This window comes from Pelophylax lessonae (assembly GCF_965119305.1).
Source record: "Pelophylax lessonae genome assembly, chromosome: 13".
In the NCBI taxonomy this organism is placed as follows: domain Eukaryota; kingdom Metazoa; phylum Chordata; class Amphibia; order Anura; family Ranidae; genus Pelophylax; species Pelophylax lessonae.
In genome coordinates this window covers 201,856,684-202,000,862 of record NC_138780.1, presented here as the reverse complement: position 1 = coordinate 202,000,862, position 144,179 = coordinate 201,856,684, and the positions used below count along the sequence as shown (strand labels likewise).

Below are 144,179 nucleotides of genomic sequence, written 5' to 3'. Positions count from 1 at the left end.
CTTGAATTGCACTGTAGCCTTTAGAATTCTGCAACTTATGGTGTTTTCTCTCTTTCCTTTGCTGATTGCTGCCTTGGGGGACTTTGCTGCTGCTAGAAAGCCAGACTACCTGCCCACCTGGTTCTCCCATGCCCCCCCACCCAAGGTAGAAGGAGAAGGGGAAGGGGAGCATCTAGGGGGGCCCAGGTGGGCATATTGTCTGGCTCGGGTGTGAGGGTGGCTCCAGCTGTCTCCGGAAGGGAGTGCATCTTCTATGCAGGAAGTGGAAACCTTACAAGCGGACCTGAACAAAATAACGGGGTGGGCAACTACATGGCAGATGAGGTTTAATGTTGAAAAATGTAAAGTAATGCACTTGGGGGCCAGAAACCAGAAAGCAAGCTACTCACTAGGGGGGAAACCTCTGGGTGAGTCTAGGATGGAAAAAGACTTGGGGGTACTGGTAGACAACAGGCTTGGCAGTGGCATGCAATGCCAAGCCACTGCAAGCAAAGCCAACAGAATACTGGGATGTATAAAAAAGGGGATTCACTCCAGAAATAAAGAGATTATTCTCCCTCTCTACAAGACTCTGGTCCGGCCACATCTGGAGTATGCTGTCCAGTTCTGGGCACCGGTCCTCAGGAAGGATGTGCTGGAATTGGAAAGAGTCCAGAGAAGGGCAACAAAAATAATTAGGGGAATGGAGGATATCAGCTAGGAGGAAAGACTACAAGCACTGAACTTATTCTCTCTGGAAAAGAGACGATTGAGGGGGGGATATGATATCAATGTACAAATACTGTACTGGCGACCCTAGCATAAGGAACAAACTATTCAGAGAAAGAAGATACAATAAGACACGTGGCCACTCACTAAAACTAGAGGAAAGGCGGTTTAACCTTAAAATGCGTAAAGGGTTCTTCACTGTAAGAGCGGTAAGGATGTGGAATTCTCTTCCACAAGCAGTCGTATCAGCAGGGAGCATTGATAGTTTCAAAAAACTATTGGATGGGCACCTTAGAGACCACAACATACAGGGGTATACAATGTATGGTTAAAAGCAGACACACACACACATCATAGGTTGAACTGGATGGACTGATGTCTTTTTTCAACCTCACTAACTATGCAACTATGTAACTTCCTCCAGCCTGGAGGAGGAAGCCGGGGGGGGGGGGGGTGTTCCCACACCAAGTGGACATGCTGCTTCACCTTCCAGTCCTGAAGAAGGCCCTTTGAGGAGAAGCAGTGTGTCCACTGCCTCCCTTGTTCCCCGTTTCAGCCCCGGGCAGAACTGGGTCCTGATCAAGGCTTATATGCCACGCTATGTAGAGACAGCAGGGACCAGGGCCCAGGTGACCTCCGTCACTGAGAGGCAATGCCTGTGGGATGAAATCCAGGATGCTGTAAATGCAGTGGTTGGTAGTGTATGCCGCTCCCGGCAAAATATCACCAAGAGGCTCAACGATATCCATGCGGCCGCCTGGAGAAGGCTGCGTGCATGGGCTGCAGAGGGCCTTTATACCCAGGAACGCGGGCTGGATTCCGAAGAAGTGGGGTTACTGCCCGATTATCAACAGCAATTCCTGAGAGTCCTCAGCCCCGACACCATCCTAGGCATGCCGGGGGTCGATACAGATGCTTGGCAGAGAGGTAAGTAACTAACTTGGATGTTACTTGTGTGTGTTTTGAAATTATTAACTAGTACCCTATCTGTGACATGAATTTACTTTTCGACTTTGGCTGCAACTTTTGTTTGCCTTTTTCCCCACACCCCCTATTCGGTCCTCTACAGCAGTAGCCCCAGCCCCTTCGCAGCCCATGGAGCTCAGCGACCAGGACTGCCTCACGGCTGCCGACATTCCATTGGAGCCTCTTCCTGGTAAGTCCAAATTCTTCCTGTGCTAAACAATGTAGAAGACTAGTCTCTTCTCAACAAATGCAAACACATTGCTATGTCCTGTTTACAGAAGAACATCATCGGGAGCAGCGAACACCCCCACTGCTGCAAGGCCTGGAGGAAGGTGTTAGTAAGTATTGCTAATGTGTATATTTGAAAATCTTATTGTGAATGTAGATTTAAGCAAATGTTATTTCTTTGGAAATAGCGTTGGCCTTAATATGTATAACCCTAAAAAGACAGGAAACGTCATTCCTAGGTGCCCTATGTTGGAATCAAACCATGCCTTCTTAGCCTTTGGGAGGGTGCTAGCAAGTGTCCTATGAGCCCGGGGGAAACAGTTGGGAATGGTTGGCCTCACTGCTTAATCCACAAAGCTAGTGTAGCCCTGTGGAGTTACACAGGCCGTATTATCTGAAATGCCCAGTAGATGGCAGATGGACTCAGTATGCTGTTAATAAAACATTGAGCATTTCAGGCCCCACTGACTTCACCCCGATACCCCCTCCCCCTTCTTCCTACTCTAGTTATTTTTGCTCGCGCCTCTCATTTTGCCTTCTTTCCCCCCTGCCCCCCTCTTCTCCCTTTGTGTGATCCCCTGCCTCTCTGTTCCTTTTCACCCTTCACCTTTCCCCCTATCCTCTTTCCCCTTCCCCCCTATAGCTCTCACAGGTTCCTTGGCCCACCGTATGGTGGGAACGACTCCTCCTTTAGCAACAATGATGACGCCCGTGCCAAGTGCTCCCTATGTCGGGCTCCGCACATCTGAGGTGTGGGCCCCCTGTCACAGCAAGTTCCCCTATGGGGGTGTCGGGAGATGGGGGACCCCCCTTGACATGCTTCCCTAGACCTCTAGCCCTGGCCCCCACTGTTTGGCGGGATGTTTAGTCTGCCTGTACCTTAGTTGGAGTCCCAATCTCCTAATGCCCTCGAGGTGTTTGTCTACAATACTGGGACTTCAGAAGTTTTGTGTTACACCTGGGTACAAGTTTGATTCTGTATAGATTTCTCTGTGCCTTATTGCACTTCATGACTGTATTTTTGTTTGCATATTTCTTGGCGTTTTTTCTTTCTGTATCTCTGTCATGCCTTGTATATGCTGTTGAAATATAATAAACTGTTTTAACAACAAAAAAAAAAAATTAAAAAAAAATAATAAAACATTGAGCATTGATCACAGGACTTGCTGCCTTTTCAGTCACATTATTGTGACATCATCGCAGGTCCTGGAAGTTCTAGAGGTTACCTCATTGCTGAGCCAGAGAAAGGACATGCTACTAGCTGGGAGAGACTGCAGCACAAAGATAGAATCCTGCTGAGAGAACTTGCTTCACCCAAGACCACACCAGCTGAGAGAGGGACCCTGGCAAAGGCAAGCACTGAGTCCAGACGTCTGGTGAATCCAGTGAGAGGAGACTGCAGCGGACTGACCTGGTTAATTGCGTTGTGAGGGTAAGCCAAGCCTCTCCCTGTATCACCACAGGGCACCTGTCGCCTCACTCACAGTAAAGACTCTGAAGTCCAGAGTGGACATTGCACAGCTCAGGCTGCTTCAGTGACCCTGTGGGGCAGGACTTATAAGGGCCCCAACTCTCCTATGTGCACCAACGGCCACTAGGGCGAATATAAGGGGGTGGGACGCAGGTGTGCTAGTGGGTGGGTGAGGAAAATCCACATTGCATTATTATCTGTTACTCTATTGTATTTTCCTATGTATGTTGGTTCATTTGCTACTTACTATATAAAGTCAGTTCCAGTTAGGCTGTGTCAGTTTCATTGCACCAAGTATGTTCCCAGTGGGACCCCACATCCCTACCCCGGATGCCCCACTGGGTGGAGGCACTGCCGCAGACATGTAGCCCATCTCACATATAGCGGAGGCTCAGGATCCGCTTGTCAGGCATAGTGAGTTAACTAGGTTCAGGGACCCCAAAGACACTAGGGGGCGCCCTCAAAACCCTGTTACATATGGAGGCACTGCTGAGATTTATTGGGGTACAGCCAGTGAGAATAGGTTAAGTCCTCAGTCCACTCCCTCCTTTGCAAAAGAGTGGGCCCAGCAAAGAAATGTACCATTACCACAAGCTGAGATGTTATGCAAAGTCCCCTCCTGCTGTGAGATGAATCACGTCATCTTGTGTATAGAAATTCAACTGAGAATAGAAATGGCGACCATCAGGGATATCCTGCAAGATTCTGAAGGCCAAACTTACATGTTAATATATTGTCATACGGACTTGGGAGACCATGAGATGCCTACCAACGTTCATTTATATGGAGCCTCGGATGAAGGATGTTCCTTAGTGTACGCTCTCCTTGATAAGAAAGAAAGGGTCTCACTGCAACCACCCTTTAAATTAGAACAGAAAGACTATGTCACAGAAAATTATTCTAAGCTCCTGACCCCCATCTCCGGAAAGGCCAGAGCCATTCCTAAACAAGCTGACCATCCTATTACAGGACAGGGGATGATTACTCCTAAAGCAGAATATCATCCATCTACAGCATTACTGAAACCAGACAACCCTGAAGTACGCACCCTGCCTACAGGAGGTAGTGATGTATCGGACATACTACAGAAACTCTCAGAAGCCATAGTGACGGCAAACCACACCCATAGTTACCGCAAACTAAAGGTGTTTTCTGGGAATCAGCCTGTTCCTGCAGGAGAAGAGCCTTTTGAGGTCTGGAAGGATAATGCTATGCAGTTGTTGGAGGAATGGTCTTGTACGGATACCATAAAGAAACAGCGGTTGGTAGAGAGTCTTTGTTTTCCCGCTACAGACATGATAAGACTGTACAAGGGAGTAAATGGGCAAGCTACTGTGCACGACTATCTACAAGTCTTACAGGTTGCTTATGGGAAAGCAGAAGATTTGGATGATCTGTTGGTTAAGTTCCTAGCCACTAAGCAGAAGGAGCATGAAAAAGCCACTGACTATATCAACCGGTTACAGCTATCGCTAGGAAAGTTATTCCATAAAGGAGCAGTCACTGCCTCTGAGTTGGATGCTCAGCTATCTAAGCAAATTCAGAGAGGTGGTTTGACCAATAATCCAGTTATGATTCTGCTGAGAGCCAAGTTGGATGATAAAGTTCTGCCTTATTCCACATTAATAAATACAGCCAGGAGATTGGAAGACCAGACGTGTCCACCCCTACAGAAGGAGAAAGAGGATACAGAACTGTCAGCTCTCAGGAAGAAGGTGGCTGAATTGGAGCTCTTATGCAAATCACCACCAGAGAGAGCAGATCCTTCCCCTGGAAGTGGGGGGCAACACAGGAAGACTCAGAAAAAGCTGTTTCCTGAGGATTCACCCCGCCGAGGGGACTGCTTTAAATGTGGAAAGTCAGGGAATTTTCAGCGGGAGTGCCCTGGGAATTCCATGGAGGTGGAGGTGCTGGCAACCGAGCTCGAGGAGACTCAAATGACCAGATCTTACAAGCGAAGGAAGACCCGGCCTACATATAGTCTATCTGTTGGGGCCAAGATTGGGCCTAAATCTTTGATACACGTGCAAGTAGAAGGAATTCATGCTTCAGCGTTGCTAGATACAGGTTCTCAAGTCACCATTATCTACAGAGACTTCTATGAACGTCATTTGAAACACATTCCTATGGAACCTGCAGGAGAGTTTCAGCTATGGGGCGTTGGGTCTCAAGCTCAACCTGTGGAGGGATGCATAAAAGTGACCATAACTATTCCCCAGTTAAACACCGGGATGATATGTCCTATGGAGCTGGAAGCTTTGATATGCCCTGCAGCCAAGAAAGTGTGTGCCCCAATAATATTGGGTACTAATGCAAAGATGGTACAGGATGTATTCAGGGCCTATCTGACAGAAGTGGGAGATGTCTCCTTAGACCGATTGATGGAGGTCAGCCCTGTCCTAGGAAAAGAGTTTCAACGACTAGCCCTTGAAACAAAACCAGGGTTGTGCCACTATTCAGGAACAGAACCTGCATTTGTGAAGCCTGGTGAGACCAAAACTTTACGAGCCATAGCCTCAATGCACCATAAAATTTTGGGGGGAACTGGACAATACCTTATTGAGTCTCTGCCTGAAGAGGATCAGAAGAAGGGCTGGACTCTCATACCTGAGGTAAAAGATTGACGAAAAAGGTGGTGTCGGAGCTTTCCTGTGATGGTACAGAATTTAACCCCCACAGAAATCCGGATTGATCGTCATCAGAAGATTGGTGTGATACACCTTTTAGATCAAGTTTTGTCCATCATGTCTGTGAGTACAGAACAGAAGGATCATGTGAAAACACCTTTAGATTTTGATCTAGAAGATTCTCCTCTACTACAGCAGTGGAAAGACAGCCTTCGTTCAAAACTGGCCACCCGAGAGGGAGTGTTCTCCAGAGCAGAGATGGACGTGGGGTGTTCTAAGAGTGCCACCCATGCTATAAGACTTGCTGATTCTACTCCTTTCAGAGAAAGGTCAAGAAGAATACCCCCTCGAGATGTGGAAGATGTCCGGGACATACTCCAGCAGATGGAAGGAGCAGGCATCATCACAGAGTCCCGGAGCCCCTATGCCTCACCTATTGTGGTAGTGAGGAAAAAGAATGGTTCAGTTCGGCTATGTGTGGACTACCGTACTCTGAACAAGAGGACTGTGCCAGATCAGTACACTTTGCCCCGGATAGAGGATCTCCTGAACGCCCTATCTGGCAGCCAGTGGTTCAGTGTGCTTGACTTGAGGTCTGGATATTATCAGGTACCCATGAAGAAGGAGGATCAGGGAAAGACAGCTTTCATCTGCCCTTTGGGGTTCTTCCAGTTTACCAGAATGCCACAGGGAGTCACAGGAGCTCCTGCTACTTTTCAGAGGCTGATGGAGAAAACTGTGGGGGATATGAATCCCAAAGAGTGTCTAGTAGTGTTGAGCGAACACGGACTGTATTATTCGTGTTCGTACCGAATAATTTGATTTTTTTTACCCGAACACGGACACTTTACTGTATATTCGGGTAAAAATCCGTGTTCGGTCGTTTTATTTCCGGGTTTTGCATGCTTTGGCGCGCTTTTCATGGCGGGCTTTCAACAGCCAATCAACAAGCGTTTAACTGGTGTGCCTAAGCCATCCCAGCCATGCCTACAAATGTATCAGTAGCTTTGATTGGCCGTCTGAAGCATGTGACCAAGTCTTTATAAGTTCGAGGCAGCGCCGCAGCGGCGTCATTCTGCTGCTTAGATCAGGGAGAGAGCACACATCAATGTGCTGGCTGCTGATTAGGGACAGACAGGCAGGAAAAAAACATTTGTGTCCGGATAGAATTGAGGGACAGGTCGGAGTGTTTTAGGCAGGGCGAGTTGTAGGCATTTTAGGGAGAGGCTGCTGCTGATTTTTAGGGAAATTGTGTTCTACAAACTACAATCGATATTGCTGTGTGGGGTGGGGTCTGCACTTAGTCCTGATCTACGATCTCTTATCAATCCTGTTAGGGATAGAGCCTGCTGAATTTTAGGGAAAGTGTGTTCTACAAACTACAATCGATATTGCTGTGTGGGGTGGGGTCTGCACTCTGCACTCAGTCCCGATCTACGATCTCTTATCAATCCTGTTAGGGATAGAGTCTGCTGAATTTTAGGGAAAGTGTGTTCTACAAACTACAATCGATATTGCTGTGTGGGGTGGGGTCTGCACTCTGCACTCAGTCCCGATCTACGATCTCTTATCAATCCTGTAAGGGATAGAGTTTGCTGATTTTTAGGGAAAGTGTGTTCTACAAACTACAATCGATATTGCTGTGTGGTGTGGGATAGGAGATAGGCAGGTGTGAGTGATCCACATCCATTTTGCTGTGTGTGGGCTGCAGGGAACACAATCTTTTTGGGGTGCAGTGAACACAATCTTTTTGGGGTGCAGTGAACACAATCTTTGTGGGGTGCAGTGAACACAATCCTTTTGGGGTGCAGTGAACAAAATCCTTTTGGGGTGCAGTGAACACAATCTTTTTGGGGTGCAGTGAACACAATCCTTGTGGGGTGCAGTGAACACAATCTTTGTGGGGTGCAGTGAACACAATCTTTGTAGGGTGCAGTGAACAAAATCCTTTTGGGGTGCAGTGAACACAATCTTTGTGGGGTGCAGTGAACAAAATCCTTTTGGGGTGCAGTGAACACAATCTTTGTGGGGTGCAGTGAACACAATCTTTTTGGGGTGCAGTGAACACAATCTTTTTGGGGTGCAGTGAACACAATCTCATACTTCTGAAGATTTGAGGGTGCTGCCTGTTCCATACTCCTCCTACTCCTCATCCATCCTTTTAGGGGTACAAACAATAGTAATTGGGGCCTAGTGTGGTTGTGTACGTGTGAGATACATACACTTTTTTTGATCATATTTCCTATTCCGCTATTCAATAAAAACCTTTGGGGATCAATTAAATTGCGGGATAGTCTGTCGGTACATGTGAGATACACCTTTCCAATTTTTGAGGCGCATCTCATACTGCCGAGGTTTTGAGGGTGCTTCAGTCTGCCTCCTGCCTGCTCCTCCTACTCCTCTTCCTCATCCTGCCTTTAGGGTACAAAAAATTGTAATCGGCGGGGCCTAGTCTGTGTTTGTACGTGTGAGATACACCGTATTATAAAATTTTTCCTATTCCGCTATTCAATATACACCCTTTTGGAGTGTAAAAAATTAAATTATGGCATAGTCTGTATCGGTACGTGTGAGATACACCTTTTAAATTAGTTTGGCGCATCTCCTTCCCCCGCCAAGGATTGCAGGGCGCTTCAGTTTGCCTCCTGTTCCCACCTCCTCCTACTCCTCTTCCTCCCTTTAGGGTAGAAAAAAATTTAATCGGGCCTAGTCTGTGTTTGTACGTGTGAGATACACAGTTTTTTTATCCTATTCCGCTATTCAATATACACCCTTTTGGTGTAAAAAACATTAAATTGCGGCATAGTTTGCATAGTTGACTGTGAGATACACCCGTGCGATACTGTTGTTGTTTTGTTCTGCTATTCAATAAACACCTTTCTAGGGCAAGATCTTAAATTACAGAAATATGAGGAGACCGTCAAATAAGGGCCGTGGCCTGGGTCGTGGTGCTGCTGGTAGAGCTCCTGTTGCAAGGAGAGGACGTGGTCGATCTGTGCCAGCTACACGCACAAGTGAAACACCTTCCTCAAGTGTGAGTAGGCGACAGAACCTGCATCAGTATTTGGTAGGGCATCATACACCTCTAGAAGTGATGAGGCCAGAACACAGAGAGGCGATAGTAGATTGGTTTGCTGCTGACAGTGCCTCCAGTTCCTTCACATTGTCTCCCACCCAGTCTACTGCAGAAAGGTCAGAGTTGGCACCTGCAGCCGATGTCCAACCGTCTTTCACCTCACCCCCATGCAAATCAGGCAAGCAGTCTGAGCCCCAAGCCATACAGCAGTCTCTTATTCTTTTTGAGGACTCTGTCAGCAGGGTTTCCCAGGGCCATCCACCTAGCCCTGCCCCAGAAGTGGAAGAGATTGAGTGCAGCGATGCCCAACCACTTATTTCTCAAGATGAGTACATGCAAGGACCAACGCAGCACGTCTCCGATGATGACGAAACGCAGGTGCCAACTGCTGCGGCGTTCAGCATTGTGGAGACCGACAAGGAGGGCAGGGGTGAAGACTGGGTGGAAGATGATGTGGAGGACGATGAGGTCCTCGACCCCACATGGAATGAACGTCATGCAGGTGACCTGAGTAGTTTGGAGGAAGAGGCGGTGGTCGCACAGAGCCACCAGCACAGCAGAAGAGGGAGCAGGGTGCAGAAGCGGAGCGGCCGTGCCCTAGACACTACGCCTGCTACTGCCCAACGCAGCAAGGGAGCGAGCGCACCAAAGTCAGCTCAAAGGAGTTCTCTAGCGTGGAAGTTCTTTAGAAAATGTGCTGATGACAGGACACGAGTGGTTTGCACCCTGTGCAATCAGAGCCTGAAGCGAGGCATAAACCTTCTCAACCTGAGCACAACCGGCATGATCAGGCATCTAAGTGCAAAGCACGAGCTGCAGTGGAGTACACACCTTCAAAACCAAGAAACGTCTCTGGCTCATCCTGCTTCCTCTTCTGCTGCAGTCTCGGGCGCTCCAGCCACATCTGTAGTGATACCGGCACCTGCCACCCCGCAAACAGATGATCTGTCAGCAACACCACCACCTGGGTCACCAACAACCATCTCCACAATGTCCCGTGGAAGCGTTCAGCTTTCCATCTCCCAAACACTTGAGAGGAAGAGGAAGTACCCCCCTACCCACCCACGATCCCTGGCCCTGAATGCCAGCATTTCAAAATTATTGGCCTTTGAAATGCTGTCATTCCGTCTGGTGGAGACGCACAGTTTTAAAAACCTTATGTCGGTGGCTGTCCCACAGTACGTCGTGCCCAGCCGCCACTACTTTTCCAGGCAAGCCATCCCTTCCCTGCACAACCAAGTGGGGGAAAAAATCAGGTGTGCACTGCGCAACGCCATCTGTGCCAAGGTCCACCTAACTACCGATACGTGGACCAGTAAGCACGGTCAGGGGCGTTATATCTCCCTAACGGCACACTGGGTAAATGCAGTGGCGGATGGGCCTGAGGCGGATAGCAATTTGGCGCATGTCCTTCCACCACCGAGGATTGCAGGACGCTTCAGTTTGCCTCCTGTTCCCAACTCCTCCTACTCCGCTTCCTCATCCTCTACCGCCTCCTCATCCGGACAGCGTAACACTTTCACCACCAACTTCAGCACGGCCAGGGGTAAACGACAGCAGGCAGTTTTAAAACTTGCCTGTTTGGGGGACAAACCACACACCGCGCAGGAGTTGTGGAGGAGCATGGAACAGCAGACAAATGAGTGGTTGCTGCCAGCGAGCCTCAAGCCCGGCCTGGTGTTGTGCGATAACGGGCGAAATCTCATAGCAGCTCTGGGCCTAGCCGGTTTGACGCACATCCCTTGCCTGGCGCATGTGCTGAATTTGGTGGTGCAGAGGTTCCTTAAAAACTACCCCGATATGTCAGAGCTGCTGCAAAAAGTGCGGGCCGTCTGTGCGCACTTTCAGTGTTCTCACCCTGCTGCTGCTCGCCTGTCAGCGCTGCAGCCTAACTTCGGCCTTCCTCATATGTGACGTGCCCACAAGGTGGAACTCCACCTTGCACATGCTGCAAAGACTGTGCGAGCAGCAGCAGGCCATAGTGGAGTTTCAGCTGCTGCACGCACGCGTGAGTCGCTCTGCGGAACAGCACCACTTCACCACCAAGAACTGGGCCTCCATGCGAGACCTGTGTGCCTTGTTGCGCTGTTTTGAGTACTCCACCAACATGGCCAGTGCCGATGACGCCATTCTCAGCTTAACTATCCCACTTCTATGCCTCCTTGAAAAAACAATTCGGGCGATGATGGAAGAGGATGTGGCACAGGATGAGGAGGAGGAGGAGGATGAAGAGGTAACATTTCCAAGGCTTTCAGGGCAGTCATTCGCAAGGGGCTCTGAGGGTGGGTTCCTGCACACACAAACGCCAGGGACACAATTGTCCAGCAGGGGCACAGTTCTGGAGGATGAGGAGGAGCTGGAGGAGGAGATGGAACCATGTTCACAGCAGGGTGGCACCCAGGCCAGCTCATGGCCATCACTGGTGCGTGGCTGGGGGGATACAGAGGATACGGACGATACACCTCCCACAGAGGACAGCCTTTCGTTGCCTCTGGGCAGCCTGGCACACATGAGCGATTACATGCTGCAGTGTCTCCACAACGACCGCCGAGTTGCCCACATTCTAACTTGTGCTGATTACTGGGTGGCCACGCTGCTGGATCCCCGTTACAAGGACAACGTACCGTCCTTAATTCACTCACTGGAGCGCGATCGCAAGATGCGCGAGTACAAGTGCACGCTGGTAGACGCGATGCTCCTGGCATTCCCACCTGACAGCGGGGCCACAGTGGAAGCACAAGGCAGAGGAGGAGGAAGAGGTCGCCAAAGCAACCAGGGCACCGCCAGCACCTCAGAAGGCAGGGTTAGCATGGCTGAAATGTGGAAAAGCTTTGTCAGCACGCCACAACAAACAGCAGCACCAGCAGCTCAGATGGAACGTCTTAGCAGGAGGCAGCATTTTACCAACATGGTGGAGCAGTATGTGTGCACACGCCTACATGTAGTGAATGACGGGTCTGCCCCCTTCAACTTCTGGGTCTCCAAATTGGGCACATGGCCTGAGCTTGCCCTTTACGCCTTGGAGGTGCTGGCGTGCCCTGCAGCCAGTGTATTATCTGAACGGGTATTTAGCACGGCTGGGGGCGTTATAACAGACAAGCGCAGCCGCCTGTCCAGAGACAATGTGGACAAGCTCACGTTCATTAAAATGAACCAGGCATGGATCCCACGGGACTTTTCCGTACCTTGTGCAGAATAGCAATGGATACCGACCTTACCCACCCATTGTTCCATTTTTGCTCTTTCTCACTCTTTTGGGGTGTACCCTCATTTAAAATTTGTGAAAAGAAGCAGTGTTGGCTACCTCGTCCTCCTCCTCAGGGCCAGATTAACGTAGGGGCTATTGGAGCTGCAGCTCCAGGCCCCTACCTTTTATATAGGCCCCGGGTTGGCCATATTCACTGTTACCGCTTTTCTGTCACTTGTAAACACAGAAGTCTGGCTTCTATGCTCGCTTCCCCAGGCAGCACCCTCAGAACCTCCCCACACAGCGCGAAGGCCGGACAAGGAGGGACAGTTGCCGATGCATGGATGTGTTTATGGGCTTCAGAGACAGCATCCCATGTTGAATTAGGCATGCATGGCTGCACCCTTCCTCCTCTGGGTGCACGCCAAGGCACGGCCCTTAACCACTTTACCACCGCCCACAGTAATATTACTGCGGCAGAGTGGCTCGTTATCGTCTGACGACGTAGTACTACGTCGTCAGACACTCCCCCTTCTGGGCGGCGCTTGCGCGCCGCCGGAGGCTCGCTCCCGCTGTTTTCAGTCACAGCGGAAGTCGGGCCAGGGGAGGAGCAGCGGCGATCGCCGCCGCTCTTCCCCCGATCGTCGGGGATCTAGTGTGGAGATCCGCCCGCCTGTGTAAACACAAGCGGGCGGATCTCCATAGTGACAGGGAGTGACAGATCGGAGTGTTCAGCATAGCTGGACATCCGATCTGTCCATGACTCACTCAGTCACCTCCCCCCACACACGTCAGTAAGCACCAGGCATACATTAACCCCTCCCTCTCCAATAAAATTAACCCCTTCCCTGCCAGTGTCATTTTTACAGTAACAGTGCATATATATAGCACTGATTACTGCAGTAATGTCACTGGTACCCCCAAAAGTGTCAAAAATGCCAGTCAAGGGTCCGATCTGTCCGCCGCAATGTCGCAGTACCGCAAAAAAAAAAAAAAAAACGCAGATCGCCGCCATTACGCGTTAAAAAAAAAAAACACCAAAAATGACAGAAATCTTTCCCTTTGTTAGTAAACGCAATAACTTTTGCGCAAACCAATCAAAATACGCTTATTGTGATTTTTTTTACCAAACATAGGTAGCAGAAAACAAATTGGCCAAAAATTTTTAAAAAAATTGGTTTTTACATCTTTTTTGGGGGGAATTTCATAGAAAAAAAATGTTAAAAATATTGTTATTTTTTCAAAATACACGCATTTTTTTGTTTATAGCGCAAAAAGTAAAAATCGCACAGGTGATCAAATACCACCAAAAGAAAGCTCTGTTTGTGGGAAAAAAAGGACGTAAATTTCGTTTGGGTACGGCGTCACACAACCGCGCAATTGTCAGTTAAAGTCGCACAGCGCCGAATCGCAAAAAGTGGCCTGGACGGAAGACAGCAAAATCCTCCGGTGGTAAAGTGGTTAAGGCCCTTCAAAATCCTCAGCACCAAGCCCATGATGCTCTTAATCCGGCCCTGGTCCTCCTCCACCGCCGCTTCCACCTACACCGCCACATCCACCACCACCTCAACCTCCCTCCTACTCCATATGGGCCTCGTCCTTCAGAGATGAAGAACATTGTTTTATTTTTTTTTTTGTTGTTTTAAGTTATTTCCCTATCCACATTTGTTTGCAGAGCACTTGCCATGCTCTTAATTACGTTTTGCTGCCATTTGCAGCACTCTAGCCCTTTCCTTTGGTGTTTTAGAGCCATTTTAGTGCCTGAAAGTTCGGGTCCCCTTTGACTTCAATGGGGTTCGGTGTCCGGGAAAAGTTCGGCAAAAGTCCGGGACACGGACCCGGACTTTTTTTTAAAGTTCGGCCGAACCCGTCGAACACGGACATCCAGGTGTCCGCTCAACTCTAGTGTCTAGTGTATCTAGATGACCTAATTTTATTTCGGAAGACGCCAGAGGAGCATGAACAAAGGTTGCTAAAGGTGTTGGATCGACTTCAAGCTGAAGGCTTAAAGCTATCAGTGGACAAATGCCGATTTGCCCAAAACTCTGTCACTTATGTGGGGCACATAGTCTCCGCTGAAGGAGTAGCCACAGATCCTGCTAAAATTGAAGCAGTGTTGAATTGGCCAAGACCAAATAACATCAGTGAGTTGCGGTCCTTTCTCGGATTCTGTGGTTACTACCGAAGGTTCGTGAAAGACTACTCAAAGACTACTCAAAGATTGCTCGAGAGTTACATGACCTGCTGAAGATTACCTCTGACGTAAGGGGTGCTAAGGCACCATATCCTAAAGACCCCTTTGTAGAGAAATGGACTTCAGGATGTGAAGATGCCTTTCTGACATTGAAGAAGAGACTTACAGAAGCTCCTGTCTTAGCCTATGCAGACCCTGAGAAACCATATATCCTCCATGTGGATGCCAGTATGGAAGGCCTAGGGGGTGTACTGCACCAAAGTTATCCAGAAGGATTGAGGCCGGTGGCTTACATAAGTAGAAGTCTTACAGGTACAGAGAAGAACTATCCAGTTCATAAATTGGAATTTCTGGCACTCAAGAGGGCCATCGTGGATAAGCTGCATGACTATTTGTATGGAGCAACATTCGAAGTAAGGACTGACAACAATCCACTTACCTACATACAGACTACAGCTAAGCTGGATGCCACAGGACATAGGTGGTTGGCTTCCTTGTCAAGCTACAGTTTCAGCCTGAAGTACAAGCCTGGGCCCAAGAATGTCAGCGCAGATGCCCTGTCCCGCAGACCTAGACTCCCTCCTCACCGAGAAGAAGAGGAGTGGGAAGAGATCCCTGGGCCGGGGGTAGGAGCCTTTTGTCAGATGTATGTGGTGGCCGAGAGTCAAGAAGAATTTGCCGAGCTAAGAGGAATACACTCCATTAGCCACTCTCCGGAAGCTGTGCCTGAGGTGTTCCATGCTCCAGTCATGCTTCAACAGTGGTCCAGTATAACCACAGAAGACAAGAGGAAGGCTCAAGCGCAGGACTGGTATATTGGGATAGTTATCAGAGCAATAAAGACTAAGAATCCTAAATTGCTGACTTCTCTACCTGTGAGCCAAAGAGAATTATACCGAAGAGAATGGAGCCGACTACATCTCGAAGATGGAGTACTCTATAGGGTCGTGAAGTATCATGATCACCCTGACAGAAAACAATTGATACTACCGCACAGATACCGTGGCATGGTCCTGAGAGCTCTCCACGATCAACATGGGCATCTCGGGGTGGACAAGACCTATGGCCTAGTACAAGATCGGTTCTATTGGCCTCGCATGAGGGAACATGTCGAGCAACATGTACAGACATGCAGGAGGTGTATCCAGAGGAAGACCCTGCCTGTGAGAGCTGCCCCTATGGGTCATCTGAAAAGTACGGGACCCATGGATCTTGTGTGCATGGACTATCTCTGCATTGAGAACGATACAGCGGGAATTGGAAATGTGCTGGTGGTAACGGACCATTTCACCAGATATGCTCAAGACTTCCCCACTAAAGATCAAAAGGCTGTGACTGTAGCCAAAGTCCTTTGGCAGAAGTATTTCATTCACTATGGACTACCCAATCGGATACACTCTGATCAAGGTAGACACTTTGAGAGTAAGTTGATCAAGGAGCTGTTGGACATGTTGCAGGTGCAGAAGTCCAGAACCACACCTTATCATCCGGAGGGCGATGCACAGCCAGAACGGTTCAATAGGACCCTCCTAGATATGCTAGGGACTCTCAAGCAAGTTGAGAAGCGGTCTTGGAGTAAACATGTGGAAGCCATGGTCCACGCATACAACTGTACAAGGCATGAATCTACAGGGTTCTCACCCTATTTCCTAATGTTCGGAAGAGAAGCTCGATTGCCGATAGATGTCCATTTGGGAGTGTCTCCTGATGGAACAGATTCAACTTCACACTTTCAATATGTGAGGAACCTCAAACAAAACCTTCATCGGGCCTATGAGTTGGCCACCCAAGCTGCAGCAAAATGGAAGAACGGAACAAAAGAAGGTATGATGCTAAGGTGAGATATCGGGAGATTCAAGCAGGGGATAAAGTTCTTCTCCGGAATCTAGGTGTGCCTTCAAAACACAAACTGGCTGACAGATGGAAAGATACCCTGTTTGAGGTTGTGTCCAAACTGGAAGGGCTGCCAGTGTACAACATTAGGGGCCCGGAGAGCCGAATAAAGGCTTGGCATAGAAACCATCTGCTTCCAGTTGTGTATGCTGATGAAGAGGAGGAGAGTAGTGAAGAACTGAGGGAAAACCCAGCAGAGAGTCCTGCAGGGAAAACCCAGCAGAGAGCTTTTCTCGACATTCTGGAGCAAATATGATAGATTGCTGGTCTACATAGTTACACTCAAATGCTTAATACACAAACATGTTTGGGGCAGCTGTAAGGTGAATTCCATGGTCAACCAAAAGATATTTTTCACTTCAACCTCTATGGATATAGCTTGTTTGGGAATGATATCCAATTCGCTACACACAGGAACAGAGTTTCCCTATTGGCCTGATAGTTTGAGTAATCACATGTTTGGGAAGGGAGGAGGCCTAGCTCCTAGCAAGCTTAGGTGTGGTCTTTCATCTCTTAGCATTGAAGCCTGAAGATGGTAGAGATTACAGTGGAGGAGGCACTTTGTTGGTGTTAACAGATAAATCCTAGGTGCTCCAGCTTTAAGAGGACTAAAACCTTGAACTCAAACCTCCACGGCAAATTGTTCAAAAGGTTCCACAAGATGGCTTTGAATGTTAGTAGCAGTTCCACCAAAGCAATGTAAAAGGCTTTCCATGTCACCGTCAATAAGTCAAGACAACCAAACATTTGGAAAAATATTAGGTGTTGTGTTCAATTGCTTCCCAGGATACATGTGCACACACCTCTCTCTTTAACCATCAGAATTTTGATTGAGTTCTCTCTCCCTCTTACGGTCTATAGATCTAATCAGACACATTGTAGAGACTCACCCCTTGGAAGACGGATGAAGAGTGCTGGCGGGGGGTTGATCCCTCTCCTCCCCAGCCCCACTTCTGTCCATCACAACTGTGTTAAGAGAGATTAAAAAGGTTAGCAAGGAATTTACAAACACAAAATGTAGCTAAGGCAGTCAGGAAAAAGCTCCAAAACCCACTCCTTCCCCCTCCACACTCCCCTGAAAGGGCGCTTTTTTTATATTTTCTGTGGTGAGGCTGATTTCTACACTGCAAGCTTCCTGCTTCTGGGTGAAGCTTGTAGCCTTAAAAGTACTCCATGCTTTTGTGCAGAAGGTAGTTCTCAGATGTTGTTGGTGCCTCAGTCCTACCTTTTCAAAGTGTTTGGACCATCTCCTTTTTTGATGCATCCAAAAAAGAATCAGGTTAGACTTACCCGCTGTTGCCTTTTTAGTGGTTTGGCCCAGAACAGTCCTGATCCTCCTCTTCACATGGTCCCTCTGAAACCCTTTGGGCACCTCCCTCCTGTTGATTGCCCCCCACAGCAGGCAGCTTGCTATGGAGGCACCTGAGATGAAGCCAAGCACCCTGTGTCCGTTCAGGCACTAGGCTGTGAGCCAGCCTGGCCCCCCTCTCTTCCGATAGTGTCAATGATTTGGACTGACAGCAGCAGGAGGCAATATTGGCATGCTGTCATCTCAGCTAAGGAGGAAGGGGAGTCAGGACCAGACAGGTGTTTCATGCTACATTTCTGGAGTAAGAAAGGGCCCTGGTAAGTAAAATGGGGCAGATGCACACCACAGACTTGTAATCCTAATGCCTAGAATGCATTCACATAAAGAAACTGCTGCCTTTACAACTACGTTAAGTCTGCTCTGGGCCATACACATTTCGAATTTCTAAACCTAACACATTTGGGACATTAGAGCAAAAGCACACATTACTTATGAACAATTTGGCTTTCTGCCTCCAAAGTGGATGGCCTTTGGTCATCAGAAGCTGCCAAAAAAACATACCAAAATGTGAACTCCAATTTGTAACATTCCAGGGGGTTGAGGATTTATTACATTTTGTAAAACACACACAATGTTCAAGCCAAGCCACCCACATTTTAAATTTTCAAAATATCAGGACAAGATTAAATTAACATGACCCCAAAGAAAATAGAATTCCAAACAACGCCATGTCCTTTGTAGGGAAAATAACACAAAATTAGAGGAGGGTGGCCTCAGAAAGCAAAGAAAGACTAAAATGTCCAGTAATGCTCCCCAATACCACCTTCCAAACGTGAAGGTTAAGCACCAGTCTTTCCACGCTGACAGTGTTGTGCAAAATAACCTTGCAAATATTGGTCAGTTTTGGAAGATCCCAAAAAAAGAAATATGGCCAGCCTTACATTGACCCTCATAGTATATTCTCCCTCCTTGACCTTCCCAATCCTACATGTCAAACTCCAAATCAACCTTCCTGTCACATCTAGCTAAAATGCACATGATTTGACTACAACTTAGATTAGCACAGGTACACATCACCCTAGCACACACAATACATGTGAGAATCACATTCAATGTACTTACAGTGTGGTTCAGGGGAGCCGGTCAACATTGGCGGAGGATTATCCTCCTCCACCCCTGGAGGGGGTGACAATTCCCCACACCCTGCACGGGGTGATGATGTTGGAGATCTGAGAAACACAAAGACAAGAATACAATCATTTAACAACAGCTATTTTGTAAAGGCACGCAGAAAGTAGTCCCTAAACATTGAAGGTAGTAGTTACAGTGGACTGGGTAAGCAGCGACCCCTCTTCCCCTGTCCTCTACAACAAACATCATCAATGTCTGATGCTACATAACCCCAAACAAAGAAAAAAATATACATTCCAGTCCTTACAATTACAAGGACCCATTGAAGACACAAACACATGTAGAGTACTTACTTTCCATTTGAGGGCAGCTGTCCTCCTCCTCCTCTTCAGTCTGCTCCCCTATCATCCTGGCCACCCTCCTCCTCATGGGCCACATGGCCCTGGCCCTCCTGCCCCTGAGCCACATTGCTGGGGCCTGCCTCCTCCTCCTCCAACCCCTGCTCCTCACCTCTCGCTGAAGCTACATAAACCACAAAAGAGAAAAAAAGAGACCCAAAAATGCATTCCTCAAAGTTCGACAAAACACACAAAACACCAGCACAGCCACATTACTTACAGTGGGCCTGAGAAGGCTGACCCTCCAGCTCCTCATCGCTGGTTTCTAAAAAGAACAACATCACAAGTTACACACTGTTTGAGGATACAAATAGTCAGCAACCTCTCAACATGCTAGCACGATACTCAATGCCCCTACAATTCTGTACATACAAGAACAATTACATCAATGAGCTGCATTCACCATGTTTCCAAACAGGAGGTCACCATCAATTCCCAATGGGTCACACCCCCCCAATATCATGTGTTCACTATGCAGTCACATTAGTCAGAGTTACACCAAGCGGATCAGAAAGCTTGTTAATATGGACTTAATTTTCCACATTGTCCAGGGAACGTTTTTTTTGAACTAGCAAATGCTACCTGGCAAAATCTCAACACTTTTTACAGTACCATACAATTCATAGAATTTCCAAACATAGCTGATACACCTCCACTCCTGAGCAGTTGGCTGTTACCATCTTGCTCAAAAACAGTTAAGACTGAAGCGTTAGGTAACTAAGCATAAAAATTTGTATTAAAAAAATTCACAAACATCATTTTGCCTGATCAATAACCCCAAAGTCATTTTTAATTAACATCTTGAGAATTAAGTTTCAATATCTCTTTATTTTAATTTTTCACATACCAAAATAATATACAAACCACAAAAAAATAGTACAAAATCCAGTAGAAAAAACAAAAACAACATTGTTGCAGTAAATTTGTCAGTTATAACATTATACTACCAGAGGGAGAGAAAAAAAAAAAAAAAAAAGGGAAACAACCACTCCTCCCCTTCTTTCCAGTATAGTTTGACTCCCACTAAGGGGGTTACCATATTTAGAATACCGTTATTTAAAATCTCTCTCAATTAACATTAATTTTTATGGAGGGAGGTAAAGCAAGTCTAAAACTGCCTAACGATATTTATATTATCCCAGCTGCTTTAATCCTATTCCAATGTTACTATGCATCTTCTATTATTTAACCATGATTTCCAACTAACTTCAAACATTTTCTTTGTTGCACTTAAGGTAGCCACAATTTTTTCCATCTGACATTGTTGATTTAATAATTCAACCGCGTCGGATGGAGTTGGTACCTCCTGAGAGTTCCATCTTCTAGTGATTAAAAGCTTTGCCGCTAATAAGAGATGCATAACTACTACTCGGAACTCCAGGGGAATCTCGTATATATTTAAGTGAAGGATCGCCATTTCGGAGTTCGGGACTATATTTTTTCCCACCAGTTCTGATACCAGGGAGAATATTCTGTACCAAAATGCTCTAATCGATCTGCAGTCCCAGATTATATGAAATAACGATCCTTGCTCACCGCATTCTCTCCAACATAATGCTGATGTTGAGGGATAGAATCTCGACAATTTCATAGGAGTTAAATACCAAAAATTCAAGATTTTTTGGTATAGCTCCCAATGGTTGATACATTTGGATGAAATGTATGTAATATCAAAGGCTTTCAACCAGCTTATTTCGGGAAAAACTTTCCCCAATATTCTCTCCCATTTCAAAACAGTAGTGGATTTAGAGTAAATATTATGTTTATTCAGTATATCGTAGATAATTGAAATACCATTAGAGGTAGTCATTGGTTCTTGATACAATTTATACATAGTAGTTGGTAATTTAAGATATAAAGTGAGATTATTCTTCTGTAAAAACGAACGTATTTGATAATAGCTCATTAATGCTGATGACGGTATTTTATACCGATCTGTCAAACTCTCAAATGAATAGATACCTGTGTCGCTATACAAATCTTTCAAACTATCAACACCACTTCTTAACCATAGGTTTATATCAAGGTTAGGGATAAAGCACGAAAGAACTGCCAGTGGAGTGGGGAATTCGCACATCTTCCCGTGTTCTAGTAGTTTTCCTACAATTTCTGCCCAAACTGTTAGGGCTGTTTTAGCCACTATCGATTGTATAACAGGAACCTCGGCTCCTAATATTACAGCCAGCATTGTGATTTTGAGGTTCTCCTGTTTACAGTCGTTCATCTCTATTCTCAGCCATCTTTTATGCTGCTCAGGAGACCACCAATACTTCAATTGGTCAAGGACAGATGCTCTATAATATGCGAGAACCGAAGGGACCCCCATCCCTCCGTGCCTCCTATGTCTCCTCATAATAAGGGATGAGCATCGAGGTGGTTTCCCTTGCCATATAATTTGGTTAAATTGCTTTTGAACCGAAGTGCAATATTGAGATGGAAGGGTAATTGGCAATGTACGGAACAAGTAAAGTAATTTAGGCAAAATAATCATTTTTAATGTAGCCACTCTTCCTGCTGTGGTCAAGTCTTGTATTTTTAAATCCCTAGCTTGTAATAATAGGTTATCCAAAAACGGTTTGTAATTATGATCGTAAAGCTGGGAAGTATGTGGGGTTAGGATAATCCCCAAGAAAGGTATACATGGAGACCATGCGAATGAAAATTTCGCTTTTATCCGTTTTTGTGCCAAAGTGGTGATATTAATGCCCATAATTTGTGATTTTGTAATATTTAATTTATAAAATGACACTGCGCTAAATTCATTTATCATTCTCTCAACCTCTATCAAGGAAGAGAGTGGGTTTGTGATGATTAACATAACGTCATCAGCGAACAAGCTGATCTTATGTTCTATTTCAGCGACCCTCCAGCCAGTTATCCCCGTGTTGTCCCTAACGCTCTGAGCAAAAGGCTCCATAAGCAACGCGAAGACAACTGGTGAGAGGGGACATCCCTGTCTCGTCCCATTGGTTATCCCAATGGTTTTAGATAACAATCCAGATAATGATACATTCGCTGTTGGCGCAGAATAAAGAGCCATTATATTCTTTTTCAGCCATCCCTCTATCCCAAACTTACCCAAAACTGCTTCTAAGTAGCCCCAATGGATCCTGTCGAACGCCTTCTCCGCATCCAAAGATAGGAGCAGTGAAGGCGTCCGACAGGATCCCATCCGCGCCAGCAGATTTACAATTCTTCTAGTTCCATCGGGGGCCTGTCTCCCTGGCACAAACCCCACTTGGTCCGCATGTACCAAGTGAGGTAAAAACTCCTGTAGTCTATTCGCGACCAATTTTGCAAAAATCTTTATGTCTGTATTTAGTAAGGCAATGGGCCTATAGGATGAGGGATCTTTAGGATCTTTTTTCTGTTTAGGGATAGTAACTATTAACCCCTTCAACATTTCCGACGGGAAAGAACCAGTAGTGGCTACCAATTCAAATAGCGATTTTAGCTGGGGGGCCACTTCTGAGGACAAACTCTTATAATATTCGTTAGAGAAGCCATCTTCTCCTGATGCTTTCTGATTAGGTAGCTTGTTAATAACCAATCTAATCTCCTGAATGGAAAATGGTTCAGATATTGATTTTAATTGATCTTCCGTAAGCTTAGGTAGGGAAATCTGTGCTAAATAATTTGAAATTATCTCTATTGTTGGCTGGTGTATAGTTTTGTTTTTTTTTAGGTCATACAATGATTGATAATAATCTGCGAAGGCATTTGCAATATCTTTAGGGTTTATAAGTCTCTTATGTAAACAGATGTTTGTTTGTATAACACCGTCCTATGCCAACCTTTACCTTGGTGGCTGGGAGCGTCTGGTGTTTTCCAATGAGGACATGGAGCAATGGCTGTCCCATGTCCTCATTTGGTACAGATTTATTGACGATTTACTACTGATCTGGACAGGCAGCAGAGAGGACTTAGAGAAATTTTTATTAGCACTGGACAACAATGATCTTAATCTAAAATTTACACACACCATCAGCCATCATCAAATTTCTTTTTTGGATCTCAATATCTCTCTGCTGCCCAATGGCCAGATCGACACAGATCTGTACCGAAAACCCATCGCAGGCAACACCATACTGTGCGCAGCGAGTGCCCATCCCGCCCCCCTGATAAAAAGCATACCATATGCGCAATACCTCAGAATTCGTAGAAATTGTGCAACCGACATGAAGTTCCATACTCAGGCCAATCATCTAAGATCTAGGCTATTGGCCAGAGGTTATTCTAAAAGTCTTTTGAGAAAAGCATTTAACCGAGCAAAGGCAAAATCAAGATCTGAACTTCTGTATAAAACCGCCTCTAGGGATGACCAAGAAAATGTGAGGTTCATCACGAGATTCTCCGCACATGAGGAAATTCTTTGTGATGTACTACGCAAACACTGGCCTATCCTCACACAGGATTACACGCTAAATAAATATGTTAAACCTAGACCCGATTTAGTCTTCAGAAGAGCCACATCCCTTAGGGATAATCTTGTTAAAAGTCATTATACAACTCAGAGCCCTTACTATGGTAATAAAAAAGGCACATACCCCTGCGGATCCTGCAGTAGATGCCCTTGGATCCACAGTGGTAATGGTATCCGCCTGCCTAATGGCCAATGGCTAAAATCTAAACAATATGCTGACTGCAATACACAGGGACTAGTTTACTTAATGACTTGCCGATGTGGCTCTTACTATGTCGGTAAGACAATTCGCAAACTAGGACAAAGAATTGGGGACCATGTGTATCATTCGGAGGGAGGCACATATCAAACCAGTGTCACTAGACACATTAATCTGTACCACAAATTCGATAATTCTGCTGTATCATTTTTTGTCCTAGAGGTTATTCCCCAGGATCCCCGTGGGGGTAATTGGGACAAGCGCATTCTTCAAAAAGAATGCTATTGGATTGAAACATTGAATGCTACACAACCCCCAGGTATCAACGAAATGATTACTTATAAACCATTTCTTGGCTGAATATGCGGCACATCACCATATCTTGTACTCTGCACAGTACCATCCGGGACCCCCATGGAGGGATCCATATGGCCGCCTATTACAGCCGCGATCTGCATGTATATGGGACTAATTTGGACCATGAGAGTTTCCCTCGACTTACATTCAATCGAGGGATCACTTCAAACAGTCTTACCTTACATATATTGTATTTTACAATACATGTCTGTCTATTTCTTTTTTCTTCTTTATATTCTCATTTATTATTTTTCTTTCTCCCTGGATTTGCTAATATTTACTCATCATTACAGATCAGCAGCCAAAATTTAGACTATGTTGTAACAATTATTGATATGACAGGCTACACAGAATTTTTTGTGTGATGCCTAGTACTAGTTATTGCTGGTGCTGTTATGATTGGGAACAATCTCAGCACCATACAATATACCCTTTAATATATGTATTTTTGCAAATGCTTCTTTAGTATTGGTGTTCTATGTTCATATATGCATATGCTGTTATATCGCTGTATTTTTCCAATATTTATAGATTTATCTTCCACTTATACAGGATCTGATTTCCGCATTGGAGCTTTGGTATGCACATTCACTGTCCTCCACTTCCCACTACCCAACTGCGGGGGGCGGTATCACTCAGCACTCCCAACGGATGTGTGGTCTCTGGACTGACAGACTTACGGGGCCATGTTCCCGCCCATGTCTGATCATGTGGCTGCGTACAGCTGCTCTTGCGGTTGAGTATCACGCAGCACGGCGCGCGCCTGCGCATTGGCGAGCGCCGTTAGAGACCTGACCCGACGCAATGTCGTCACTTCCGCCCGGAAGTGCGCATACACGCCGGGTTGAGGGGACGCTCATAAGGTGGCGGGCTAACAATTCCCCTGCAGATGCCGGGGTGTACACTAGCAGACCAGACACGAAGTAAGCGCTGGGGAGCTTTTCTTTGGGTATGACAGACCTGCATATGCCTAGATTCATGCTCTCTTAATCTATATACAATCTGTCTTTTACTATACAGGCATCCAAGTGCCTCTCACCTCCTTAAAGGGAGCCTTTATCCGGAACACCCATACATCCCTCCATAATTGCTTATATGCAAACTTGGAGCCAAAAAAGAACTACTTGGGATATCATGATGTATTTATAGATACACTTGTATACTTCCAACTCAAGTCTGGTAAGCTTTAATCTTAATGGAGCTGTGAGTCCTTAAAGGCCTAGAGCCCCTTTGGCTACGGTATTACATAAATATTCTTATGCTCAACAGAAAGAAGTGCCACCTTGTCTGGCCATACAACCCCATGGGCATTCTATGACCTACCAGATACCGATACTATCACATACAGGTATTGTGACAATGTCACACATAACCTTTATTATCAAAATCACGCTACCCTAATGACCCCCTCCACATCCGTGGGTGAGGCGTTCACTGGGTGATTACCCCTGCATGTGTTTTGGTGGTGGGAACCCCGGACCCGTATGTGTTTGTGCATGCAAATAACCCCTCTGCATAAAACTGTTGATTACAATGTTCTCATAACATATTTCTATTACACAGGAACTCTAAGGCAACCAATATATTGTATAATTTTACACCCCTGAAGAAGCGGAGTGTTGAAACCCGCGAAACATGTTGGGTTAATGCCCGGTACCCTGGTTTGGGGCTATCGGAGCTTGCATAACATCGATACTGCCTGCAATGTTCAGAACTGTATGTAATTGATATGACTATGATGGTAATCTGTTCTGTACAATCTTTTATTTTACAATAATTTTTTCTCTTTATTCTGTATGTAATTTTTAATGGAATAATAAAATTTATATATTTTTATACATGGTGGTTTTTCCATCGTTGATTTAAGTACCGTTAAAATCCCATTAGCCCTCTACTATTTTTCCTTCTTATCTTCCCCTTTTTTTCTCCATCCAACCCTCTTTTTTTCTTTTTCTTCTTTCCCTCTCTTTCCCCTTCTTCCCCTTCCCCCCCCCCCTCCCTCTCCTCTTTTCCTTTTTCTTTCCATTTCTCTCTTCCCCTTTACTCCCTCCCTTTCTTTCCTTCTTCCCTCTCCACCATTTTTCTTTCAGCCCTCTTGCTTTTCCTTTCAATTTTTCCCTATTTCCCTTTTTTCTGCTAAACTCTACATTTTTCGTTCCTTTTCTTCACTATTTCTAGACCTCCCTCACTTCAAACATGGTGTTTGTGTTCGACCCTCACACCAGGGCTTTCACTTATCTCCTTGTTTTTTTGCAAGTCTCTTATGTGTAATAGGGTGTATGAGCTCATCAATTCTTTTAGTAACTTGTTTTGCCTTTACTTTCCTAGCTAACCAGCGCCCCACTTTATTACCCATGCTATATTCTTTTGCTTTAAGGACCTTTAAATTATATTCTTGGTTATTTAATAATAATAACCTTAATTCTTGTCTGAGTTTTATTATGGTTTGTGTACCTTGTAGCGTAGGGTTTTTTTTATTTGTTATTTCATTTATTGCTATACTATCCATGATATCTCCTATCTTTTTTCGCCTCTGTCGATTAATGTACGATGACATTTTGATCAAAATGCCCCTCATATATGCTTTATATGCATTCCATAATACAAACCTATTAACTTCCAAGTTATCATTAAATTCAAAGTATTGTTTATGCTCACTCAATATTTTTTGGCACAGTTCGGTGTTCTGTAATAATGATGTATTCAACCTCCATCGTCGGGGTGGAGTACTCGACAATCTATCATCTAGGGTCAGAATAATCGGTGCATGGTCAGACCATCCAGCTGTGCCAATTTTTGATTTTTGAATGTTTTGTAACATGATTTTATCTGTAAGAAAAAAATCTATACGAGAGTAGACCATATGGACCGGCGAGAGAAAGGTGTAATCTCTCTCTGTACCATGCATGGCCCGCCAAATATCGAATAATTCATATTTTGCCAATAGAGGTAGTATAGACTGTGTTGTTCTTCTAGTGGGGTTTGAGGTATCCAGTTTTATATCGAGAATTGTGTTAAAATCCCCTCCTATTATTAAGGCCCCTTTCCTCTCCTCCTTAATTTTTTGTAAAAGCGGTGATAAAAATCGACGTTGACCGGTATTAGGAGCATACAAATTTACCAACGTAAAGACTGAATTATTGAGCTTACATATTAATATTATATAGCGTCCCGTAGGGTCCTGAATAGTACGTATGTGTTCAAACTTAACTGTACTTCTAATCGCAATTAAGGTCCCGCTCGTTTTTTTTGGGCTGTTGGCCAAGAATATGTGTGGAAAGTGTTCGAACTGAAAAAGTGGACACTTTGAAATAGAGAAGTGTGTCTCCTGAGCAAATATTATATCAGTATTGTTTAATTTAGCTTCTTTCAATAATGTATTTCTCTTATATGGGCTATTAAGGCCTTTGGCATTTATTGAAAAAATGGTCAGTGGCATTTAATATGTATCTTTTTTATTATTTTGCCGGTATTCTTTTTTAATTTAGAATAATTTTGTATCTGTATTTGGTTTATACAGTTATTTATATCCTTATTGAAAATATTATCCAAATTCATCTTTAGTATTTTTGTTATTAGATTTTCTGGAAGGAAGGGAGGGGGTATGAAACAATAAATCAAGAAAGTAAAAAAAAACACGAGAAAAATATACATAGTACATGATAGTAAAAAAAAAATACCTGAACCATTGCAGGCAAATGGGCAGTTAATACTGCTTCTATCAGAGGCAGAATTTATTGGTGTATTATAACACCGACCTACTCTCTCACATGAGAGACACATATTTTCTAAGTAAGGCGTCCTCCCTATCCCTTCATGCCTCCCCTTGCAACCACTTTACGAATAGTACAGATTTTCTCTAATCATTTATATGAAACTTCAAAGCCCCCAATCCTCTTCTATACCATCCCCCACACCCCCCCCAAAAAAAAAAAAAAAAAAAAAAAGGGGGGGGGAGGGAGAGGATAAAAGGCCGCCAGTTCCCCCTTATTACATTAATTATGATTCCTTCGGGGGAGCATCATTGGAATCATAAACAGGAAAAACTTTTCCCTTCCAAGTGATTAATAATTTTGTAGGGAAACCCCATCTGTAAATAACCTTATGTGTTTGTAATATCTTAGTGATAGGGGTTAATTTTTTTCGATTCATCACTGTTTGCTGAGATAAATCAGAATACAATGATATCCCTTTGAATTGTTCAGGGAGAACAGGATTTCTCCTCGCAGCCAGCATCACTTTCTCCTTCACATGATAATAGTGTACTCTAGTAAGGACATCTCTTGGTACTGTGTCCGGTAAAAACTTTGGTTTAGGAATTCGATGTGTTCTATCTATACACAGTTCTACATCATTTAATGTGGGTATGAGAGATTTCATGTATTGCTGGACATAGTTCGTTAGATCCCTATGCAGAACCGATTCGGGGATTCCTCTAAATTTAATGTTGTTTCTTCTTGCTCTGTCCTCTAGATCTGCCATTTTATTTTGAAGTTGCTGAATCTCCGTTTCAAGGTCTGCATAGGCATCCACCAGCTCATTATGGGCTACATATAGCTCGGACATTTTTGTCTCTAAATGTTCAATCTTATTACCATGTGATTGTGTAGCGATGCTGGTTGGAGCGATCATATCTGAGATATCTGCAAACAGTGATTTTCTAAAAGATAATAACATTTCTTTCATTGTCGTTTCAGATATCATTTTGTCAGAGGTGGGGAAACCCTCAATCATACCTTCCTTCGGTGTATTTAACAAAGTGGAAGGTCTATGCTCTTGTTCAATTTCATTTGAGTTGCGACCAGTGGCTTCCCATTGGTCATTCTCATTAACTCTATTGTCCCCCACTTTAGCTGATATATCCGGGGTTTCAGATATTGCCTCCCAGATTGCCGATGAATTGGGGACAATTGCTAAGTTGGTTATTGATGGAGTTACGTTTTCTCTAAGATCCAACAATGGCTCCACCGATGGTTCAGCTAATTGAGTCACGAGTTTATCATCATTCATACCCATCGGGGGAACCACCGCTGGGTCTTCTATATCCATAATCTCAGTGTCTAAATTTTTTGCCTTTTCCTCTTCTGTTTTTGCTAATTTTTTTGCCCCCAAAGAGCCTTTTTCAGTCAGGGGGAAAAAGTCTGTAAGCCGTTGGGGGGTTTTAGGGTTTTTACGGCGTCTAGGCATCTCCCTATTTTCCAATGCTTGTACCGATGTTTTTTCAATTTGTTCACTCAGAGAGTTTTGTACAGTAGCTAAATCTGAATCAGGGACGACAGTAGATATAAATGTGGGGTTGGGATCCAGATTTGAGGTATTATAAGAATTATGAACCTCCCTCTGGGTTGGTACAATAATAATGTCAGAAGTAGGGGAATGGAAGTGGGTAGGGTCAGAGTTATGAATAGTATAATTAATATGCGTCGGGATATGAGTAACAAAATTGGTCATAACCTGTGACCTTGTAAGCATTGTCTTTATCCTCTCAGACTTTTATAGATTCTGTGTATTTTCCCTTTCCTCTCTAGACACTACTTGGCCCCAAAAAAAGAAAAAAGGAGCAAAACGTCTCTGTATCTATGTCTAAAGAGGAAAAAAAAATAGCAACACTTGAAAAAAGTTCCCTTGAGAGAAAAAAAAAAAAAAAAAAAAAAAGGGGAAGCAGTGAAAAGATCATATCACATTCCAAAATTTCGTTACATAGTAAGATATTAAGATAGTTACATTGAAAACAAATAACAATAAACAATTCGACAGTGAGCCCCCATTCACACTGGGGCGACGCTACTTCGCACCGCGACCTCCGAGGTCGCGGTGCGAGCAGCGCGCCGCTACCTCGGAGCGGCCGCCACGGACTTCGTAACATTGAAGTCTATGGCGGTCGCCTCCTGGTCGCCCCAAAGAAGCTCCGGACCCTTTTTCTGAGTCGGAGCGACTTGTGTCGCTCCTATCAGAACGGGTCCGCAGCTTCCCTATGGGAGGCGACCTGCGGCGACCTGTGAGGCGACCAGGTCGCCTCACAGGTCGCCCCAGTGTGAACGGGGGCTTAATGTCCAATTGTGGGCTTATTTATATACCTATCTACTTTGAAAAGCAAACAGACTCTCTCACCCAGTAACAATAAGCAATTAGACAATAAATGTCCAACTGTATACTTATCTACCTTGCAGAGTAAACAGACTCTCTCACCCACATTCAGCGGCTGCAATCTGCAGGTTTAGACTGAGTTTAAACTAAATTTTTAGCTTCCACTGCTGCTGCTTAATGAATCCTTCTTATACAAACTGTGGTACTTGGATTTCACTGCTGCTATATTGTCCCTGGATAAACTGCTACTGCTATAGAGTCCCTGGGTTTAACTCTTCGTTGGTACAGGTATCTCCTAGGTGTCTAAATCATTCCCAACTGATCTATCCAGTCAATGTGCGGCATGTGCAGCTATCAATGGAGCTTCTATTTATATCTTACACCCACTAGTAATGTCCCTACATAGTGGGATATGATTTTGAAAAGAAAAAAGGAAAAAAAATTTGTATCAAAAAGAATTCTTAAACATTCCCAGGCAGCTTATCAAGTATATATAACAGTCTTGAAATTTTAGAGCATCAAAGAATAGAAATCCAGTTCCATTGTCTCCTCAACAAATTCTTGGGTGCAGTTGCTGTGTGATATTTACTTTTTCTAATGTATAATTACAATGGCTTATTTTAGCGTGTCATCTAAGGTCATCTAAGACATTGAATTGAAACGTGGGGGAAGCAGATGGGGAGCCGTAGGCACTTCAGTTACTTCAATCAATCCAAAAAATGGAGCAATGTAGGGAAACCCCCCTTTTACAGAGCCGCTGGATCCGATGGCTCAGCGGTCAGCTGGTAGGTTATTGGAGTCTAATAGCGCGGCAAATAGACAAACAGGCTACTGGCAAGTTTACAAGCAAAAAGGAAGAGGAATGCGGGCACTAAAGGGTAAGTGCGAGAGACAGTGGGCATAAACATCTTGAGAATTAAAATGCTTCTGCTAACGGTCAACAATTCGGAGGCGCTCCAAAGGCTCGCTCCCAGGCCTGCAAGGTTGCAGTCCTCCTCCTCCCCTTCTTCACCAAGCACACCACTGCTTGACGTCCATCTGCTGTGGTTAGAACCAGAAGCTAAAGAGGAGAAAATGTAAGGACAAATTGGAAAGGTAGTTCAAAAGGCTGCGAACACACACGTGGGGGGGTTGTTATTCTGGGCAGTTGATGGAAGGAGGGGTATTGTGGCACACCTAAACACATGCCCGCCCACAACAAAACAAAACACACATATCTGTACAAATGTAATCCACATCTTGACTTACCGGACATTTGCTCCACTGACTTCCTCAGCACTCTTGGAGTGCTCCTCTTGATGTCGCTCCAAGAGCGCTGCAGGTCCACTAATTGGGCATGGAAGTGAAATCTCCACCACAGCTTTATCCGGACCCGATGCATCATGGTGTGCTTGGCGTGAAGGTGGGTTTTGGGCTTATCATAGCCCTGGAGGAGAAGGACCTATGGAAACAGCAATGTATGTTTGAGTAAAACTCCAGGATAACTTTTTAAACAATCTCAAACATACTATATCAACTTTTAGAGATTTGAGACCAATGAATACCGTTTCTTGTGATACACATACATCTATGTACACATCTATCTCCATGCCCTAGGTTAACACACAGTGGTGATGACCTCAACATGGGGTTTGCATTGTGTCAATGGTCCTTAATCACCCACCTCAAAGTATCTTAACCACATGTGGAGGCTTATACACATCACCCTGGCCAGTGTTTTTCAGGAATGGTGAAGCCCACTTTCCAAGCTGTCACCAAGATCCTGTCCCCCCCTCTCCCCCCCAAACAAAAGTGGACTAACTACTTTAGTTATCTGTTACTTACAATCCATACTCATTCAGAAGAGGGGGGGGGGGGCATTCCAAATAGGGAGGGCCTATGATATGGGAACACACTTGTTAAAGGAGGCATTCCGACATCCCAAAGTCTCCTGGCCACAGTGGTGATCCAAGCCTTTAGGGGGCTTCGAGGGAAGAAGGGCCATGTCCCTATCAAGATATGGACAAGCTGCTTTGGGTTAGTGATGACAGGTCGTCTCTAGATTTGGGGGTAGGGGGGAACCCATGACATTGCCTGAGCCAACCTTTTGGCATATTTATTCCCTTAAAAGCTAGACAAGCAAGAAAGGCCACCATCTGCATTGTTGGTGTCATGGTGTTTGAGAGATGTTGTATTTTTTGGGGATTTTCTACTGTACAGTCAAAAGTCACTCTTTACATATATTGTAATCTTTACCTATGCGATTTTTTGTCACACATGTTAAAGATACCATGTCATTTTCTAAACAGACTAAGGTAAACACACAGACATTATTTGAAAAGCAAATGACATTTGACGTAACACCTCTTGACCGAGTCTAACAAGGTGACTGTAAGGTGTTTTATGTGTGCCCACGTCCCTTTTCAAACATCCACATATTAATGACACTGTGGCTCATTCATGTGTTTAGGAAAGTTCCTTGCTGCATGATCTGAAATCCATTTGTTTCTGAACAGGTCTAATAGCCTTGTTTTTTTGTGTGTTTCTCAACTCCAATCCTTAGAAAACATGAACAGGCCAGGTTTGCCAATTAACTCATATACATCACAGGGGAACAAATTAGCTGCTCAGTGTTTGTAGTGATAGACATGTGCTCAGCCATTTGATGATCCTGAGACTCAGAAATACACGTAGACAACAAGAGCTTGCAGTGTTTATGTATGTACAGTATATCTATAGTGCTATATAATTTGCCTACTTCTCATATATATTTTGCTCATATAATGTTGAAAATGGTCAATATATTTGTGTGTATATATATATATATATTTTTTAAGTTTGAATATATATTTATTATATATATTTATCATTGTTTGCAATATTTTTGAAACAAAAATTTTTTTGGAACATATCTCTATATAGATATCTTTTTAGGGTTAGGCTGGGTGTATCAATAAAGGTATCTAAATATTTTCTGGAGGGTGTCTAGTACACACATACCCAAACAAGCACCCTCTCTTGAACATACATCCATATACATATATACATCCATATACATACACACACACACACACACACATACATATATACACACACACACACACACACACACATACATATATTGTAAGCTGGGGAACAGGTAGCAGGTGCAAAGCTCCCTGGGATGAGCAGTCTTTCAGGCACAGATACCAAATCCAGTGAGGTAGTGACAAACAGTGCGGTGTTTATTGGTGCTATATACAAGTTTATAAACAGGTGCTGTACAGTGCTTTAAGGAAAACAAGCAGGAATAATAATAATAAACAAAAGCCTAGCCGTGTCCCGGCGCTTACTACACACAATGCAGTCCCTAACTAACACAGACTGAGCAAGCCTACAGCTTGTCAGCTTCCAAAGACACAAACTGACAGTGTTACCAACCTTCTGCTCTCCTAGACAAACGTTGTCTGTGTTCCCAGGCTGAGAGAGCCCTGCTGTCTGTCTCAGGTGAGTTTAAATTGGCCTGGGGAAGAGGCCCAAGATCTGAACTGGATCATGGATCAGAGATCCCTAAAAGATATAGGAGAGATGCCTGGGGGATGTATAAACCCCGAACAGGACTTTTCCTGGCTCTCTTTGGGATGCTCTGCTACAATATATATATATATACACACACATACATACATACATATATTGTAAGGGATTAGCTCGGTGGAAGGCGTGGATGACCCCTTTGGGGGTGCGTTTTCACAGAGAGATAGCCGAGCAGAGGTTGCAAACAAGATTTATTCATGCAATTTACTTCACACAATTGCAAGCGTCAAAACAGCCAAAATAAAATAAAAGACAAAATAAATCCTTGCCTCTGTGGGCGGCTACCTTCTCACGCTGGAACCTACCTAAGAGTCTGTCCCCAACCTACTGTTGGGCAGACTTTCTTATCCTACAGCGGATACTCAACAGTCCATGTTTTATCTCTTCACACAGCACATGTTCATTTATAACAGGTCCCTTTACTCTTCAGACTCTTCACATTGAACACAGTTCATTTAACATGTCCCTTTTCCTCTTCATATGGAACATGTCCCTTTGTTTCTTTCCTCATAGCAAAACAGTCCATGTCCTCACCTTTGAGACGTCTTCACACTTGGTTACCCTCCTTAGCGCATATCACTTCAGGGGGTCTTCTCCCTTGCTCACCAGCTTGTCGGGAGGCACACATCCGACTGTCCCCCTCTCCCAGCCCACACGGCGACAGGAGGCAGCAGTCCTTCTCCCATGCCCACACGGCGTCGGGAGGCACACGTATGTCTGCCCTCCTCTTCCCAGCTCACACAGCGACAGGAGGCAGCTTTCCTTTGGACAAATTATAGAGGTCTTCATTTCCTCATTCTGAACAGCTGAAGGCCTTTCAACTTCCTTAGACAGTTCTGGCTACCTTTGCAGCCGACACCCTATAGTAATTAGTGAACTTTCCAAAGCAGGTGGGAATGTGTCTCCTCTTTGTGACTACATTCCCAGATTTACCTGACTTCCTGTCACAATATATATATATATATATACACATATATACACACACACACACACAGAGCTGTATCCAGACATACAGGAACAGGTTCACATGCAGAAAGTCACTACAATTGGGAAATGATGCGTACTAGGCAGGAAGTGCATGTGTGTCAACCTGCACTATAAAACACTCAACTCTCCCCCCTGCTAGCTAACTGAGAGACATCCCACATTCTTATGTGTAAAATTTCACACACACACACAACTTACCTTGCTAATGAACGCCATGTGCTCTGCAGTGAACAGGGAGGGAGCCATGGTTCTCCGGATTGCGAGAGGAACTGTACAGCTTCCGGAAATTAGTGCACCTCCTAATGATGTAGTTTCCGGGTTGCGAACGTGAGGTCGCGTATATGCTGTTTGCGAACGTGAGCTCGCGATTAAGGGGGAATAATTGCTATCATTCAAAGTACACAATGCATGTCCAAGATACAGATGTACATTACACCAAACGCATCTAACTGACACTGTTACATAGAATACATTGAAAAAGAAAAACAAACATTTGGGTAGACCATAAATCAGTTTTATTGAACACATATGGATTTAGTTTAGCAGACATTTTAAAAATGGCTGCCCGCCACCATCAATGTTTATTCAAAGCACAGTACAGAGCTAAAACTATTCAGATATGACATTTTTTTTGACAATATACACGCCTCAAGCCATAATAGCTTGACAGAATTTAGCAAATAAACTACTTACAAGTACAGCAATGTAAAATACATAAAACATACATGCACAAAGAGCCAGTAAGATTAATATACATGTACAGATTGTCAGTACAAAACACAATTTACCAAAACAAAACAAACCTTTACAGAGGGTCAAGTATTCATTCCCCCAAATACAGCCCTGGGGTATGTGTCATTAGACATGACAGCCAATGCAGTAACCCCCCCCCCAAAACCAAACATAAAAAAACACAAATAAAAAAGCAAAAATATCCCCATATAAAGATATTTGACCTTTTCACAGGCCAAGACATCCATGATCTCTCACAGCTTTTTTATAATATAGCTCAGACAACACACACCCAGTAAAGGTAGCGCCCAGCAGACAAATTAACTGTGTGTGCTGGGCTAAAAGCAACACAAGTGCAACATAATTCATGATAGTAGTTTTCCAAAATGGAAACCAACAAAAAAAAAAACTGCCTTTTTTAACGTGAAAGACAGACAACATTTATATAGGCTAGGTTCCATATTCAAACATAGAAACTGAGGTTTGGAATTCTGATCCCCTTACCACTGTGCCACTTGTATCTTACGATAATTCTGGCTGTATTAGCTAGGTGTATTGACTTTTTGAATTAGAGTGGGAGGTGAAAACAGGGATCTATTGCAAAGATTTGTAGCATGCGTGGTTTATCTAAAAAATGTCGAAAATGGCAAAGTGTGCGAGCATGCTCAGAAGATATGAAATGGCAGAGAATTTGCAAGAGAGAGAGCTATATCTGAACACCCGGAACGTTATTGTGGTTCCCAAAACAGTAGCGCATATATATATATATATATACTAAAAATAATATATATATATATATATGTATATATATATTTATATATATCTTAATCTTTTTTAAGTTTATATAGAGATATAAATATATATATATATATATATGAACAAAAACATTATTATATATATATAGAAAGAGAGAGAGATAAATAGAGGTATAGAAATAAATATATATATATATATATATATATATATATAGATATAGATATATACAGTACAGACCAAAAGTTTGGACACACCTTCTCATTCAAAGAGTTTTCTTTATTTTCATGACTATGAAAATAACGTTTTGAAAAACATTACATTTTAGGCAAAAGTTGGCGTTGAGCATGCGCACATGTACCTTCTTCCAGCTTTGGACTTCAGGAGCTATTTTTGTAATTTACACTTTTGAAGAAATCTCTCTTTATATTTCACTTTCTGACACAGTTTAAAAGCCATTGATCTCCAAATTATATCCCACATCTTCCACAATCATTTGGGCTTTTTTGGGTTCTTAAACAATGTTTTTGAAAAAAATAGTCCAGCTGACGTTATTGGATCTTAGTGAATTTGACATTAGGCGTTATTTTCCGCCGGCGGTACAGTGAATTTCCGATTTCAAACGTTAAACTTCGCCATAGCGCCAAAAGCCCGGCGAAGGTGAAATAGCGGTACAGTGAATTACGCCCTTTGTCATCTTTGGGGACCAAAGATATTCAAGTGGGGGGAGGATGTAGCCTGCCACAGGATTCATCTAAATCTGTTCGGGGTTGTTCTGTCTCTTTATTATTAAAGCTTCTACAAAGTAATGGAACAATGGATTGAGGGAAATATAGTCCCGGAGAGAATGGAAACTGTGGAGCACCTGTCTGATTGGACTATCCTCCCAGGTAGCATTGAGATTCGCAGAGACAGATGGGAGTGTCTATAAAAAGGGGGCGGGACCAAGATTTGCTCTCTTGCCTCGAGGACAGCACGCTGTGAGAGGGAAAGAGCTGCTGCGGAGTGCAGAGGAGAATAGACCGGAGGCCTAGGGGAGAGACACCGGAGTGAGAGAGCGGATTGCGGACAGAGCTCAGTGATGGAGCGTGTGGAAGGACACTCAGAGAGACTGCGGGTGCTTCTGTGGAAAGTTGGATGCTGGTGATATGGACAGCGGGACGCAGAGTTCATCACATTGGGTGAGAGAGATCCAATTTGAAGTAGATACAGTAGTTACTGGATGGAGCCAGGGTAGGCCTGTGACGCAGTTTAGCTTGAACAGAGAGCTGCACTCGTCATAGAACGGTTGCCACAGGACACTGTAGTGCTGGTTAGTGCGTGGCAGATTATAAGCCCTTACCTTACATCTTCAGTTTCCCTAGATCGTGTACCATTTGATTGAGCACAGAAGCCTATTTTCCTTTCTAGTTTGGATTACAATTGATTGTTACCTTTACAGTGGATTGCAAATATTATTCCTTGGATAAAAAAATGCCTAAAATGAGAAAATGCTAAATATAAGGTGCAACAGAATTGTATCAGTGATAAAACTCAATATACAAAGGTATTATCATATAAAGTGACAAGTGCATATAGGTGTTGGTAAACCATGTGATACAAGATAAATCTTAGATAAATACCAAACATAAAATGAAACAGATATGGATAAATATTAATTGTTCAAATCTAAAAGTGCATATCAGGAAAAGTGCTCTAGTGCATATAGAATCCCCCAACTATACCACCCACCGTGGTATAGAGGAAAAATACATAAATGCCAACGGAATATATAATGCAACAGATATGCACACCAAAGTCCAATATAAGCTAGCTAAATGTCTATGCCACATGCAGTGACCACATACAAGATGTAAAATTCCAAAATAGGTGACAACACTCTGATGATGATTACAAGGAGTGACCCCGTGATGGACAGTGAGGTGCTGGGTGATCCTTCTGGTAAAAAAAACTCACTCACCAGAAACACCCAACCCACACAGGAGTATATAGCGGGTGTGTATATATATCCTGCGACCAAAGACTCTCGGTATCTCCACCTACTCCTGGATAAGGGCGTCCTGGATGTGGTCTAGGAGATCCTATATGGAAGTGTCCCTTGGGGTAGTGGTGAGTCCTACTAGGCTCTTATCAGCTGGGAATGGTCCGAGATGTCCGCAGGATATCACTCGTAATAGTGTACCAGGGAATAATGATAGACAAGGCACATAGTGTAATACCGTATGGGCAATTTAATAAAGCAAAAAGTGGAGAGGTACTCACATAACAGGAGAAAAACAACAGGCATGTAATCATATGTATGGAGCGCTATGCGGTCCAAGCCTCGATCTCGATCGTGAGAAACCGGAAGTGACGCGACACGCTGTACGCGTTTCGTAATAGATACGTCCTCAGGTGGGTGTTTCTGGTGAGTGAGTTTTTTTACCAGAAGGATCACCCAGCACCTCACTGTCCATCACGGGGTCACTCCTTGTAATCATCATCAGAGTGTTGTCACCTATTTTGGAATTTTACATCTTGTATGTGGTCACTGCATGTGGCATAGACATTTAGCTAGCTCATATTGGACTTTGGTGTGCATATCTGTTGCATTATATATTCCATTGGCATTTATATATTTTTCCTCTATACCACGGTGGGTGGTATAGTTGGGGGATTCTATATGCACTAGAGCACTTTTCCTGATATGCACTTTTAGATTTGCACAATTAATATTTATCCATATCTGTTTCATTTTATGTTTGGTATTTATCTAAGATTTATCTTGTATCACATGGTTTACCAACACCTATATGCACTTGTCACTTTATATGATAATACCTTTGTATATTGAGTTTTATCACTGATACAATTCTGTTGCACCTTATATTTAGCATTTTCTCATTTTAGGCAGCGCCACCACCCTATCTTCCTTTTTCTACATTTATAGTCTTCGGACTATTATTTAGGGAGGCTGCAGCCTATATTCCACATTTTATATCTTTTTTTTTTTTTTTTTCACACATATACATTACCTTTTACACTATTTTCTACACACCACCAATTTGCACATATATCTTAGCACATATCCTCCTTTTTGCCTCTTATCCAGATAGACCATTAGCGCAGAGTTTTATACCTTTTATTATTCCTTGGATGGCTAAGGATCCCTTTGCCGGTGAAGCCTATCAAGGCCTTGCTCATTCAGTAGACTCTTGCAATCTAAAGTTAAGGGGGCCCCCTGTAGGATACAGAGTGCACTCTGATATATAGCCTAGCCTCAGGTTAATAGAGTCACTGATATAAGTTAGACAAATTGTAGTGTTATTCTTTATTACAGTTAAGCACTTTTTTCTGCGGTCACTCTCACATTTCATTTGAGGGATGATCCATTGACAGATTATTGATACATTAATTCCTCAATTATAATAGCATAATATATATGTGTATTTGTGTTGCTTTATTAGATCCTGAGTGCTGAATCCTATACAACTCTGGGTTGAGGATTCAGGATTAGGGTTGAGCGAACACGGACTGTATTATTCGTGTTCGTACCGAATAATTGGATTTTTGTTACCCGAACACGGACCCGAAAACTTTACTGTATGTTCGGGTAAAAATCCGTGTTCGGTCGTTTTATTTCCGGGTTTTGCATGCTTTGGCGCGCTTTTCATGGCGGGCTTTCAACAGTCAATCAACAAGCGTTTAACTGGTGTGCCTAAGCTATCCCAGCCATGCCTACAAATGTATCAGTAGCTGTGATTGGCTGTCTGAAGCATGTGACCAAGTCTTTATAAGTTCGAGGCAGCGCCGCTGTGGCGTCATTCTGCTGTTTAGTTCAGGGAGAGAGCACACATCAACGTGCTGGCTGCTGATTAGGGACAGACAGGAAAAAAAAAACATTTGTGTCCAGATAGAATTGAGGGACAAGTCGGAGTGTGTTAGGCAGGGCGAGTTGTAGGCATTTTAGGGAGAGAGTCTGCTGATTTTTAGGGTCAGACAGTGCGTTCTACAAACTACAATCGATATTGCTGTGTGGGGTGGGATAGGAGATAGGCACTTGTCAGTGGTCCACATCCATTTTGCTGTGTGTGGGCTGCAGTGAACACAATCTTTTTGGGGTGCAGTGAACACAATCTTTTTGGGGTGCAGTGAACACAATCTTTTTTGCCCACTGAGGAGGAGGGAGAAAAGTATTTTTCTATCAGTCTCTTTGTGCAGCATTTTTCCTTCAGCTGTGCTGTGCTGAGTGACTGATCATACACTGCTGTGTTCAGTTCACATGTGCTAATATTGAGTGGTTTCAGAAATCATACACTTTTTTTCTATTCCACTATTCAATATACAGCCTTGGGTTAAAAAAATTAAATTGTGGCCTGCAGCAGAGCTGAATGATATTTGGGGTTTTTGGGGTTCATCTCATACTTCTGAAGATTTGAGGGTGCTGCCTGTTCCATACTCCTCCTACTCCTCATTCAGCCTTTTAGGGGTACAAACAATATTAATTGGGGCCTAGTGTGGTTTTGTACGTGTGAGATACATACACTTTTTTGGATCATATTTCCTATTCCGCTATTCAATAAAAACCTTTGGGGATCAATTAAATTGCGGGATAGTCTGTGTTGGTACGTGTGAGATCCACCTTTCCAAGTTTTTGGGGTTCATCTCATACTTCTGAAGATTTGAGGGTGCTGCCTGTTCCATACTCCTCCTACTCCTCATTCAGCCTTTTAGGGGTACAAACAATAGTAATTGGGGCCTAGTGTGGTTTTGTACGTGTGAGATACATACACTTTTTTGGATCATATTTCCTATTCCGCTATTCAATAAAACCTTTGGGGATCAATTAAATTGTGGGATAGTCTGTGTTGGTACGTGTGAGATCCACCTTTCCAAGTTTTTGGGGTTCATCTCATACTTCTGAAGATTTAAAGGGTGCTGCCTGTTCCATACTCCTCCTACTCCTCATTCAGCCTTTTAGGGGTACAAACAATAGTAATTGGGGCCTAGTGTGGTTTTGTGCGTGTGAGATACATACACTTTTTTGGATCATATTTCCTATTCCGCTATTCAATCAAAACCTTTGGGGATCAATTAAATTGCGGGATAGTCTGTGTTGGTACGTGTGAGATCCACCTTTCCAAGTTTTTGGGGTTCATCTCATACTTCTGAAGATTTGAGGGTGCTGCCTGTTGCCTGTTCCATACTCCTCCTACTCCTCATTCAGCCTTTTAGGGGTACAAACAATAGTAATTGGGGCCTAGTGTGGTTTTGTACGTGTGAGATACATACACTTTTTTGGATCATATTTCCTATTCCGCTATTCAATAAAAACCTTTGGGGATCAATTAAATTGCGGGATAGTCTGTGTTGGTACGTGTGAGATCCACCTTTCCAAGTTTTTGGGGTTCATCTCATACTTCTGAAGATTTGAGGGTGCTGCCTGTTCCATACTCCTCCTACTCCTCATTCAGCCTTTTAGGGGTACAAACAATAGTAATTGGGGCCTAATGTGGTTTTGTACGTGTGAGATACATACACTTTTTTTGATCATATTTCCTATTCCGCTATTCAATAAAAACCTTTGGGGATCAATTAAATTGCGGGATAGTTTGTGTTGGTACGTGTGAGATCCACCTTTCCAAGTTTTTGGGGTTCATCTCATACTTCTGAAGATTTGAGGGTGCTGCCTGTTCCATACTCCTCCTACTCCTCATCCTGCCTTTAGGGGTACAAACAATAGTAATTGGGGCCTAGTGTGCTTCTGTACGTGTGAGATACATACACTTTTTTTGATCATATTTCCTATTCCGCTATTTAATCAAAACCTTTGGGTATAAACAATTAAATTGCGAGATAGTCTGTGTCGGTACGTGTGAGATACACCTTTCCAATTTTTGGGGCGCATCTCATACTGCCGAGGATTTGAGGGTGCTTCAGTCTGCCTCCTGCCTGTTCCGAACTCCTCCTACTCCTCATCCTGCCTTTAGGGTACAAAAAATTGTAATCGGGGCCTAGATTGTGTTTGTACGTGTGAGATACACCGTTTTGTAAAATTTGTCCTATTCCGCTATTCAATGTACACCCTGTTTGAGTGTAAAAAATTAAATTGCGGGATAGTCTGTATCGGTACATGTGAGATACACCTTTTTAAATTTAATTGGCGCATCTCCTTCTACCGCCGAGGATTGCAGGGCGCTTCAGTTTGCCTCCTGTTCCCAACTCCTCCTACTCCTCTTCCTCATCCTGCCTTTAGGGTACAAAAAATTGTAATCGGGGCCTAGTCTGTGTTTGTACATGTGAGATACACCGTATTATAACATTTTTCCTATTCCGCTATTCAATATACACCCTTTTGGAGTGTAAGAAAATTAAATTACGGCATAGTCTGTATCGGTACGTGTGAGATACACCTTTTAAATTTGTTTGGCGCATCTCCTTCCACCGCCAAGGATTGCAGGGCGCTTCAGTTTGCCTCCTGTTCCCAACTCCTCCTACTCCTCTTCCTCATCCTCCCTTTAGGGTACAAAAAATTGTAATCGGGGCCTAGTCTGTGTTTGTACGTGTGAGATACACCATTTTTTTATCCTTTTTCCTATTCCGCTATTCAATATACACCCTTTTGGGGTAAAAAACATTAAATTGCGGCATAGTTTGCATATTTGACTGTCAGATACACCCGTGCGATACTGTTGTTGTTTTGTTCCGCTATTCAATAAACACCTTTCTAGGGCAAGATCATAAATTACAGAAATATGAGGAGACCGTTAAATAGGGGCCGTGGCCTGGGTCGTGGTGCTGCTGGTAGAGCTCCTGTTGCAAGGAGAGGACGTGGTCGATCTGTGCCAGCTACATGCACAAGTGAAACACCTTCCACAAGTGTGAGTAGGCGACAGAACCTGCATCAGTATTTGGTAGGGCATAATGCGCCTCTAGACGTGATGAGGCCTGAAGAAGTACAGGCGATAGTAGGTTGGGTTGCTGACAGTGCCTCCAGTTCCTTCACATTGTCTCCCACCCAGTCTACTGCAGAAAGGTCAGAGTTGGCACCTGCAGCCAATGTCCAACAGTCTTTCACCTCACCCCCTTGGAAATCAGGCAAGCAGTCTGAGCCCCAATCCATACAGCCGTCTCTTCTTGTCAGCAGGGTTTCCCAGGGCCATCCACCTAGCCCTGCCCCAGAAGTGGAAGAGATTGAGTGCAGCGATGCCCAACCACTTATTTCTCAAGATGAGTACATGCAAGGACCATCGCAGCACGTCTCAGATGATGACGAAACGCAGGTGCCAACTGCTGTGGCGTTCAGCATTGTGGAGACCGACAAGGAGGGCAGGGGTGAAGACTGGGTGGAAGATGATGTGGAGGACGATGAGGTCCTCGACCCCACATGGAATGAACGTCATGCAGGTGACCTGAGTAGTTATGAGGAAGAGGCGGTGGTCGCACAGAGCCACCAGCACAGCAGAAGAGGGAGCAGGGTGCAGAAGCGGAGCGGCCGTGCCCTAGACACTACGCCCGCTACTGCCCAACGCAGCAAGGGAACGAGCGCACCAAAGTCAGCTCAAAGGAGTTCTCTAGCGTGGAAGTTCTTTAGAAAATGTGCTGATGACAGGACACGAGTGGTTTGCACCCTGTGCAATCAGAGCCTGAAGCGAGGCATAAACCTTCTCAACCTGAGCACAACCGGCATGATCAGGCATCTAAGTGCAAAGCACGAGCTGCAGTGGAGTAGACACCTTCAAAACCAAGAAACGTCTCTGGCTCATCCTGCTTCCTCTTCTGCTGCAGTCTCGGCCGCTCCAGCCACATCTGTAGTGATACCGGCACCTGCCACCCCGAAAACAGATGATCTGTCAGCAACACCACCACCTGGGTCACCAACCATCTCCACAATGTCCCGTGGAAGCGTTCAGCTTTCCATCTCCCAAACACTTGAGAGGAAGAGGAAGTACCCCCCTACCCACCCGCGATCCCTGGCCCTGAATGCCAGCATTTCAAAATTCATGGCCTTTGAAATGCTGTCATTCCGTCTGGTGGAGACGCACAGTTTTAAAAACCTTATGTCGGTGGCTGTCCCACAGTACGTCGTGCCCAGCCGCCACTACTTTTCCAGGCAAGCCATCCCTTCCCTGCACAACCAAGTGGGGGAAAAAATCAGGTGTGCACTGCGCAACGCCATCTCTGGCAAGGTCCACCTAACTACCGATACGTGGACCAGTAAGCACGGTCAGGGGCGTTATATCTCCCTAACGGCACACTGGGTAAATGCAGTGGCGGATGGGCCTGAGGCGGATAGCAATTTGGCACATGTCCTTCCACCACCGAGGATTGCAGGGCGCTTCAGTTTGCCTCCTGTTCCTAACTCCTCCTACTCCGCTTCCTCATCCTCTACCGCCTCCTCATCCGGACAGCGTAACACCTTCACCACCAACTTCAGCACGGCCAGGGGTAAACGACAGCAGGCAGTTTTAAAACTTGCCTGTTTGGGGGACAAACCCCACACCGCGCAGGAGTTGTGGAGGAGCATGGAACAGCAGACAAATGAGTGGTTGCTGCCAGCGAGCCTCAAGCCCGGCCTGGTGGTGTGAGATAACGGGCGAAATCTCATAGCAGCTCTGGGCCTAGCCGGTTTGACGCACATCCCTTGCCTGGCGCATGTGCTGAATTTGGTGGTGCAGAGGTTCCTTGAAAACTACCCCGATATGTCAGAGCTGCTGCAGAAAGTGCGGGCCGTCTGTGCGCATTTTCGGCGTTCTCACCCTGCTGCTGCTCGCCTGTCAGCGCTGCAGCGTAACTTCGGCCTTCCCGCTCACCGCCTCATATGTGACATGCCCACAAGGTGAAACTCCACCTTGCACATGCTGCAAAGACTGTGCGAGCAGCAGCAGGCCATAGTGGAGTTTCAGCTGCAGCACGCACGCGTGAGTCGCTCTGCGGAACAGCACCACTTCACCACCAATAACTGGGCCTCCATGCGAGACCTGTGTGCCTTGTTGCGCTGTTTTGAGTACTCCACCAACATGGCCAGTGCCGATGACGCCGTTCTCAGCTTAACTATCCCACTTCTATGCCTCCTTGAAAAAACAATTCGGGCGATGATGGAAGAGGATGTGGCACAGGATGAGGAGGAGGATGAAGAGGTAACATTTCCAAGGCTTTCAGGGCAGTCATTCGCAAGGGGCTCCGAGGGTGGGTTCCTGCACACACAAACGCCAGGGACACAATTGTCCAGCAGGGGCACAGTTCTGGAGGATGAGGAGGAGGAGCTGGAAGCATGTTCACAGCAGGGTGGCACCCAGGCCAGCTCATGGCCATCACTGGTGCGTGGCTGGGGGGATACAGAGGACACGGACGATACACCTCCCACAGAGGACAGCCTTTCGTTGCCTCTGGGCAGCCTGGCACACATGAGCGATTACATGCTGCAGTGTCTCCACAAAGACCGCCAAGTTGCCCACATTCTAACTTGTGCTGATTACTGGGTGGCCACGCTGCTGGATCCCCGTTACAAGGACAACGTACCGTCCTTGTAACGGGTATCACTGGAGCGCGATCGCAAGATGCGCGAGTACAAGCGCACGCTGGTAGATGCCATGCTGCTGGCATTCCCACCTGACAGCGGGGCCACAGTGGAAGCACAAGGCAGAGGAGGAGGAGGAGGAGGAGGAAGAGGTCGCCAATGCAACCAGGGCACCGCCAGCACCTCAGAAGGCAGGGTTAGCATGGCCGAAATGTGGAAAAGCTTTGTCAGCACGCCACAACAAACAGCAGCACCAGCAGCTCAGATGGAACGTCTTAGCAGGAGGCAGCATTTCACCAACATGGTGGAGCAGTATGTGTGCACACGCCTAGACGTACTGAATGAGGGGTCTGCCCCCTTCAACTTCTGGGTCTCCAAGTTGGGCACATGGCCTGAGCTTGCCCTTTACACCTTGGAGGTGCTGGCGTGCCCTGCAGCCAGTGAATTATCTGAACGGGTATTTAGCACGGCTGGGGGCGTTATCACAGACAAGCGCAGCCGCCTGTCCAGAGACAATGTGGACAAGCTCACGTTCATTAAAATGAACCAGGCATGGATCCCACGTGACTTTTCCGTACCTTGTGCAGAATAGCGATGGATACCGACCTTACCCAGCCATTGTTCCATTTTTGCTCTTTCTCACTCTTTTGGGGTGTACCCTCATTTAAAATTTGTGAAAAGAAGCAGTGTTGGCTACCTCGTCCTCCTCAGGGCCAGATTAACGTAGGGGCTATTGGAGCTGCAGCTCCAGGCCCCTACCTTTTATATAGGCCCCAGGTTGGCCATATTCACTGTTACCGCTCCTCTGTCACTTGTAAACACAGAAGTCTGGCTTCTATGCTCGCTTCCCCAGGCAGCTCCCTCAGAACCTCCCCACACAGCACGAAGGCCGGACAAGGAGGGCAGTTGCCGATGCATGGATGTGTTTATGGGCTTCAGAGACAGCATCCCATGTGGAATTAGGCATGCATGGCTGCACCCTTCCTCCTCTGGGTGCATGCCAAGGCACGGCCCTTAAGGCCCTTCAAAATCCTCAGCACCAAGCCCATGATGCTCTTAATCCAGCCCTGGTCCTCCTCCACCGCCGCTTCCACCTACACCGCCCATTGGTGTGCGCAGCCTATTGCATTAGGGTGTGCACCCCAAAGTTTAAATACACATGCATGTGTTTGCCTACATGTACATGGCCCCGATACATTACTCTCCCTGCTGGAAAAGTGAAATAGAGCAGAGCAGGTCCGAGGGAGATCTTTCCCATCTCCTCACTGGCAAACAGAGCGATAATGCTATGTGCCCTAGGTGATTAGGGTGTGCCCAGGCACATCCGGCACACCCTGTGCGCACGCCTATGACACCGCCACATCCACCACCACCTCAACCTCCCTCCTACTCCATATGGGCCTCGTCCTTCAGAGATGAAGAACATTGTTTTATTTTTCTGGGTTTTTTTTTGTTGTTTTAAGTTATTTCCCTATCCACATTTGTTTGCAGAGCACTTGCCATGCTCTTAATTACGTTTTGCTGCCATTTGCAGCACTCTAGCCCTTTCCATTGGTGTTTTAGAGCCATTTTAGTGCCTGAAAGTTCGGGTCCCCATTGACTTCAATGGGGTCCGGTGTCCGGGAAAAGTTCGGCAAAAGTCCGGGACACGGACCCGGACTTTTTTTTAAAGTTCGGCCGAACCCGCCGAACACGGACATCCAGGTGTCCGCTCAACTCTATTCAGGATCTCTCTTGTATTTCTGATCTTTTACATTATTCGTCTTATTGAATTTGCTTGTTCATTCTTCTAACTCTAACTAAAGACAGTAAACCTGATCTTTATAGAAACCTGGTAGTGTCTAATCATTTAACTTGTCTGAACCTATAGTGTCAGGTGGGTTGGACAATGTTCAGGGCAACAGAAGTGAGGAGGATGCGTATACACTTGGCCACCCCCCAGGGAGCAGGGCTACATATATATATATATACAGTACAGACCAAAAGTTTGGACACACCTTCTCATTCAAATAGTTTTCTTTATTTTCATGACTATGATAATTGTAGATTCACACTGAAGGCATCAAAACTATGAATTAACACATGTGGAATTATATACATAACAAAAAAGTGTGAAACAACTGAAAATATGTCATATTCTAGGTTCTTCAAAGTAGCCACCTTTTGCTTTGATTACTGCTTTGCACACTCTTGGCATTCTCTTAATGAGCTTCAAGAGGAAGTCACCTGAAATGGTCTTCCAACAGTTTTGAAGTAGTTCCCAGAGATGCTTAGCACTTGTTGGCCCTTTTGCCTTCACTCTGCGGTCCAGCTCACCCCAAACCATCTCAATTGGGTTCAGGTCCGGTGACTGTGGAGGCCAGGTCATCTGGCGCAGCACCAAATCACTCTCCTTCTTGGTCAAATAGCCCTTACACAGCCTGGAGGTGTGTTTGGGGTCATTGTCCTGTTGAAAAAAAAATGATGGTCCAACTAAACGCAAACCGGATGGAATAGCTTGCTGCTGCAAGATGCTGTGGTAGCCATGCTGGTTCAATATGCCTTCAATTTTGAATAAATCCCCAACAGTGTCACCAGCAAAGCACCCCCACACCATCACACCTCCTCCTCCATGCTACACGGTGGGAACCAGGCATGTAGAGTCCATCCATTCATCTTTTCTGCGTCGCACAAAGACACGGTGGTTGGAACCAAAGATCTCAAATTTGGACTCATCAGACCAAAGCACAGATTTCCACTGGTCTAATGTCCATTCCTTGTGTTCTTTAGCCAAAGCAAGTCTCTTCTACTTATTGCCTTTCTTTAGCAGTGGTTTCCTAGCAGATATTCTACCATGAAGGCCTGAGTCACACAGTCTCCTCTTACCAGTTGTTCTAGAGATGTGTCTGCTGCTAGAACTCCGTGTGCCATTGACCTGGTCTCTAATCTGAGCGATTTCTGAGGCCGGTGACTCGGATGAACTTATCCTCCGCAGCAGAGGTGACGCTTGGTCTTCCTTTCCTGGGGCGGTCCGCATGTGAGCCAGTTTCTTTGTAGCGCTTGATGGTTTTTGTGACTGCACTTGGGACACTTTCAAAGTTTTCCAAATTTTTTGGACTGACTGACCTTCATTTCTTAAAGTAATGATGGCCACTCATTTTCCTGTACTTAGCTGCTTTTTTCTTGCCATACTACAAATTCTAACAGTCTATTCAGTAGGACTATCAGCTGTGTATCCACCTGACTTCTGCACAACACAACTGATGGTCCCAACCCCATTTATAAGGCAAGAAATCACACTTATTAAACCTGACAGGGCACACCTGTGAAGTGAAAACCATTTCAGGTGACTACCAGTAGAAGTGTGACTCTACAATTATCATAGTCATGAAAATAAAGAAAACTCTTTGAATGAGAAGGTGTGTCCAAATTTTTGGTCTGTACTATATATATATATATATATATATATATGTGTGTGTGTGTGTGTGTGTGTGTGTGTGTAGCACCCTACAGGTAGGTGTATAATGGGCCTTGTCTGCCTAACATCAAGGCCATGTTTTCTTTGGTTAGGGTGTCATGGGTTCCAGGTGTGCTTGCTGAAGGGGAAGTCTCCACACTGGTTCCTGTGAGAGGCTTCTCATAGGGCAGTGGAGGAAGCCCAATCAGGGGACACATTCAGGCTTGTAACTACCCCAGAAGACAGATTATGCTGCAAAGGATTCTGAGAGTGGGTATACGTTTGGGGGAAGCGCGTGACCCAGCGTCTTTGGCGGGAGCAGAGTCACAGGAGAGAGAGAACGGCTGTCTCTCCTCCTGTCTGAGGAGGAGGATGTCTCGGGGTGTCTCTCAAGAATCCAGAGAGTGCTGAGTTAAGGTGAGGGGATCTGGTGTGCCAAGAACCAGTGGAGAGCAAGAGGGGTTCAGTCCCAGTAAAGCCTACACAGGTTGTGAGTACTGGGGATTGCCCCTGGGGGTCTGCCTGGAGAGTTAGAGGAGACCACTCTGGAGGAGGTTCTGGGATCCAGTGTCAGCTAGCTGTAAAGTGGGTACCTAGGTTGAGGACCCTGAGGTAGCAAAGGGGGTACATAGTCAATGGACCCTGAAGTGCTAAAAGTGTAAAGGGGGCACCTGCGGTTTGGGCCCTGAATTGTGCAGAGTGCCAGTTGAGAGTTGCAGCTATACAGTAATTCACAGTGAGCTACCTCAAGCCGGTGCCAGGCTGGAGAGGGTGGTCATTTATTTTGCAGTGCAGCAGTGTCAGTAGTTCTATGCTTCACAGTCCTGAGTCTTCTGGACCTAGAGTCGAGGATTCAGCACTTCAGTCAAGATACAGTGTGTTCTTAGTTACATAGTTACATAGTTACATAGTTAGTGAGGCTGAAAAAAGACACAAGTCCATCCAGTTCAACCTATGTGTGTGTGTTTGCTTTTAACCGTACATTGTATACCCCTATATGTTGTACATTGTATACCCCTGTATGTTGTGGTCTTTAAGGTGTCCATCCAATAGTTTTTTGAAACTATCAATGCTCCCCGCTGATACGACTGCTTGCGGAAGAGAATTCCACATCCTTACCGCTCTTACAGTGAAGAACCCCTTACGCACTTTAAGGTTAAACCGCCTTTCCTCTAGTTTTAGTGAGTGGCCACGTGTCTTATTGTATTCCCTTACTCTAAATAGTTTGTTCCTTATGCTAGGGTCGCCAGTACAGTATTTGTACATTGATATCATATCCCCCCTCAAGCGTCTCTTCTCCAGAGAGAACAAGTTCAGTGCTTGTAGTCTTTCCTCATAGCCGATGTCCTCCATTCCCCTAATTATTTTTGTTGCCCTTCTCTGGACTTTCTCCAGTTCCAGCACATCCTTCCTGAGGACCGGTGCCCAGAACTGGACAGCATACTCCAGATGTGGCCGGACCAGAGTCTTGTAGAGTGGGAGAATAATCTCTTTATTTCTGGAGTGAATCCCCTTTTTTATACATCCCAGTATTCTGTTGGCTTTGCTTGCAGCGGCTTGGCATTGCATGCCACTTCCAAGCCTGTTGTCTACCAGTACCCCCAGGTCCCTTTCCATCCTAGACTCACCCAGAGGTTCCCCCCCTAGTGAGTAGCTTGCTTTCTGGTTTCTGGCCCCCAAGTGCATTACTTTACATTTTTCTACATTAAATCTCATCTGCCATGTAGTTGCCCACCCCGTTATTTTGTTCAGGTCTGCTTGCAAGATTTCCACATCCTGCATAGAAGATATTGGCATGCCTAATTTAGTATCATCTGCAAATACTGAGATTGTACTAGATATCCCCTCCTCTAGATCATTTATGAATAAATTAAACAGGATTGGTCCCAGGACAGAACCCTGGGGGACCCCACTTTCCACACCCGCCCAATCCGAGTACTCCCCATTAATCACCACCCTCTGTACTCTCCCCTGGAGCCAGTTCTCTATCCAGGTACTCACCTTATGGTCCATACCTACCTTCCTTAGTTTGTACAGTAAGCGTTTGTGGGGAACGGTGTCAAAGGCCTTTGCAAAGTCCAGATACACCACATCCACAGGCTTACCTTTATCTAAGTGGCAGCTCACTTCATCGTAGAAGGTTAATAGATTGGTTTGGCATGAACGATTTTTCATGAATCCATGCTGATTACTACTTATAATACCGTTTTCATTACTAAAGTCTTGTATGTGGTCCCTTATCATCCCCTCCAAAATTTTGCAGACTACAGATGTTAGGCTGACCGGCCTATAGTTACCCGGGATATATCTCGGCCCCTTTTTAAATATTGGTACCACGTTGGCTTTTTTCCAATCAGCTGGCACCATACCCGTCTGTAAACTATCCTTAAAGATCAAGAATAATGGTCTGGCAATCACCTGACTGAGCTCATTTAGAACCCTTGGGTGCAAGCCATCCGGTCCCGGGGATTTATTTATGTTAAGTTTCTCTAGTTTAGCTCTAAGTCTATCCTCTGTTAGCCATGGCGGCACTTCCTGAGGTGTATTATTTAGTTCGGCCTTACAAGCGGGGTTCGTGTAGCCCCCCGATTCCTTTGTGAAGACTGAAGAAAAGAAATTATTTAACACTTCCGCCTTTTCTCTGTCCTCAGTGGCCATTTTTCCTTTATCATCTTTTATGGGGCCAATGTGTTCTGGCCTCGCTTTCTTACTGTTTATATACTTAAAGAATTTCTTGGGGTTCTTTTTACTCTCCTCCGCTATATGTCTCTCGTGTTCTATTTTAGCCGCCCTGATTTCATCTTTACATTTCTTATTACACTCTTTGTAATGCTTAAATGCTGCCAATGACCCCTCAGTCTTGTATTTTTTGAAGGCCTTTTCTTTAGCTCTAATATACATTTTTATGTTGGAGTTTAGCCACCCCGGGTTTAGTTTTGCTCTTTTAAATTTATTTCCCTGTGGAATGCACTGGCCCACCCCCTTGTTAAGTATGCTCTTGAAGCACTCCCATTTTTCCTCCGTGTTCTTTGTTCCCAGGGTTCTATCCCAATTGATATTTTCTAGCAGCGAGCGCAGTTTAGGGAAATTGGCTCTTTTGAAATTCAGTGTCCTTATATTACCCTTGTGTTTCCTATTACTGTAATTAATACTGAAACCAATTGACCTATGGTCACTGTTCCCTAAGTTGTCCCGTATTTCTATATCCGTGAGCAGGTCTGTATTGTTGGTAATCAGTAGTGTTCTAAGCGTCAGTGAGCGCTGGCTAGTGTCGGCTGGCGTCAAGGCAGCGTTAACAGACATTTTCTGGATAAAGTCCCGAATTGTACTTAGTTAAGCCTAAAGGAGTATCCCACTCATTCTCTTCTCCCATCCCCTTTATCTACAATAAAACCACAAAAACCAAGATGCCGGAGTTGTCAATGTCTCAGTTCTCACACCGAGGGTCGCAGCTCACATGGGCTGGAGAGGTAACCGGTAACAATGGCAGACCCACATCAGGCCCAATGCCTGTAAAACCTGCTATATATATATATATATATATATATATATATATATATATATATATATATGTTAAGCAGAGACCTTAGGGAATAAAATAGCATTTGTTGCAAAATTTTATGTCACACAGTATTTGCGCAGCAATTTTTAAAACGCTATTTTCTTTGGAACAAAAACATGAATTAAAAAAAAAACACAATATTTTCTCCAATTTTTTTGTATAATGTGAAAGATGATGTTACACCGAGTAAATAGATTCCTAACATGTCACAGTTTAAAATTGCGCACTCTTGGAATGGCGCCAAACTTCGGTATTTAAAAATCTCCATAGGTAACGTTTTAAAATTTTTTACAGGCTACCAGTTTAGAGTTACAGAGGAGGTCTAGTGCTAGAGTTATTGCTCTCGCTCAAACATTTGCGGTAATATCTCACATGGGTGGTTTGCACGCCGTTTACATATGCAGGCGCGACCTACATATGTGTTCGCTTCTACGTAGGGATGGGGGCGCTTTACATTTTTGTTTTTTTGTTTTTATTGTTTATTTTATTTTATTTTTTTATTGTTACATTTTCCCTTTAATTTTTTATTTTTTGATCACTTTTATTCCTATTACAAAGAATGTTAACATCCCTTGTAATAGGAATTGGACATGACAGGTCCTCTTTACGGAGAGATCTGGGGTCTATAAGCCTCCATCCCAAACTCGCTCATCCATGTCTTTATAGGCCTTGCTTTGTGCACTGGTCCAAATCATTTGGTGGAGGGCAGATTATGGTGCGGGGTTGTTTTTCAGGGGTTGGGCTTGGCCCCTTAGTTTCAGTGAAGGGAACTCTTAAGGCGTCAGCATACAAAGACAATTTCATGCTCCTAACTTTGTGGGAGGAGTTTGGGGATGGTCCCTTCCTGTTCCAACATGACTGTGCACCAGTGCACAAAGCAAGGTCCATAAAGACATGGATTGGCAAGTTTGAGGTTGAGAAACCTAAATGGCCTTTACAGAGTCCTGACCTGAACCCCACAGAACACCTATGGGATGAATTAGAGCAGAGACTGTGAGCCAGGCCTTCTCTCCAACATTGGTGCCTGACCTCACAAATGCGCTTCTGGAAGAATGGTCAAACATTCCCATAGACACACTCCTGAATGTTGTGGACAGCCTTTCCAAAATAGTTGAAGCTTTTATAGCTGCAAAGGGTGGGCCAACTCAAAATTTAACCCTACGGACTAAGACTGGGATGCCATTAAAGTTCATGTGCGTGTAAAGGCAGGCACCTCAATACTTTTGGTAATATAGTATATATGTGAACCCGGCCTATATCTACAACCCAAGCTAAGTAACTTTTAGTGTATCCCTCTTTCATACCTTATCTATGCTAATTTGCTGGGAAGGATAGGTAGTTTGTGCATGTGTATATTGTATGCATACAGCATTTTTGTTTAGTAAAGAAAAATAATATACACTACAGAGGTTTTTATGCTTCCTTACTTTTACCACAAAGAACCTTAAAAGATGCAAAACACCAAGTCAACCAGAAAAGTGGCCTTCATGCCATAAACCAGCATTTCCTATTTTGCAGTACCTTAACCAGAGAGAGGGTGGTTTTATTTTTCTTTCTAGATTAAATACAAATCTCCCTATAAGGTTCTGGCTTTGCACAGCTTTCTGGGATACCTCCAGCAGCAGAACCTAGGAGGACAGAAGACACTGATATGTTCCCTCACCAGGCTAAAGCCTAGGAGGAAAATTCCCCATTACAAGGTCAGCCCAAGTACTTATACCCTTCCCAAGCATGCACCAATGGAAATAAACTTCATGGTGGTGGGGCTTGACTGAGGTATAGCCGATATTACGGCTGCTGTACCTTAATAACCCAACTCACAATTTACCCACTTGATCTTCAGAATGAGGAACACTGAAGGAGGGACAAGACCATAAAATGTGGGCGTGGCCAGGTGCTTAGCAGTGGGAGGGGCTAAAGGAATGTAGTTAAACAAAACCCATTCCCCTGATCCCATCCCGGCTCCATCCATTCCCCGATCTCATCCCGGCTCCATCCATTCCCCCAATCCCATCCCTGCTCCATCCATTCCCCTGATCCCATCCCGGTTCCATCTATTCCCCCGATCCCATCCCAACTCCATCCATTCCCTTGATCCCATCCCGGCCCCAACCATTCCCCCTGATCCCATCCCGGCTCAATCCATTCTCCCCAATCTTATCCCAGCTCCATCTATTCCCTCTACCCCATCCCGGCTCCATCTTTTCCCCCAATCCCATTCCAACTCCATCCATTCCCCTAATCCCCTCCTGGCTACTTCCACCATTCTGATCCAATCTTGCTCTATCCATTCCCCTGATCCCATCCCAGCTCTATCTATTCCTCCAATCCCATCCCGGCTCCATCTATTCCCCTAATCCCATCCCAGCCCCATCCACTCCTCCAATCCTATTTGTCTCCATTCATTCCCCCCGATCCCATCCCGGCTCCATCCACCAGGACGATCGCATTCGGGCTCCATTCACCACTCTGATCCCATTCTAGGCTCCACCCACCACCCCGATCCAATCCCAGCTCCATCCATCCCCCGATCCCATCCCAACTCTATCTATTCTCCCATTTCTCCTGATCCCATCCTGGCTCTATCCTTCCCCCAATCCCATCCAAGCTCAATCCTTCCCCCTGATCCCATTTCGGCTCCATTCTCCCCCCCCCCCCTCACCCTCTCAACCATGCCTTCCTCCTCTGCAAGTGTAGTGTACATAAAAATAATCACTGTGAACTTTTTGTGTGTCAAAGGCAGCCAGGGAGAGATTCTGACTGCCATGCAAAGACAGTGTAGCTTGCAGCATGCAGCCCTGCACACACCGCGGGCGTTCCAGTACTTAGCCCTGATTTGCTGGGACATGGATCAAATTCAGGGACAGTCCTGGAGAATCAGGGACAGTTGGGAGGTATGCATGTGCACTGATGCCACTGGCTGCTACAGTACTCACTGCCCAAAAACTGGAGGCATTTGCAGGGCCGATCCTGGGGGGGGCGCACATGATCCTAAATCTCCCGCAAGTCGCGGGAGTCTCTCACACAGCGAGGCTGCAGTAAAAGAACGGAGCCACTACATCCTTTGTAGTCCTGGCTCACAAGCGGAGTGAAATCAAACGCACTCCGCCTGTGAGAGGAGGAGCCATACAGAGGAAGCAGCGGCTTTGCTCTCTACTGCAGCCGACTGCTTTCTCTCTACGGCTCCTCCTCTCACAGGCAGAGTTCATTCGATATCCCTCCGCCTGTGAGCCTGGACTATGGAGGAAATAGAGGCGCCGCAGTGACAGCCGCAGCCCCGCGGGATAAGAGCCCAGCATCACAGAGCTCAGCACCTCCGACACCACAGAGCCAGCATAAAAGAACCAGCACCACCGGCACCACAGAGCCAGCACCACCGGCACCACAGAGCCAGCACCACAGAGCCAGCACCACATAGCCAGCAACACCGGCACCACAGAGCCCGGCACCACTAGCACCACAGAGCCCAGCACCACCAGAACCACAGAGCCAGCACCACCGGCACCACAGAGACCAGCACCACAGAGCCAGCACCACCGGCACCACAGAGCCCAGCACCACAGAGCCAGCACCACTGGCACCACAGAGCCAGGACCACAGTCACCACAGGAACCACAGGCACCACAAAGCCAGCACCACCGGCACCACAGAGCCAGCACCACCGGCACCACAGAGCCAGCACCACAATGCCAGCACCACCGGCACCACAGAGCCCAACACCACCGAGCCCCGGCACCACAAAGCAAGCACCACCAGCACCACAGAGCCCAGCACCACAAAACCCAGCACCACAAAACCCAGCACCACAGAAACCAGAACCACAGAGCCCAGCACCACAGGGCCCAGCACCACAGAGCCCAGCACCACAGAGCCAGCACCCCAGAGCCAGCACCACCCGCACCACAAAGCCCAGCACCACTGGTACCACAGAGCCCAGCACCACAGAGCCCAGCATCACAGAGCCAGAACCACAGAGCCCAGCACCACAGAGCCCAGCACCACGGGCACCCCAGAGCCCAGCACCACAGAGCCAGCACCACAGAGCCAGCACCACTGGCACCACAGAGCCAGCACCACTGGCAACATAGAGCCCAGCACCACAGAGCCAGCACCACCACCACCACAGAGCCCAGCATACAACAGAGACCGGCTCACCATGGAGACCGGCTTACCACAGAGACCAGCTTACCACAGAGACCAGCTTACCACAGAGACCAGCATACCACAGAGACCAGCATACCACAGAGATCAGCATACCACAGAGAACAGCATACCACAGAGAACAGCATACCACAGAGACCGGCACCACAGAGACCGCTCACCACAGAGACCGGCTCACCACGGAGACCAGCATAGCACAGAAACCTGCATATAATTACAGTATATACCCACACTGAGAGTATTACTGACAGCATTTCCCACCAACAGTACCCATCAGCAGTACCCACTATCAGTACTCACCATCAGTAACCGCTAGAAGTACCCAAAGTCAGTACCCGCCAGCAGCAGTACCAGCCAGCAATATCCAATGTCAGTACCAGCCAGCAGTACCCGCCAACAGTACCCACCGTCAGTACCTGCTAGCAGTACCCATCAGCAGTAACCACCCGCAGTACCCACCAGCAATACCCACTGTCAGTACCAGCCAGCAATATCCACCGTCAGTACCAGCCAGCAGTAATCACCAGCAGTACCTGCCAGCAGTAACTGCCTGCAGTACCCGCCAGCAATACCCATCGTCAGTACCTGCCAGCTGTACCAGCCAGCAGTACCCACCAGCAGTACCAGCCGACAGTACCTACCAGCAGTACCAGCCAGCAGTACCCTCCGGAAGTAACCACCAGCCGTACCAGACAGTACAATGAAAGTGCAAAATAAGTAAAAAAAGTATGTGCATTAGTGTGTGTAAATTGTTGCAATGTGTTTTTTGATAAATAGCTGTGTTCTGGCATAATAAAATGTTATGTCCTTGATCGTACATGTATGAAGAAGGACATGACATTTTCTGTCTGCCTAAGTCACATGTGCTAGGGGTGCACCTAGCCCCCAGCACATGATTGTAAATATCCCAGCACGTGCAGTGTTTCTGACTCCTACCACCATGACCACTTCAAATCACTGAGGTGGTCATGGTGGTTAGAGTGTTCCTTTAACATCTCTCATAAGAAGTAAACCTCCGTATACTGATTCCATTTCATTTCATCATCCTCTAGTTGTGTTAAATCGGTGGGGAGGGGGGTCAGCGTGGGGGGGGGGGCCTGCATTGTGGAGTGTCACCTTCCTGAAATGAGTTTTTGCAGGTTGGCATGTCTGCATTTAGCAGCGCGCTGTCTCCCTGTGGCCTGGGGTGTGAGATTTGGCGGCACGTGCGCTCTTTGCTCTTGGGCTCAGGAAGGCTTCAAGGTGTATGACTGCAGCGATCTGCGCCTATGCACAATGGTCATGTCAGCAGGAGCGGCTGGGGTTTTCCAGCGTGTAGTGAGAGGATAAGGCAAGTCTCACAATACTTGTGCTGCAGCCAGAAGTGTAAGCAATGTGTGAGCCCACTGAAGGAAGCTGCAGGTGAACCTGGGGGGATGTTTGGACTGCTTTTGTTTGTTACATAAAGTTGCCGATCGTTGCAGTCATACACCTTGAAGCCTTCCCGAGCCCAAGAGCAAAGAGTGCACGCACTGCCAAATCTCACATCCCCGGCCACAGGGAGGCAGTGTGCTGCTAAATGTAAGTGCGCCCCCCCTCACACGGCACCTAAGCGCGGTGTACCCTGAGCACCCGCCCAGGATCGGTGCTGTGTTAACTCATCAGGACTGATCCTGGGTGGGTGCACTCCATTGTATAATACTGTGTTCCCTGCACCCCATACTTACCACCCCCCATATATGACACTGCTCCCCCAGATTCATCATAAGTCATATATGACACTGTACTGCCAGACTCATCACCCCTCAAATATAATAAGGGCCCTTTACTTTAGGGCAAACAGTCCATGCAAGGATCCGCTCTGTTTGCCCTTTCCCCTCTCAAAGCACCAGCAGCAAAGAGGGCTAGCCAGGCCTCAGCAGCCAGACCCCAGGCCCCAGCAGCCAGACCCCAGGACCAGCAGCCCAGCCCCAGTAGCCAGGACCAGCGGCCAGACCCCAGGACCAACAGCCAGGAATCAGGAGCAGAAGCCAGGAATCAGGACCAGCAGCCAGGAATCAGGACCAGCAGCCAAGAATCAGGACCAGAAGCCACTCCCCAGGCCCCAGCAGCCAGACCCCAGGATCAGCATCTGGAATATAGGACCAGCAGCCGGAATACAGGACCAGCAGCCCAGCCCCAAAAACCAGGACCAGTAGTCGGGAATCAGGACCAGCAGCCAGGAATCAGGAGGACCAGCAGCCAGACTGTCATGAACTTGTAATAGTGTTTGGCAGCTTACCTGTTCCTTCATGTCTGCATTAGAGGCCAGATTCCCCTTCTGGCTCCATTTTATCATCTCTCCTTCCTGTTCGGCCCCACCCCAGGCCATCACAGGAAGTCTATATTAACCAGTGCACTGCAGGTCTGCTTTGCTGTTCAACAGTGTTTGTTTCTTGTTTCCTGTCTGCTGTGTGCTTGACCTACCTTTCAGTGTACCAACTTTGGCTTGTCTCTGACTACTCCTGTTTGTCTATGACCCTGACCTTTGGCCTGTCCCTTGGTTTCCCTCATCTGCCTGTTGTCCCGAACTCGGCTTACCCATCACTATCTCTTGTCCTGAGTGGCTGCTTCCCCTCTCTCCCTACGGAGTGTGACCCGGGGGACCCCAGGGGCCACGATCTGGCCCAGCTGCAGCCAAGTCCATCTTCACCACTAGAGGCTCTGGTGAACACCTGTCGTGCCCTGGGGATTCTGGGGAATCTTGGGTTCACGTTTCTGTCCATCCGCAGCAGTCAGCTACTGGGTACACTACCTTGCGGTGCATCCCTGTCTCCAACAGGGTGCAACTCCAACTGGGGTCTGTGCAGTCACCACAGGTGACCTGACACAGACCCCCAGACCAGCAGGTCATCCCCAGCAGCCAGACCTTAGGACCAGCAGCAAAGCCCCAAAAGCCACTACCCAGTCCCAGAAGCCAGGCCCAAGGACCAGCAGCCAACCCCAGTACCCATTACTTAAGGTAAATTAAGTCATCTAGTCTTGGGCCTGGGCATCAAAATGTTATTAATTTATATAATATTGTTTATTTTTCTATTGTTCATTGACACTCTAATGTAGTCTCTCATGGGGGCTGGAGGGGACTCTTTCTATCAGAGACTCTCCAATAGGCACAGAGAGGGCCTCTAAGATAAACCCCCCTCCAGGTCCCATTAGACTCCGTTGTAGTCTCTAATGGGGCCTGGATGGGGGTCTTTCTAACATAGACTTTAAATGCACACAGAGATGACCTCTGTTTGAGAGACCCCCCCTCCAGGTCCCATGATACGACCCCATTGTAGTCTCTAATGGGGCCTGGTGGGGCTCTTTCTAACAGACTCTCTAACAGAGGCCCTCTCTGTGTTCCTTGGAGAGACCCCCCTCCAGGTACCATTAGGAAAGGGGGAGGAGTTAGTAAGATGACCGAGCCTGCACCATAAATATTTCTGCACCCAGGCGTCTGTTACCCTAGGATTGGCCCTAGGCATTTGTGCATTTGTCCCACAAATACCTGGCAGAGCCCTTCTAGAAAGCTGTGTTTTTTTTGTCTTATGTAGCCCCCCCACCTTAAAATGGAATTTTAGTTCTGCATCAATCCCCTCCCACCACCCCTCTTCCATACCACCTGCCTCAAAAAATGAAGAACATTTGAAGATGATGCAGGAAGGAGGGGCAGTGGGAGGAGACTGATGCCGATTTTAAGTTGCAGGGTGGCTACACAAGAGAAAAGAGTCCTAGAAGCCGATGGGCCCAGACAGATCCTGTAAATGTTAGCATTGACTACAGTAGAACCAGGTCACGGGTCTGTGTGAGTCCAGTCTTTATTGGTCAAAGCAAAAATCACATAGAGAGCTTTGAAGCTTTATTGTCCCTCTTCAGGACTTCTATTGGTAGAAGAGATGCACAAAAAAACCAGACCAAAGCATATTTTTTTACTGATGCAAACATGGTAAACCATAGAAGATGAAATAGAAGATTTCCTTTTCACTACATCCCTCAAAATCCATGTACATGCCAAAGAACGCTCCTCGTTTTTCAGGCCTCTGCTACAATGTTACAGATTGCAAAAAAAAATACCCCAAGAAGTATTTTAACAAAGTACAATCTTTATTGAAGGCACAGTGATGACGTGTACAGAGAATTAGTTCCCTGGTTTCATAACTTTACCTATGAAGATGACACTGTTGTCGTTATACGTAAGAATTGAGAACGGACGATTGAAACGAATCTTAATAGGAACCATCATTGGAATTGCCTCCATGACAGTGGTCCCAGCAGCCTCCGTCCCCTTCTCATCTACACTGATCTTAGCTTCGTGACGAGCCTGCAGAGGAGAAAAAAAATAACTATATTAAATACACTTTATACCGGAATATCAAATATTTTTGTAAATCTAAACTTCATATATACAGACTACCGTGTAACACAGTGGTGTATTCCTTTAAGATTCAGATCACATCTATGCAGGATGCAGTTGATGCATTTTTTTGCATATTTTGAGGTGCGCTTTGAGTTTTTGACGTGTTTTTGATGCGTTTTACATTTTTTAGGTTTTTTGGCTAATAGGAAAGTATGACAGCTCTGTTCATGGAGTGAAACTTTATTGGGACTTTACATTTTCTGGCACTTAAGTCGCATCAGAGTAGTGCAGAAACCTTCAGATGTCCAAAGCCATATGCTAGGGTTAAGGGACAGGGTTAGGGTCAAGAGCTAGGGTTCAATTTTAGGGTTACAGTTAGGGTTAGTGGTAATTGTTAGTCTTGGAATGCTAACTCTAACTACTGCTAAGCCCAAGGATTATAGCTAACCATAACCCTTAGCCCTAATATTTACCCCTAACCCTGGAAATGAACCCTAACATTTAATCCAAACCCTAAAATGTCACCCTAGCCCTTTACACTAACCCTAAAATGTAATGCTAACATTTAACTCAAATCCTAAAATTTAACCCTAACCCTAACCCTTTACATTAACCCTAAAATTTAATGCTAACATTTAACCCAAATCCTAAAATGTAACTCTAACCCCAGCCAGTAACCCTAACCCTTGTAAATAACATTAACCCTAAAATTCAACCCGAACCTAAAAATGTAACCCTAACATTTAACCCAAATCCTAAAACTTAACCTTAGCATTTAACCGAAGCCCTAAAATTTAACCCTAGCCCTTAACACTAACCCAAGCATTTACCGCTAACATTTAAATCAAACCCTAAAATTTAACCTGAATCCTAACATTTACTCTAACCCTTAACCCTAGCTTTTAACACTAATCTTAATTTTCAACACTAACCCTAACATTTAACCCAAACCCTAAAAGTTAACACTAACCCTAACATTTAACCCAAACCCTAAAATGTAACCCTAGCCCTTAACCCTAACATTTAACCCTTGCTCTTAACACTAACCCTAACATTGAACCCAAACTCTAAAATGTAACCCTAGCTCTTGACCCTAACATTTAACCCTTGCTCTTAACACTGACTAACATTTCTCCCTAACATTTTGCCTGAACCCTTAAATTTAACACTAACTCTAACATTGAACCTAACGCCTAAAATGTAACCCTAGCCCTTAACCTTAACATGTAACCCTAGCTCTAAACACTAACATTTAACCCTAGCCCTAAAATTTAACCCGAACCCTAACATTTACCTTAACGCTTAACCCTTGCTCTTAACACTAACCCTAATATTCAGCCCTAACCCTAACATTTAACCTGAACCCTAAAAGTTAATACTAACCCTAACATTTAACCCAAACCTTAAAATGTAACCCTAGCCCTTAACCCTAACATTTAACCCTTGCTCTTAACACTAACCCTAACATGAACCCTAAAATGTAACACTATCCCTAACATTGAACCCAAACCCTAAAATGTAACCCTAGCTCTTAACCCTAACATGTAACCCTAGCTCTAAACACTAACACTAACATTTAACCTTAACCCTAAGCTTAACCTTAACCCTTAACCCTTACACTTTTAAGGAAATCCCAATAAGCATATTTTGATTGGTTTGCGCAAAAGTTATCGCGTCTACAAAATAACGCAGTGCCGAATCGCAAAAAATGGCCTGATTATTAAGGGGGCAAATCCTTCCGGTCCAGAAGAGGTTAAGAACCAAGGGTAAGGAACCGGCCATAATTCTTTGCAGCACATGTCAAGGACGGAACTTACACCCCCTACAGGCAGCATTGCTGGTGGGCATGGACTCATTGCCACCCGTAATGTAATTATTTCTTTCAAAAGCTGCCCAGTTCCACTCAGACATAACAACTGATGGCATTCATCCCAAGCAAATTATATACAAGGAAAAATCCCACGAAAAGGATTTACCAAAAAAGCGGGGGAAGGGATGATGTGATGCCAGCTTTCCCTAGCTGTTGCAGAGAGGTACGAATGCTGGATGCTGGTCTAAAGAAATGACTCACGGCCTCTAGCTTTGTTTTCCTTTTTTTTTGGGACCTTCACCTGGGCGTCTTTTCATATATGGACTGCGGGGCTTTCAGGCCCCTAACCTTGGGTTTTTTCCAAGGCAAATAGGATTGGCTCAGTCGTTTTTTTGCCCTTGCCCCTTGTGGTTCCTGGGCTGTATTCACTGTCCTGGTGCATCCCTGAGTCACCAGAAATTACACAGCCAATGCAGCATTTATCCTTTAAAAATCACAGTGCAATACTGAGTGGATCACATATTGATATATAATAAACGGAAATAACGATCAGCGCAGGACCTTAATGTTCCCCTGAAAAATGATTCTGTATGCAATGTAAAAGTATTCATTGAAAAAATACCAAATATTTATGGGTAACACCTACAATAAAGATAGTGTGATATATGTATATAAATAAATAGGGTGTATCAGAAAGTGCTGGGTGCAAATTTTAAATATATATAAAAAAGTGTGCTGTGCATAATATCACTGTTTATATGTATAAGCTGGAAATCCAATGTGACGGAAAATATAATGAAATATATTGCGGGACTGTGACATTGCGGCGGACAGATCGGACCCCTAACTGACATTTTTGACACTTTTGGGGGGACCAGTGACATTACTACAGTAATCAGTGCTAAAAATATGCACTGTCACTGTACTAATGACACTGGCAGGGAAAGGGTTAACAAATTCCAAAAAACAGTATCTGCAGTGGCAGTGACAATTTTGGCTCGGAGGAAGAGGACCCTCCCTCGAAATGCATAAGCCATACCAGGTTTTGTGGACGCCATTACGCCCTCCAGCTGGAGAGAAGTGATTTGGGGGGGGTGTGGCCTGACGACGCATGTGAGCAGACATGCTGCACGGAGCTCCCGCTGCTGATCCTGGCAACTATCCTGTCCTCACATATGATTTTTCCCAGAAGTGCTGAGGAGTGAAACCGAGCGGATGATGACCCAGGGGAGCAGAGGAGAAGCCGCGGCTGCAGCGTTCCATGGTGGCCAAAATGGCGCTGGGCAGTCGCAACTTCCTAAGATGCTACGAGGCCTGGAGAAGAAACCTGAGCAGGGGGGTAAGTCCTCTAAGCCCCTGAAACACAAAGAAAAATCCAGAGACATGCTGTACTATACTCAAAAGCTCTCTATATCTACTGACCCTCCCTTGCATGCCGCACAGGGCCCTGCGCTCTCCCTTAACCTTGCTGGCGGGAAGGAAGCGGGCCTGTTGGATAACACAGTGCCACTAGACCTACAGACTGAATCTATGCCAGACATATTTGATGAACCCTTGGAGGACACTGCCCAGCCCTCACTTCATGCTATACACAAGTTCACTGCATCCGTTGATGACCTCAAGGAGAAATTTGGGGGGCTGCGGGAAACGGTGTCCCTTTTACACCAAGACCTCCAGAAAATTTGGGAACGGACCACTGCTGTGAGTGATGTGACTGACCAACTGCCCCCCTTGCTTTTTCATGTTAGTGTGGCTTCCCAACAAGCATCTCAGGCCTATAACAAAACGTATGACATTGAAAATCGCCTGCGGCGCAACAATTTGCGCATAGTGGGGCTCCCTGAGAAGGTGGAGAGCAGGGACCCCACGACATTTGTTGAAGAATGGCTGCAAGAAGTCTTTGGCAAGGAAGCCTTTTCTCCCCTGTACACCGTGGAAAGGGCACACAGGGTACCCCCCAGACCTCTCCCGCCCGGCAACCCTCCTCGCTCCATTCTGGCCAGGCTCCTGAACTATAAGGACCGTGAGGTGGTGCTTTGCCTGGCCAGGAAATGGGGGGCAATTCATTACAATGGTGCTAAAGTTTCATTCTATCCTGACTTCTCTGCAGAAGTGCAATGCCGATGATCAAAGTTTGCGGAAGTCAAGAGGCGACTTCAGAGGCTACACTTATCCTATGCTATGTTATTCCCAGCTAAGCTTCTGGTGACTGCCAGGGGCCAAAACCACTTTTCTGACAGTGCACAGGATGCGACTGCATGGCTAGACGTCAATGAGCAAGATCTCCGTCGCCCTGGGTGCGAGGATGGGGCAGGCTGAACCCAAAAGATATCTGATGATACCACAGGACTCTTGGGCAATACGTCCCTCTTTTACAATATTCACTTGACGAGGAAACATTACTATGATCTTCTACTCAGCGTGTGACAACCGCCATCTTATCTTTGTCACAGTGCGTATTAACCTCACCATATGCATTTGCTACTGGCGAGCTGGTTATTTGTGATCTTCCTGGTGTCATGGGATCCATGGCCTGAGGCTTGGTGCTCGGTTGGCGCAAAGCCTTTGCTCAAAACTTGTTTTATGCTGCTCCTGGGCCTGGGGAGCTATGTCCAGTTGACAATGGCCCTGTACCTGGGACACTTCTCCTTCAATTCCTATTTTTGTCTTAATCTGTTTACCGCACAGTTGCAGACTAACTGTTTCGCACTTTCCATGTCTTTCCAATGTGCAGCCTTCTTGGGGGCATGTCTTGCTTCCCATACATCATCTGGCCTACTCCAAATAACTGTTGTGCCCAATCTCGTTGGAGGATGGAGGGTCGGTCGGCCCTCGATGGATATCCTCAGTTTATGTTTATTATTATTATGCAATGTCTTCCACACCTATTTTGTCTTGGAATGTCCGCGGAGTGAATGTCCCCCTGAAACGAACTATGATGTCCACCTGTCTGCATAAATTCCACCCTGCTATCATTGGTCTGCAGGAGACGCATCTCCTGGGGACCAATGTGGGGCTCCTTCAGTACTCCTGGGTGGGTAGGACGTATCACTCCACTCACTGCGCTTATTCCCGTGGGGTGAGTGTCCTGATGCATAAGGCTTTGGCCTTTCACGAGCATGACTCGCTAGTTGATGTCTCAGGTAGATTTGTATTTTTGTACTGTACGCTGTATACTGTGACTCTGCTGTTAGCTTTTGTGTACATCCCGCCCCCATTTTCGCGGGATGTGCTGCAGTTTCTGCTGTCGTATCTGGCAAACAAACCTGACATTCCCCTGATGATCATGGGAGACTTTAATTGTTACTTGGACCCGGGCCTGGATAGGCATTCCCCTATTTCTCCCCCTGGGGGTGACAGGGGCACGGCCCTTAGTCGCCTTCTTGCGGAGGTGGGATGGGCCAACATTTGGTGCCTCTGCAATCCTGCGGTGAAGCAGTTTTCTTGCTTTTCCAAAACCCATGGCTCCCTATCCCGCATTGATATGTGCATAGGCACTCCTACCTTGGCTGAATACACCTCTAGGATAGAGTACTTCCCACGGGGCATTTCGGATCATTCCCCTGTAGCTTTATGGCTGCTGGTGCAGCCTCCCACCTCCTTGCCTAGGGCCCCCTGGAAACTCAATGCTTTCTGGCTCAAGCTATTTACCTCACCGGAACGCATTGAGACTCAAATTGCCCACTTCTTTCAATCCCAGGGACAAGACACCAATATCAACCTAACATGGAAATCATTTAAAGCGTACTTTAGAGGGGTGTTTATTGCTGAAATTAACATAATTAAACAAACCTCCTCTGAACTATTGGAGAAGGTGGGTGACCAGGTGCGGCAGCTGGAATTGGCATATGTTACTGATCCCACGGAGTCTGCGAGAGAGGCTTGGCTGTCGGCCCAAGACTCATTGGAGCGTCTGCGATCCTCCTCTACGGAACGCAGGAGGTTTTTCACTAAGCTAGCTTTTTATGAAGAGGGGGAAAAGACAGGACGATTGTTAGCAAAAATTGCCAGATCTCAACAGCAGTCCCCGGCCATAGGTGCCATTCGTTCCTCTACTGGCAGGGTGGTTAATGAACCAACACAAATTATATCTGAACTGGCTGCCTTCTATTTGGTCATTACCATACACGCCATTGAGCCTTTCCAAGGTATACACCATTTTTACTTAATTTGAATACAGAGCAGTAGACACCTCTACACACAGGGTTGAGCGAATTGGTGACTCAAATGATTTTATCATACGTCACCTGCTCCCCATAGTAAGCTCCTAAAACAGAACCCCAGTAGGTGCCACAGGTGCCAGGCAAGGTTGATGCATTTGCATTTCATGCACAACCGACACCGACCCGAGGGGTCGGCCATCAGCTACCGAGTCTCAATCTGTAACTAGGTAGTTTTTTATTGTTTATTGCATCTATCCTATCGATTTCCATATATTTTTTGAATGTACTGCACCCAAATTTAATAAAGGTTATATTTTGTTTTTGCACAAACCAATCCCTGTGAGCTCTTCTTTAGCAACCTTCCAGAGAGGGTACCTTCCCTCTCTCTATCTCTGTGTTTTTGCCTTCTATGGTGACCTTTATGGATAATGGTACACTTACAATGATCAGGATTTTTGACATACCTTTCTGGGATTGACCTGCCCTCCCTGTCCGAGGGGGACAAGAGAGCATTGGACGCCCCTCTGACCCTGGAGGAATTGCAGGTGGCAGCATGCTCATTCCCAATGTGCAAAGCCCCGGGGGAGGATGGTCTGCCCATGGAGGTATATACTCAGTTTGGCGAGCAGCTCTTGCCACGGTTACTAGAGGGGTTTAATACATCTATCAAGGAGGGGCACCTCCCACCCTCGATGGCTAGGGCCAATGTGATACTGTTGCTTAGGCCCGGGAAGGATCCGCTTTACCCGGGATCGTACAGGCCCATTTCTCTTCTCCAAAGTGATGTTAAGATCCTGGCAAAGGTCCTGGCGATCCGGGTCAATGGTATTATCTCATCAATCATACACCCTGACCAGGCTGGTTTCATGCCCCAAAAGTCTACTGCCACGAACCTTAGGACGCCTTTATCTTAACATGTAGCTAATGGCAGACAATGGGGGACACAGAGCTCTACTATCTTTTAATGCCAACGAAGCTTTTGATAGTGTTGGCTGGAGATATCTATGGGCAGGCCTGTCTAAATTTGGGTTTGGTAAACAATTTATTGCATGGGTGCGCTTCATCCCCACAGACGACCATCCGGATGTCAGGTAGGATGTCCCAGGCGTTCACGTTGGGCAGAGGTACCAGGCAGGGTTGTCCCCTGTGTCCGCTGCTCTTCGCCATCGCCATAGAGCCCCTGGCATCCCTGATTAGGGATGACCCGGGGATCTTGGGATTTGAATATGGGCCCCTCCATGAGAAGATCATGTTGTATGCCGACGACATTCTCCTTTTCTTGGGGGACACCACCTCCTCAGTCACTGAGGTGATGTCGGTGCTTTCGCGCTTTGGACATTACTCTGGCCTAACTTTTAACTGGTCCAATTTGGCCCTGTTGATGCTGGACAGGGATCATGCCCAATAACGGTGGTGCCCTCATTTAAATACTTAGGAGTGCAAATATCGCCCTGACTGACAGACTACGGTCCATTAAATATACACCCCCTGCTTTCCCGATTTCGGGATAAAACAAATACGTGTAATACATAGAAACATAGAATGTGTCGGCAGATAAGAACCATTTGGCCCATCTAGTCTACCCAATATATCTGAATCCTATGAATAGTCCCTGGCCCTATCTTATATGAAGGATAGCCTTATGCCTATCCCATGCATGCTTAAACTCCTTCACTGTATTTGCAGCTACCACTTCTGCAGGAAGGTTATTCCATGCATCCACTACTCTCTCAGTAAAGTAATACTTCCTCATATTACTTTTAAACCTTTGCCCCTCTAATTTAAAACTTTGTCCTCTTGTGGTAGTTTTTCTTCTTTTAAATATGCTCTCCTCCTTTACCGAGTTGATTCCCTTTATGTATTTAAAAGTTTCTATCATATCCCCTCTGTCTCTTCTTTCTTCCAAGCTATACATGTTAAGGTCCTTTAACCTTTCCTGGTAAGTTTTTTCCTGCAATCCATGTACTAGTTTAGTAGCTCTTCTCTGGACTCTCTCTAGAGTATCTATATCCTTCTAGAGATATGGCCTCCAGTACTGCGCACAATACTCCAAGTGAGGTCTCACCAGTGTTCTGTACAGCGGCATAAGCACTTCTCTCTTTCTACTGCTTATACCTATCCCTATACATCCAAGCATTCTGCTGCCATTTCGTGCTGCTCTATTACATTGTCTTCCCACCTTTAAGTCTTCTGAAATAATTACTCCTAAATCCCTTTCCTCAGATACTGAGGTCAGGACTGTGTCAAATATTCTATATTCTGCCCTTGGGTTTTTACGCCCCAGGTGCATTATCTTGCACTTATCCACATTAAATTTCAGTTGCCAGAGTTCTGACCATTCTTCTAGTTTTCCTAAATCCTTTTCCATTTCCCTCCAGGAACATCAACCCTGTTACATATCTTTGTGTCATCAGCAAAAAGACAAACCTTACCATCGAGGCCTTTTGCAATATCACTTATGAAGGTATTAAACAAAATTGGTCCCGGTACAGATCCCTGAGGGACCCCACTGGTAACATGACCTTGTTCTGAATGTTCTCTATTGACTACAACCCTCTGTTGTCTGTCACTCAGCCACTGCCTAATCCACTCAACAATATGGGAGTCCATGCTCAATGACTGCAGTTTATTGATAAGTCTTCTATGTGGGACAGTGTCAAAAGCCTTACTAAAATCTAGATATGCAATGTCTACTGCACCTCCACCGTCTATTATTTTAGTCACCCAGTCAAAAAAATCTATAAGATTTGTTTGACATGATCTCCCTGAAGTAAACCCATGTTGTTTTTCATCTTGCAATCCATGGGATTTAAGATGTTCCACAATCCTATCCTTTAATAGGGTTTCCATTAATTTGCCTACTATTGATGTCAGACTCACTGGTCTATAGTTGCTCGATTCCTCCCTACTACCTTTCTTGTAAATGGGCACGACATTTGCCAATTTCCAATCTTCCGGGACGACTCCTGTTACTAATGATTGGTTAAATAAATCTGTTAATGGTTTTGCCAGCTCACCACTAAGCTCTTTTAATAATTTTGGGTGTATCTCATCAGGACCCTGTGACTTATTTGTCTTCACTTTAGACAGCAATCTTAGAACGTCTTCCTCTGTAAAGACACATGCATCAAACGATTCATTAGTCATCCTTTCAAGTGGAGGTCCTTCTCCTTCTTTTTCTTCTGTAAAAACTGAACAGAAGTATTCATTAAGGCAGTCGGCTAGCCCTTTATTCTCTTCTACATACCTTCCATCCTTTGTTTTTAATTTAGTTATTCCTTGTTTTAATTTCCTTTTTTCATTTATATATCTGAAGAATGTCTTATCCCCCTTTTTCATAGACTGAGCTAGTTTTTCTTCTGCCTGCGCTTTAGAAGTTCTTATAACTTGCTTGGCCTCTTTCTGCCTAATCTTGTAGATTTCCTTTTCTTCATTGTTCTGTTTTTTTTTTTTTTATAATTACAAAATGCTAGCTTTTTATTTTTAATGATTTGGGCCACTTCTGCTGAGTACCACAGTGGTCTCTTCCTTTTTTTGCTTTTACTGACAAGTCTAATGCAATTTTCTGTTGCCTTCAATAATGCACCTTTTAAGTAGTCCCATTTCTCCTGGACTCCATGTAATCCGTTCCAGTCTGATATGGACTCATTTATGACTAATTTCATTTTTGAAAAGTCTGTTTTTCTAAAATCTAAAACTTTTGTTTTTGTGTGGTGTGACTCTTTCACAGTTCTTATATTAAACCACACTGACTGGTGATCACTAGATCCCAAGGTTTCGCCTACAATGACATCATATACCGAATCCCCATTTGTGAATACCAAATCCAAAATGGCCTCCCTCCGGGTTGGCTCCTCAACCACTTGTTGCAGAGACAACCCCAGTAGGGAATTTAGAATATCTGTACTCCTGGTAGAACTTGCTATTTTGGTTTTCCAGTTTATATCTGGAAGATTGAAATCTCCCATAATGATAACTTCTCCTTTCATTGTCATTTTAGCTATTTCTTCAACTAGTAGATCATCTAGTTCTTTAACTTGACCAGGTGGTCTATATATCACACCTACACGAGTTACTGCATGATTAGCAAACTGCAACGCAACCCAAACTGACTCTATGTTGGCCTCACCAACTTGTATTAGGTTAGATTTACTGCTATCTTTCACATACAGGGCCACTCCTCCTCCTTTCTTGCCTTCTCTGTCTCTTCTGTATAAAGAGTACCCTGGTATGGTTATGTCCCAGTCATTTCTTTCATTAAACCATGTCTCCGTAACAGCCACTAAATCTACATTCTCAGATGCCATTATTGACCCAAGTTCATTGATTTTTTTACCTAAACTGCGAGCATTTGTAGACAGGACTCTGAGCTTATCATTTCTTAACCTCTGTGCTTCTGACCTGTTCTGGCATTGTTTCGGGGGGCAATTGGACTCTTGTAATTCCACTCTTTTGCCCCCCCCTTCCTAGTTTAAATACTCTTTCGCAAATTCTTAGAGTTGTTCACTAAGTACATTTGTTCCATTGAGAGAAAGATGCAAACCATCTTTTTTGTACAATTCCTTTCTATTCCAAGTAGAGCTATCATGAAAAACAAAGCCAAATCTTTGCTCTTGACACCATTTACTAAGCCATATGTTGAACTCCTTTATGCGCCTCTGCCTATCATTCTGAACATTATGCACAGGCAGAACTTCAGAAAATGAAATGGTGGATGCAAAATCCTGTACGTCATTACCAAGTGTGATAAAAGATTTTTTCACCTCTGACACTTCATTGCAAGCCAGGTCATTTGTCCCTAGATGGACAAGAACATCCACGTCCCCTTCCTGCTTTGCTTGCTTAACAATATTAATAATACGTCTTCTATCTCGTCTAGCAGTAGCACCAGGGAGACATCTCACAAAACCATTTTCTTTAAGCTCCACACTTCTTATGATTGAATCACCCAGCAACAGCTGCTTCCTTTGAGACTTCACTTTATCTTTTTTGTCCTTGGCTGCAGTCTTGCATACATTAGACATAGGAGTCGATGGTTTCTCACCCTCTGTGCTTGAGTCCATATCCATGTTGTCCTTACATTCTGTCACTAGAGCCAATCTTATAAAAATGATATTGATGCCACAACTTTCCTTTACTTTTTGCATAACTCCTCGGTGGTGATTCACTTAAAAATATTTTGAGTGGTTAATACCATTTTCTGCCAAATGTTGTGGAAATCAGGCCATCCTAGAATTAAAATAGAACAATTAAAGCGCCCCAAAGACAACGGGGGGTTGGCGGTACCAAACCCCTGGATATACTATATAGCGGCTCAGCTGCAGCAGCTGATAGGCTCCTTTTCCGATGATTCGGCAGGCTCCTTGGTGCGGCTGATGCTGATGGGTTCTGGATTGGACACTGTTTCTATGGGCCTGGAGGTGCAGAAATTCCACAAATCAAACAAACAGCTACCCATTTTTAATTTAATTCAAAAGATCTGGAATAAAAACAGGCAGATGCAGGGTGTGATGGGATTCACTGCATACAGCCCAATATGGGACAACTCCTCCTATGCCGAGTTGGCAAAGTTGCAGCAAGGCCCTAGGTGGAGAATTTTTGGTGTGACTCTGTTGGCACATATTTTCAGGGATGGCAAGCTACTATCTTTCCCAGAGCTGCAGAGCAGGTTCAACTTGCCCCACTCCATGTATTACTCCTATCTCCAGCTCCAGCAGAGGGAAGAGGGCAGCTGGACTTTGTCTAGCACTCCTATCTTTCATCTGTTCTGTATACGGAAACTAAGGGAATAATGTCGCAATGCTATCAAATGCTACTAGAGCACAACCTGAAGTCTTACCCCATGAGGGCGCGCTCTCTTTGGGAGGTGGATGTAGGTCCATTGACCAATGGGAGGACATCCTATTTTCTATTACCACATGTTCCCTTAATCTTGCCCACCGGGTCTCCCAGCTGTACATAGACTTTCGGGTGCATTACACACCAGTTAGATTGCATAGGATGGGAGGGCAGTCAGACCCCTCATGTGCTCGGTGTGGCCACCACCAGGAGGATCTCATTCACCTATTGTGGCGATACCCAAAGCTCCATAGGTATTGGAGCAAAGTGCTGGGCACCCTTAACTGGGTGTTCCAGACTACTGTTCTACTTGATCCAATTTACTGTATACTGAGAGCTCTGGAGGATGTTGTCCCAGAAGAACTGGCTCATGTAGCATTCTCTAGGGCTCTGTTTCAAGCTCGTAAGCTCCTCCTCCTGGGTTGTAAATACTCCATGCCACCCTCAGTGGCCTCTTGGATTTCACATATGGGAAACACTTTGACTATGGAAAGGTATATCTATCAACATAGAGGCAACCCGACAAGATTTGAAAAATTGCTGTCGCTCTGGGTGGACACGCCTGGGCTGAGTCCCGGGGAACTTGTAATGTCTAGACTATTGCATTAGCTTCGGGAAGGGTAGGACATGTAATGTTTTTACTGTATGGGCAATGCAATGTTCATTTTCTTTAGCACTGTTGGAGGGTGGATGTGGGATGTGAGACCTGTGATATAGGGTTCAGGCTGTTTTTCCAGATGATGGGGACACTGGGATGACTGTATTATGTATTGTTTGATGTGAGCTAATGCCCTGTCCGTACATTGGAAAGTGTGTTTGTTTTTTATGTTCAATAAAAACTTTTCTGATTTAAAAAAAGAGAAGTGTTCTGGAAGCGAGCGGTTCCCATCTCCTACATGCTCGTACATATCCTATGCTTGAGAATATTGTACGCTACCCTTCTTTGATTTTAATAAACTTTTTCTTGTAGGGAAGGGGTTAACCCAGGGGCGATCAAAGGGATAAGTGTGAGCCTAGAGGGGGTGTTTCTAAATGTATGGGGGAGGGACTTGTGGAATCAACACAGAGACCTGTGATTCTAAATAGGAGGATCACAGGCGCTCTGTGCTGATTCCAGAGAGAACAATGGCTGGCAGTGTTTACAACAGCAGACTGTCCTTCTCTCTCAGCGGGGAGCGATCGTGGGTGCCCAGAGGCAATCATGCCCTCCGGCCCCGTGGATCGGCTTCCCCGCTGCCTAATGGGGGCAGGCGGTGCGTGCCCCCAGGAGTGCTTCCGCGAACCGCTGGTCCCCGCAGCTGAGCCAGCCTGCAGCAGTATATCGGGCGGTCGGTAAGTGGTTAATGGGACGGCTGGTGATGCGGCAGGGACACAACAAGGTGAGGGACGTGGCGGCAGCAGGTGAGTGGATGCCCGCTAACAGGTGCTGCCATGATGGATCTGAAATGACAGGTGCTCTTTACATGTAAGGACTCATTCTTGCTGGTAGTTGGTGTGAAATTGTGTGAATGCATCAATGCAGTGCATGTTATCTCCGCTTGCAGAGCTTGGATTCATTGAATAGGTTTACCAAAGATGTAAATATTGCAGAGAATACAGCCTCATGCTATATAACTAAACTCCATTTCATGCGGAATAAGCAAAATGATTAATGTATCTTAAATAGAAAAATATCTTTAGATATATTTTTACTTTAAAAATAATTTTTTTTAAATAAATTTGATAAAAATAAAAAAAAATTGATTTAAACAAAAAAAATGTGATTTAAATTAAAAAAAAAAAAAACATCAGATTTTTTTAAATCATGGATTTTTATCCGCCCTACATAAAAATATAACTATAAAAAAAAGACAAAATTCACCTGTGAAATTTTCAGGTTCGGAGCCCCAGTGATTCCAGAAAGATCGGCGCTGTTGGAAAACATATCAACTATTCCCATTTTAGGTAGAACTTGTTTTAGGTCAGTATCTCCAGAGACTGTAAACTTGGGGATGCTGAGATCCACAAGTCTGTGGGAGGATAAAAGAAACAATAGGTAATGATACAGAGACAAACGGGATTTAAAGAATAAGCGCAACAAGTTTTTTTTGTTTTTTTTTCAGGCTTTTCTTCTTATTTTTTCCATTGCCAGTGACATACAACCCCCAACTCCAAAAAGTTGGGGCGCTGTGTAAAATCTACATAAAAACAGAATGCAATGAGTTTCACATCTCATAAACCCCCATTTATTTCACAATAGAAAATATAAAACATATCAAATATTTCAACTGAGAAAATGGACCATTTAACCACTTAAGATCCGCCCTATGGCAGTTTTGCTGCTACAGGGCGGCACCTCTGCGCCGGATCACGTACACTATATTGTCAAAAGTATTGGGACACCTGCCTTTACACGCACATGAACTTTAATGGCATCCCAGTCTTAGTCCGTAGGGTCAGGGCCACTGATAGGGGGGGGGCCACCAATCCTCCTGTAGGGGGCCCGGGTACACAGGGGGGCCCTAACAGTATGGGGGACTCAGTGTGGTCAGGCGGAGGGGCAGTTACAGAAGGAAGCTCCGTGCGGCTCTCTCCAGCAGCTGAAAGCCAGTTCCCCCTCCTGCCAGCTGCTGTGGGGAGAGACACAGACACAGGGCATCATTCCTGTATTTGCTTCTCCGACATCGATTCCCCCTCCCTGTTCTGTCTGCTTCTGATCCCCCCCTCCTTGTGTGCCCCCTTTTCACTGTACCCACCCTCAGTTCCTGTTCTGTAAAAAAAAATAACAGATTATAAAAAAATAATAATAACTAAACATTGTAATACATTTTTAAAAAGTTTTTAAAAATTGTAAAATAAAATATTTGTAAAAGTTTTTAAACATTTTTTAAAAAAAATATATAATTTTTCTTCTTAAAATGTAAAAAAAAAAAAAAAGTAAAATAAAGAGGGCTAATTCCCACAGGTTTTCTGCTATGTTTGTGTCCACTAATTATGATTTTAGTGTATTTTTATTAAAAATACTGATATATTCGGGAGGGGGCGACCCTGCTAGGTAGGCTGTACAGGGCCCCGTGATTTCTAACACCAGCCCTGTCATTTGCACCATCATTAATACCTTGAGATACCAACAGTAAAATAAATACTGGTCCAGCGCTATCCTTCCACTCTCCTCAATCATCTTTACTTCTGAGACACTTTGACTCTCTAAGATGCTCTTTTTATACCCAGCCATGTGACCTGTTGCCAATTAAACTCATAGGTTGCAAAATGTTCTTCCTGCTCTTCCTTGTTGGTATCACTTTGTCAACTTTTTGTTGCCCTTTCCCAACTGTTTGCTGCCATCAATTTCGAAATTATGTGATTTTTTTTCTTAAAATGGACCATTGTCTTGGTTTAAACATCTAATTACCGTATTTTTCGCCGTATAAGACGCACTTTTTCTTCCCCAAAACTGGGGGGAAAAGTTGGTGCGTCTTATACGGCAAATACACAGTCTGAGCCGAGTGACCCGCACGATCGTTCTGTCCGCCCCCCCCCCCCCCCCCCGCTGCAGTGTCAGAAGGAGCCGATGGCTCCGTTCTCACACTGTGAATCTCCGAAAAGGGTGGACCCGAGGCGCAGAGCAGTGCACCTCGAACCCGCCCATTTGTGTGACAATAACGAATGAAAATTCTCTACTGTCTCACGGATCCTCCTCCTCCTCGGCCAATGCCATTGGCCGAGGAGGAGGCGGGACGCAGGAGGACTCGAAGAGACGCGGGGACTGAAGAGGAAGCCGCAGCTAAAACAGGTAAGTCAAGTGCACTGGCTTGGTACGCTGTTCACTCTGCATTCTGGGCACTCTGCATTGAAAGGGGGGAGGCTGTGGGCACTCCGCATTGAAAGGGGGCACTCGGCATTGAAAGGGGACAGGCTGTGGGCACTCTGCATTGAAAGGAGGCACACCGCATTGAAAGGGGACAGGCTGTGGGCACTCTGCATTGAAAGGAGACACTCCGCATTGAAAGGGGGCAGGCTGTGGGCACTCCGCATTGAAAGGGGGCAGGCTGTGGGCACTCCGCATTGAAAGGGGGCAGGCTGTGGGCACTCCGCATTGAAAGGGGGCAGGCTGTGGGCACTCCGCATTGAAAGGGGGCACTCCGCATTGAAAGGGAGCAGGCTGTGGGCACTCTGCATTGAAAGGAGGCACACCGCATTGAAAGGGGACAGGCTGTGGGCACTCTGCATTGAAAGGAGACACTCCGCATTGAAAGGGGGCAGGCTGTGGGCACTCCGCATTGAAAGGGGGCACTCCGCATTGAAAGGGGGCAGGCTGTGGGCACTCCGCATTGAAAGGAGGCAGGCTGTGGGCACTCCGCATTGAAAGGGGGCAGGCTGTGGGCACTCCGCATTGAAAGGGGGCACTCCGCATTGAAAGGGAGCAGGCTGTGGGCACTCCGCATTGAAAGGGGGCAGGCTGTGGGCACTCCGCATTGAAAGAGGGCACTCCACATTGAAAGGGGGCAGGCTGTGGGCACTCTGCATTGAAAGGAGGCACTCCGCATTGAAAGGGGGCATGCTGTGGGCACTCTGCATTGAAAGGGGGCACGCTGTGGGCACTCCGCATTGAAAGGGGGCACGCTGTGGTCTGCATTGAAAGGGGGCACGCTGTGGTCTGCATTGAAAGGGGGCACGCTATACCTTGATTACTGAAGGCTCCTTTCAAAATTGTTCTTAAACTTCTGTTAACTTTATACAGTTTATATAAAATATTTTACTACAGTATTTGGTTCAGAATCTTTTTTTTCTAGATTTTCCTCCTTTAAAATTGGGTGCATCTTATACGCCGGTGCGTCTTATACGGCGAAAAATACGGTAGTTTTTGATTGTGAATAAAATATGGGGTTATGAGATTTGCAGCTCATTGCATTCTGTTTTTATGTAGATTTTACACGACGCCCCAATTTATTTGGAATTGGGGTTGTACTTCCTGTCCTACGGTGACAATGCTCACTGAACTGTATCTGTGGAGCAGCAGTGTGCCAAGGGGTGCCAAGGGGTGCCAAGGTTCACCATCACTGCTTTAGGCTGCCCTCCTAATTTGGACTACAGACACCTGATTCTTGGAACCCGAAAAAGAATAAGAGCCCCATTGCTGGGTCCAGGGGTCGGCAGCAATGGGGTGGGGGGGGGGGTGTACGCTAGAGTCAAGCTTTAAAAAGAAATACATCTTTATGATCATATGTTACAGCAATATTTAGGCCCCCCCACTGTTTACAGAAGAGGTAGGCAACCTTGGCCCTCCAGCTGTGCTGAAACTACAAATCCCATCATGTCTCGGTCTTAGGGCAGCATTGCTGTGGCAGTCAGAGTCTTGCAGTGCCTCATGGGACTTGAAGTTCTACAAGAGCTGGAGTGCCAAGGTTGCCTACCCCTGGACTTTACAGGATCTGGGGGTTCCTGCCAGTTCCTATCATTATTTGAAGCCAGCGTGGCTGTACTTGCAATCTGCTAATGGAAATACTACAAATTCCATCTGCCACTGAAGCAGAGGGACACGTCCTTCTCAATGGAGAACAAGTACAGTGACATCACTATACCGATAGTCCAAGGGTCTCCAAACTTTGTAAACAAAGGACCAGTTTACTGTCCTTTAGACTTTTAGAGGGCCACACTGTGACCATGGGAAGGACAGGTCCCAATGTCTGTGGGAAAAAACAAGGTCCCATCCTTGGTGTCAGTGAGAGGAATAGTGCCCCATCATTGGTGTCAGTGGGAGGAATAGTGCCCCATCATTGGTTTCAATGGGAGGAATAGTGCCCCATCATTGGTGTGAGTGGGAGGAATAGTGCCCCATCATTGGTGTCAGTGAGAGGAATAGTGCCCCATCATTGGTGTCAGTGAGAGAAATATTGCCCCATCATTGGTGTCATTGGGAGGAATAGTTTCCCTTCATTGGTATCAGTGGGAGGAATAGTGCCCCATCATTGGTTTCAGTGGGAGGAATAGTGCCCCCTCATTGGTGTCAGTGAGAGGAATAGTGCCCCATCATTGGTGTCAGTGAGAGGAATAGTGCCCCATTATTGGTGTCAGTGAGAGGAATAGTGCACCCAAACTAAATATCTATGTAGTACTTCCCATCATCATTTGACACTCTCACCATATAAATTTCTTAGCTTAGGGTTCATATCTACATCGTACTCCTCCTTGCTCATATATGTATACATTCCCCTTACATTTCGTTTCGTTTTGTTTTATTTATTCAATTATTTATTTTCACCAATAGTGTATGTTTTATCTATTACTGTGTAAACTTGCATGTTTTGAACCTTTCAAATATGGCCGCCATAGTACCTCATTGGTTACTTAACTTTCGTGTATTCCTATTCACACATTACGTGTGTATAAATTCCCTGGTTTACTATGGTCCCAGCATCTACACCTGAAGAAAGAGCGCGCATGCTCCCCACGATGGTATCAATGGAAGAATAGTGCCCCATTGTGGTATCAATGGAAGAATAGTGCCCCATTGTGGTATCAATGGAAGAATAATGCGACATTGTGGTATCAATGGAAGAATAATGCGACATTGTGGTATCAATGGAAGAATAGTGCCCCATTGATAGTATCAGTGGAAGAATAGTGCCCCATTGTGGTATCAATGGAAGAATAATGCCCCATTGTGGTATCAATGGAAGAATAGTGCCCCATAGATGGTATCAATGGAAGAATAGTGCCCCATTGATGGTATCAATGGAATAATAGTGCCCCATTGATGATATCAATGGAAGAATAGTGCCCCATTGTGGTATCAATGGAAGAATAGTGCCCCATTGTGGTATCAATGGAAGAATAGTGCCCCATTGATGGTATCAATGGAAGAATAGTGCCCCATTGTGGTATCAATGGAAGAATAGTGCCCCATTGTTGTATCAATGGAAGAATAGTGCCCCATTGTGGTATCAATGGAAGAATAGTGCCCCATTGTTGGTATCAATGGAAGAATAGTGCCCCTATGTTGTATCAATGGAAGAATAGTGCCCCATTGTTGATATCAATGAAATAATAGTGCCTCATTAAAGGTGTCAGTAGGGGGAATGATGCCCGTTCATTGGTGTCAGTTGGTGAAGTAGTGCCCCAAGAGCGAGATAAAGGCAAGCAAAGAACCACAACCGACCCCCAGGGCGCAGTTTGGAGACCACTGTCCTAGACAATTGCAATATCAAAAAACAAATGACAATAAATAGCACCCGTGTGTATGTGTGTAGCCAATTGTAGGCAAGATGTCTACTAAGCATAGCATCATTTTGAAGAAAAGTGCTCTTACTCCTCGTGACGATGACTTTTAAATTTCTTCACTATGTCATGTAGGTGTGAATCCACTTCTTTACTTTTGCCTTCTTTGGGTAAGATGAATAACGCAGAGGCTTTCCCTTTGTAAGGGACAGATATAGCGGTGGCTTCATCCATTTCTGCTACGTTGTAAAAACCAGTCTTGGACATGAACGGCACCTTCATGGTAAGATCCTTATTCACGTGAAAATCTCCTTCTTTGGTAAGCTTCTCATCAAAAGGTTTTTCCCACTTCCCTAAGAATGAATGATCAAATAAAAACGTTAATGGCAGGGACATAACTATGCATGATGGGGCCCCATATCAGGACAGTTAAGGGGTCCATTGCTCTCCATCTCCAAGGCAATCCTTATAGAAATACAGAATTAAAGTGGTTGTAAACCCTTCCATATACCCAGTGCAGTGACTAACCTCAGGTGACACAAAGAGATGGTCTGGGGCAGACCTGCAACTTTCGGACCAGGGGGCAAGTACAAACCAGAGGTCCATGGTGAAGCGACTTGGCCCCCTCCCACTCTCCCTCTACCTTTCCTCCTCCTGACCCCCATTCCAGACTGAAGCCCTGCTCCAGGTACTCTCTACTCACCGGCTGAATACAGGTTCCCAACCTGGCCAGCAGGGGGCGGTTGGGGGGGAGCTGGGACAGCTTGATTGGGGCTGGCCAGGGGAGGAGAGTCTCCAGTGGGGCATGGAACCGGCCTCTGCTCAGACACAGTTTACACCATTCATGCTGGGGGGGAGGCCTGCACTCTGTCCTTGTCCGCACTCAGTAGGTCGTGGCTGGGACTTTTTACTTCTCTTCATCAGGAATCATTTAGGCAGAAGCGGTGCTGCCTTTTTTACATATGTGGACGCGACTTGCGTATGCGTTCGCTTCTGCACGCAAGCTAACGGGGACGGGACACTTTAATTTTATTTATTTTTTGCTATTTATTTTATCTTTTATTTTTTATTTTTACACTTTTTAAAGAAAAAACATTTTTTGATCACTTTTATTCCTATTACAAGGGACGTAAACATCCCTTGTAATAGAAATAAGCATGACAGGACCTCTTTAATGTGAGATCCGGGGTAAAAAAGACCTCACATCTCACATCTACACTAAAAACGAAAAAGAAAAAAAGTAATGTTTTTTCATCTTGAAAAAAAATGGGCTCTTTAAATCAGTTGCTAGGAAGCAACGTATGACGTCGCTCCGGTCCTCCAAGGCCATAGAGTGCAATGGGGGCTATCTTGCCCTCACTCGACTTCCTGCCTGAGGGGACAGCGGACCGGATTGCTTTCCCCGCTACCGTCAGCTCCGGGAAGCGGTGGGGGGGGAGTTGGGGTGGGGCACCTCTCCCGCCACCCATAAGGGTGATCCTGTGCAAATCCGCTGCTGGGACCACCCTTATGTTAAAGCGGGCCACCCGCAGTTTCAAAAAATACCGGGGTTATGGCAGCTATCTGCTATCTGCAGCCATAACCCCGGTATTTAACGTCAAAGTACCGACGGTGGCCCGGAAGTGGTTAATACGTTTGTTAATTCGGTTTTAAAGGTGAATAAAGTAATCAATGGGTAGGTGATTACCTATAGCGCTTGCTACAAATTAATAAACCATCTAATAAAAATTCACAGATTATAACAATACAAGTAAATCTGAAAAGAATATATATATATATATATATATATACGTTGTGACAATAAAAGGTGCCTAATAAATAGGATATGTATAAAAAAATAAATAAATAAATAAATCACTCTCAGAAAAAATCCTTAAAGTTCATGTGCACAAACAATTGTAGGTGAACAGTCCATTAAATATAAGTGCAAAAACCAATAGTGACTAGTGATGTCGCGAACCTAAAATTCGCGGTTCGCGAACGGCGAACGCGAACATCGGCAAATGTTCGCGAACCGGCGAACCGGGCGAACCGCCATAGACTTCAATAGGCAGGCGAATTTTAAAACACACAGGGACTCTTTCTGGCCACAATAGTGATGGAAAAGTTGTTTCAAGGGGACTAACACCTGGACTGTGGCATGCCGGAGAGGGATCACGCAAAAAAAAGTTCTTAAAAATTATAATTTTTTGATAGAGAGCCAATTATTGGAAAAATTAAAAAAAAATAAAAATAAAAAATTTCTTTGGATTTAGCATCTGGGGGGTCTAAAAAGTGTACCTGTGAAGTTTCAGCTCTGTAGCATGTCCAGAACCCCTAAAAAACAGAATTTTTCTTATATTTTCAGGAATATGGCTTCTCTGCGGCTGGCTTTTACTCTTGCAGGCATTTAGCGGGCATTTTTTTAGGCAGGCATGTCATTTTTTGTATTTAGTGTCTGGGGGGTCACAAAAGTGTACCTGTCAAGTTTCAGCTCTGTAGCATGTCCAGAACCCCTAAAAAACAGCATTTTTCTTATATTTTCAGGAATATGGCTTCTCTGCGGCTGGCTTTTTCTCTTGCAGGCATTTAGCGGGCATTTTTTTAGGCAGGCATGTCATTTTTTGTATTTAGTGTCTGGGGGGTCTAAAAAGTGTACCTGTCAAGTTTCAGCTCTGTAGCATGTCCAGAACCCCTAAAAAACAGCATTTTTCTTATATTTTCAGGAATACGGCTTCTCTGCGGCTGTCTTTTTCTCTTGCAGGCATTTATCGGGCATTTTTTTAGGCAGGCATGTCATTTTTTGCATTTAGTGTCTGGGGGGTCACAAAAGTGTACCTGTCAAGTTTCAGCTCTGTAGCATGTCCAGAACCCCTAAAAAACAGCATTTTTCTTATATTTTCAGGAATACGGCTTCTCTGCGGCTGTCTTTTTCTCTTGCAGGCATTTATCGGGCATTTTTTTAGGCAGGCATGTCATTTTTTGTATTTAGTGTCTGGGGGGTCACAAAAGTGTACCTGTCAAGTTTCAGCTCTGTAGCATGTCCAGAACCCCTAAAAAACAGCATTTTTCTTATATTTTCAGGAATACGGCTTCTCTGCGGCTGTCTTTTTCTCTTGCAGGCATTTATCGGGCATTTTTTTAGGCAGGCATGTCATTTTTTGTATTTAGTGTCTGGGGGGTCTAAAAAGTGTACCTGTCAAGTTTCAGCTCTGTAGCATGTCCAGAACCCCTAAAAAAAGCATTTTTCTTATATTTTCAGGAATACGGCTTCTCTGCGGCTGGCTTTTTCTCTTGCAGGCATATATATCAGTGGTGGGTGGGCAGTGGCACAGTACACTCTCTGTGGACCTGGCAGCAGTCACTGGCACCCAGGCAACTGCAATTTAAAAAATATATATATATTTTTTTTACTTTGCAAGCTGCTGTGCCACTTTATATATCAGTGGTGGGTGGGCAGTGGCACAGTACACTCTCTGTGGACCTGACAGCAGTCACTGGCACCCAGGCAACTGCAATTTAAAAAATATATATATATTTTTTTACTTTGCAAGCTGCTGTGCCACTTTATATATCAGTGGTGGGTGGGCAGTGGCACAGTACACTCTCTGTGGACCTGACAGCAGTCACTGGCACCCAGGCAACTGCAATTTAAAAAAAATATATTTTATTTTACTTTGCAAGCTGCTGTGCCACCTTATATATCAGTGGTGGGTGGGCAGTGGCACAGTACACTCTCTGTGGACCTGACAGCAGTCACTGGCACCCAGGCAACTGCAATTTAAAAAAAAATATATATTTTTTTTACTTTGCAAGCTGCTGTGCCACCTTATATATCAGTGGTGGGTGGGCAGTGGCACAGTACACTCTCTGTGGACCTGACAGCAGTCACTGGCACCCAGGCAACTGCAATTTAAAAAATATATATATTTTTTTTTACTTTGCAAGCTGCTGTGCCACCTTATATATCAGTGGTGGGTGGGCAGTGGCACAGTACACTCTCTGTGGACATGACAGCAGTCACTGGCACCCAGGCAACTGCAATTTAAAAAAATATATATATTTTTTTTACTTTGCAAGCTGCTGTGCCACCTTATATATCAGTGGTGGGTGGGCACACAGTGGCACTGCAGTGGGCACAGTACACTCTGTGGACCTGACAGTCACTGGCAGCCCAGGCAACTGCAATAATAAAAAATATTTTTTTTTTCAATTTATTGCAACAAGATGCTGTGCCAACGTATATATATCAGTGGTGGGCAGTGCACTGCAGTGGGTACAGTGCACTCTGTGGACCTGACACAGCAAAAAAAATATTTTTTAAAATGCCAGGTACTGTGCCTGTGCCACCCGAAATGAGTGTGGTGTGCACACAGTACAGTCTGTGGTAGGTCTGTGGCCTCTCACACACAGCGGGCAGGCAACTGCAGTGTACAATAGATATATATATATATATATATAAAGAAAAAAATCTATTACCTTACCAGCCCTTAAAAGGGCTTTTGGGGACACTATATATATATATATATATATATATATATATATATATATATATATAAATAAAAAAATCCTCAATTACCAGCCCTTAAAAGGGCTTTTGGGGACACTAGATAGATATAGATATATATATATATATATGAAGAAACAACTCAATTACCAGCCCTTAAAAGGGCTTTTGGGGACGCTAGGTATATATATATATATATATAAAAAAAAAAAAACCACAAATACCAGCCCTTAGAAGGGCTTTTTGGGGTGCTGATATTACAGCAGTAGTGGACCAAGAACACTGCAAGACCAGGAACACTGACTAACTGTCCCTAGCTTAACAGCAGCAGCAGCAGCAGCAGCTCTCCCTACTCTCACTACACACACTGCTTCAGAATGATCTAAGATGGATGCTGCCCTTGCTTATTTATAGGAGGTGGGAGGGTGTGGGAGGGAGGTACGCTGATTGGCTGGAAATGTGTCTGCTGACTGTAAAGTTCAGGGTCAAAGTTTGCCTCAATGATGTCTTATGGGGGGCGGACCGAACATCGCATATGTTCGCCGGCAGCGGCGAACGCGAACATGCTAAGTTCGCCGGGAACTGTTCGCCGGCGAACAGTTCTATACATCTCTAATAGTGACTTCTTGATGAAAAATGTCCAAAAAATGTATTTAAAGTGCAGGTGCTTTCACTCTTAGCCTGGTATCCCTTCACCGTGAAAGGTAGATAAATTCCACACTCACCAGAACTTGTGGGTCCTATATGCCTTATTACACTAGGACCAATCGTGCTTAAATGACCCTCTCCTGGTCGGGGTGCGTTCCCTCCTAGCGAAACTATCCCTCTGCAGTACCACTCTTACTGCTGATAGCCTCCAAATCGGGTGCCTTCCCTCCAAACAGACCAGCTCCTCTTGCAGTAGCAATCCTCCTGTTAATCACCTCCAAGCAGAGGGGGTGTATAGAAGAAAAAATCCAGATAGTGCAGTACCGTTTAAGTGGTTTATTTATTGCACACAACCCTGGTCAATCCAAAAAGCACATTCCCAATGGGGTGATAAGAACAGGGGAAAAAACAGGAAAATTCAATAAAATCCAGTAAAATCCAAAAAAATACGGTGCGTTAGGATCTATACTGGTATGGACTGGGTAATGTGTTGGGATCTATACTGGTATAGAGTGGGTAATGTGCTAGGATCTATACTGGTATGGACTGGGTAATGCGTTAGGATCTATACTGGTATGGACTGGGTAATGTGTTAGGATCTATACTGGTATGGACTGGGTAATGCAATAGGATCTATACTGGTATGGACTGGGCAATGTGTTAGGATCTATACTGGTATGGACTGGCAATGTGTTAGGATCTATACTGGAATGGACTGGGTAATGCGTTATCATCTATACTGGTATGGATTGGGTAATGCATTAGGATCTATACTGGTATGGACTGGGTAATGCGTTAGGATCTATACTGGTATGGACTGGGTAATGTGTTAGGATCTATACTGGTATGGGCTGGGTAATGCGTTAGGATCTATACTGGTATGGGCTGAGTAATGTGTTAGGATCTATACTGGTATGGGCTGAGTAATGTGTTAGGATCTATACTGGTGTGGACTGTGTAATGTGTTAGGATCTATACTGGTATGGACTGAGTAATGTGTTAGGATCTATACTGGTATGGATTGGGTAATGTGTTAGGATTTATACTAGTATGGACTGGATAATGTCTTAGGAAGGAAAGGATGCCACATTGTTTGATGGAAATTACAATTATCACCCTACAGAGGGCTGAATTCAAAGTTACCCTGAAAATCAGAGTGAAAAAATTATGCAGCAGGCGAGTCCATTTTACTGAAATTTCATTGCAACAACTCAGAATGGTCCTCAGTAGTGTGTATGGGCCCCACGTGCTTGTATGTATGCCTGACAATGCTATGGCATGCTCCTAATGAGATGACGGATGGTGTCCTGGGGTATTTCCTCCCAGATCTGGACCAGGGCATCACTGAGCTCCTGAACAGACTGAGGTGCAACCTGGTAGCGTCGGATGGACGAAACATAATGTCCCAGAGGTGTTCTATTGAATTTAGGTCAGGCGAGTGTGGGGGCCAATCAATGGTATCAATTCCTTCATCCTCCAGGAACTGGCTGCTCTCGCCACATGAGGCCGGGCATTGTGGTGCACCAGGAGGAACCCAGGACCCACTGCACCAGTGTAGGGTCTGACAATGGGTCCAAGGATTTCATCCTGATACCTAATGACAGTCAGGGTGCCATTGTCTAGCCTGTAGAGGTCTGTGCGTCCCTCCATGGATATCCCTCCCCAGACCATCACTGACCCACCACCAAACTGGTCATGGTGAACGATGTTACAGGCAGCATAACGTTCTCCACAGCTTCTCCAGACTCTTTCACGTCTGTCACATGTGCTCAGGGTGAACTCTGCTCTCATCTGTGAAAAGCACAGGGCGCCAGTGGTGGACCTGCCAATTCTGGTGTTCAATGGCAAATGCCAATCAAGCTCCACGGTGCCGGGCAGTGAGCACAGGGCCCACTAGAGGGTTTATGTATTTGCACTGATTGATTATGTGTTAGGATACACAGAGACAAACAAATCCTCTTACATAAGTTGTACCTGTTTATCTGCAGTCTTCTCTTCTCTACAGCCATTTAAAGTACTGAATTTTTAAACCTTGTCTGAGAGTTCAAGAAAAAGGGGGGGGGGGAGCTTAGGTTACACTCTGCAGAGGTCAGGGAGGAGAACTATGAGAGCTGATTGGAGGGAAGGGACACCCTCTCCTTCACACAGCACACAGAAAAAAAGCGTGGCTGCCAATCAGCTGGAGGACCCTCCCATGTCACCTTTTTTCTCTTGGTGTCAGGAAAACTTGTCAGAAGTGACTCATGCTGATAGCAGAGGAAGGAGGCAGCAGACAGAAATGACACTAAGGTGGGGATTTACTAAAACTGAAGATTGCAAAATCTGGTGCAGCTCTGCATAGAAGCCAATCAGCTTGCAGGTTTTATTGCCAAAGCTTAATTGAACAAGCTGACGTTGGAAGCTGATTGGCTACCATGCACAGCTGCACCAGATTTTGTTCTCCCCAGTTTTAGTAAATCAACCCCTTAGTGTTCTGGACTAAGACAAGTATACACTATAGAGAGATATGCTTTGTTCAAATTTCATGTCTGAGGTTTACAACCAGTTTAATATTAAAAGCCACCCTGACAGATGCCATTTATATCTATATAACATTGTCAAAAGTATTGGGACGCCTGCCTCCGTAGGGTTCAATATTGAGTTGGCCCACTCTTTGCCGCAATAACTGCTTCAACTCTTCTGGGAAGGTCGTCCACAAGGTTTTGGAATGTGTCTATGGAAATGTTTGACCATTCTTCCAGAAGCACATTTTTGGGGTCTGGCACTGATGTTGGATGAAAACGACTGGCTCACAGTCTCCGCTCAAATTCCTCTCAAAGGTGTTCTATCGGGTTGAGGTCAGGACTCTGCAGACCAGTCAAGTTTCTCCACCCCAAACTCGCTCATAACTCCTAATCCTTGTGGACAGCTTTCTCAGAAGAGTTGAAGCTGTTATAGCTGAAAAAGGTGGGCCAATTCAATATTGAACCCTACAGACTAAGACTGGGATGCCATTAAAGTTCATGTGTGTGTAAAGGCAGGCGTCCCAATACTTTTGACAATATAGTGTGTTAAATATTCAGATATAACTTACTGACTTACCTCTAAAATAAATGAAGTTAACAATAACGAAAGCTGTGTCCCTGTCTACAATGGTCAGCATATCCGCGATCTTGCCGTTCGTGCTCTTCTCAACGTAGCTGTTGATTTGTTTCTTGGCTTCTTCATTTTCTTCAAAGTTTACAGAAAAGGCTTCGGAATGGAGGCTTTTAGCTTTGGTGAGAAAGTCATCATTGATTTTCCATGCCTGGCTCACAAAAAGGCCATTTCCGCTGTCGAGATGCAGCTCTCTGTCATCATCGTTTAACATTTCCTGAAGATCGTGGAAGCCGTCGTTGATTTCTTTTTCGGTCGTCTCAGAAATGTTAAATCCAAGGCCTTCTATGATCTGGTCATGGGTTTTGCCCTTGGCACCGAGGGACATCAAGGCCAATGATACAGATATACTTACTGGGGAAATGACGATGTTCTCTTCTGGATGGTCAGCGACTACCTTGCTAAAGAGGTCAAATGCAAATTTTTGATTGCTATCTTTTATTTTATGGATGCACAAAATTTTATCGGCATGGTTATGGTGGTCGTGGTGATGGTGATCACCTTTCTTCTCATCATCTTTGTGATCATGTTTCTCCCCATCGTGGTGGGCAAAGACCATCAAACACAGTAGAGCCACACTGAAGCCGAGGTGCAATAGGACCCTCATTTTCCTTAAAAAAGAATAAAAAATTAAAATAGTCATCTTCTACCTTAATTATCGTAATTACAGGGAAACTTTAAGAACTTAAGGTCATAATATAGCATGGTGGAGGTTCCTTGCAAGTTTGGGGCTGAATTTCTACAAATGGAGTTGGGGACTTGGTTCGGATCAATGCTCAATGCTGAGAAATACAGGCAGATACTTCTCCGTCATGCCATACCATTAGCGAGGCATGTGATATGCCCCAAATTTATTCTGCAGCGGGACAACCACTGAAAATATACAGCCAATGTCATTAAGAACTATCTGCAGTGTGAAGAACAAGGAGACCTGGAAGAGATGGTTTGGCCCCCACAGAGCCCTGATCTCACCATCATGGAGTCTGTCTGGGATGACATGAAGAGACAGAAGGATTTGAGGCAGCCGACATCCACAGGAGATCTGTGCTTAGCTCTCCAAGATGTACCGATGTACCAGTGGCGGCTGGTGAAGTTTTAAGATGGTGGGGAACCAGACCCCCGCCCTTCCATGTTGACTCCTCCCACTTCTCAGAAGCCCCACCCCTTATAGACTCCACCCATTTTGTCCCCTGTATTTCGCTTGCGTGAACAAATTCTCCCAATATATCACATATTAACCACTTTACGACCGACGCACGACGATCTACGTCGGCACTCAGCCCCGGCCAGGCAAACTGACGTAGGGCTACGTCAGCACTTTTTGCCGGCCCTGTGCGCGCTCCTGCGCGCCCCCGCCGCCACCGATGGCTCGATTGGGTTCAGAACCCATCAGTCATCAGGTCCAGGCCAATCATTTTTGGTCTGGACCTGTTGATCGGTCCTGCCCAATCAAATGTCACTCTAAGCCTGTGAAATGTAAACACAGGCTTAGAGGAGATGTGCCCTCCCCTCACAACGGTCTTTTTGGATCCAGCGTGAGAGGAGAGCACATCTTACTGTGAGTACTGCACCAAGCACACCCACACACAGCTAGATAGGCACATTTCACCCCCGATCGCCCCCCCCCCCCCCCCGATTAACCCCTACAGCACCTGACACAACACACAATATATAAAGCATATAGCATTTACCTATATACCTGTATAAGTGTGATTTGTGAACAGGTGTAGCACTTGCGACCCCCCCTTTTCCACTCAAATTACCCCCGACACCCCCCTAATAAAGATTTAACCCACTGATCCCCCCTGACCCCCCCCCCCCCGATCACCGCCGTTAACCCCTACACCCTCTGTCACATCAGCACTAATACAAACACAATATACGGTATTTTTGTATTTTTGTATTAGTGTCATTGTGATCAGAATTAGCGCAGGCGACTAAGTTTCTGTCCCAAGAAGGTTTAGGGTCCCCGCCACCCGCCCAATAAAGATTTAAGCCCCTGACCCCCCCCCCGATCACCCCTACACCCCCTGCCATAACACACACCGTATACAGTATAAAGCATTTTGCTATATACCCGTATAAGTGTGATTTGTAGTCAGGTCTAGCGCTTGCGGAACCCTCTTTTCCACTTGAATTACCCGCAACCCCCCTAATAAAGATTTAAGCCCCTGATCCCCCCTGACCCCCCCCCCCCTGATCACCGCTAGTTAACCCCTACACCCTCTGTCACATCAGCACTAATACAAACATAATATACAGTGTTTTTGTATTTTTGTATTAGTGTGATTGTGATCAGAATTAGCGCAGGCGACTAAGTTTCTGTCCCAAGGAGGTTTAGGGTCCCCCCCACCCGCCCAATAAAGATTTAACCCCCTGACCCCCCCCTGATCACCCCTACACCCCCTGCCACAACACACACTGTATACAGTATATAGCATTTTCTATATACCCGTATAAGTGTGACTTGTGACCAGGTTTAGCGCTTGCCACCGTTCCTTTTATCCGTAGGATACCCGCCAGTCCCTTCCAATAAAGATTTAACCCCCTGATCCCCCCCGATCACATCCCGTTAACCCCTACACCCTCTGTCACATTAGCACTAATACACACATAATATACTGTTTTTACTGTATTTTGTATTGGTGTCATTGTGACTTGAGGTTGCGCTAGCGAGCTAGTTTCTTTCCCAAAGGAGGTTTAGGGTCCCCGCCACCCCCCCCCCCCCCAGATCCCCGGCGCATAGTTTAGAAGTAACCCCTTGATTACCACACACACACAAACGCACGCACATGCACTTCCATTTCTAGTATAGTGTTTGAACAGATCAATATCTGATCTGATCAGAACTATACTAGCGCCCCCATAGTTTAGGGTTCCCAAAACGTGGTGTTTGCACGATCAGCACTGATTCCTGCCAGCACCTGCGTTTAACCCTTTCATCCAGGCAAGTGTAGTAATCAATAGATTACTGTCACTTGCAAAAAAACACAAGACACAAAACCGCTGTGTTAGCAGAGTCAGGCCTGATCCCTGCTAGCATTAGCAGTTTTTTTGGTAGCGCTTGAAATAGTCTTCGACAACCAGGTGCTTTTATTACCTGTGAGTTCGCATCACTGTACGGGTAAATTTAGTTACCAAAATGTCTAAACGTTCGTACAATGATGAAGAGGTTTACAGTTATATGCTGACCGGGTTATCTGATAGCGATGGGGAAGCTACAATGACCGAATTAGTGTCACTATATGAACCTGATGACGGCAGCGGCTCCCTGACAGATAGCTCCGACGACAGATGGGTCCCTGTTAGACCCAGGCGTACCCGACCCCATTCTGAAGTTGTTGAGATGCAGGAATCGCAGGGTGCTCGTATGGAGCAGAGTGTGGGTACTAGTGCCGCTCATCCTTCTGATGACCTGGCAAGCGCCAGCGGCCTAGTACACCCTGGACCTAGTACAACCAGCACTGCAGTAAGACCTGGTGACGTGGCGAGTCCCCTAAGTGCAGTTGAAGCTGGTGCGGTGGCTAGCACAAGTAGTGGCCCGCAGCCACCGCGTATTCGAAGACAGGCCCGTAGAGCCCATAGTGCCCTCCCTGATGCGCTGGCATTTCCTAATTGGCAACCCACTGATTCTACAGCGCCAGTACTTCCCCCATTCACCGCCCAACCTGGAATCCACGTGGAGACAGCTGGTTTTACGCCCCTGAACTTTTTTGAGCTGTTCTTCACGGAAGATCTTTACAGATCTATTGTGGATCAATCAAATTTATATGCACAACAATTCATCGCCACCAACCCAAATTCGCACCTTGCCAGACGATTCGGCTGGAAACCTATAACGGTTTCCGAATTTAAAATCTTTCTGGGCCTTTCCCTCCACATGGGCATAACTAAACAGAGTGAATTGCGGCTATATTGGTCCACTAGCCCAGTTCACCATATGCGGATGTACTCTGCCTCCATGTCCAGGGCGAGATATGAGCAAATTCTGCGATTTATGCATTTCAGCGACAATGAAATCTGTCGTCCTCGGGGAGACCCTGCATACGATCGGCTCCACAAAATTTGGCCCCTCATAGACCACTTCAATCAGCGGTTTGCAGCCTTGTTTACCCCCGAACAAGTTGTCTGCGTTGACGAGTCCCTGATTAAATTTACTGGCCGCCTTGCTATGAAACAGTACCTCCCCAGCAAGCGTACCAAGTACGGGGTCAAGCTGTACAAGCTCTGTGACAGGGCCACAGGCTATACAGTTAGTTTCCGGGTCTATGAGGGAAAAGATAGCTGTGTGGAGCCCCCCAACTGCCCAGACTACATAGGGAGCAGCGGTAAGATTGTTTGGGACTTGGTGTCACCCTTATCCGGAAAGGGGTACCATTTGTACGTGGACAACTTTTACACAAGCGTGCCACTATTTAGTCACCTTCTCGATTTACAAATTGGCGCATGTGGCACCGTGCGACCTAATCGCCGGGGCTTCCCCCAACGGCTTGTAGATTCCCGTCTTAGTCGGGGGCGAGAGCCTGCTTGAAAATGGACAAATTGCTTGCGGTGAAGTGGAAGGATACACGGGATGTTTATGTTCTGTCCTCCCTTCACCCAGACACGACGATCCAAATTCCTACGGCAACTGGAGTTATGGAGAAACCCCTCTGTGTCCACGAATATAACCTTAATATGGGAGGGGTGGACCTTAACGACCAGCTTTTGGCGCCGTATTTAGTTGCCCATAAAGCCAGACGCTGGTACAAAAAAGTGTCTGTTTACCTATACCAATTGGCTATGCTGAACGCCTTTGTCCTATACAGGGCGTCAGGACGAACTGGATCTTTCCGGGAATTCCAGGAAGAGATCATCCTTGCCTACCTGTATCCAGGAGGCATGCCTGCCCAACTTCCCCTTCCAGATGCAGTGAGCCGGCTGCATGAGAGGCATTTTTCACATGTCCTCCCGAGTACCCCTACCCAAAGATGGCCCCAAAGAAGATGTCGTGTCTGTAGCAAGCGCGGATTTAGGCGTGACACCCGCTATTATTGTCCCAAATGTCCTGACCAACCTGGTCTCTGCATCGGGGAATGTTTCGAGTGCTACCATACACTAGTGGAGTATTAGTGTAGGGTACAGCACGACACAGTGTAGGGCACACAAACACAGGGTCTCGAAGGATGTTGGATGTCCATCGACATTTTGAGAGACCCAAGCTGGAAGATTGCAGTCCCAAATCAAGAAATCAAGGAACAGTTAGAAAGAAAAATAAAAGGATCCAAAAACTGTTGTTGTGTCAGTCATTTTATATGTCCTTCTACTCTTCCTACTGTACTTTTTTTAATGTCCTTTGTATGTTTTTCATTCTTCTGTGACCTGTTTCTCTTGCAGGTACTCGTCGGCTACCACGCATTGATTTTATATATTCTGACACAAACAGTGTTTGCGCTCAGCATATATGGATATCTTTGCTGGCAGCAGCTGTGGTGATTTTCTGATTTCAGCACTGCAGTTAAAATCCTATTTTGGTATACGTGGATAGCGCCGTGTATACCCATCATTAAATTCAGTGGGTGGTTGTTTGGGCGGTTAATGATGAGTAATACTTCGCATTATTCCTGTGCTGATTTCTGATAGGTTCTCTTTTTTTCCGTTCAGCCCACAGGCTGCATGAAAAAAAAAAAAACCTATATGCCAAACAAGGACCAGCAATATACTGGTACCTTGCTGGACTTTGAGTGGTTATACCAGGATGATGCCTGCAGATTTAGGCATCATCTTGGTATCGTTTTTTACAGCCAGCGGTCGGCTTACATGTAAAAGCAATCCTAGCAGGTAATTGGCCGCTAGACTGCTTTTACATGCAGTGGGAGGGGCCTCCCCCCCCACCGCCGCCTTCCGCAGCCTTCCGTGGTTTTTCTCGGGCTCTCCTGTCCCACCGGTTAACCCGAGAGTGCAGCCGGTGGTTCAATTATCTAACCATAGAGCTGATTGGAGATGAGAATGGCTCCAATCATCTCTATGGCCTAAGATGCCGGAGGCTACGAGCATTTTATGACTTCTGTTTCGCCAGAAATAAACAGGGCAATTGGGAAATTGGTAAAGTATTTTATCACACCAATTTTGGTGTGGTCAGATGCGTTAAGGTCAGAGGAGAGATCTAGAGTCTAAAAGACCCCAATTTTTTAAAAAAAGAGTACCTGTCACCACAGATTGTTATCATAGGGGATATTTAAATTCACTGTGATAACAATAAAAATGATTTAAAAAAAAAAAAAATTAAAGGAAAGGTGTCAAAATAACATAAAAAAGCAAAAGAAAAAAGAAAAAAAAAATTGAGCCCCCCCCCCCCTTTCCCCCGGTGCTTGAGCGCAATGGCGCACGCAAGCGGTGGTCTAGTGTCATATGTAAACCGCAATTGCAGCATGCATGTGAGGTATCGCCGCGATCGCCAGATCGAGTGCAGTAATTCTTGCAGTAGACCTCCTCTGTAAGTCTAAAGTGGTAACCTGTAGAGACTTTTAAAGGTTTTTAAAAATGTACGTATGTTTTTGCCGCTGCGCAGGCATGCGCAATTTTTAAAGCATGTCATGTTAGGTGTCTATGAACTCGGCATAAGATCATCTTTTAAATTTTACCTAAAAAATTGGAATTATATAGTGTATTTGTGCAATACATTTTAAAAAATGTATTTTTTTGCAAAAATTGCGTTTGGAAAATCTGTGCGCAAATACCGTGTGACAAAAAAATTTGCAACATCCACCATTTTATTCTATAGGGCCTCTGCTTAAAAAAAATATATAATGTTTGGGGGTTCAAAGTAATTTTCTTGTAAAAAAAAAAATATTTTTTCATGTAAACAAAAAAGCACAGAAAAGGCTTGGTTTTCAAGTGGTTAGAAGAGTGGTTGATGTGTGGCTAAGATTGAGCATAAAATGCCGGGACAGTTCAAACACCCCCCAAATGACCCCTTTTTGAAAAGTAGACACCCAAAGCTTTTTTCTGAGAGGCATACTGAGTCCATGGAGTATTTTATATTTTGCCACAAGTTTCGGGAAAATTATTATTTTTTTTTTTTTTTGTTTTTTTACAGAAAGTTGTCACTAAATGATATATTGCTCATGCATGCCATGGGAATATGTGAAATGACACCCTAAAATACATTCTTTTGCTTCTCCTGAGTACAGGGATACCACATGTGTGAGACTTTTTGGGAGCCTAGCTGTGTACGCGACCCCGACAACCAGTCCACATCTTCAGGTTTTCTAATGGCGTAAATTGCTGATTTTACCCCTGACTACCTGTCACAGTTTCAGGGGCCCTGAAATTTCAAGATAGCACAAAACCCCCCCAAATGACCCCATTTTGCAAAGTAGACACTCCAAGCTACTGGCTGAGAAGCATGGTGAGTCCATGGAATAGTTTATATTTTGCCACAAGTTTCGGGAAAATTTTTTTTTTTTATTTTTTTACACAAAGTTGTCAGTAAATGATATATTGCTCACACAGGCCATGGGTATATGTGAAATGACACCCCAAAATACATTCTGCTGCTTCTCCTGAGTACAATGATACCCCATGTGTGAGACTTTTTGCCAGTCTAACCGCGTACAGGACACGGAAAACCAATGCGCACCTTTTGGCTTTCTAAGGGCGTAAATTGTTGATCTCACTCCTTACTACCTATCACACTTTTGAAGTCCATAAAAAGCCAAGATTGCACAAACCCCCCCCCCCCCCCCCCCAAATTACCCCATTTTGCAAAGTAAACACTCCAATCTATTTGCTGAGAGGCATGGTGAGTATTTTGCAGCTCTCATTTTTTTTTGGAAAATGAAGAAAAAACAGGAAAATTCATTTTTTTTCCTCTTTTTTCAATTTCCAAAACTTTGTGACAAAAAGTGAGATCTGCAAAACACTCAACATGCCTCTCTGCAAATAGCTCAGGGTGTCTACTTTCCGAAAAGGGGTTGTGCTGTCTTGGCATTTCATGGCCTCCAAAACTGTGATAGGTAGTCAGGAGTGAAATCAACAATTTACGCCCTTGGAAAGCCTGAAGGCGATGATTGGTTCGGCTAGACTGCAAAAAAGTCTCACACATGGGGTATCCCTGTACTCAGGAGAAGCAGCAGAATGTATTTTGGGGTGTCAGTTCACATATACCCATGGCATGTGTAAGCAATATATCATTTACTGACAACTTTGTGTAAAAAAAAAAAAAAATATATATATATATATATATATATATATATTTCCCGGAACTTGTGGCAAAATATAAAATATTCCATGGACTCACCATGCCTCTCAGCAAATAGCTTGGGGTGTCTACTTTCCAAAATGGGGTCATATGGGGGGGTTTTGTGCTATCTTGGAATTTTAGGGCCTCCGAAACTGTGATAGGTAGTCAGGAGTGAAATCAACAATTTACGCCCTTGGAAAGCCTGAAAGCGGGGACTGGTTTTCGGGGACCTGTACTCGGCTAGACTGCAAAAAAGTCTCACACATGGGGTATCCCCATACTCAGGAGAAGTGGCAGAATGTATTTTAGGGTGTCATTCCACATATACCAATGTCATGTGTGAGAATTTTATCTTTTAGTGACAACGTTGTGTAAAAAAAAAAAAACTAAAAAAAAAAAATAGTAATTTTCCCAAAACTTGTGGTAAAATATAAAATATTCCATGGACTCACCATGCCTCTCAGCAAACAGCTTGGGGTGTCTACTTTCCAAAATGGGTTCATTTGGGGGGGTTTTGTGGTATCTTGACATTTCAGGTCCTCCTAAACCGTTAGAGGTAGTGAGAAAATGCAATGAAAAATGTACGCCCTTTGAAATTCTGATGGTGGGGATTTGTTTTTGGGGTCCCGTACACAGCTAGGCTCCCAAAAAGTCTCACATATGTGGTATCCCTGTACTCAGGAGAACCAGCAGAATATATTTTGGGGTGTAATTACACATATACCCATGGCATGTGTGAGCAATATATCATTTCAATGACAACTTTGTGTAAAAAAAAAAAAAAATTTTTGTCATTTTTCAAACACCTGTGACAAAAAAATGAAATATTCAATGAGCTCAACATGCCTCTCAGAACATTCCTTAGGATGTCTACTTTCCAAAAAGTGGTAGTTTGGGGGGGTTTTGTACTGCCCTGCCATTTTAGCACTTCATGAAATGAGATAGGCAGTCAAAAATTAAAGCTGCGTAAATTTCAGTATTTACACCATAGTTTTTAGACGCTATAACTTTTGCGCAAACCAATAAAAATACGCTCATTGAATTTTTTTTTGCCAAAGACATGTAGCTAAATATATTTTGGCCAAAAAAAAATACATAAATTGAGTATATTGGATATTTTTTAAAAGACAAAGTTGAAAATGTCATTTTTTTGCAAAATTTTTGCTCTTTTTTTATTAATATCGCAAAAAATAAAAAGCGCAGAGGTGATCAAATACCACCAAAAGAAAGCTCTGTTTGTGGGAAAAAAAGGACGTAAATTTCGTTTGGGTACCACATTGCATGACCGCACAATTGTCAGTTAAAGTCACGCAGTGCCGAGTCGTAAAATCTTCCAGGGCTTAAGTGGTTAAGGGGTCTCACAGTACTGGTATATCCCATAATAGGGAGCAGGGGCCCTATTATGGGATATACTGTGAGAGACACCCTAAGGGATATACTGAGAGATCTACTATTATGGGATACACTGAATGAGAGTGACCCCCCCTCCACATATGAGATATATACTGAGAGACCCCTATTATGGGATATACTGAGAGAACACAATTAATAAAATAGAGGGTCTCCCAGTATATCCATAATAGGGGGTCTCCCACTCTCAATACATCCCATATTAAGGTGTCTCTCAGTATATATCCCAATATTAGGGGGTTAGGGGCCTGGCCATAAATTAAGATTTTGAGGCTTTGTGAAAACAACAAGAAAATGTAAATCTGAATGTCAGCATTAACCACTTAACGCAAATCGCCGTAGTTGTACGTCGGCTGCAGTAAGTGGTTTTACCGGGGTGATGCCTGACCCCGTCACCATTTTTTAGAGCCATTGGTTGGCTTTCTGGCGGTAACGACCAATGTGGCTCGGGAGTCGCTCGATCGTTACCTCAGTGAGCGGGAGGGGTTTTTTACATGGAGACCGGCGCATGCGCATTTGCGGCAGGGATACCAGCTTTCACGGGGATACATATCTTCATGCAACATCTTCAGCAGCGGTGGAGGTAGGATGCCCGGGTTTCCCGGTGGGACGGGAGACCCGGGCGAGCCACGGAAGGCAGCGGGGGGGGGGGGGGATCAGCCGCATCGGTTGTCATTACAAGTCAGCCACTCGTCGGCTATGGACACTGGTACTGGGGTGATGCCTCTAGCTGCAGACATCACCCCGGTACAGCATTTTCCCTAAATATCGGCAATATCGGTAACCTCAGGGGCCGATTCCGATATATCGGGGAAAGTGCATATCGGCCCCCCGATATATCGGTGTTGGCGATAATCTGTCTATCTCTAATATATATATATATATATATATATATATATATATATATATATATATATATAATATCCTGTGCAAACTCCTGAAAAGTGTGAAGAAACTCAGTATCATTTTGAATTAGGATCAAGTATCAAGCACTTAGTAAAGGATATAAAATACATAGTAATGTGCTATGATAGTGATAGCATAATGATAACCAAAACTGTAGCATACCCACTTCTGAAAGCAGTATGCACAAAAAGCATGTCTGCATTACTCAATGCAGTCTATAAAACCAATAAATCATGAACTTTCATGAATTTTAAAGAGCAGTTCAGGGCAGTGGATTGTTGCACTATAGAAATGCCTTGGTGAAAAGCCAAAACACTAAGCTGGTTTAATTTTTAATTTTCACCAGAGTGTTCCTTTAAAAACAAAACATCCAGAGAAATATTTTTTGCTAATGTTCATGGACTTTTGTGTTTAGTTTATGGCATGCGTGTGAAGCATCTGTTGACTGAAATGCAGTGATTTATAAGCACTCAGAGTCAGATGGGAGCCGGCATTCCGGTGGCTGCCAACTTCCCTCTCCAAAACCAGTTTAGTATTTTGGCTTTTCACCAAGGCATTTCTATAATGCAACAAGATCAGCTCCTCTCACCTCCCTCCCTGCATGTCAGTGTCAGTAGCTGTGTTCTGCTCTTGGCTCCTTTCAACATTGAACGATCGGGAGGGTAAAGGTGGGGGGGGGGGGGTGTAGGCCCAGAACAAGCATGCAAGGAAAGAGAAGACATAAAGGAGATTTGGGCTTCTAAATACATAAAGGTGCAGTGGCAGTTGGTGGGTCGGTCTGTGCTTCCAGTGCTTCTCCTCTGGCTGTGCGTCTCCTCCCTCCTCTTTGGCCAATAAGACTGATTCTCCTTTCGGCCATACAGGAAAGGGGTGAGAAAGGGGAGAATCAGTGTGAAAATATTTATTCACTATTGTCCCACAACTAGGTGGGCTCAGGGCACAGTACTCTGCGCCCCAAGCCCACCCTTTTTTGAAGCCTATTAGAGCCTCTGACTCGAATCACGTGCTTCAAAAAAAAAAAGCTCTATTGGAATCCAGGCGCCCGGCGCCCTGCATGTAGATTAGGGGATCGGACGCATGGATGGCGGGGCGGCGCCCCTAATGGACGGGCCGCCACTTCTACCTGCCAAGTTCCTTCAAAAACTGTGTGTAAGTCTACCTAGAAGGCAAAGGGGGGGGGGGGGGTCACCCAAAGTATTGATTGGATTTCAATTTTTCTTCTGTTCGCTCACTTTGCATTTTGTAATTTGCTAGAAATAAACAATTAAAATATACATTTTTGAAAGCAGTCTTTACAGTACTCAGAATGGTCTAGAATGGTTAGTGTGGAACCCCGAGGCTCTGTCCTGGGACCAATTCTGTTTATTTATTTATAAATGATATAGAGCAGTCTTTCTCAACTTTTTCAACACAGAGGAACCCTTAACAAAACTTCCTGGTTTCAGGGAACCCCTGCTTAAAATGTCTATATCTACAACTCCTGATACATTAGTCTGATAAGAGGCATGGAGGAGCTCAGCTATGAGAAACAGTGGCGGCTGGTGCTCAAAACTTTTGGGGGGGCACAAACAGAAAAATGTTATAGGCATTGCTTTGCGGCAAAAAACGCTGTAAAAAATTGCGTGACTTTGAGGTCACAAAAGCGTGAAAGGGGCCTTCAGTATTAAGGCATAGCATGCCCCCTTTCAATGCAAAAAGAATAGCGTGCCCCCTTTCCATGCACAGGGACCAGCATGCCCCCTTTCAATGCACAGGGACCTGCGTGCCCCCTTTCAATGCACAGGAACCTGCGTGGCCCCTTTCAATGCACAGAGACCAGCGTGCCCCCTTTTACTGCACAGATGCCAGCGTGCCCCCTTTAAATGTAGAGATACCAGCGTGCCCCCTTTCAATGCAGAGATACCAGCGTGCCCCCTTTCAATGCAGAGATACCAGCGTGCCCCCTTTCAATGCAGAGATACCAGCGTGCCCCCATTCAATGCAGAGATGCCAGCGTGCCCCCTTTCAATGCACAGAGACCAGCGTGCCCCCTTTCAATGCACAAAGACCAACGTGCCCCCTTTCAATGCACAGGGACCAGCGTGCCCCCTTTCAATGCACAGGGACCTGCGTGCCCCCTTTCAATGCACAGGATATTGCGTGCCCCCTTTCAATGCACAGGAACCTGCGTGCCCCCCTTTCAATGCACAGAGACCAGCGTGCCCCCTTTAAATGCACAGAGACCAGCGTGCCCCCTATCAATGCAGAGATACCAGCGTGCCCTCATTCAATGCAGAGATGCCAGCGTGCCTCCTTTCAATGCAGAGATGCCAGCGTGCCCCCTTTCAAAGCAGAGTGAACAGCCTGCCCCCTTTCAATGCAGAGATACCAGCGTGCCCCCATTCAATGCAGAGATGCCAGCGTGCCCCCTTTCAATGCAGAGATACCAGCGTGCCCCCTCTCAATGCAGAGATACCAGCCTGCCCCCATTCAATGCAGAGATGCCAGCGTGCCCCCTTTCAATGCAGAGATGCCAGCATGCCCCCTTTCAATGCAGAGTGAAAAGCGTGACGTGCCCCCCCTCCCCCCCCCCCCCCCGAGACCAGTGCACTTACCTACATCGGCGGCTTCTCTTCAGTCCCCCGCCGTCTCCTCGAGTCCTCAGTCCTCCCGCCTCCTCCTTGGCCAATGGCATGTGGTTTGCCTTTCGGCCAATCAGGAAGCGCGTATCGGACCCGCTTCCTGATTGGCCAGGAGGAGGATCCGTGTGACAATAGAGAATTTTCATTCGCTATTGTCACACAATGGGTGGGCTCGGGGCGCACTGCTCTGTCCACCCTTTGCTAAAGCCTATTAGAGCCTCTGGCTCTAATCAGGTGACTAAAAAAAAAAAAAAGCCCCATTGAACTCCATGCATCCAGATTAGGGGGCGGACGCATGGATGGGGGAGCGGCGCCCCTGCACCCCCAACGCACCGGCCGCCACTGATGAGAAAAGATTAGAGGAACTGAATTTATTCTCTCTTGAGAAGAGGAGCTTAAAGGGGGATATGATAAACATGTATAAATACATAAGGGGGGATATAATCTCCATGTATAAATACATAAGGCGTCCATATAGTGAACTTGGTGTTGAGTTGTTCACTTTAAGGTCAACACAGAGGACAAGGGGGCACTCTTTACTGCTAGAAGAAAACAGATTTTGTCTCCAAATACGGAAAAGTTTCTTCACCGTAAGAGCTGTGAAAATGTGGAATAGACTCCCTTCAGAAGTGGTTCTGGCCAGCTCACTAGATTGCTTTAAAAAAAGGCCTGGATTCTTTCCTGGGTCTACTTAATATAAGTGGGTACATTTTTTTAGGTAAAGTTGATCCAGGGAATATCTGATTGCCTCTCGGGGGATCAGGAAGGAATTTTTTTCCCCTTCTGTAGCAAATTGGATCATGCCTTGCTGAGATTTATTCGCCTTCCTCTGGATCAACTGCGGGTATAGGATTGTGTATATGGGATTGTATGGTTGGGTTTTCGATACTGTTTTTATTTTTGGTTGAACCAGATGGACTTGTGTCTTTTTTCAACCTGCTTACTATGTAACTATGTAACTATGTGATGGTCAGTGAGAAGAATGATCCTTACACTTGAGGTTATTGAGAAGAATTACCCCCTTACAGATAGCTAAAAAGATCACTGGTGTCGATGTGAGCTTATCTGAGAGGCAGAAATTGCTCATTGGTCAAGGAACCCCTAACAACCTCTGGAGGAACCCTAGGGTTCCATGGAACCCTGGATGAGAAACCATGTTATATAGGATGGGATAAAAAGCTCAATCTCAGTGTTTGCTGATGACACAAAAATAAGTAGGGCAATAACGTCACAGCAGGATATAGAAACCTTACAAGAGGACCTGAAAAAATTAATGGAGTGGGCAACTAGATGGCAAATGAGGTTTATCTTTGAAAAATGTAAAGTAATGCACTTGAGGGGTTAAAAATATAAACAGTTACTCACTAAGGCAGTGATGGGGAATCTTGGCACCCCAGATGTTTTGGAACTCCATTTCCCATGATGTTCATGCACTCTGCAGTGTAGTTGAGAATCATGGAAAATGTAGTTCCTAAACATCTGGTGTGCCAGGATTTGTCTTCACTACACTAGGCGGGAGAAGCCCTGGGGGCAGTAGCGTCACTGGGCGGGTGCGGGGAGGGCGGTCCGCACCGGGTGACACCCGCCAGAGGGGTGACACCACCTAAGCCTGAACCTCCTCCCAACCTTCCTGAAATGCCCGCAGCGTGTGCAGGCAGCGGGTTGTCTACACGCCGCGGCAACACTTTGTATGTTGGCCGGGATGTCTCTCCAGCTGCCTGCAGTCTTCTCTTGTCACTGTGTACGGACTCGGAGTACACTGAAGCCGCCCCTCCCCTTCTTGCTGTGATGTTTACTTCCTTTCCTGACTGTACACAGAGCAGAAGGGGGGAGGAGGCACACCACACCACGCTGCTTGAATGGCATTCTCCGTCAGGATAAGAGAAGCTGGGACAGATAAATTGCAGGTAACCCTTCCACTGCTGCCACTTTATCACTGGAAGGGATCATCCATGTTCTTTTTAACTTAAAAAAAATTGAACTTCAACAGTATTTTACATTTAGGAGAGTGCTGCTGTAATATGTCATGTACTATGCATCCAGTCTCTTGTACACTACAGAAGCATGCTCCCAGTCTCAAACAACCCCTGTATAATGTCCGCAGTCTCTGTCCGTCTCCTGTATAATGTCCGCAGTCTCTGTCCGTCTCCTGTATAATGTCCGCAGTCTCTGACCGTCTCCTGTATAATGTCCGCAGTCTCTGACCGTCTCCTGTATAATGTCCGCAGTCTCTGACCGTCTCCTGTATAATGTCCGCAGTCTCTGTCCGTCTCCTGTATAATGTCCGCAGTCTCTGTCTGTCTCCTGTATAATGTCCGCAGTCTCTGACCGTCTCCTGTATAATGTCCGCAGTCTCTGACCGTCTCCTGTATAATGTCCGCAGTCTCTGTCTGTCTCCTGTATAATGTCCGCAGTCTCTGACCGTCTCCTGTATAATGTCCGCAGTCTCTGACCGTCTCCTGTATAATGTCCGCAGTCTCTGTCCGTCTCCTGTATAATGTCCGCAGTCTCTGTCTGTCTCCTGTATAATGTCCGCAGTCTCTGACCGTCTCCTGTATAATGTCCGCAGTCTCTGTCCGTCTCCTGTATAATGTCCGCAGTCTCTGTCCGTCTCCTGTATAATGTCCGCAGTCTCTGTCTGTCTCCTGTATAATGTCCGCAGTCTCTGTCCGTCTCCTGTATAATATCCGCAGTCTCTGTCCGTCTCCTGTATAATGTCCGCAGTCTCTGACCGTCTCCTGTATAATGTCCGCAGTCTCTGTCCGTCTCCTGTATAATATCCGCAGTCTCTGTCCGTCTCCTGTATAATATCCGCAGTCTCTGACCGTCTCCTGTATAATGTCCGCAGTCTCTGTCTGTCTCCTGTATAATATCCGCAGTCTCTGTCCGTCTCCTGTATAATATCCGCAGTCTCTGACCGTCTCCTGTATAATATCCGCAGTCTCTGACCGTCTCCTGTATAATGTCCGCAGTCTCTGTCTGTCTCCTGTATCATGTCTGTAGTCTCTGACCGTCTCTTGTATCATGTCTGTAGTCTCTGACCATCTCTTGTATGTGGGAGGAATTTTGCCCTTTCCTTACCCCTACACTGAGTTACACAAAGTTGGGAGGTATGATTAAGCGGTGACAGCAGGCTCTTTTCCTCGCTCAGTCCACCAGAGAACAGGTAGCGATCTGCGGGCTGTCAGTTTATCTTCCCCACTTCCCCCCTCTTTTCTCCTGTCAGCAGTGCAGGAGAAGAGAGAGCGGCTCTCATCTGATTGCCGCCCAGCTTACTGCCCGGTCTGTTTCCCTTCACGCTGGCCATCGCGGAGGGCCAATCAGAAGAGACTAGGGGGCATCATGGGACATGTAGTCCCGGAAGATTTGTGGCCCCATTTGTTGTCCACAGGGAGCAGACCACAGCCCCCAGAATGCACTCTGCTAGGGGGAGAGATTGAGGACTGGGAACCTGGGAAAAAGCTGAGGGAGTGAGTGCTACACCATAAAGAGGACTGTGCTGGGGTTAGTCAGAGAGAGCCATACTGCCCAGCACTACCAGAGAGAGAAAGACTGTGTCACTGCCAGGGTACAGATGGGCTACATTACTGACCAAAGTCAGCCTGGTTAACCCAGAGGAAGCGAACGTATAACCGGAGGGATCACTGCTGCAATTTTGCTGGGTCTGGCAGGATGGCCTGTCAGCCATTATCCGTTACTGCTCCTAGGAACTGAGCCATTAGGAAGTGCCTAACCTGCTATCCTGTAGGCCTTATTGACCGTCGCAACCTGCTTCAAAAAACTCGAACGCTGAGCTGCTGCCCGGCCCAAATATAGGGGGGGGGGGGGGTGACACCATGTTTTACCGCACCAGGTGACACCAACCCTAGTGACGCCACTGCCTGGGGGATTCCAGGATGGAGAAGGGTCTGGGGGTCCTAGTAGAAGACAGACTGAGCAATAGCATACAATGTCAGGCTGCAGAAAGCAAAGCCAGAAGAATATTAGCATGCATTAAAAAGGAGATATACTCCAGAAATAAAATGATAATTCTGCCAATTTATAAATCTCTGACCTCTTGGCCACATCTGGAGTATTCTATCCAGTTCTGGTCACCGGTCCTCAAAAAGGATGTGCTGGAGCTGGAGAGAGTCCAGAGAATGGCAACTGAATTATTAAAGAGGAAGTAAACCCTCCTCAGCAAGTTGTACCTATAGGTAAGCCTATATTAAGGCTTACCTATAGGTACTGTAAATATCTCCTAAACATGCACCCTTTAGGAGATATTTACCTTTCATGCAGCCAGTGACGTCACTGGCGCATGCGCTCTGAAGGACCGGCCGCTCGTGCCGTTCCTTCAGAGTCCCGTGCCGTGACCGTCGGCTCCCGCGCGCGTGCGCGGCAGTGACGTCACCGCGGCTCCGGCAAATCAGATGGCCGGATGCCGCGATCCCGGAAGATCATAAAGGTCATACAGGTGAGTGAGCGGCACGGCGGGGGCTCGTTGTAAGGTAAGTATTTCATAATGAGCTAGTATGCGATGCATACTAGCTCATTATGCGTTTCTATTGCAGGTTGTAAAAAAAAAAAAAAAAATTTCAAACGAGTTTACAACCTCTTTAAGGGGACTGGAGGACCTCAATTACAAGGAACGTTTACAAGCACTAAATGTATTCTTGCTGGAGAAGAGATATTTGAGAGGAGATAAGATAGGGATATACAAATACCTCTATGGTGATCCCAGCGTAAGCAGGAAACTATTCAGTCTCAGGGAGACACGGGGCCACACAATGAGATTCTGGGTGAGTCTAGGATGGAAAAGGACCTGAGGGTACTGGTAGACAACAGGCTTGGCATGCAATGCCAAGCCGCTGCAAGCAAAGCCAACAGAATACTGGGATGTATAAAAAAGGGGATTCACTCCAGAAATAAAGAGATTATTCTCCCACTCTACAAGACTCTGGTCCGGCCACATCTGGAGTATGCTGTCCAGTTCTGGGCACCGGTCCTCAGGAAGGATGTGCTGGAACTGTAGAAAGTCCAGAGAAGGGCAACAAAAATAATTAGGGGAATGGAGGACATCCGCTATGAGGAAAGACTACAAGCACTGAACTTATTCTCTCTGGAGAAGAGATGATTGAGGGGGGATATGATATCAATGTACAAATACTGTACTGGAGACCCTAGCATATGGAAAAACCTGAGTAATCAGAGTAAGGGAATACAATAAGACACGTGGCCACTCACTAAAACTAGAGGAAAGGCGGTTTAATCTTAAAATACGCAGGGGGTCCTTCACTGTAAGAGCAGTAAGGATGTGGAATTCTCTTCCGCAAGCAGTGGTATCAGCAGGGAGCATCGATAGTTTCAAAAAAGTATTAGATGGGCACCTTAATGACCACAACATACAGGGGTATACAATGTACAACATACAGGGGTATACAATGTACAACATACAGGGGTATACAATGTACAACATAGAGGGGTATACAATGTACAACATACAGGGGTATATAATGTACAACATACAGGGGTATACAATGTACAACATACAGGGGTATACAATGTACAACATAGAGGGGTATACAATGTACAACATACAGGGGTATACAATGTACAACATACAGGGGTATACAATGTACAACATATAGGGGTATACAATGTACAACATACAGGGGTATACAATGTACAACATACAGGGGTATATAATGTACAACATACAGGGGTATACAATGTACAACATACAGGGGGTATACAATGTACAACATACAGGGGTATATAATGTACAACATACGGGGGTATACAATGTACAACATACAGGGGTATACAATGTACAACATACAGGGGTATACAATGTACGGTTAACAGCAAACACACACACACATCATAGGTTGAACTGGATGGACTGATGTCTTTTTTTAACCTCACTAACTATGTAACTACATATGTAACTATGTAACTATGAGACTGGAGGAGAAGCTGCATAGGGGGTTATTCACTGTCAGGGTCAGGACCGGCCCTACCATGGGTTCCACTGGGTCCTATTGTAGGGACCCTGGAAGAACTTTGAGAGGGGCAGCAAATTAATGCCCTAGATTTTTTTTCCAGCAGTTTTGTGTGTCATCGGTTTGCGGCATTTCCCCATCTCATACTGCTGTCTGTAGTGCAAACAGATGATTATGAGGGGGCGGAGGGTCTCCTCCGGGGAACATTCCTCATGTGATAGCAGTGTGCGCAATAACGTCAGACAAACACAATAATACTGGAGTTTGTGGGTTGGAATTGAACATAACGGTATGTCATATAATTGTACATGTAAACAAGGTGCTGTTGCATATAAATCTGACTTCCTGATACATTTAATTTTAGTTTTAATTATAATGATATAAAATAAAATTGTGTGGGCCTTCTGGTGGGCGTTATTTTATTTTTTTTGGGGGGGGGGGGGAGGCAGCATTTGATTTTTGGACCCAGGCAGCAAAAGGTATTGGGCCAGGGTGGCAAGGGTGTGTAACTCTCTTCCACAATCTGTGGTGAACAGGAAAAATTGATAGTTTTAAAAGACTTTTGGATGTGCATCCAAGAGCTCATTGCACACAGCAGCTCAAAGAAGCTCGAAGAAGCCTACAGGCTTTTGAAGTTTTTGGAGCTCTCATTTTTTCTGCCTGGAAACTCCCCTCCATGTAAGCCAATGTGTTCATGCACACTATGGCTTTTTCAGGAGTTTACAGGCATATACTCTTACAGGCAAAAAAAAAAAAAAAACCCCAACAAACTCGCGTTTTTGAGAGGAGCTTTTGAGCAGAAAACACACCTAAGTGTGCGAAAAAGCTTGAAAGAGCATGAAAAAGCTCAAAGAAGTTCAAAAACACTTAAAAAATAGAAAAAATTAGCTATGGGGAAGGTTTCTGGGGAAAAAAAAAACGCTTATGCTTAAAAAAGCTCAAAGGAGCTCAAAGAAGCTCAATAAAAACATGCAAAAGAGCCCCAAAAAGAACAAGCTTCTTCAAGCTGAAATAAAAGCTCAAATGCCTGTAAAAGCAGCTTTTTTTGAATTGTAGTGTGCATGAGCCCTTAGTGAACACAATATACAGGGATTTGGGAAATGATTATCTACACAAACACACCCACCAACACAGGTTAACCACTTTACAATGGTATACGTCAGTTGCACGCAGGTAGCTAGGGGGCGAGCGCTTGTCCGCGGGAAAGCCGATGCATGGGGCTGGCGGCTCCGATTGCCGCCTGACACCCGCGATCGCTCCCCGCTGAGAGAGAAGGACGGTCAGCTGTTGTAAACACATCTGACCATTCTTCTCCCTGGAATGATCACAGAGCGCCTGTGATACTTCTATATAGGTCTCTATGATCATTTCACAAGCCACCCCCCCCACAGTTAGAAACACTCCCCTAGGCTCACATTTAACCCCTTGATCACCAAAAGTGTTTTTTTAGCACTGATTACTGTAGTAATGTCACTGGTCCCCCCCCCCCCCCCCAAAAGTGTCAAAAATGTCAGTTAGGGGTTCGATTTGTCCGCCGCATTGTCGCAGTCCTGCAAAAAAAAAAACGCAGATCACCACTGTTCTGCCCATATTGGTCAGTGCTGTTACAGATTATACTGCAATGTTGTTGATGTTGCTGCCATCTAGTGGTCAGAGTTAGTTGTTTGCCAGAGCTTACAAGAAGTAATGTTTTCCCTCAGAAGAGGCTGTGACCTTTAACCTGGAAGTGTATTTGCTAGAGCTTGACAGGAAAAGGTATTCCCCTCAGAGGGAAGGGCAGTAACCTTTAACCTGGAACTGTATTTACTCCATTTCACAACTGACTCCCTGATAGTGCAGACTGCAGCAGAAAAGGTCTTATCTGTTCAAGACTAACGGTGGAATCGTCTGTAAGTAAATTCACTGATGGAGTGAGGCTGCTGTATAATGTTTAATGTACTGACACATATGTTTTGTTTATGCTTATGTTGTAGTTTTACAAAGTTATTCAGAAAAAAGAATACATACAGATTTGATGTCTCACGTTTCTTGACTCCTGAATTATTGTTAAGCTGTCTGACTAGTGTTATACAACAGTTCAATAACACGAAGCAGAACAGTAAAAAGACGACCACGTCCGGTCTGGAATAAACTGAGACGCCATTACTGCAGCATGAGTCTAAGATCAGGAACAAAGTACAAGGCTGATGTCACGACACCGCCGACACAGCAAGGAAGGGAGAACATTCCCGGCGCCCAGCAAGACGATGCACAATCGCATGCATCCAGATCTTCACGGGCTAGCGAGATGTCCTCAGCAAGTTCCTCAGCGGCTAGAGCTCGTGCCAAGGCAGAAGCTGCCCGTGTCCAGCTACAGTACGCAGAAAAAGAAGCAAAGATGATGCAGGAGTTAGCAGCAAAGAAAGCTGTCACAGCACAAGAAGAAGCCAAGGTGATGCAGGAGTTAGCAGCAAAGAAAGCTGTCATGGCACAAGAAGATGCGGAATTAGAATCAAAATTGCTCATCCTGCAGCGCCAAGCTGCAGTTGCAGTTGCTCAAGCAGAGGCCGATGTCTACATGGGAACAAGTCGATCAGGAAGTGAAAAATCATATAAAGGCACAGAGGTTCCAGAAAAACCTCTATTCTCTGCAGATCGTACAAGTGAGTACATCCAGAACCTTACTGATGCGCATACAAAGGAACAGTCTCTTAAACCTGAAGCAAAGGAAGTCAGGCCGAGATCAACAGACCCCCTGAGCAGGCCCAATCAACCACATGAGGTCAGCGGCTGCCAGCAAATCAAGAATGAAGCACCAGAAACCCCTAAGAACAAAAAACAAGTGTTCCCATCGCCTCAACCTATAGATTACATGCGCGAACAACAATGTGCAGTGGACGTCACCAAATATCTCATCCGCAAAGAAATGGTTAGCTCAGGCTTTCTCCAATTCGATGACTGTCCTGAAAACTATTGGGCATGGAAATCTTCCTTTCTGAATGCCACTGAAGGCCTTAACTTATCACCAGCAGAAATGCTCAATTTAATGATAAAATGGCTTGGTACCGAGTCAGTAGAGCATGCAAAGAGGATGAGAAGAGCAAACCTGTTCAATCCTGAAGCAGGACTCAACATGACCTGGAAAAGGCTAGAAGAAACGTATGGATCCCCAGAGGTAATAGAAGGAGCACTTTTGAGAAAACTTGAAGTCTTTCCCAAAGTGGGCTACAGAGACAACGTGCGGCTACAAGAACTAAGTGATCTTCTACTAGAGATAGAATATGCCAAAGAAGATGGCTACTTGCCAGGACTTTCATATCTAGATACAGCTAGAGGCACTAATTCCATAGTAGAGAAACTGCCCTCAAATCTGCAAGACAAGTGGATGTCTGTGGGAGGTAAATTCAAAGAAGATTATGGAGTTGCCTTTCCCCCTTTCTCTGTGTTTTCTAGGTTTGTCCGACAGCAAGCGAAAATCCGAAGTGATCCCAGTTTCGCCTTCACCACCAGCGGCAATCAACCACACAGACCTGAGAGACCTCACAGACCTCACGGTAGGACCTCTGTATCCACACACAAAACAGCTGTACCTTCAGAAGTCACATACTACCAAAGCACCCACAAGGTACACACCATAGAAAACCCTGATAGACATTGCCCAATACACAAAAAACCACATCCACTAAAGAAATGCAAAGGCTTTAGAAGCAAACCCATTGCAGAGCGGATGTCCTTCCTTAAACAAAATGGCATCTGCTTCAAGTGCTGTGGATCTACTTATCACATTGCCAAAGACTGCAAAATACCAGTAGAATGTACAGAATGTGGAAGTGAGAGACATATTGCAGCTTTACACCCTGGCCCTGCTCCTGCTTCACTAGAGACTGTAGAACCCAGGAAAGATCAGGGCAGGGAGCAACAAGAGACCCCACTCTCCTCAGTAATGTCTAACTGCACTGAAGTATGTGGACAAGGCAAGAGTGCACGATCATGCTCAAAAATCTGTTTAGTGACCGTGTATCCCACTGGCAATAGAGAAAGAGCAGTGAAAATGTATGCAGTGCTAGATGAACAGAGCAACAGATCCCTTGCAAAGTCAGATTTCTTTGATATCTTTAACCTCAAGGCAAGTGCAGTTCCATACACTCTAAGGACATGTGCGGGGACAATTGAAACCACAGGGAGAAGAGCTACTGACTTTACCATTGAATCCTTCAATAAGAAAGTGCAGTTCCCGCTTCCTACCCTAATAGAGTGTGGCATGATACCTGACGACAAAACTGAGATTCCCTCTCCAGAAGTAGCCCATCACCACCCTCACCTCCGCTCAATTGCTCACCTTATCCCAGCGGTTGAGCCAGATGTTTCTATCCTTCTACTTCTTGGGAGAGACATCCTTCAGGTACACAAGGTGCGCCAGCAAATAAATGGACCTTATAATGCCCCCTATGCACAGAGACTGGACCTGGGGTGGGTCATTGTAGGAGAAGTTTGCCTGGGGACAGTGCACCAGCCTGACAACATTAGCTCTCTGAAGACGTCTGTGTTAACAAATGGACGCACATCCCTTCTCAGTCCCTGTCACAACAGCTTCGTTGTCAAGGAAAGCTTTGGCAGGCCAACACAACACTGTGACTCCTTTACACTATATGGTAAAGAAGAAGTCAATTCCAACATTGAAACAGACAATCTAGGGATTACAGTGTTCCAGAAAACTAAAGATGATGACAAACAGGCCCTTTCTATAGAGGATCAGACCTTCTTGCAGATTATGGATAGAGAGGATTACCAAGATGACAATCACAGTTGGGTGGCCCCTCTCCCCTTTCGCACACCCAGACGTGTTTTGCCTAGTAACAGGGAACAAGCCATGAAGCGTTTGCATTCACTCAGTAAAACACTGCAGAGAAAGCCAGAGGTGAAAAGAGATTTCATTGAATTCATTAAAGGGATGCTAGACAACGATCACGCTGAAGTTGCAGAACCACTTGAGACAGACAGGGAACACTGGTATCTACCAATGTTTGGTGTCTACCATCCACACAAACCTAACCAAATCAGAATAGTTTTTGATTCCAGCGCAGAGTATAAAGGAGTCTCTTTAAATGACGTACTGTTGAGTGGCCCTGACCTAAACAATACTTTGCTAGGTGTCCTCATGCGCTTCAGAAAAGAGCCCGTTGCTTTCACAGCAGATGTGCGACAAATGTTTTATTGTTTTCTTGTCAGAGAAGACCACAGAGACTTTCTACGTTTTCTCTGGTACAAAGACAATGACATAGACAAAGAAATTGTCGAGTACAGAATGAAAGTGCACGTATTTGGCAATAACCCATCTCCATCTGTCACTATGTACTGCATGCAAAAAGCTGCCCAGAAAGATGCAGAGCGCTATGGACAAGAAGCCAAACACTTTGTATTGAGACATTTCTATGTAGATGATGGACTCGCTTCTGCTAGCACACCTGAAGATGCAATTTCCATCCTCAGTAAAGCAAAGCAAATGCTGGCAGAATCCAACCTGTGTCTTCATAAAATTGCTTCCAACAGCCAAAAAGTAATGGAAGCCTTCCCTGTAGCAGACAGAGCTAAGGACCTTAAATATCTTTGCCTAGGTACAGACACTCTTCCCCTGCAGAAAAGCCTAGGCCTAAGTTGGGATCTAGAATCAGATAGTTTTGTTTTCAGAGTTTCCTCAGAGGAAAAGCCTTTTACACGTAGAGGCATTCTATCTACTGTAAATAGCCTCTATGATCCCCTAGGGTTTGTATCGCCTGTGACAATAAGAGGTAAGGCCCTAGTTCGGGAACTGTCATCTGGGAAAAGTGAATGGGATGCATTGCTTCCACAGGAGAGACTAAGTGAGTGGGTTCAATGGACAGAATCCTTGCAAACGTTAGAGCACCTAAAGATAGCCAGATGCTATGTGCCCGTATCTCTATCATCAGCTTGCAGGAAGGAACTGTGTATATTTTCAGACGCATCCACCACAGCTATAGGTGCAGTAGCTTACTTGAAAGTAGTTGAGGCAGTTGGATTTGTCATGGGAAAGTCCAAATTAAGCCCTAAACCAGCCCACACTATTCCTCGTTTAGAGCTGTGTGCTGCTGTACTTGCAGTCGAAATGTCTGAGCTAATCAAAGATGAACTAGACACTGACTTTGATGCTGTGAAATTCTTCACTGATAGCAAGACTGTCCTAGGGTACATTTGCAACACCACTAGGAGGTTCTATCTGTACGTCTCCAACAGAGTGAATAGAATCAGGCAATCTACACACCCAGATCAGTGGTTCTTTGTATCTACAGAGCAAAACCCTGCAGATTATGCCACTAGACCTATTCAAGCAGTATGCCTTCAGAACTCTATATGGTCCTCCGACCCAGATACACCTATAGTCCTTACCCCAGCAATGTTGTTGACTCAAAAGGTGAACTCTTTGTCGGCTCCATCTGGAACCATAAGTACAACCCAAGTCCATGCGAAACAATGGAAGCAAGTACAATGCTTGGCAGACACCTTTTGGAAAAGATGGAAGAGAGACTATCTGTCAAACCTGCAACGCCGTAGGAAATGGACTAAGGATCGCCCAAATCTAGAAAGTGGGTGATGTTGTTCTGTTGAAGGACAGCCAAGAGAGCAGAAACGAGTGGCCCATAGGACTTATTGTTAATGTTTTACCAAGCAAGGTTAGAAAGGTAGAGGTCAAGATTGTAAAAAATGAGACTGCCAGAATTTATCTCAGACCTATAACTGACATTATAGTTTTGATCTCAGACTAAGTAGGATTCCATTTACCTGTTTATGTTTTTTCTGCATAGCAGTAATTGTTTGGGTAGTGACATAATAAATTATGCCAGACAGGGAGTGTTCTGCCCATATTGGTCAGTGCTGTTACAGATTATACTGCAATGTTGTTGATGTTGCTGCCATCTAGTGGTCAGAGTTAGTTGTTTGCCAGAGCTTACAAGAAGTAATGTTTTCCCTCAGAAGAGGCTGTGACCTTTATCCTGGAAGTGTATTTGCTAGAGCTTGACAGGAAAAGGTATTCCCCTCAGAGGGAAGGGCAGTAACCTTTAACCTGGAACTGTATTTCCTCCATTTCACAACTGACTCCCTAATAGTGCAGACTGCAGCAGAAAAGGTCTTATCTGTTCAAGACTAACGGTGGAATCGTCTGTAAGTAAATTCACTGATGGAGTGAGGCTGCTGTATAATGTTTAATGTACTGACACATATGTTTTGTTTATGCTTATGTTGTAGTTTTACAAAGTTATTCAGAAAAAAGAATACATACAGATTTGATGTCTCACGTTTCTTGACTTCTGAATTATTGTTAAGCTGTCTGACTAGTGCTATACAACAGTTCAATAACACGAAGCAGAACAACCACCATTACTAGTAAAAAAAAATAAAAAAAAAACAATAAAAATGACATAAAATCTTTCCCATAGTTAGTAAACGTGATATCTTTTGTGCAAACCAAACAAAATGCGCTTATTGCGATTTTTTTTTCCAAAAATATGTAGCAGAAAACAAATTGGCCTAAAATGTTAAACAAATTTAGATTTATGACTCTGTGTGTGAAAGAGCCCTAACACTTGTGCACAGTACTGTACATAAAAAGCTGTAATATACTGTAATACTATTTAATTATTATTCAATGTTTTATTTCATTTGCTTTCTGACACCAGAAATTCTAAAAAAAAAAAACACACAATCCTTAATAGCCTTTTTAAATGGATCTTGCGCAAAAAAAAAAAAAAAAAATTATAAAATAACTTCTATTTAATAACCCTTACCACCCCCAATAAAATCAATAGCTAGGTACAAAACAAAAAATAATTAAAAGTAAAAGATACCTCATTCTGGTTGTGGGAGGTCAATAAGCAATGATAATGCTCGCCTTGCCAGTGACTAAAAGTGGTTCTAAAACTTCTGTGTGCATCTCCCTCCCCCCCCCCCTCCCCCCAGTCCTCCTTATACTTTTTACAAAACAAGGTTGCTCTTCATTGAAGAACAGAAGGGATCATCCAGAATACAAACAAAGGTGTAACCAGTGTGCAGCATAGCAAACAGGAGATCCTCAAATGTGCAAACAAGACATCTAAGACATCTATGCAATCATCACCCGCCATACTTCCAATACAAAAGTCCGGATGCAGGCACAGTACGTCAACAATTCAGCCAGGGTTGCCAGATTTTTTCAAATTTCTGAGGGCAATTCCTATTAATATAAGTCAGTTTGTACATTGGCAAGGCCCCATTGATGAGAGCCTCCCACAAAGCCTTTGTGGGGGGGAGAAGCCCATCTAAGCAGTGGCGGCTGGTGAATAAAAATTTGGGGGGGGAGGCAGAGGCAAGACCAACAACCCCCCCCCCCCCCCCGTGGGCCGGCCGGCCAGCAATCTGCTCTACCACCCCCTCCCTCCTTCCTCCCCCCACCCGGGACGGATGGCTGGCTACAGCCAGCATCCTTACCTGCTCCTTCCCCCGAATGCCGCTGTGAGTCTCCTCAGCCATATGTCCCCTCCATCTTCCTGGCCAACGGCCAGTAAAGTCACGTCTCTTTTTAGCCAATCAGGAAAGGGGTCCCACGACCTGCTTCCTGATTGGCTGGGAGGAGAGTCAGTGTGATAATAGGGAATATTCATTCACTATTGTCATAGAAACATATAGAAACATAGAATGTGTCGGCAGATAAGAACCATTTGGCCCATCTAGTCTGCCCAATATATCTGAATCCTATGAATAGTCCCTGGCCCTATCTTATATGAAGGATAGCCTTATGCCTATCCCATGCATGCTTAAACTCCTTCACTGTATTTGCAGCTACCACTTCTGCAGGAAGGTTATTCCATGCATCCACTACTCTCTCAGTAAAGTAATACTTCCTCATATTACTTTTAAACCTTTGCCCCTCTAATTTAAAACTTTGTCCTCTTGTGGTAGTTTTTCTTCTTTTAAATATGCTCTCCTCCTTTACCGAGTTGATTCCCTTTATGTATTTAAAAGTTTCTATCATATCCCCTCTGTCTCTTCTTCCAAGCTATACATGTTAAGGTCCTTTAACCTTTCCTGGTAAGTTTTTTTCCTGTAATCCATGTACTAGTTTAGTAGCTCTTCTCTGAACTCTCTCTAGAGTATCTATATCCTTCTGGAGATATGGCCTCCAGTACTGCGCACAATACTCCAAGTGAGGTCTCACCAGTGTTCTGTACAGCGGCATAAGCACTTCTCTCTTTCTACTGCTTATACCTCTCCCTATACATCCAAGCATTCTGCTGGCATTTTGTGCTGCTCTATTACATTGACTTCCCACCTTTAAGTCTTCTGAAATAATTACTCCTAAATCCCTTTTCTCAGATACTGAGGTCAGGACTGTGTCAAATATTCTATATTCTGCCCTTGGGTTTTTACACCCCAGGTGCATTATCTTGCACTTATCCACATTAAATTTCAGTTGCCAGAGTTCTGACCATTCTTCTAGTTTTCCTAAATCCTTTTCCATTTGGCGTTTCCCTCCAGGAACATCAACCCTGTTACATATCTTTGTGTCATCAGCAAAAAGACAAACCTTACCATCGAGGCCTTTTGCAATATCACTTATGAAGATATTAAACAAAATTGGTCCCAGTACAGATCCCTGAGGTACCCCACTGGTAACATGACCTTGTTCTGAATGTTCTCCATTGACTACAAGCCTCTGTTGTCTGTCACTCAGCCACTGCCTAATCCACTCAACAATATGGGAGTCCATGCTCAATGACTGCAGTTTATTAAAAAATAGGAACAAGGAGGGGCAGGGGGACTTTTAAAGGGGATACCATCATTAGACCAATAATCAAAGTACATATAGGGTAAAAAACAATCTTTATTTGAAGAAACCATCATCATATATAGAAGAGATTGCTGTATTAAAAAACATAGATATATGCCCCTGAAGAAGCGGTCACCCGCGAAACATGTTGGGCCAGTGTATGGGCATCAACGTTCATCACTACATCAAACCTATGTTACCCCTTGGGTTTTTGTGCATGCTACCTACAATATCTGTAATACAGTATCTATGTTTTTTAATACAGCAATCTCTTCTATATATGATGATGGTTTCTTCAAATAAAGATTGTTTTTTACCCTATATGTACTTTGATTATTGGTCTAATGACGGTATCCCCTTTAAAAGTCCCCCTGCCCCTCCTTGTTCCTATTTTTTAATGAATTTTGGGACGTGGATACCTTTACTTCAATATCCATCTAGGATATATATTTCTGTTTGGAGCTTGTCTTTCTTTTATCGACTGCAGTTTATTGATAAGTCTTCTATGTGGGACAGTGTCAAAAGCCTTACTAAAATCTAGATATGCAATGTCTACTGCACCTCCACCGTCTATTATTTTAGTCACCCAGTCAAAAAAATCTATAAGATTTGTTTGACATGATCTCCCTGAAGTAAACCCATGTTGTTTTTCATCTTGCAATCCATGGGATTGATGATGTTCCACAATCCTATCTTTTAATAGGGTTTCCATTAATTTGCCTACTATTGATGTCAGACTCACTGGTCTATAGTTGCTCGATTCCTCCCTACTACCTTTCTTGTGAATGGGCACGACATTTGCCAATTTCCAATCTTCCGGGACGACTCCTGTTGCTAATGATTGATTAAATAAATCTGTTAATGGTTTTGCCAGCTCACCACTAAGCTCTTTTAATAATTTTGGGTGTATCTCATCAGGACCCTGTGACTTATTTGTCTTCACTTTAGACAGCAATCTTAGAACGTCTTCCTCTGTAAAGACACATGCATCAAACGATTCATTAGTCATCCTTTCAAGTGGAGGTCCTTCTCCTTCTTTTTCTTCTGTAAAAACTGAACAGAAGTATTCATTAAGGCAGTCGGCTAGCCCTTTATTCTCTTCTACATACCTTCCATCCTTTGTTTTTAATTTAGTTATTCCTTGTTTTAATTTCCTTTTTTCATTTATATATCTGAAGAATGTCTTATCCCCCTTTTTCATAGACTGAGCTAGTTTTTCTTCTGCCTGCGCTTTAGAAGTTCTTATAACTTGCTTGGCCTCTTTCTGCCTAATCTTGTAGATTTCCTTATCTTCATTGCTCTGGGTTTTTTTTATAATTACAAAATGCTAGCTTTTTATTTTTAATGATTTGGGCCACTTCTGCAGAGTACCACAGTGGTCTCTTCCTTTTTTTGCTTTTACTGACAAGTCTAATGCAATTTTCTGTTGCCTTCAATAATGCACCTTTTAAGTAGTCCCATTTCTCCTGGACTCCATGTAATCCGTACCAGTCTGATAAGGACTCATTTATGACTAATTTCATTTTTGAAAAGTCTGTTTTTCTAAAATCTAAAACTTTTGTTTTTGTGTGGTGTGACTCTTTCACAGTTCTTATATTAAACCACACTGACTGGTGATCACTAGATCCCAAGGTTTCGCCTACAATGACATCATATACCGAATCCCCATTTGTGAATACCAAATCCAAAATGGCCTCCCTCCGGGTTGGCTCCTCAACCACTTGTTGCAGAGACAACCCCAGTAGGGAATTTAGAATATCTGTACTCCTGGTAGAACTTGCTATTTTGGTTTTCCAGTTTATATCTGGAAGATTGAAATCTCCCATAATGATAACTTCTCCTTTCATTGTCATTTTAGCTATTTCTTCAACTAGTAGATCATCTAGTTCTTTAACTTGACCAGGTGGTCTATATATCACACCTACACGAGTTACTGCATGATTAGCAAACTGCAACGTAACCCAAACTGACTCTATGTTGGCCTCACCAACTTGTATTAGGTTAGATTTAATGCTATCTTTCACATACAGGGCCACTCCTCCTCCTTTCTTGCCTTCTCTGTCTCTTCTGTATAAAGAGTACCCTGGTATGGTTATGTCCCAGTAATTTCTTTCATTAAACCATGTCTCTATAACAGCCACTAAATCTACATTCTCAGATGCCATTATTGACCCAAGTTCATTGATTTTTTTACCTAAACTGCGAGCATTTGTAGACAGGACTCTGAACTTATCATTTCTTAACCTCTGTGCTTCTGACCTGTTCTGGCATTGTTTCGGGGGGCAATTGGACTCTTGTAATTCCACTCTTTTGCCCCCCCCCCCTTCCTAGTTTAAATACTCTTTCTCAAATTCTTGGAGTTGTTCACTAAGTACATTTGTTCCTTTGAGAGAAAGATGCAAACCATCTTTTTTGTACAGTTCCTTTCTATTCCAAGTAGAGCTATCATGAGAAACAAAGCCAAATCCTTGCTCTTGACACCATTTACTAAGCCATATGTTGAACTCCTTTATGCGCCTCTGCCTATCATTCTGAACATTATGAACAGGCAGAACTTCAGAAAATGAAATGGTGGATGCAAAATCCTGTACGTCATTACCAAGTGTGATAAAAGATTTTTTCACCTCTGACACTTCATTGCAAGCCAGGTCATTTGTCCCTAGATGGACAAGAACATCCACGTCCCCTTCCTGCTTTGCTTGCTTAACAATATTAATAATACGTCTTCTATCTCGTCTAGCAGTAGCACCAGGGAGACATCTCACAAAACCATTTTCTTTAAGCTCCACACTTCTTATGATTGAATCACCCAGCAACAGCTGCTTCCTTTGAGACTTCACTTTTCTTTTTTGTCCTTGGCTGCAGTCTTGCATACATTAGACATAGGAGTCGATGATTTCTCACCCTCTGTGCTTGAGTCCATATCCATGTTGTCCTTACATTCTGAGAGTGCTGCAAATGAATTTTGGAGAACCACCGACTGTGGGACATGTCTTCTATCCACCACTCTAAGTCTTCCAGAACCTACAGTAACCCATCTGCCATTTCTGGGGGTCCTCTGTGGCAGTGGCATTGCAGCAGTCCCAGCTGGAGTTTGTTTAACAGATAATTTAAATATCTCTGATTTCAAAAATGCAATTTCCTGCTGCAGTAAGGAGAATTGTCTACAGATCTGACAGCATCCGAATCTCCAAAGAGTGGAACATGAAATAAATGCACAACAATTCCTGCACTGAACCAAGTCTGCCATTTTAAAGAGGAGAAAAAAAAAATAAGAAAATTTGTAAATTTAAGTCAAACAAATCTTACCTTTTTTTTTTTCTTTTTTCCACCTTCCAGCCTACCTCCTGACTATCTCCTGCAATATCTCTTCACTGTACTTAAAATGTTGTACTGGAATGGAGTACTTGCAGCTAATGAATTAGGCCAGCTAATGAGTATGTCTATATATATACACTCACTCCTTCACAGCTCCTCCCCCAGCAACAAATGTAACACCTTAATGAGCTGGTCTCATTAGCAAATGCACAATAGCAGACACCTGACCAAATTCCTTTCCTCTTCTCAAGCAATGGTCAGCAAAAAGAAACACAGATGAGTTGGTTGCAAACTCCAAGCCAATCTCTTTCAGTATCTCTTCAATCTCTTCAGTCTCCTGCAATATCTCTTCACTGTACTTAAAATGTTGTACTTGCAATGGAGTACTTGCAGCTAATGAATATAACTGGGTGGGCTCGGGGGGCAGTGCTCTGCGCCCTGAGCCCACCCTTTTTTGAAGCCTATTAGAGCCTCTATCCCCTATTGAAATCCATGCGTCCCGCACCCTGCATGTAGATTAGGGGGCCGGACGCATGGATAGGGGGGCAGCGCCCCTGCGCCCTCAGTGGAATGCATCTAAGTATAATCTCATTCTTCGCATAATAAAGCAGAAAGGAGATCAGCAACTTAGCATACCTGAGTCGCCGAACATCATCTGGAATGCCCAAGAGCGCCAGCTCCGGAGTGCAAGAAACCGAGAGTTGTAGACGAGTTTTGAGAACATCAAACACCTCCCTCCAGAACTCGGCCACTCGTGGGCATGTCCAGAACATATGGAAGTAGGTACCCTCTGAGGTAAGACATCTATTACAGGCAGGGGATCTACTGGGGTAAATTCTGTGCAGCCTCTGAGGTGTATAGTACACTCTGTGCAGGAACTTAGTTTGAATGAGCTTGTCTCTGGACGCTATCATCAGTCAGGAACAGTCCCCAAGACAGTCCTCCCAGTCCTCCCTATCTAATTCGGGTATGTCAGTGAGCCACCTCTGCCAGAGCCTATCCAGCCCCGGGGAGACCACCCTCATCAGGGTAGTATAGATTGCCGACAGAGGTTTAGGCAGTGTTTCTTGTGCCACCACATCCTCCAAGCGATCAGTCTTCATCACAGGGGTGAGAGGGAATTGAGCCCTAATCGCATGTTGCAACTATCAAAAGCCCATCCAACGAGGCAAGCCAAATGACCGTCTCAAGTCTAAAAATGAATGGAGCACCCCTGAGGGCATAACATCCTTCAATCTCTGTATAGCATACCAAGCCCATAGATGTGGATCAGGGATCATCCGCAGGTGAGGCAGCGAGGAGTTTCCCCACAAGGGTTGATAAGGGGACCAAGTATGAGGTTTAAGAAAGTGAGCCCTGGCAACAGTCCATACCCGGAGGGTCGTCTTAGTGGGATGCGGAATGGAAGTATACGCACCTGTGCCCCGGTAGGCCAGATTGCTAAGTTCAACCAAGGAGCCCAGACAAGCCGCCTCCAAGCAGATCACCACGCTCAGTCATGAGCCCGAAAATTACCAGCGAATGGTGACCAGCACAGCTGCCCAAAAATATAATTTGAAATTAGGGAGCGCCAGCCCCCCGCAATCATTCGGGAGCTGAAGGGTGGCCCTCACCAGATGAGGGTTAACACCCGCCCAAACAAAGGAGCTAATGCAACCCTCCAAGTCCCTGAAAAAGGAGTTATTAATCCAGCAAGGGAAGTTGCGAAAGATATAAAGGAATTTCGGCAAAAATATCATTTTGATGATATTAATGCGGCCCAGAATGTTTAGGGGTAGGGTAGCCCACGAGGCGCAATGCTCACACAGCCGCAGAAGGACAGGGTGAATGTTGTGCCCATAATATGCTCCCAAGTCCTTAGTGACCCGGATACCCAGATATTTAAAGAGCTCTCCTTATATTTACTTGAGCCCCATCTCGATTCAGCGATGTGCATGAGAGCAGCGGCTCTTCCGGTTCTCTCTCTCCTCATTGGCTCACACAGCAGCGGGAATAATTGGCTCCTTCTGCTGTCAGAAGCCAGTGAGACAATGGGGAGAAAGTGGGGGCGGGGCATAGCCAAGCTCTGTGTGCAAATGGACAATTTACAGGAGCGAGCCAAAAGGCTTGCTATTGGGGCACTCCGCAGGGGGGAGGAGCCAGGACCTCCGGCGGGGACTCAAAGAGAATAATTTCTTTTAAAATGTATTTTAAAAGAAAAAATGAGAAAACATAACCCTTAGAATCGCTTTAGGACCATCACAACATCTCTACCTATCCAATGTAACAACAATTCACACCTTCAGCATTGTGATTCAAGGGATTAACACCTATGCAGACTCCCTGACACCAAGGATGGGATGATATACCTAGTAGAGGGGGTTCCACAACTTTTACCCCTCCTGTTCTGGTCTTGGTCTCTTGGACAATCAACATCTACCTTAACACATTCGTTGGAGGTTGGATGAAGGTGTTTGTGCTTCCTGTGTGGATATAAATGTTGGGGTACCTTCCTGACACTCATTAGAACTGAAGAAGTGGTTTGGAGAAGTTAAAAAAAGTCTTCAACATTACAAAACAAGTCCGTGTGAATGTGACCAACTACTACTAGGTACACCATGACTCGTATCAACGAGAACCTTCACAGACATGTTCAGTATATTTATTATAACCACTTGCCAACTGCGCTATAGCTGAATGACAGCTACAGCGCTGATGTCCAGTTCTGGGGGGGGGGGGGGTCATACTGTATGTGGTCCTCCCGTAAACGTGTGGTGCGCTCGGTGATCACTGTGTCCCTAGCACACAGCTTATCACAGAACGGGGCCAACCACAGCAGCCCTTTACCACGTGATCAGCTGTGTCCAATGATAGCTGATCATGATGTAAACACAAGCTGGTCATTGGCATTCCTTTCCTCACGCTGACAGCATGAGGAGAGAAGAGCCGATAACCCGCTTGTGTGAAAGGGGAATCTACAATTATAAACAGGGCATTGATTATCATTGTCCGGATTAATAGTGCAGTCCCAACAGTGCCCACTAGTGCTGCCAATCAGTACCCGCCAGTGCTGCCAATCAGTGCCCACCTGTGCTGCCAGTGCCCACCAGTGCTCCCTCATCAGTGTCACCTATCAGTGCTGTTTACCAATGTGTTTCAGTACCGCCTACCAGTGCCTATCAGTGCCACCTATCAGTGAAGCCTCATCAGTGCCCACCAGTGCTGCCTCATCAGTGCCCATCAGAACAGCCTATCAGTGCTCCCTCATCAGTGCAGCCTATCAGTGCCCATCAGCGCACATTAGTGAAACATAACATTTCCCGGTTTGCCAAATTTTTAACAAACTATGAAAAACATTTATTTCTTCAAAATGTTCAGTCTTTTTTCATTTATTTAGCAAAAAAATAAAAAACTCAGTGCTGATTAAAAAAAAATAAAAGACTTGGGGGCTTCTTGCCACTCATCAGACGTTGGCTAGAGCCTTGTCGGATTCCGTGGAGGAACCGACAGGTTACACACGCCACTTCCGGTTCCGGGTTACCATCCCTATCGGCTCTGCTGCACACTGGACACCTGCGAGGCTGCTCATCCAGGGAGCCCACGATACCTGCAGCATTGGACGGCAGTTGGAACTGTTTATGCTACACAGCACAGGACTGTCATGTTGGTTTTTTGATTTGACTAATTCCTACTGGTCCCACTGTGGGAACTGCGGATCAACATTCCATTGATTGTCTTCTGGATCATCTGTTTTTACATATAAGTTGCTGCAATAAATTGTCATTTCTCTATTCCCATTTATGACCTGGCGCCCTTGTTCTTCTTTCTCCTGTTTTTGCTAGAGCCTGGCGCCAGCCATTCCTCCCCTTTATGGAAGTTAAAAAATGACTCATGGGGAACATTGTTCATGAGAAGCTTACCTCAATTTTAAATCAATTTTAACCATGCCCATAGAGAATTTAGAATCCCATGGATATCCTATAACCAGTGCTGGGACAAGATCATCTAGATCCCAGGGTGAACATGCCAAACCGTGCCCCTCCAATCAAGACGTATGAGCAATATGTGTCAGTAAAAAATCCTGCTTATCCCCTAAGCATAATTTCCTCCTTCCCTCCCTCCCAGTACTAATCTGCCCCACTAAAGAAATTTCCTCCTCCCAGCACAAATCATTGCCCCCCCCCCCATCCCCCAGCTCAAAAAGCCCCTTGCCCCAAGAAATCATCCCCCCCCCCCCCAGCACAGTTCCTCCCACTCCTAAATTTTCCCCTCACAGTACAAATTTTCTTTTTCCACTCCAAATCCCCCTTCCCAGCTCAAATATCCTCTTAACCCCCCTCCCATCACAAATTCTCTCCACCCCTCCCAAACCCAAATCCTCCTAAATCACCAATCGTAGCACCACCCCCACCCCCAAAATTTCCCCTCCTAGAACAATACTTACCCCCTGCCGCCCCAAATTCCCCCTTCCAACACAAATCCCCTCCCCCTCAATCTCCTTGTGGCGCCCCCACCCCACATGATACCACAGTGCAGCCCAGCCACCCATCCTGCCCACCCCTTGCCCTGGCCCTGCCTATAACGATGGCCTGAATCTAAACGTAGATTGATCTCACCTAGATTGGGCCCCTGGAACCCTCGACCCTAGGCCAAAATTGTCATCAGGTACGGAAAGTGACGACAGCGACGATTCTGATGTCTCTTTCTGGCACATCGCTTGTGGAATTTGGGAAGTTTGTCAAATGATTCTTCAGAATTTCCAACGAAGCGATGTGCCAGAAAGAGACACCAGAATCATCGCTGTCGTCATTTTCCGTACCTGATGACCAATTTTCCCACGAATCGCTATCGCTCAGTTCTTCAAGTAACTCAGTTTCGCTGTCGCTGTTTTCCAGTTCGTCTAAACGCGCTTTTGCACAAAAAAAGAACGCTTTTTGGACTCCATGGTCGTTCTCTATTTTCCAGGCACAAAGAACTGGAAAAGCGAAGGCAGGGCACTGGAAAAGTCACCAGGTGAAATCCTGTGGTAAATTGGGATGATACAGTGTAATCCGTTAGGATCACAGCTTTCTATCCTCTCATTTGGTGTATTTACATTTTTGAATTTGCCGCCGGTTACACCCCCCTGTGCCACAACGCTCACAGGAAAGGGAACCGGAAGACAGGTGCCGGCATCTGCAGAGCACAGAGTGGGGAGAGAGTGTGAGGATGCCTGCAGGATGGCGGGGGGGAGGACGGCGGGGGAGGACAGCGGGGGAGGACGGCGGGGGATCGCAGGGAAGGTGATTTTGATTCTGGGGTAATCCCGAGTGTGGCTCGGGGTTACCGCTTTTGGTACTAAAAATTAACCCCCGAGCCACACTCTGGGAATACCGCCAGGGAGGTTAAAAGGAAAAAATTCCAGGATCCGAGATTCCAGAAAGGAGCCAGGTCCTTACTCCTGACTAGGCAGAAAAAAAAAAAATCATAGAGCAGGAATTGGGAGTATACCTCCTGGGACTGCCCCATGGGTGTAGTTAAAGTTCTGTTAACTTTGTTAACCCTTTTCCGCCTAGTGTCCTTCTCCTAGGAAGTGCAGCATAACCCATTTGACTAATGAAGATATGTCGCTGTGTCCGTCAATGAATGAAAGAGAAAAGCATTTTATGAATGGAGGATGCTGACCTTTCTTTTATCCTCCCATCCTCCATTCATAAAGCACTTTTCATTGGGGGAAACAATAATACAGCTATTTTGAATGGAGGAAGGGGCATAAAGGGTCAGCCTTTTTTACAAGTGCCTACGACAGGTAACCCTGCTCTTATTAACCCCACAGCACCTGGTGCTGATACTGATTTGAAGGGTTAGTTCACCCTTTCACAAAAAAATGAAAAGCAAAACACACAGCATCTTCCCTACCTGCTGCATGAACGTTATGTGATCCCCATGTTCTGCCACCCTTTTCAACCGCTATAGTAGTTAGGAACTTTAAAACATTACTACACAGCACCGAAGTCTGTGTAACCGCATAATATAAATAATTGCAAGTGCTCATTGGTCAGCACTAGCCATATGACCATGTTGACCAATTATAATCCTTCTGAGGCTCTTTTCTTCTGGTACGGCATCCCAAAATGAAGCCGAGATTCTCACTGGTCAGCACTGTCATGTGGTCAGCACTGAATAATGAATACTCGCCATTGTGAACAATATGCTGCCATACAGCCTCCAGAACTGTGTAGGGGAAAATGTTAAATTGCCGGATCCTTATACCAACTGGAGGGCATTGGAAGATTGAAACAACATAATATCCATCTTATGTTGTTCCAATGCCCTCCAGTTGGTATAAGGATCCGAAAAATTAAAATTTAGCAAGGACCAAGGGGGTGGGTAGGGTGTTGTGAGTTAGCCTACCCTTTTCATTATTACTGATAAGGTAACTAACAGTTGAAAATATGCAACAATCTTTGAGGGGACAGAAGGCAGGAAGACCTAGAACCAAGATCACCCACCCAAATCATTTTGTAAATTGCTTTAATCCTTGGTGCTAAAATCAAACTAACCCTTTAGGCCAGGGGTTTCCAAACTTTGCTAAACTTTATCTGCCCCTTGAGGCACTATTCTTCCAAATGATATGAGGCACTATCCCTCCCATTGACACCAATGATTGGGCACTCCTCCTCCTACTGTTCACCAACCCTGATGCCAAGTTTACCCTCATTGATGCTAGGCCACATTTTTTTTCCCCAATGGCCACAATCTGGCCCCCCTAAAGTGTGAAGGACCGAAATCTGGCCCTTTGTTTGAAAAGTTTGGACACCCCTGCTTTTGGCTTTTTTACATTGAGCATTTAGCCCCGGTACATGAGATCCCGTTATTGTGGTGTGAGTGCAAAGCTCAGGGGCAGCTATTCTTCAAAATGCTTTAAGGCACTATCCCTCCCATTGACACCAATGATTGGGCACTCCTCCTCCTACTGACCACCAACCCTGAAGCCAACTTTACCCTCATTGATGCTAGGCCACATTATCTATCCCCAATGGCCACAATCTGGCCCCCCTAAAGTGTGAAGGACAGAAAACTGGCCCTTTGTTTAAAAAGTTTGGAGACCCCCTGCCTTTTGCACATTGAGCGTTTAGCCCCGGTGCATGAGATCCCAGCATTGTGGTGTGGGTGAAAAACTCAGGGGCACCATCCAGCCTTGTGACGCCTCTCATATCCCCTGCACCCCCTTAGGTAAATTTACTGAATTTAGCCACAAATGTCCAGAGGTGGCCAGACATGGGAGACAAAATAAGAAAAAAAAAACATTTTCTAAATTCTGAGGCTTGGCGCTGCCCCAGGCAATGGCCCATAAGGACCAATATGGTAAAGGAAATCACTAGATATTTGTTGTAAAGCTGTTTTAAAAAAAAAAAAAAAAAAAAACAATTTGAATAATTATCAAATCATGCAAACTCACTGCAGAGTCCTGAGGTCCACCAAGAGAACACCGCAATCTAATATACTAACTGACCACAGCCTCAAGAACAGTTTAGGGGACAAATTTAAATTGTCGTACCCTTAAACCAACTGGAGGGCATTGGAAGATTGGAACAACATAAGATAGATATAGCGAGGACCAGGGGGTTGGGTAGGGTGTTGTGAGTTAGCTTACCCTTTTCATTATTACTGATAAGGTAACTAACATAGTTGAAAATATGCAAAAATCTTTAAGGGAACAGAAGGCAGGAAGACCTAGAACCCAGATCACCCACCCAAATCATCTTGTAGATGGCTTCACTCATTGGTACTAAAATCTAAATTTTAATTTTGGGGAACTAACCCTTTAGGCCAGGGGTTTCCAAACTGAGGCCCTTTGCTAACCTTTATCTGCCCCTTGGGGCACTATTCTTCAAAATGCTTTAAGGCACTATCACTCCCATTGACACCAATGATTGGGCACTCCTCCTCCTACTGATCACCAGCCCCGATGCCAAGTTTACCCTCATTGATGCTAGGCCACATTTTCTTTTCCCAATGGCCACAATCTGGCCCCCCTAAAGTGTGAAGGACAGAAATCTGGCCCTTTGTTTCAAAAGTTTGGAGACCCCTGTTTTAGGCCTTTTGTACATTGACCATTTAGCCCCGGTGCATGAGATCCAGGCATTGTGGTGTGGGTGCAAAGCTCAGGGGCACCATCCAGCCTTGTGATGCCTCCCATAACCCCTGCACTCCCTTAGGTAAATTTACTGAATTTAGCCACAAATGTCTGGAGGTGGCCAGACATGGGAGACAAAATAAGAAAAGAAGGAACACATTTTGTAAATTCTGAGGCTTGGTGCTGCCCCATCTGTCTCTTCTGCCCCAAGCAATGGCCCATAAGGACCAATATGGTAAAGGAAATCACTAGATATTTGTTGTAAAGCTGCTTTTTTTTTTCCACTTTAACTAATGTAGGGAATTGTGAGCAGCGATAAAATGCAGTCTGTGTTACAAACCGCTGACCATTATCTTTTCCATACCCCTTCACATACTTATCACATTCTTTACATGCCCCTCCTGCACATAGTACCCCCTATTATACCTACCACTCTCCCACACATACTGCCCACCTATCATACACTATATTACCAAAAGTATTGAGACGCCTGCCTTTACACTAGGGCTGCGCATCTTCACTGGTCTCACAATTCGATTACGATTATCATGTCAACGATTTGATTTGATTCGATTCCATGATGCATCACGATTACTGCCCATGCCCAGCCCACTGCCAAATGGTTTTCAAAACTTATCAAAAAAAAAAAAACAATCAAGCAGTCAAAAATTAATTATTTTCATCTGCTCTTAAAGGATACTTCCCTGGACCCTGGCATGGCCTGCAACCCCTGCATAGTGCAACTGCATACATATAGGAAATTCTGAACATAGCATAGCAGAGACAGACAACAACACTATTTACTAGAAGTTTCAGTAAAATAGTACGGCATCAAACTGTAGTAGTGCAGTTTACTTCTTCATAAAATAAAATAAAAAATTAATATAATGTCTAAACCTTTTAAATTACAACTAAAGGCAAAACTTTTATTTTTGATTTGGGATAGAGTGGAGGAGAGATGTATTAGAACATCTGTCAGTGTTTATTGCTGTCTATGTTGTCCACGTTGGAGAGATTCACCCTCTCTATTTGCCCTGTGTTTTTACCATTATTATTGAAAGTAAAATGAAAAACCCCCAAATTTTCTGTTATTATTGGGATTTCCTCTCACTTTCAGTTTGGGACAGAAAGTGAAGGTAAATTTCCACAATGGGGCAAACATGGAAAAAATAAACCTTACAGGTGTAATAATTAAATTACCTTCCCTTGCTCTATCCAAAATGAAAAAGAAGTTTTGCCTATAGTTCTACTTTAAAGCCCAGATAGAAGCCAGCCAAGCTAATATTCTTGTCAAAATGGTCATCATAAATTCCCACAAAACATTATATAAATCCTTTATGTGAATATATACATTGCGATAAATCCCAGGTGTGCCATAACCTGTCCTCTACAAAACAGAGCACTTTCTGACGAGTAGCAAACATCAAGGTGAACCTGGAACATAGTGCTGCAGAACTTCCAGATTCACTGTGATGTTTGTTTGCCCCTGCCACTGCCAATCAACTCAAGTGAGTTGATGGCTGCTAGAGGGGAGTTATAAATATATAAGCTCTCAAGTTGTCACTTTACAGAAAACGTTACCTGTCCTGCAGTCTACCACGACACGATTAAACCTAACTGAAGCCAAGCCACCACTGGAGGAAGAAAAACCCTTGACAGAGTAAATCGTCAACTGAAGCTTAAACCTTGAGTAAATCTTTAAGGGATCACAAATATACAGGCAGCACACGATTGTCTGAATCAGAATCATGAGAAAGGTTTGGCACTGCTACAACTCAAGGCACACGAGGTTAGGTTAGGTCAGGTTTGTGTGTACAAAATATTTGTGATCCAGTAAAAATTTAATTAACCACTTTACCACCGGAGGATTTTGCTGTCTTACGTCCATGCCACTTTTTGCGATTCGGCGCTGTGTGACTTTAACTGACAATTGCGCGGTCGTGTGACGCCGTACCCAAACGAAATTTACGTCCTTTTTTTCCCACAAACAGAGCTTTCTTTTGGTGGTATTTGATCACCTGTGTGCTTTTTACTTCTTGCGCTATAAACAAAAAAAGAGCGTTTATTTTGAAAAAACAACAATATTTTTCACATTTTTTTATATGAAATTCCCCCCAAAAAAAATGTAAAAATCTAATTTTTTTAAAATTTTTGGCCAATTTGTTTTCTGCTACCTATGTTTGGTAAAAAAAAAAAATCACGATAAGCGTATTTTGATTGGTTTGCGCAAAAGTTATTGCGTTTACTAACTGCGGGAAAGATTTCTGTCATTTTTGGTGTTTTTTTTTTAACGCGTAATGGCGGCGATCTGCGATTTTTTTTTGCGGGACTGCAACATTGCGGCGGACAGATCGGACCCTTGACTGACATTTTTGACACTTTTGGGGGTACCAGTGACATTACTGCAGTAATCAGTGCTATATGTATGCACTGTTACTGTAAAAATGACACTGGCAGTGAAGGGGTTAATTTTATTGGAGAGTGAGGGGTTAATGTATGCCTGGTGCTTACTGACGTGTGGGGGGGGAGGTGACTGTGTGACAGAAGGACAGATCGGATGTTCAGCTATGCTGAACACTCCGATCTGTCAGTCCCTGTCACTTAGGAGATCCGCCCGCTCTGTTTACACAGGCGGGCGGATCTCCTCACTCCATTCCCCGACGATCGGGGAAGAGCGGCGGCGATCGCCGCTGCTCCTCCCCTGGCCCGACTCCCGCTGTGACTGAAAACAGCGGGAGCGCGCCTCGGCGGCGCGCGGGCGCCGCCTACAGGGGGAGGAGTCCAGCGACGTAGGTCTACGTCGCTGGACGGGAACGAGCCACTGTGCCGCAGTAGCAGCACAGTGGCTGGGGGTAAAGTGGTTAAGGTTTTAAGCTTCAATGTATGATTTAATCTTTCAAGGATGTTCCTTCCTGTACCGTGGCTGGTTTGCCTTCAGTTGCCTAGATACACTTTTACCTTTTATTTGTTTGGTTGAGGCCCGAACCCCCTACAGGCACTTAGTGTGTGAACATTCAAAATGGACCATCTTTAAAAACAAGCCAATCTCCATCTCCAGCGCCAGAAAAGCTGTAAGAAAATATATATAAAATGTTCCAGGATCACTATGATGATGATTGAGTTTGCCCCTTCCAGTCAACTAAGGTGCGTTATAAGCTCTCGTCACGACACTCAGTCAGTCACGTTACAGAAAACCATTACCTGCACTCTACCACGTCGCGTTCACCTTTAACTGATGCCAAGCCAAGCCACCATTAGAAGAAGAAAAATCATTGACAGAATAAATTGTCAACTGAAGCTTAATGCGGAGTTCTACCCTGACAAAATGTTTTAGATAAAAATCCCCCCGGGACAGTCAGTGCATTTAAGCAACGATAGCCTCTGAACTGTCCCCTGTTCCACTTACCTGTAAGAAGAAATACTTACCTTGAAAATGTCTTGTCCAGAGCTGCCATCTCAGGTGTGACAGCTGAAGCCGGAGCATCCTCTTTGGTGTCCTATTCGGTGACGTCGGAGTTCCAGAATGCCCTGCACCAGCCTGGCTCGTCACTTCCGGTGCAGGCTTGTCATCCCTGCACAACTTCTGGGCATGCCCAGAAGCTGTTTAGCAGAGAATGACTCGCCTGCACCGGAAGTGACGAGCGGGGCCGGTGCAGGCGCATTGACTCCTGGGATCGATGACGTTCAGCTCCCAGGAGTCAATGCAAGCAGGAAGTGACATCAGCGGCCATGTCCGCAGAGGGAGAAAGAGGAAGGAAGGCAAGTATATTTTCTTTAAAAACAAGATAAGTGAATTAAAAAAAATTGGAATTATCAAATTGTTTTTCAGGTAGAAAAAAGCAAGCGGATGGTGAAAAAGTACATTTTGAGGGTGGAACTCCGCTTTAACCTTGAGGAAATCCTTATGGGGTCACATTCACAAACTTACAAATATAGTAATATTACACATACAAGTAACATCCAATACCAAAAAATTGGTGTATTATTTGTGATCCAATAAGATAAGATTTACTCAAGGTTTTAAGCTTCAATTTACGATTTTTTTTCTCTCAATGATTTTCCTTCCTATAATGGTGGCACTGTGGCTTGGTGTCAGTTGTCTAGAAGGAAATACACTTCGTATTTGGTTGAGGGTTAAATGAACCCCTAGGCACTTTTAGTGTGAAACAACGGAATATGGACAATCTTCAAAAACAAATCTCAGTGCTATAAAAGCTATAAAACAACACTGGTGTGACTGGCAGACTGGCAGTGGGCAGACCAGACGGCACTTCCTAGATGTGACAAAAATCATAAAAAAAAACATGAATTAGTAATTACTGCAGTGCTTAGCATTTAGGAACATGTAGGTTTTTCTGTAAGAACACTAGTTGATCCACATGCTCTGGCTTGAGGGTGCTTCTTTTTGCAGTTATCACATCTCCTGCAGTAAAGAAAACCCGCTCTGCAGATACACTTGTACCTGGGATACACAAGTATTGCTTTGACACCTGAGAGAGGAGGGGAAATATGACCTCATGCTCACACCGCCATTTTCAGTGAGGGACAGAGGTGGGGCTTTACATTATTTTTCCATTTCCTCTTCTGCCTTGGCATAGGGGGTCTTGGGTTCTATTGCACCTTCAGCGTCAGTGAAAGACTGTCCCAGCAAAGTGATGAACAGCGATGTGGCCTTTCTTTTGGGAGGAGAATGGCTGTCCTCAATGGGTGTTTCTTCTTCCAGAGTTACTTTTTCCCTAGGCACTTCATCCACATTTGTCCTTCTATTAGATGTAATTTGTGTTTGAACAAAAGATAATAGTATAAGAAGAGCACACACTGAACTGCCTGAGAGACTGAGTGTGATTCATTCTGATGGGGTGTGGAAACCGCACAGTAATTGATGCAGTTCCCGCACTGCATCAGTGAAGCGGAGCTTACACAACACAATGTAGCTGAGCTACTAGCCGTCAGGGAGGAAATATGATGAAATTCAAATTACGTTCAAAGATGCAGCCTCCTCAGTCACTCCTCTGTATATCTCCAATCTCTCCTACTCTGTGAGAATAAAAGGCAGTCCCTTAAAGCGAGGATCCAGTGCCTAGGCTGTATGAAGGATCTTCTTCTCTGCCTCAGTGCTGTACCTCTTTCAGGAGATCTGTTTTGATGGCATTCTTGATCTCATGGGCATGGGTGTGTCTCCCCTGGTGTCTGTCATGCTCTGGAGCAGTTGTGCATTTAGAGTGGCAATGAGAGACACTGTTGGGTTGTACTCTTCTGACATCAGCCAGGTTGCATCCTTCATTGGCTTTAATGCACTCACAGTGTCCTCTGCATTTGACACATCTGTTTCATTGAGAGTGCAGAGATCAGACTCTCCTTTTCTGACTTCTGGAGACAGCAAGGTGGCACAAACTGCAGGTTGTTGTTCTAAGAACCCCTCGTCCATGTCATATGCGCTGTTCCATCTTGTTGGCACATCAGTTATTAGCTTATGATTCTTCAGGCCCAGACATTTCTGTTTCTCTTTTAGACAGTGGCTTGCTCTAGTGCTGCGGTAAAAGAATGTGGATATTCGTCGCACTCTGCCGAGAAGCCTGGGAAGCGTGGCCACTTTCAGTGCCCGCTGACATGCAAGATTGAGTGTATGGGCGAATCATTTAACATGAGGAAATTTACCAACTTGAGCTGCAACTATCATGTTCGCCACGTTGTCGGTCACAAGCACTACAGATTTAGCGGACAGCTGCCATTCTTCCACGACATGAGACAGTAGCTCTGCCAGATGAGCACCCGTGTGAGACTCATAAATGGCTCTCGTTTGCAACACATGTGACAAGACCTGCCAGTCCTTAGTAACGTAATGTGCTGTTATTGTAACACAGGACTCTTTTGTGACTGAAGTCCATGAATCATACGTTATTGCGACTCGACTGGCTTGGTTCATTGACGCAAGTACCTGAGCTTTGGTTTCATGGTAGAGTGCAGGTATAAAGTTTTCTGTAAAGTGACTGCGTGACGGGATCTTAAAACGTGGCTCTAGCGTCTTTAACAGTTAGCGAAACCCGGGGTTGTCCACAACAGACTAAGGCCGTATGTCCCTGGCGATGAAAGCTGCCACAGATTTGGTTAGTTTCTTCCCTTTTTCAGAGTTGGGCAGAAAAGTTGACAGTATGGTATCAATTCTTGGCTGACCTGGGTCTATTTCCTTGGCAGTGGCACTGCAGGTGGAGTCAGCGAGATCCAAGTGCCCAATCATTGCTCTCAGTAGGGGGAATAAAGGGCAGGAACTATGCCCCACTGTTTCTGACAGTGGGGGAGTAATACCCAAAGGGGAAGATAAAAACAAGCAAAGGGCCGCATCCTGCCCCCAGGTCGCAGTTTGTAGACCACTGCTTTAGGATATTTGTTTAGCCTGACAGCTTTTGATAAACCATTTCCACTATTGATTTACATATAAAACCATGTCCTATGTTACTCCTGTTTGCTTAGTATTTGCATGTGTAGTCCAGCCAGGGCACTGCTGCCACATCATCTGGATGGCCTGGACTGTCACACAGCCATCCACATTGCTTCTGCTGTTTTTCCCCCTCCTCTCTGCTGCAATGAAGCTGTGCAGCCTTGAGGTTGGAGATGAGAGAGGACACTGTGACAGGCTATATGCCTGCTGCCATGGCCACCTGAAGCTCAACCATTGCCTGGGTGGGAAAGAAGCAGGAGAGCAGTGATTGGCTGCTGCACAGTCCAGGAAAAAGAATGTCAGCCTCCTGAACACAGTAGTTGCAGGTGTGAAGACTGATGGGAGATGTAGTCCTCAGGAACCAGCCCCTGATCAGGAGAAAGACTGTGTGGAACTATAATTCCGGGAGGGAAAGAGAGTGCTGCAGAAGAGGAAAAGGACAGGAAGCCCCGGCTCGACAATAGTTTTCTATGTGGATAGCTGGGGAACAGCTGCTGGTGTGCTACTGAGTGGCAGCACTCCCTATGTTACTGTATTAGGACTGAGCAGTTATAGCTGCCAGAGACTACCCCTCCAGAGGCACCACAGTATGCGTGCAGAAAAACTTGGAGAGAAAAGACCCAGTGAGCTGCTGGGGACGACATCTGAACCCAGAACATCTGAAGCAGGGGAGGACTGGGAAGGGGGGCTGGGTGGCAATTGCCCCCTGGGCCACTCTGATGCTGGGTAAAAAGACCGCACTCAGGGCTGGACAAATGTAGGGGCCAGACACTGTATACAGCTGCTGGTCGCTGCTACACAATGTAATATTTGCAGAGCTGCATCGGCACGGTATTAGTGTGTAGAGTACGCTCCTGTGCCCGGCTGGCACAATACTAACATGGTCACTTCCCTGTCAGGCAGAGTGATCTCCATCCGACAGGAGCTTCCTAGGCCCTGCCTGGCGTGATGTCATGTCTTTTTGTTAAACCTCCTTTTTTGCTATTAACATTAAATTATGTTACCACATTGCATTATGTTTGTCTTGATTCATAACATCAATATCTGTTATGAAACCAGGTGTACATGGATGGTGAGCTGATTTGATGGTTCAATGGGCCACTTGACTGGGCTTGCCCCCCAGGCCTAAGGCTGCCAGCCCTCCCCTGATCTGAAGCTTTGCCTGAGACTGCTACAATGGTGTTCAGAGCTACTGCTATCACCCCCAGAGGCTGCAGGAGGCAGCTTAATCATTCTAGTGTTCCAGACACCTATAAGAGGGAGGGGGACCCCATTACAAATTTGAGTAGTGAGAGGCTGCTGGTCACCATCTTTGCAGCTCTTCTATATACAGAGACGGTACCAACCCAATTTGGGACCCCAAGGATTTGTTGGAGGATTACTCTGCTTTCCTTTGGAATTACAAAAACTCTGTTGAAGTGCGCACCAATGCAGTCTTGGGCCCCAACGCTGGCTGCCAACAGGTAAACCACCTGCCAGTGGGAAGGGATAAGGAATGACTGGGACTTTTACTCCCTGAATGTATGAATCCAGATTTAGAGTTTCCCATAAGCCAGGGCCTAGTAGCTATGGACTTTGCTCTTCCTGAGCCAGGTTTCTAGCGGATATTCAGTTTAGGGTGAAATTAGGTTTGATAATATCCAGTTTGTAAATTGTTATTATTGCAACTGCTATTTGCTATTGGTATATAGAAAAAAATCCGCGATACGGATGTAAGTAACTGACTGCAGCCTACCTCCTATATATAATCCCATGGTGGGTATATAATAGAAATGGTAATAAGGTAGAAGTGAGTGGCGCTGCCAAGTGATCCAAAAAACGAAGTAATTGGTAAAAAATACACAATTAATGATAAAAATTAAATAGAGGTGTCCTCATGTAATAAATATATAATAGCAACCTCTTAAATAATAAATATGTAATAATGAACAACACTAGTATATCACTCAATGACACATAAATAAAGTGACCAATATGCATACAACCTTAGCAAAGAAATTTCACCCCACACTGATTCGATGGTAAACTTGCGACCATCAAAAATTGTGAATTATGGCAGAGGCACAAACTAAAATAAAGTGACTAGTGTAAAGTGACTTGGTGCAAATTACAATAATCCAGGAGAAAAGCACGTATAAAGGTGACTCAGTGCTAATACAAATAATATCTATATAAGTGCGCATACACATGTATAAAAATATATATAAAAAAATAAAATAAAAATAAAAATTGATTCAGTGCAAAATCCAGGAACCAGTCACATACAAAGGTGACTCAGTGCTGATATAAAAAGTCCATATAGGTGCACATATAAAAAGTCCTTGATAATCTCCAAACGTGGCTGGTGTAAGTGATGGATCACTCGTGCTCCCCTTCCTCCCAGGACGCACTCACCAGATATACTAACCCCAGCAGGGGTAGTAAGCTTTCTGTAGTTAGAGGATGTGGCTCATATGAACATCCGCTGATTGATCCCAAAATAGGCATCCACTAAAGGACCCGTATACCATAGCCAATGTGCATAAATAAATGCTCAGGATATGTGGGAAGAAGAAAAGGGCTCACATGGTGAAGTAACATTTTAAAATCCAAAAAGGTTAATTAAAATCGTACTCACATTAGCAAAATCCAATACAGGCAATCAAGGTAAAACGATTTCTCCGCTTTCCAGTTAGACTGAGAGCGCTTCCGAGACACGATGCGTTCCAAGTTCCGGAAATGCGTTCCACAAGGGCGAAAATGACGTGATGGCGCTCTATGCGTTTCGTCGATGTGACGTTATCAGGAGCAGCGTCACCCACGCCATGTCCGCGCCTATAAATACCAGATGGTTACTTGGCGACCAGAAAAACAACTACATCCCATTAGTTGTTGCGGCCACTCAAAAAGCGGACTAAAGATGACTACGCTGTTGTTGGGCAAAGATAGAAATACCGCAACTAACAAAGACATAGCATCTTTCGACATAATTGGAGCATAATACGGCCCACGGATTTCAAAGTTAAAACTTTATTAAGTGGATCCATAAATGTGAAAGTGTTAAAATTTACCCAAGGAACGGCACATATAGACATATGCAGCCAATCAGGTAAATGTTAGAATAATTTGCAGCCGATCAGGTAAATGTTGTTAAAATAATTCTATATTACTTCATGTTGGGCGCCCATGTAAGCAGCAGCGCGGGACACCGGCTCCAGACATCGCCTGCATTAAAACCGGCGTTTACAGCCCTAACGAGCCGGCAGATGCTGCTTCTTACCTGCACTTCACACCGGGGACCGAGCGGCCATGGACCTTTCCTGCAGCACGGCACCGCCGCAGCACGGCGGAGCTCCGCCGCCTTCACAAATCAAGCCCCCGGCTTCACTTGCGGCCTCCTCTGAAGCGCCCATGGAGGAAACCGCCTCCCACTCCAACACTGCAGGGCTCGGCCAGCAACCAAGTCCTATACCAGAGGCGCAGATTGCCTTCTTAACCCAGGCAGTAGCCACCCTTCTTTCTCCCACCTCTTCCACCCGCTCACTGGGTCTTCTGTAAACTGCTTCTGCTGCTGCAACTCTCAACACTACACACTGCACACTGCACGCGGTACACAGAACACTGCAGGGTCCAACAGCTGGCACCCCCTCTACACTTCAGGGTCCACACACTGGCACCCCCTCTACACTTCAGGGTCCACACACTGGCACCCCCTCTACACTTCAGGGTCCACACAATGGCACCCCCTCTACACTTCAGGGTCCACACACTGGCACCCCCTTGTACACTTCAGGGCCCAAACACTGGCACCCCCTTTACACTTCAGGGTCAACACTGGCACCCCTTTTACTCTTGCTTCCTGCACCAGCTAACTAGCTCCTGGATCCCCCTGACCTTCTCCGGAGTGGTCCCCTCTCACTAGGCAGACCCCCAGGAGCAGTTTGCAGTACTCACAAACTGGGAATGCTTTCCTGAATCTGGACCCCTCTCAGCTCCTCTGGTCCTCGGCACACCAGATCCTCTCTGCAGCTCAGCTCAGCCTTCTGTCCCCTCAGGCAAGCCGCCTGGGACACCCGATTCCTCTGACAGGAGGAGAGACAGCTGTACTCTCCCTCCTTGGACTCTGCTTCCCACCAAAGACGCTGCATTATGCGTTCCCCTTAAACCTTTACCCACTCCCAGAATACTGTGGGGCAGAATCTGCCTTTCTGGGGTAGATACAGGCCTGAGTGTGCCATTGGCTGGGTTTCCGTTTCCTCCACCCTCCAATGAGAATCCTCTCATGGAGTACAGTGTAGAGACTACCCAGTCTCAACAGCCACACCTGGGAGACTTGACAGCCCAGCTGAAAATCATGGCCCTGCTGTAAAGCAGAAAAGGCCCACTATGCTTTACCTAGCACCTACCTTGTAGGGTGCTACACTTATTTTTTTGGATCACTAGGCAGCGCCACTCACCTCCCCCTTATTACCATTGCTATTTACTATTGTTTACTCCTGTTTCCACTGTTATTTACTCTGCTGGGCGTATCGTCCAAAAAACATTTTCTTCCAGCTTAAGCAAATAAAAGCATTCATAAGTGCATAGTATCATTGTTGCTCAATATAATGATACAGTGTACTTAGCAATCTCACGCCAAGCAACAACTCCAAAAAAAAAAAAAAAAAGATAAAAAAGGTAGATGAAATTGCTGATTTACAAAAATATTTATTACACTTACAAAGGTAAACTTGTTTTTACCGCAAATAAAATGTAGCTCCCCACAGTTAAAGTTAAACTGATGACAACATCTGATTAACCCATTACACATACAATTATTGCACTAGTACCAGCCAATAATAATACACTCAACAGACTGCATCCTATCACTGCAACTTCAATTGGAACTAAACTCCTGCAATAAGTATTGGCTATTTTTAAAGCCAGGGATACATGGATCAACATTTGGCCGGTTCAGCAGGGACAGAATTTGATCCATGTATGGGCACCCTGGTTGCACGCAAGTCGATCCATCCATCAGCTTGTGTACACAGTCTGTCGGGTTTTTCCCAAACAATCAATGCCACTGGTTATAGCTAGCAGCACTATAATTTTGTTCTGCCGTCAGGGAAGGCTCCCCGTGCTCCCCATACTGGCAGAACACAATAGGGCTGCGGGAGGGATTCCTTTCATGGAAGGAAAGAAAATTCCATATTCTATGGCCTGCCTAAAATCTACATAAAAAGAGAATGCAATGATTTCTCATAAACCCATATTTTATTCACAATAGAGAATGGACCATTTTAAGCCAGCTGATGACTCATTGGTTGTTAAGGATGTGATGGCCGCCTGCTCCATAACAACCAGCTATTTACACTGTTTGTTAAAGGAGATGTATGGGAATCGTTTCCCCCCCCCCCATTTATACTCACCTAGGTGGATGCAACATCAGTCCGATGCTGCATCTGTCTCCCCTGCGCCTCTGCACTGAGAAGTGATCGAACACCGCCATTTGCTCGGTTCTGACAGCTCCCTCGAGCAGTGAGCTGCTGACTGTCAGTCACCACTCTCCTCTCTGCCCCCTCTTCGTTCAATGGAGTGCTGGGCTTTGGAGGGGCAGGGAGCGGCCGGTTCCGGCTCTCAGCAGCTCACTGAGAGGTTGAGACGGGTGTCGGTGCAGGCACCTGGCGGATCCCGAATCTGTGGTCGTGATGACACGGTGCCTGGACTGACTTCTGTGACATCAGCAGAGAGCGGACTTCAGACCGCTCTCTGCTGAAAATGGGTCTGCCGTCCTGTCCACGTATCAGCTACATCCAACGCGTTTCGCCATTGGACGCCATCTGGAAGCAGAAGCTACAGATGATGTCCGAAAGTGGAAGCTTCCAGACAATATCCAGCATATAATTCTGGTGAGTCCATTTAATACAAGCAGTGGTGGATTGCACTGGGTGTTCTTTAAAGTTTTGCACCTGAAGTTTCTAATTGAAGAGACTATTTGGATATATACATTTCATTCACTTTTGTTTTTTTGGACTTTTCAATGTGTAGATTTTGGACTGTTTTGTTTGCACAATTATTTTCCCATTTGCTTTCGCACACTTGGATTTAGGTTTATGAATTTTGTGGACTTTATTATTAACACTAGGCATTTTAAATGAGATTACAAATATGATATTGTCAAGGTCTTACCTTGCCTTCCTGTCTGCAGCCATCTTGAACATGTGCTGACTGCTGTCTTTTATAGACTCGGATTGCTTAATCACTTCCTGCTGCTTCCTGGGCTTCGCTTAGTGAGGAGGTTGCACACAGGATATATGTATATACCACCTGTTGGCTTGCTCGTGTGTTTGTGCTTCTAGGTGCATCTCTGCTTGCTGTCTTCTGGTTTCCGTGTTCCTCCGTGTATGACCTGACTTTGGCTGATGACCTTCCTGGCTCTCGATTTTCCTTTTGGCTGAGGAACTTCCTGGCTCTCAATTCCCATTGGCTTATGACTTTCTTTGACTACGGTTCCGTCTATTCCTTTCAGTTCCTCCGCTCCTGGATCCAAACTCGCTCACCTCATGGTGGGGTGACCCTGAGAACCGCGACCTGGCGCCAACAAGCAGCGAAGTCCATCTCCACCATCAGGAGCTCTGGTGAATTCCAGTTGGCGCTCAGACTCCACACCTCAGGTTAGCCTGCATCTTCCACCAGGGTGACCCCGCTGTACGCTAGGCTCAGCTACGGGAGGCGTGACAGATATATCATGCAGCAGCTTTTTTTGATCATGTTATTTTGAGATTGCACTTTAACATTTTGAATGTTTACCGTGATTATATTTCTGTATATTAATTGAGGATCAATTTAGGGGTTAGCGCTGTACTTTTAATTTTCACATACGAGTTCAATCTTATTGTCAGGGCACCAATGGTAGAAGAAGAACTCTAGGACCCAGCATCCCTACCAGCACTTCACATGGACCTTTTATAAGGAAATCTGTCAGTGGTTGAAGTTGCTGATTGATCTTTAGCTTGTGACCTGTGTTCCCAGGGCCGCTGATAGGGCAGTACAACCAGCCCTGTTGTACCGGGCCCAGGCTCCATCAGCTCTACAAGGGGCCCGAGTAGCATCACAGTTCATTAATGCATGTTAAAAAAAAAATAGGTTTTTCTAAACTTTTTCCTAATTTTTACTTTCTTCAGGGTGTAATTACATTTTCCTGGGCCCTATTATGTCAACAGAAGGGCCCAGGAGGTGAATGCAGTGGTGGGACTTTTTTTTTTTTCATTTTCGGGGGTGCATGTATCCATGGGATGTAGTCCCATGTTGATTTGCTACCATACAGTCCCTGCTGCTGCTGTCCACTGCCTTACCTGGCAGAGGGATACAATAATTCTCTGCTCAGCTCAGCCACGCCTCCCATACTCAGGTGCCGAGAGTGATCATGTAAGGCGGCAGACGGCTCAGCAGCTGACAGGGAGCAGCAGGAGGACAGAGTGGCTGCACTGAACACAGTGAGTGAAGAACAGAGGATGGAGTCCTCACTGTGTCCAATGATCTCAGCATGAAAATTGCACAGGCTGCAGGTGCCCCGTCACAGTGTCACATGGCTGCTGGGGGTGCTGACTTTATTAAGATATGGCTGTACTGAGTGTTACAGCCATAACAAAGTCAGCACCCCCAGCAGCCATGTGACACTGTGACGGGGCACCTGCAGCCTGTGCAATTTTCATGCTGATGATCATTGGACACAGTGAGATGCTACTTTAAACTTGTGTTTGGGGGACAGCATAGTTGCCAACATTTAAAAAAAAATTCCGGGGACACTGCAGGACAGATATCAATTACCACACCCACTTCCCTGAAGCTCCGCCCACTCTGCATAATTAATCTTGCCTACTTATCAGATTATAGGGTCTACTCAATATAGAGAGAATTACAGGAAATTAAAAATGGAATTTCAAACTTAAGGCAACAGTAGCAGAGTTGGAATAATTCTCCCATTCAGCTGCACTACTTCTGCGTAACATTTATGGGCAGCCTGATTAACAGGCGCTTCCAGGGACAATATAAATTACCTGGGACAGGCTCCTTTTTGCAGGGACTGTCCCAGGAAAAAAGGGACAGTTGGCAAGTATGGGACAGTAAACATGTGCAGTCAAACCACTCCCCTTTAATCTCTTCCCGCCCATCAATGTACCGGTGTTCTGTCAGAACAGCGCCACCTATCAGATTCTGCTAGCAGAAGTGACGTACGGACTAGAACAACTTACTGCGCATGCGCTATGTGTTCCAACATGGCGGCTATGAGTCCCAATGGGTTTCCTAATGTGACAGAACATGAAGCAGCTGCAGACATCTTCTTACACCCATGCAAGTCTTGAATTTTACATTTATTTTAGCAGTAAACTCACCTTATAGACTGAAATAGACTATTTCACCGCGATCGAGTGATATAGTCTATTTCACTATATAATCAGTTTGTCGCTAAGCAGTGCGGGGTGTACCAAGATGGCCGTCAACCACCTTCTGCCTGCAGGCTTCTCACTATAGTTACTAGAATACAATAATAATACAAATGTAATAATGTTATTTAGTCTATAAAGTAAGTTAACTGCTAAAATAAATGTACAATGCAGGACTTGCGTGAGTGTAAGAAGATGTCCGCTGCTGCTTCATGTTCTGTCACATTAGGAAAGCTATTGGACCGCATGTTGGAATGCATGCCGCATGCGCAGTAAGTTGTTCTAGTCCGCATGTCACTTCCGGTAGCAGAATCTGATAGGTAGCGCTATTCTGACAGAATACCGGCACGTCCCTGGATTGGAAGGGTGATATCTTGGTCATCCCTGCAGCATTATAGCCCC

At 45.1% G+C, this 144,179-nt stretch overlaps 1 protein-coding gene across 1 annotated transcript; it reads right to left on the bottom strand.

The window, feature by feature from the left end:
* Positions 1-61,074: 61,074 nt before the first annotated feature.
* Positions 61,075-128,315, bottom strand: LOC309569872 (alpha-1-antitrypsin-like; the record flags this gene model as incomplete). The annotated part of the gene is made up of 5 exons (XM_082275864.1): positions 128,253-128,315; positions 88,517-89,181; positions 80,393-80,654; positions 74,966-75,113; positions 61,075-61,257 (listed from the first exon to the last, which is right to left on the bottom strand). The coding sequence occupies exons 2-5, from the start codon at positions 89,175-89,177 to the stop codon at positions 61,075-61,077; spliced, it is 1,254 nt and encodes a 417-aa protein (XP_082131990.1). The 5' UTR covers positions 89,178-89,181; positions 128,253-128,315.
* Between the last annotated feature and the right edge of the window lie 15,864 nt (positions 128,316-144,179).